This window comes from Crotalus tigris, unplaced genomic scaffold (genome assembly GCF_016545835.1).
Source record: "Crotalus tigris isolate CLP2741 ecotype Arizona unplaced genomic scaffold, ASM1654583v1 scf7180000017567.3851432, whole genome shotgun sequence".
Taxonomy (NCBI): Eukaryota; Metazoa; Chordata; class Lepidosauria; order Squamata; family Viperidae; genus Crotalus; species Crotalus tigris.
Genome location: NW_024096477.1, coordinates 2540517 through 2684695, shown reverse-complemented (window position 1 = coordinate 2684695; position 144179 = coordinate 2540517). Strand labels below are relative to the sequence as shown.

Genomic DNA, 144179 nt, shown 5'->3' with positions numbered 1-144179 from the left:
TGAAAACATCTGCAAATTCTTTGCAGACTTCCTGTAGGTCGAGTGTTTGTAGGCTGTTGAGCCCTGTGACGTGTATTCCCAAGGCCTCAAACCAATCGAGTCCTATGAGACTCGTTCGTTCACCCCCTACTACCAATAGGTCTAATGGACCCTCAAAATCCTTATACTGTACGCTAAGGGTGGCCTCCCCCTTAACACACACTCTGGAATTTCGAAAGTCCCTTAGCACAATGTCAGAAGGCCTCAACTTGGCCTGGGTTCCGCTGCCGGAACAAATCTTCCTAAATGTATGCATAGAAATGATTGAAAGCGCAGACCCCGTGTCCAGTTCCATAGTTAATGGAACCCCTTGTAGCTTCACCTTAAGTGACAGCTTTTTCTTAATGGGCTTGTGTGTGCCTGTCCTATAGATGCTTCTTCGCGAAGCGCAAAACCCCACCCTATTGTGGCTGGGGACCCTGGTACCTTTCAGGCACAATTCTTCCTGAGGTTGTACCTTCTGACGGCCCAGGCACACAGCTGCAATGTGTCCTTGTTTTCTGCACGCCCGGCAGATAGCGGAGCGGAACTTGCAGTCGGTTCTCTTGTGGCGACCTCCACAGCCGATGCACTTGGGGAGAGCTGAAGAGCTTACTTTCTGTTTCCCTTCCTTTGTGGGGTGGAGACGGTCGTCCGGATCCTCCTCGGAGTTCCCTGAAGAATAAAGGTTTCCTGAGAACTACAACTGCTTCTTGTGTCTTGCCATTTCGCGATGGACGCAACACTTCCAATCTTTGCCATTTTTGTATCAGGAAGGGTCTATCAGCCAGCTTACCCCCGAATGCACGCTGGATTGGCGGGTAGCTGCCGAGTCAACGCCGTTCCTGCCGCTCCGGACTCACTCGGGTAAGCTTACACCTTTCTTGTTGATGTAAGGTATCCCATCCTCGTCGCCAGTGTTGCGTCCATCGCGAAATGGCAAGACACGAGAAGCAGTTGTAGTTCTCAGGAAACCTTTATTCTTCCGTTCAGCTTACAGTAGAATATGGCGGCAACGCCCAAAACTCTCGGCCTCCTTTTATAGGCCTTTCCCGGGTCAATCTGCAACTTTTGGCGCACCAGCACCCGCGCATGCGCGCAAGTACTGGCGACAGCCTGTCTGGTCCCGGGCAGCTTGCACCTGCCTGGGACCATTTGCAATGCCCTGAGCCTGCTTGCACAGGCCCAGGACATAACAGTACGAGAACCTGAATGCTGAACAGCACATCTCTAAATTGTTCCATCTAGCTTTCGCCTGCAAAAATCCAAAACCATTAAATGGTGAACACAGAGGTACTGGAAATTTTGCTATCATCAAGTTCAGTGATTTTTAAACTGGGAATAATTTGGGCCTTTCCTGGAGGTAATGATATAATCTGTAATAATGCTTGTTTCTGATTTAAGGATCTAGTTGGAGTGCTGCTGCTAAGTAATTTGTGTAAAATAATGGAGTCTGTGATGTTTTGTATGTGTATGTGTGGGAGAGTAATAACGTTATTTGGGATTGGGGAAAGGGGGTCATTGGTTCAAACAGTTTAAGAATCATTGATTTAGTGTTTTCTATTCTTACTGTCATCTAATATCATCCAGATTTTTGTAGTCCAGGTCTGATAGAACTTGCAAAAGTTTGAGCTGAGAACAGCAAATAATGAGAAATAGAAATAATTAAGAACAAAATATTCACTGGTGGATTAAACTAATGAAATGTTAACAACTTTTAGAAATGACATATTTATGAGGTAACTTTTCTCGAGCAGAAACACATCTGGAATCCCTAGTACCTTTTTTTGATATTCCTTCAAATAATCTGCAGACTAATGTTGCACAAGTAAATCTAATATTCTTGGATTATTTGGAGTTGATGACTATTCTTTTGCCTTCCTGTCAACTAGATAGAGATTATGCCTACCAAACAGGAAAAGGGAAAACAACATTGCTCTTTAGGAACAGGATTAAAGTGATTTGTCCACCTTCAGCAGGCTGGAGTTGGTCAATCCAGCCAGTTGTAATGTAGTAGTAGTAGTAGTAGTAGTAGTAGTAGTGGTAGTAGTAATAATAATAATAATAATAATAATAATAATAATAATAATGTTGAAAGGGATCTTGGAGGTCATCAGGTTCAACCCCCTGCTCAGGCAGGAAACCCTATACCATTTCAGACAAATGGCTGTCCAGTTTCTTCTTAAAAACTTCTAGTGTTGGAGCATTCACCGCTTTTGGAGGCAGGTTGTTCCACTGGCTAATTGTTCTAACTGTCAGGAAGTTTCTCCTTAGTTCTAGGTTGATTCTCTCTTTGGTTAGTTTGGTTAGTCAATTAAACCATAGTTATTCATAATCTATTTGGCATGTTTCCATGGCTTAATATTTTATTTGTCTTATAACTATGGGTTAAGATTATTGTGTTGAGTGAAACCAATCAATTGTGTCTTTTATTCGATTAAGCAACTAAGACTAAACTTGGCTGGTGACATCCATTGCTTCTTGGGCTTCCAGGCAGCATGAAAGATACTTCTAGACCCCACCTACTTATCAGTGGCACAGTTGCCCCACCCAGAGCCACTGCCCGGGAGTAGCTGTGTTCCAGGCTCCTGTTGTGAGCAGATAAGAGAAGGAGGCTTTCCCCAGCTTTTTGGCAATGGCATCACTGGGGCACCTCTACCATGAAGCAGAACTGCTAATAAGCCGCCACTTGTACTTTGAGAGGGCCTCAGAATGAGATTCAAAATTATTAAGGCTTAGGCTTCGTGTTCAGTCTAGATACAACCCCAGCTCTTGGAGAAGGAGGGCAGATCCCATCCTGAAGCAGAAAATAGAACATATTCTAAGTTTTTTCATTTTAAAATTAAGCATTTAAAATTAAGCATAGAATATAACTATTTCTCTGATCAGGACACTTTGCCCTCCAAAAGAAACAATAATGAAAGAAAACAAAAATGAGTTTTCTCTACAGGAAAATCTCATTTCAGTTAATCCGTAGATCAATTAACCTTTATTACCCAAGGTATTTGCTTTGCACTACTTACTTCACGGCCACCCCAAATCATATACACACAAGCTCCACAGAGTCTCCTGAATGTGTCTGAGCTGCACCTCAGCATAAATTATACTCCTGACATACTACATAATGGAACACTTAGTTAATTTTGCTCAAAAGGCATTGAAATAAGTACAAAAGCTTTCTGGCCAAACAATATTTTTGAGTACCCAAATCATCTGCTCATATTTATTTATTTCATTTATATATTTATATTCTGTATTATTTATGCAAATAACTGAAAGCGGTGAACATAACCAACACACCTTTCTCGTCCTATTTTCCCCACAACAACAACACTGTGAGGTGAGTTGGGCTGAGAGAAAGTGACTGGCCCAAAGTCACCCAGCTGGCTATCCAGCTCAGGGCTTTTCAACCAGTGGTACGGGTACCACCTGTGGTACATTGGCACCTGGCAGGTGGTACGCAACCATCCTAGAAAAGCAGGGGAGGGGAATGAGCTGAACCAGTGGCAGACCGCACAAGCCTGAGCAAGAGATGCCTGGAGCTGCAGGGCTGTCAGGGCTGTCAGCTAGAGCTCGGCGGTGATCCTGGTGCTTCTGCTGAACCCTGAAGACGCACCAATCAGCTGGAAAGCAGCACTGATCCTGGCACTTTTGCTTGAACCCAGAAGAAGCACCGATCAGCTGGAATGTTGCAGCATCTCCAGGGTCTTGTGATTTACATTCAGATGCTTGGCAACTGATTCATATTTATGATGGTCACAGTGTCCCAGGGTCATGTGAAGTGACCAAAACCTGTTGCAACCACCCAGCAGATGGGGGAAATAAAAACCAAACACCCCCCACCCCACCCCTGCTGCCAATCCTCAACAGAAATGCTCACAACAATGAAAACCTTGGACAGGAGGAAGAGCGCCGCCAGGTGCTGTCTTGCTTAGCTGTGGCCTGAGGGGCGCTTATTTCAGTGCTATTGTAACTTCGAATAGTCACTAAGCAAACTGTTATAAGTCGAGGACTACCTGTACTTTATCACTTTTTTCCTTTTTTTTTTTTTTTGGTCATCAAGTTTTTGACACCTTGCTAGGCGACTGGTGGTACTCGGATATTGCCATATCCTAAAAGTGGTACAATGGGTGAAAAGGTTGAAAAGCCCTGATCCAGCTGACCATCCTGAGTGTATCCTGTCTTTCATCCAGGCCAAATTTTTGCAAACTACTGTGATGTTACTTGGCTTTTTTAACCTCCATATAAATAAAGAAACACTAAGGATTCCTTCCAGTTAAATCTGGTCCCTTATGACTTTAAAGACATTGAACCCTTGTAATGTTTCTGGCAGAAATATTTCCTATTACTGCTTCTAGGGTTTTTTTTTCTGATTTCCCACTCTTGGTCTTCTATTCATAAAACCCTGAAGTCTGACTTTGTTGAGCTTTTCAAAATCAGCCAAGGTCAGGCTTGGTGTAATCAAGAAATGGGCTACTAGACCTTAAAGATCTTTATAGTGCAGCTTGGATTATGTAAACATTTCAATGATATTTCTTTATTGACCAAATTAACTCTGAAATTTTTTTGTGACTAAAGGGGCTGAGAGCCTTGGCTGAAGCAATGGCTGCATGGAAGTTATAAAATTTGTAAGAACAGATGATAAGCAATGCTGGAGAGGTGCCTATCTAGTCCAGAGGGCTGTCTCACAGAAGCCAACCAACTGCAAATGGAAGCCTACTACTCTTCCAGCAGATGGCCTTCAGAGGGAGTTACACTACCTCTATGAATTGGTCCAAGTCCAACCTCGATGCCAGCCAAAGTGATAGCTAGCACTACATTTCATGGTAGCAAATAGTGAACTGTTTATTCATTTTTAAAGTGCTTTTATAAGGCTATCAAAATTGAACCACCCCTAGATGAAAGCTTAGAGGCTTCAGTATTCTCTATCATTTTTTCTGCCAACTAATATTTTGAATTTCTGCAGCCCAGAATTGCTTATGTTTAGGCCACAGCTGTGAATTTTTTCCCTTAACCTTTATATTTATACTGTCTCAGTAAAGGAACTTCTCTGGAATCAAAATGGGGAAAATAATTGTCAAAAAAGCCAGCCTTAAAGAAGTAGCATTTCGTAGCTGGATGGTCACAATCCTTCATATCTACCCATATTCACCACCCCAGTTTAGCCTCCTTACTAGGTAGCAGACACAGGTTTTTAAAACTTTTTTAAAAAAATGAGTTTTGATGCTTGGCAATTTTCCATACTGTTGCGTCCCTCGCGAAATGGCAAGACACGAGAAGCAGTTGTAGTTCTCAGATTTGCTTTATTCTTCATTCAGCTTACAGATCGAATACTCCGGCAACGCCCAAAACTCTCGGCCTCTTATATAGGCCTTTCCCGGGTCAATGTGTTACTTTTCGCGCGCTAGCACCCACGCATGCGCACAAGCGCTGGCGACAGCCTGTCTGGTCCCGGGCAGCTTGCACCTGCCCGGGACCGCCTGCAAACGCCCTGAGCCTGCTTGCAAGGCTCAGGACATAACACCCCTTTCCCCCAGGCCAAAACTACCACCAATGCCATAATAATAAACAACCCATTTTCTTAATGTAGTGCTCTACTCCCCCAGTGTTCCTCCCCTTCTACTGACTCTGTTTAGCCAGTAGTGTTATGTAATCCTCTAAGTACTTAGGAGATTTCCTTGCTCTCTGTAACCTCCTAAGCTCTGGGTGTCTGGCAGGTGCCCCCTGACTGAGGGGTGACGTGTGCCTGTTCCCCTTATCATGCCTTGGTGCCTCCCAAGGACTGTGCCCCAATGCCTGGCATGCTTGCTTGCCCACCGGGCTCGTCAGGCCAGGACTTCTTTCACTTTGTGACCTGGTTGACCCGCCTAACTGTAGGCTCTCTGGCCCTTCTAAGTGACGGTCACTGTTGAGCGTCTCTATAGAACCTCCTAGGTCCGTCCAAGACCTGTCAGGAGGCTGTCCATTCCCCGAATCCCGTTCTGTGTCCGGGCTTGTTTGGGTTTCTGTACTTTCCCAAAACTCAGTTACTCCCTGATTTGGGCCAGAGATGTTGTAGTCGGGATTTGGTTCCTCGACCACCTCCCTGTATGTTTGCCCCCTTGTAGGACTAGGGGTAAGGTCAGGCTTACTCTGGGAATTATGTGCCAGCTCTCTTGCGGGGTATGGTTTATTGGGATGCTCCCGGGTATCCTCCCTGACTGGAGTACTGAGTGGTGCGGGTGAATAGTGATTGTGCCCCCAGGCTGACTCCCTGGCTGGAGTAGGCGTGAATGCCTGATGACTGGATGAGCTGCTAGAATTCCTGTTTGGAGCACTCGCGGAATCTTGGAATGGGCCGTTTGAGGCTCCTTCATTGTTGATGGGCAGCAGCCCTTGCCCTTCCCTTTGCCCAAAGGGATCCCCCTCCCCCCCTGGAAAAGACCCAGGAGTCTCAGCGGGAAGGTCCCGCCTAGGGCGGAGTTGGTCAATGTGTCGACGCAGGACACGACCGTTGTCAGGGAGACCTCGTAAGACAGAGGACCTGTGACCCTGGATATAGAAGCGGGGACCCATGTATGACCAGGTCCGTAATTACGAGTCCAAACCGGGGCACCCACAAGTAGGTGTCTAGGTGCCCTGGGGTGTGAGGTAGATGAAGGCAGTTTGTCCGGATGCAACCGGTCAAGCTTGGTGGTCAGTTTGCGTCCCCAGCGATGTTCAGCTGGGCTTCTTCCTGTAGAAGTGGATGGTGTGGTGCGATAAGAAAGGAGGAAGTCAGCCAACCTGTGATGCCAGTCCCCGTAGGTGAGTTTCTTTAAGGCGTCCTTGGTGATGCGCACCATGCGTTCAGCCATACCATTGGTGGATGGGTGGAAGGGTGCAGAGGTGGCATGACGAATCATGTTAGCCTGCAAGAAAGCTTGGAATTCGGAGGAAGTAAATTGAGGGCCGTTGTCAGACACAATGACGTCAGGGAGCCCGTGTGCAGCAAAAATCCCCCTCAGTACCTGAATAGTCTTTGCAGTGGTGGTGGATGAGACAGGCACAACCTCAAGCCATTTTGAATGGCTGTCAACAAGGACCAAGAAGAACTGGCCCTGAAAGGGCCCAGCGTAGTCAATGTGCACCCTAAACCATGGGGACTGTGTTTCCTCCCATCTATGCACAGGAGCTTGGGGCATTTCTGGGCGAGAGCGTTGGCAAAGGTGGCATGCATGCACCTTAGCCTCAATGTCCTTGTCCAGGCCAGGCCACCACAAGTGGCTGCGCGCAAGGGCCTTCATTCGAACAATGCCAGGATGACCCTCGTGGAGGGACCCTAAGATCCTAGTCCTCATTGAGGTGGGAATGACAACTCTGCTTCCCCAAAGCAGACAACCCTGAGAGGTGGACAACTCGTTCCTTTTAGACCAGAAACTCTGAAACTCAGGACTAGGGCAGTGCTCGGGCCATCCAGACAAAACCCAAGAAAGGACACGTGAAAGTGTGTGATCTGTGCCCGATTCAGCGGCTACATCCCTGGCGTTCAGAGGGGACTCTGGCAAGGCTTGGATGGATAGAATGTTGATAGCTGGCGCAGGGTCAGCTTCTATTACCGGCAGGGGCAATCTACTGAGGCCATTAGCATGGCCCATTTCCTTCCCAGGCTTGTGAAGCAGGGAGAAATCATATGCAGACAAAAAAATAGACCACCTGAGCATTCTGGGGGAGATGATTTGGGGGGGTTGCTTACGTGTGGTAAACAGTCCCAGCAGAGGCTTATGGTCAGTGAAGACCGTGAAATGCCTTCCATATAAAAAATCATGGAATTTTTTAATTCCAGCAACAACAGCTAAGGCCTCCCTGTCTATCTGAGCGTAGTTACGCTCAGCAGAAGACAATGTTCTGGAGTAATATGCAACAGGAACCTGAGTTCCATCAGACCTGAGGTGGCTCAGGACAGCTCCTACCCCGTAAGGGGAAGCATCACAAGTGATGCACACAGGAAGGGACTCATTGAAGTGTGCAAGTACACTGTTAGAAGTGAGCAAGACCTTGACCTCATTGAAACTAGCCTCATGAGTTTGTGACCACTGCCACACTGCTTGTTTATCCAATAGCCTGTGAAGAGGCTCAGCTACACTAGCTTTATGTGGAAGAAAAGAATTATAAAAGTTCAGGAGGCCCAGAAAGGCCTGAAGTTCGGCCTTAGACTTTGGCCTAGGTGCTTCTAAAATGGCTTTTAGTTTAGATTCAGCAGGGTGAATCCCAGCAGCATCAATTTTGAACCCCAAAAATTCAGTAGAAGGCACCCCAATTTTGCATTTGTCCTTCTTAAGCTTGAGGCCTGTTTTCCTGAACCTTAACAGAACAGCCCTTAGCCTTTCAGCCAAAATGTGTGTAGAGTCTTCTGCAATTAAGACATCATCAAAGTAGGGGCACACCCCTGGTATACCCTGTAGTTTGTTTTCCATAACGCTTTGGAAAATCCCAGGAGCGACATTTACTCCAAATTGTAGCCTTTTTACCTTAAAGGCCCCTCTGTGGGTCACAATAGTCTGAGCTATAGCAGCATCATCATCAACAGGCAGCTGTTGATACGCTTGAGCTAGGTCAAGCTTCGCAAAAACACGCCCCCCCTTGAGGGAGGCCAGGATATGACTGACCACAGGAACAGGATAGGCATGTTGCTGCAATGCCTTATTCAGAGTGCACTTGTAATCAGCACAAATGCGAATGTCCCCATTTGCCTTTAGAGGCGTGACAATGGGGGTCTCCCAGGGACTGGAATCAACAGGTTCTAGAATTCCCTGTTGGATCAGCTTGTCCAACTCAGTGTCAATTTTACTCTTTAAAGCAAAAGGGACCCTTCTTGCTTTAATTCTAATGGGAGTGACAGTGGGGTCTAGTTTTAAGGACACGGGGGGGGGTCCTTTGAATGTGCCCAGCTGGGGGCTGAAAACATCTGCAAATTCTTTGCAGACTTCCTGTAGGTCGAGTGTTTGTAGGCTGTTGAGCCCCGTGACGTGTATCCCCAAGGCCTCAAACCAATCGAGTCCTATGAGACTCGTTCGTTCATCCCCTACTACTAATAGGTCTAGTGGACCTTCAAAATTCTTATACTGTACGTTAAGGGTGGCCTCCCCCTTAACACACACTCTCGAATTTTGAAAGTCTGTTAGCACAATGTCAGAAGGCCTTAACTTGGCCTGAGTTCCACTGCCGGAACAAATCTTCCTAAATGTATGTAAAGAGATGATTGAAAGTGCAGACCCCGTGTCCAGTTCCATAGTTAATGGAACCCCTTGTAGCTTCACCTTAAGTGACAGCTTTTTCTTAATGGGCTTGTGTGTGCCTGTCCTAAAGATGCTTCTTCGCGAAGCGCAAAACCCCACCCTATTCTGGCTGGGAACCCTGGTACCTTTCAGGCGCAATTCTTCCTGAGGTTGTATCTTTTGTCGGCCCAGGCACACAGCTGCAATGTGTCCTTGTTTTCCGCACGCCCTGCAGATAGCGGAGCGGAACTTGCAGTCGGTTCTTCTGTGGCGACCTCCACAGCCAATGCACTTGGGGGGAGCTGAAGAGCTTCCTTTCTGTTTCCCTTCCTTTGTGGGGTGGAGACGGTCGACTTCCTCGTCCGGATCCTCCTCGGAGTTCCCTTGAACTTCTTCCTGGTGCACGGATGCAGTATCTGGACTGTTCCTGATCGGCCGCATGTTCTTGATGGCGCCGCCCGCTGCTTCTTCTGCGGTGACCTCTCTCAAGGCATCTTGGAAAGACAAGTCCTCTTTGGCGAAAAGCCTCTGTTGTAGCTCTCGATGCCTTAGCCCGCACACAAATCGGTCCCTCAGTCGTTCTTCGAGGTCCTTGAATTCGCAGTGCTTGGCGGCCTTCCTCAATGCGGCGATGTACTCTTTGGCTGATTCTCCGGGTCGTTGATCCCTCTGCTCGAAGGTGTGGCGCCATGCGATGATGGACATCTTAGGCTGGAAGTGCTCCTTCAGTAGCTTCTTTAGATCTGCGTAGCTGACAGACTCTAATGGAACAGGTGCTGCAAGGTTCTCCGCGATTTCGAAGGTGTCTTGACCGCAAACACACAGCAGGGTGGCAGCCTTCAAGCTATCTTCCCTCACTTGGTTCACCTTGAGGTAGTTCTCCACCCTGGCTACATAAGACTCCCACCTCTCTGGATGTGAGACGTCGAACTCCGAAAGCCTTCTAATTTTTGCCATTTTTAGGAGACGGGTCTATCAGCCAGCCTACCCCCGAATGCGCACTGGATTGGCGGGTAGCTGCCGAGTCAACGCCGTTCCGCCGCTCAGGACTCACTTGGGTAAGCTTACACCTCTTCCTTTTCTGTCGATGTAAGGCATCCCACCTTCGTCGCCAGTGTTGCGTCCCTCGCGAAATGGCAAGACACGAGAAGCAGTTGTAGTTCTCAGATTTGCTTTATACTTCATTCAGCTTACAGATCGAATACTCCGGCAACGCCCAAAACTCTCGGCCTCTTATATAGGCCTTTCCCGGGTCAATGTGTTACTTTTCACGCGCCAGCACCCGCGCATGCGCACAAGCGCTGGCGACAGCCTGTCTGGTCCCGGGCAGCTTGCACCTGCCCGGGACCGCCTGCAAACGCCCCGAGCCTGCTTGCAAGGCTCAGGACATAACACCCCTTTCCCCCGGGCCAAAACTACCACCAATGCCATAATAATAAACAACCCATTTTCTTAATGTAGTGCTCTACTCCCCCAGTGTTCCTACCCTTCTACTGACTCTGTTTAGCCAGTAGTGTTATGTAATCCTCTAAGTACTGAGGAGATTTCCTTGCTCTCTGTGACCTCCTAAGCTCTGGGTGTCTGGCAGGTGCCCCCTGACTGAGGGGTGATGTGTGCCTGTTCCCCTTATCATGCCTTGGTGCCTTCCAAGGACTGTGCCCCAATGCCTGGCCTGCTTGCTTGCCCACCGGGCTCGTCAGGCCAGGGCTTCTGCCACTTTGTGACCTGGTTGACCCACCTAGCTGTAGGCTCTCTGGCCCTTCTAAATGATAGCCACTGTTGGGCATCTCTGTAGAACCTCCTAGGTCCGTCCAAGACCTGTCAGGAGGCTGTCCATCCCCTGAACCCCGTTCTGTGTCCGGGCTTGTGTGGGTTTCTGTGCCTTCCCCAAACTCAGTTACTCCCTGATTTGGGCTGGAGGTGTTGTAGTCGGGACTTGGTTCCTCGACCACCTCCCTGTATGTTTGCCCCCTTGTAGGACTAGGGGTAAGGTCAGGCCAACTCTGGGAATTATGTGCCAGCTCTCTTGCGGGGTATGGTTTATTGGGATGCTCCCGGGTATCTTCCCTGACTGGAGTACTGAGTGGTGCGGGTGAATAGTGATTGTGCCCCCGGGGTGACTCCCTGGCTGGAGTAGGCGTGAATGCCTGATGACTGGATGAGCTCCTAGAATTCCTGTTTGGAGCACTCGCGGAATCTTGGAATGGGCCCTTTGAGGCTCCTTCATTGTTGATGGACAGCAGCCCGTGCCCTTCCCTTTGCCCAAAGGGATCCCCCTCCCCCTTGGAAAAGACCCAGGAGTCTCAGCGGGAAGGTCCTGCCTAGGGCGGAGTTGGTCAATGTGTCGATGCAGGACACGACCGTTGTCCAGGGAGACCTCGTAAGACAGAGGACCTGTGACCCTGGATATAGAAGTGGGGACCCATGTATGACCAGGCCCGTAATTACGAGTCCAAACTGGGGCACCCACAAGTAGGTGTCTAGGTGCCCTGGGGTGTGAGGTAGATGAAGGCAATCTGTCCGGATGCAACCGGTCAAGCTTGGTGGTCAGTTTGCGCCCCCAGCGAAGTTCAGCTGGGCTTCTTCCTGTAGAAGTGGATGGTGTGGTGCGATAAGAAAGGAGGAAGTCAGCCAACCTGTGATGCCAGTCCCCGTAGGTGAGTTTCTTTAAGGCGTCCTTGGTGATGCGGACCATGTGTTCAGCCATACCGTTGATGGACGGGTGGAAGGGTGCAGAGGTGGCATGACGAATCATGTTAGCCTGCAAGAAAGCTTGGAATTCAGAGGAAGTAAATTGAGGGCCGTTGTCAGACACAATGTCGTCAGGGAGCCCGTGTGCAGCAAAAATCCCCCTCAGTACCTGAATAGTCTTTGCAGTGGTGGTGGATGAGACAGGTACAACCTCAAGCCATTTTGAATGGCTATCAACAAGGACCAAGAAGAATTGACCCTGAAAGGGCCCAGAGTAGTCAATGTGCACCCTAGACCATGGGGACTGTGTTTCCTCCCATCTATGCACAGGAGCTTGGGGCATTTCTGGGCGAGAGCGTTGGCAAAGGTGGCATGCATGCACCTTAGCCTCAATGTCCTTGTCCAGGCCAGGCCACCACAAGTGGCTGCGCGCAAGGGCCTTCATTCGAACAATGCCAGGATGACCCTCGTGGAGGGACCCTAAGATCCTAGTCCTCATTGAGGTGGGAATGACAACTCTGCTTCCCCAAAGCAGACAACCCTGAGAGGTGGACAACTCGTTCCTTTTAGACCAGAAACTCTGAAACTCAGGACTAGGGCAGTGCTCGGGCCATCCAGACAAAACCCAAGAAAGGACACGTGAAAGTGTGTGATCTGTGCCCGATTCAGCGGCTACATCCCTGGCGTTCAGAGGGGACTCTGGCAAGGCTTGGATGGATAGAATGTTGATAGCTGGCGCAGGGTCAGCTTCTATTACCGGCAGGGGCAATCTACTGAGGCCATTAGCATGGCCCATTTCCTTCCCAGGCTTGTGAAGCAGGGAGAAATCATATGCAGACAAAAAAATAGACCACCTGAGCATTCTGGGGGAGATGATTTGGGGGGGTTGCTTACGTGTGGTAAACAGTCCCAGCAGAGGCTTATGGTCAGTGAAGACCGTGAAATGCCTTCCATATAAAAAATCATGGAATTTTTTAATTCCAGCAACAACAGCTAAGGCCTCCCTGTCTATCTGAGCGTAGTTACGCTCAGCAGAAGACAATGTTCTGGAGTAATATGCAACAGGAACCTGAGTTCCATCAGACCTGAGGTGGCTCAGGACAGCTCCTACCCCGTAGGGGAAGCATCACAAGTGATGCACACAGGAAGGGACTCATTGAAGTGTGCAAGTACACTGTTAGAAGTGAGCAAGGCCTTGACTTCATTGAAACTAGCCTCATGAGTTTGTGACCACTGCCACACTGCTTGTTTATCCAATAGCCTGTGAAGAGGCTCAGCTACACTAGCTTTATGTGGAAGAAAAGAATTATAAAAGTTCAGGAGGCCCAGAAAGGCCTGAGGTTCGGCCTTAGATTTTGGCCTAGGTGCTTCTAAAATGGCTTTTAGTTTAGATTCAGCAGGGTGAATCCCAGCAGCATCAATTTTGAACCCCAAAAATTCAGTTGAAGGCACCCCAATTTTGCATTTGTCCTTCATAAGCTTGAGGCCTGTTTTCCTGAACCTTAACAGAACAGCCCTTAGCCTTTCAGCCAAAATGTGTGTAGAGTCTCCTGCAATTAAGACATCATCAAAGTAGGGGCACACCCCTGGTATACCCTGTAGTTTGTTTTCCATAACGCTTTGGAAAATCCCAGGAGCGACATTTACTCCAAATTGTAGCCTTTTTACCTTAAAGGCCCCTCTGTGGGTCACAATAGTCTGAGCTATAGCAGCATCATCATCAACAGGCAGCTGTTGATACGCTTGAGCTAGGTCAAGCTTCGCAAAAACACGCCCCCCCTTGAGGGAGGCCAGGATATGACTGACCACAGGAACAGGATAGGCATGTTGCTGCAATGCCTTATTAAGAGTGCATTTGTAATCAGCACAAATGCGAATGTCCCCATTTGCCTTTAGAGGCGTGACAATGGGGGTCTCCCAAGGACTGGAATCAACAGATTCTAGAATTCCCTGTTGGATCAGTTTGTCTAACTCAGTGTCAATTTTACTCTTTAAAGCAAAAGGGACCCTTCTTGCTTTAATTCTAATGGGAGTGACAGTGGGGTCTAGTTTTAAGGACACAGGGGGTCCCTTGAATGTTCCCAGCTGGGGGCTGAAGACATCTGCAAATTCTTTGCAGACTTCCTGTAGGTCGAGTGTTTGTAAGCTGTTGAGCCCCGTGACGTGTATCCCCAAGGCTTCAAAACAATCGAGTCCTATGAGACTCGTTCGTTCACCCCCTACTACTAATAGGTCTAGTGGACCTTCAAAATTCTTATACTGTACGTTAAGGGTGGCCTCCCCCTTAACACACACTCTCGAATTCTGAAAGTCTGTTAGCACAATGTCAGAAGGCCTTAACTTGGCCTGAGTTCCACTGCCGGAACAAATCTTCCTAAATGTATGTAAGGAGATGATTGAAAGTGCAGACCCCGTGTCTAGTTCCATAGTTACTGGAACCCCTTGTAGCTTCACCTTAAGTGACAGCTTTTTCTTAATGGGCTTGTGTGTGCCTGTCCTAAAGATGCTTCTTTGCGAAGCGCAAAACCCCATCCTATTCTGGCTGGGAACCCTGGTACCTTTCAGGCGCAATTCTTCCTGAGGTTGTACCTTTTGTCGGCCCAAGCACACAGCTGCAATGTGTCCTTGTTTTCCGCACGCCCTGCAGATAGCGGAGCGGAACTTGCAGTCGGTTCTTCTGTGGCGACCTCCACAGCCGATGCACTTGGGGAGAGCTGAAGAGCTTCCTTTCTGTTTCCCTTCCTTTGTGGGGTGGAGACGGTCGACTTCCTCGTCCGGATCCTCCTCGGAGTTCCCTTGGACTTCTTCTTGGTGCACGGATGCAACATCTGGACTGGTCCTGATCGGCCGCATGTTCTTGATGGCGCCGCCTGCTGCTTCTTCTGCGGTGACCTCTCTCAAGGCATCTTGGAAGGACAAGTCCTCTTTGGCGAAAAGCCTCTGTTGTAGCTCTCGATGCCTTAGCCCGCACACGAATCGGTCCCTCAGTCGTTCTTCGAGGTCCTTGAACTCGCAGTGCTTGGCGGCCTTTCTTAATGCGGCGATGTATTCTTTGGCCGATTCTCCGGATCGTTGATCCCTCTGCTCGAAGGTGTGGCGCCATGCGATGAAGGACATCTTAGGCTGGAAGTGCTCCTTCAGTAGCTTCTTTAGATCTGCGTAGCTGACAGACTCTAATGGAACAGGTGCTGCAAGGTTCTCCGCGATTTCAAAGGTGTCTTGACCGCAAACACACAGCAGGGTGGCAGCCTTCAAGCTATCTTCCCTCACTTGGTTCACCTTGAGGTAGTTCTCCACCCTGGCTACATAAGACTCCCACCTCTCTGGATGTGAGACGTCGAACTCCGAAAGCCTTCCAATTTTTGCCATTTTAGGAGACGGGTCTATCAGACAGCCTACCCCCAAATGCGCACTGGATTGGCAGGTAGCTGCCGAGTCAACGCCGTTCCGCCGCTCAGGACTCACTTGGGTAAGCTTACACCTCTTCCTTTTCTGTCGATGTAAGGCATCCCACCTTCGTCGCCAGTGTTGCGTCCCTCGCGAAATGGCAAGACACGAGAAGCAGTTGTAGTTCTCAGATTTGCTTTATTCTTCATTCAGCTTACAGATCGAATACTCCGGCAACGCCCAAAACTCTCGGCCTCTTATATAGGCCTTTCCCGGGTCAATGTGTTACTTTTCGCGCGCCAGCACCCGCGCATGCGCACAAGCGCTGGCGACAGCCTGTCTGGTCCCGGGCAGCTTGCACCTGCCCGGGACCGCCTGCAAACGCCCCGAGCCTGCTTGCAAGGCTCAGGACATAACACATACTATACAATGCTATATAGTCAGCTCTACTGGGGCTCCCAAATAATTTGGAGGGGGGGGAGAAATGAAGGTTTTCTAGAAGGAGGGATGCTTGGAATTCTTAAAATATATTGAGAAAACTTTCCAAATTGTAAATTCTCAGAGACATCTGCAGTTGTTTTTCCAAGAGTGAGTCTGGCCAATTATTTGGCTAAGCAACAGTTGACGGCTCCCTTGCCTAAAACAGAAATGTCAAAATGTGTTCAGCTTTGGCTCCCTGAACTACAATACAGCCAAGTGCATGTTTGTCTTGTGAATCTAGTCCATCATTGTTGTCAATTATGATTCAGGGTGTTGTGCAAACCCTCAAATAGGGTTGAGTAAATTGTGGCTCAGTTCAACATCAGTAACGATGCTAACGTCGCAGATGACATTTGCCATGACAGCCAATCTGTTGTCAACAAGAAAAAAGAAAGCAAGGAAAGGTGTGGTGGAATAGTTTTTGTGAAATAAATATATTTAATTATCATCACACTGTATATTATATTGTGTACTGTATCCACACTATATTTTCTAGTGTATAGTTACTATATTACACTATACTATACTGATATATTTATATATATATATTTATATATTTTATCACACATATATTTATTTCAAACTGCACATACCCAAAGCAATGTAATTCTATGTCTACTTCAACGTACGTTCCGTTTGAGTATACAAAAATAAAAATAAAGCACTCGAAGTTTCATTAAAATAGTTTTCCGTTTTTTTATTTTATTGAAGTGTCACTATAATAATAATTTACCACTCACACTGTTGATCTGAATTACGTCGAACTGCAAAGCCCCAGATGACCACGAGATGGGAAGAAATAACTCTTTAGTTTAGTCCATTTTGCGCTCCTTCGGGTATTTGCAGTCCAAATCCGGGGGGAAGCTCCCGAGTTTTAAGCATTCAGAAAGAAGCGTCTTTCCAAGCTTTCGCCCAAAACAGTGAATTTGTCACCCGCAAATTCAACGAAAGCATCGGGTATGTCCCAACAAGGGATTCGGGAAACGCGTTCTCAAACGACCGCGCATGAGCCTCTGGAGGAGCCGTAGTTCGCAGCTTGTGACGCTTCGAGCCCCAAAGGCGTCTGGGTTCCGACCTCGTGGGTCGGAATGTCTCCTGGCTAGCCGGTCCAGAGACTGGTGAGTAAAATGCGCTTTAGTGCCTGGATAAAAATGTTTGGCAAGTTGCCGCCTTGCCTCCAGTGTGAGAAGCGCAGAAAGTCCAGCAGCGAGTCTGCTTTCAGAGTAAGGCTGCACTGCCTTTGGCACTTTGTAAATTATTTAAAATATTTTGAGTCTCTGTTAGGGTTTTCCATTAATTCGAAATGAATGCTACTCTGTAGCTGAATTTCTTATTTGAACTTCCTTGGAAAGCTGTTCCCCCCGCCCCCCGTCTTGAAAAGAGGAATACACATAATACTGTGTTGATCAAACTTGTCTCTTGGTGACAGTCTTATTGGCGGAAGTGATCTTCCAGAATGTTTTTTTTTTCTGCTTCCCAATTTAGCCTCAGCCCTGAGATTCCTTGATAGGTTTCCTTCCAAGCACGATAGATGCTGAAGCTATCCACACCAGTGAGAGATAGGACCGTCCAGTCTTTGTTACGATGCTAAGAAGTCTGGCTAAATTGTATGTCATAGCAGCAATGGCCCGTAAACCACTAGTGCAGATAACCTCAATCACCAAACATTGTATGTGGGTTAACACTGTTCCACACATATGCTGTGAACTGCATTTTATTGGAATTTAGGTACAAACAACAGTATGAATGGCATATAGATTTTATGATACAAGTCTCCATTGTATACTGCTGGGAAATATTAAGCATTGGCTTGAATTAGGAATGACAAGGAATGACAAGAGTGCCTTTGGGACATAATGCCAGTTCTCTGAAGACCCACGCTGAGTATTGGGAGCAGAGGCAGAAACTGGACTTCGTTGAAATCAGTGCAAGCTGATCAGCTTGAACTAGGAATGAAGTATGAATAGATTTGGAAAGGAAATAGAATATATGTAGGCCAAAGAAAAAGAAAATGTTTTTTTGAAAAGGTAGTTTTTGTGCTTTTCCTTCTAGTTTACTTAAAAATAGTATGATTTCAGTATATTCCAGCATTGAGACTGAAACACTTATTCTTCCTGAAAAAAAGATCATAATAATAAATATTTCCAATGCTAGAATAAGGTTGGTGAAATGTAAAGGGGAAAAATAGATCATCTTTATGCCTCTTGCTTGACAGCAGATTATTATTACTACTATTATCTCATCCAAATACAATGGACATCGAAAAACTGGAAGTCTTGAGATCCTTAATTGTCATATCCTGCCCACCAATCTCTGCTGTGCTTTCTTTGGGAGTGGCTTCCAGAATCAGAGGTTCCTGACCAAAAAAGTTAGCAGCAAGAGAGAAGGGAATTTCATGTTGGGATTTTTTTCCCTTGAAAAGTGAAACTATATCAGACAAAGTTTAAACGCAGCCACGGTAAATGATTTTATGAGCCTGCAAAAATGCCTGGATTTTGCTTATATATTATCCTCTTTAGTACAAATTAAAATGCATACATATCAATCTTCGTGCATAACAGAGAGCTTATATAGCGAGTTACATTCTACAGGTTATCCATGGATAGTGTGTTATAGTTACACATAACTCAGAACATGCAGAATTAGGGTGTGCTATGTAAGGCATCACTTGAAGTGCCTATGTAATGAAGTATACCATATACCCATTATAATGTACAATATGCTGTCTCTTTATAGCATCTATACATAAAAACATTTTATAGAAGACTGGGAGTACAGCACAGGAAGGCGTCCGAGATCCTGTAACAACAGCAATGAATTACAGAGAAGAAATTATGAGTTTGATAGTCCCAGGACAATTTGATGATGCTGATACTTCAGACAGGTATTAATAATAATAATGATAATGATAATAATAGAGTTGGAAGGGTAATGCAGAAATGAGCAGTTTAAATGCTTTTCAGGTTATACAAGGCAATTGAGCTTTGCGCTCATTTTCTATTCATTATTCTGGTCCTTTATTATCAGAGACTGGTCCCAGTTGTTTTGTGCACATCTAAGAAAATAATTACTTGATTTGCCATATTTGCAAAGCATTATTACAGTGGTTTTAGATAAAAAATACTATGATTGAAACATTAAAGATTTAATAATAAAAAATGTTTGCACTTGTCATCTTGGTGTTCATGCTGTTTGCCTCTTTCGTCCTTTATGTGAGGAGATTAATTATTACTCTGCTCTTTATTAAATGAATGTTCTGTAACTAGAGACAATGCGTATACAAATAAAACCCCCTAAATCAGTGTTTCGCAAACTTAGTCCCTGTAAGATAAGTGGACATCAAGTCCTAGATTCCCAACCTGCAGGTTTCAGGAGTTGAAATCCACACCTCTTATACATCCAATCAGATTTGATCTATGCATGGAATGAACTATATAAATGGAATGCTATAAAGCTATACATCGAATGGAAGATATAAATGAAATGAACTTGAAAACAAAGAATAAAAAACTCCCTTTCCATTAGAACAACCCAGAAACCTACATGAAGAGGATATGTTAAATGGTTAACTGAACTGAATTTTAATGTCTGATACACCACCAAAGCTAAGGAATTATGTAAAGAGGATGTCATTAGATCTTGGAGTATCAATCAACAGTGCCTCCATCTTGTCAGAATTCAATCTTAGGTTATTGACTATCATCCAAATGCTAGTCCACTCCATGTACACACCTGATTCAGGTGGAATGAAAAAAAAAGAAAGAAAGGGATGGATATTATAACATACAAATGATCTCTTGTTCCAAATCTTGAAATGAGTACCTGCAGCAGTTTCTTATAGATCAACAGTGCACAACTTGATCTCTAGTTCCTGAAAATCTTGGATATATCTACTAGCATTTATAAAAGTTGCCACTAAAATATGGGTGGCTATATTAAATTAAATGAAAAAATGCTATTTGTATTATTATGTACCTTAGAATTTGTCAGATCCCAACTCCCATCAGCCCTAGCCAACACAGTTAAAAGTTGGGGAATGGGAGCTAGTGTCTAGCTAATCTGGAGAATTCTGTTATACTGTTGGCCTGCTGATATATCATCGCACCTTCAGACCCATCCCTTGGTATCCTCTAGGCAGCACGAGTTATCTGCCCTTTTAAATATGTTTTTAGTTAAAACAAAGTAAAAAAATAGAGTAGTATACTGCAAATACAAATATCACTCTATGTATTTGCATCAGTATTTATGAGTTTAATAAAGTTCCTCTTGGGATTGTAAAAAGTATCCCAGGAGAGTTAGCGTCTTCTGGTAAATGGGTATTTTGTGATTAGTTATGCTTACCATAACAGTGTGTCCATTGTATGCCGTCTCCACTGTTTTGAAACCACTAAGAGTTTATTAAATATTCTTCTTTTAAAAAATAGTGAACCCCCACAGGTTGTTCAAGCATCTCAGGAGGAGAAGATAGTTGTTAAAATGCAACAGTCCCATCTGAATGAGGAAGCAGATGTGGATGAATCCGATGAGTGCTCTGAGGATGAGGAAGATGGATGGGATTGGGATGATGATATGGGAAAGCTGACAAAAGGGAATCCAATGGCTGGAGGAAGAAACCTACAGGTATGTAATAAGTGGATTTTTTAAAATCTGTTATCTTTCAATGATTTTGCCCTGATTCATATAGACCAGGGGTAGTCAACCTTGGCTCTTTTATGACTCGTGGACTTCAACTCCCAGAATTCCTGAGCCAGCTATGCCGGCTCAGGAATTCTGGGAATTGAAGTCTACCAGTCATAAAAGAGCCAAGGCTGACTACCCCTGATATAGACGATTGAATTATATGTCTGTGGATATTGCTTGTTTTGGCCTAGTAATAAATTGTAGCATAACATGGCTATAAATCCTGGGTTGTCGCAATTTGTGGATTTAGTCTTTTTGTGATAATGTGTTCGGTTGTAAGCTACACTTGTGGGCATTTTAATCTGAACCTTTAAAATTATTTTATAGGAAAGTAGTCACAATGCATTGGACAAATCAATAGTCTGAATGCTTAAGTATTCCATTTTGTCTTGAATAACAAAAAATGTCCTAGCATCTTATAGAGACTAGCTGATAGTTTCAGGAGTTTTTGTAACTAATAATATGAAAGGCTAATTATTGTCTTAATGTGTTTTAATGTGTGATGGTGAGCCACAGCTTAGTGCTATTTGTATAAATAGCAGGCATGTAAAATATTGTTATGTCCCAGCCTACGTGAGTTCTTGTTATGCTCACAAGGAGAAATCCCTCTTCCAATAAACAGGCAGGAACCGCAAGAAAAAACCAATCCCTTTTATTCTCACAGACCTGAGTCAATGTCCAAGGCAAACAAACACAGTCCACAGAAACTCGATCCTCAACACGAACGGTTGCCTTTGGCAACCAGCACCTCCCACACCTTCCTTTTTATAATTCAGCCAAGGCGTGGCTTCCTAATGCCTTCTCCTTTGCCTTTGGAGCTGCCCCATTGCATTCCTCTGTCCTACTCGCTTCTCTTCCCTGCGCATTCATGTATCTGTGATTTGTCCCAACTGTTCTTCATCACTGTCCAACTCAGGCTCCCAGCACAGCTGTGTCTCAGCCTGAGTGCGAGTAGAGGGGCCAGGCTCCTCGTCCGACTGTAAGTCTTGGACTCCTCAGAGCCTTCTTCTGACTCTAATGTCACTCCAGGCCCCTCCTCCTCATCTGATTCCTCAGACTCAGCTGCCGGATCCACTGGCTGGCGAGGAATCACAACAAATATGAGGCTTGAGCACTTCCTTTTCTTTCCCATTCACACAGCCCAGAGGAAGAGTAAACCAGAATTCGGTGTCATTTTAGCTATTTCAGCTTGTTATGCACAAATCAAGTTGTATTTTAAAATAAACTCTAGCCAGCTAAACAGTCTAGGAATTTTGGTGGTTTAGTGTTATGTGCCTATATTTTATTTTAAACCCCAGTTCTTTGAGGTGCATGCGTTGCTAAGCTACCAATTAATTAAAATGGAATTCTGATCTATTTTTTCTGGCCACTAAAAAGGGGAAAGGAGATGCATCTGTCAAAATCTTTGGGTACCTTTTCATTGGGTACATTCTGTTATGCTGTGGCTGAGCACTAAGTTCAGTGCAAAACTCCCATGTTCTTTAGCCTTCTAAAAGTCAAGTTACATGTCTTAACTATACTTCCTGTATTTGATAAAATGTGTTTCTTAAGCTAGCTGGTATATATGCTTTTGCTCCTGTGGCCTTAATCGTGACTGATGCATTTGGAATGGGCTACAGGATTCTGCAATTCCCTCCTGGTCTAGTGAGATTTCACCCCCCCCCCCAACTTATACATGGATAAAGTTATAACAGCATTTGACTATACATGCTAGCTCGGATTTGCAGGCCTGGGGAATTTGCACATAATAGTGATAGTGCTGGGGATATAATCATGCAATTGCCTTTTTTTTATCGTTTCTCAAACTAAAAGTCTGTGAATGTGATCTGTGTCTTTAGAATGATTTTTAAATGGAGTTTTAGCTACGTATCTTTTTCTTTTTAGGCAAATAAACAGATTCCCAGCAGCAATGCAGCCAAAATGTCTACACCTACAAATAAAGCATTAAGAAAGTTTGAGAATAAAATCAATCTAGGTAAGTGGACCATTTAGGATTCCAGAGGGCTGAATCAGGTGATAATTTTTAAAAGATGAAATTCAATGGATTAATGTGTTAATCTGTCCTAGAAATCTATTAAAATGCTTCAGGAAGATGTACAAAAAGTCTGGGTTTTTTGTTTGTTTCTTTGATGGAATAAAAATAGACTTATAGTCTCCTGTTTCACATTTCAAATCATATTTTTACTAACAACTATAGCAGGATTATAAGATTATGAAATAGTGATGGTCATCCTGCATAAGTGCCTTTCAGGGCAGGCCAATCTACATTTTTGTCAGCTTCTCTTTTTTCTGTTAGCCATATCTTTCCCTAAAGAGGAAGAAGGGATAGGAAAACACCATGGTTTGCAAGTTGTAGGTGAAAAACAAACCATACCTGGATTTCCTGGATTTCACCACCATTACCAAGGTGTCCTCACTGTCATCTAGATCTGTTCTCAAAAAATATTCCACTGCCAATTCACTAAGCAGATCCCTCTTTCAGATCCTGCCTGCTCTTGATGGCAGATTTCTCCTCCTTGATAGACCTAGTATCACCACCCAATACAAAAACAATTCCAGAATACACAACAAACCTAGTCCTCCATTACATAATGCTTCTTTTATAGGTTTACAGCTAGAAAACAGATGATTTATTAAGCAATCAAGGTTCTTGATGTCTGTATGACATTAATTTTGATTTGGGCCCACAAAAAAACCTATTACCACTGCATAATCCCAAGTTCACTGGGACAATTCAACCTTCCACAATTCCCCCCCAGATTTCAAGCAGCCTCAACTCTCTGTTAAATACGTCTTGAAGAACTGACTTTCCCTTAACTTTGGGTCAAGGTAGGATCTGTTTCATCAGGATGACTTCTGTCTGTCTGTCTATCTGTCTGTCTCTCTCCTATGTTCTTTTATATTTTATGGTTTTTAATAGTGCACATTTCCTAGAAACGTTGAGAAGTTGGGTGGCTTCCGAAATGTAAGGAAAAAAAACAGTTGACAGACATATATATGAATTGAAAACAGTGCTTACTTTAAGCATTGTAAATGTATTGTTTGTTTTCTAGAGGTATGTTCGCAATGAAATTATGCACATTATTTTTTGACAGGGGTGTTGAAACTGTTTTTAAAGAGTGGGATGTGTGTATGTGTGTTTTCCAGACAAGCTGCATTTTGCTGATTCTGTTATAAATAAAGTTACAGAGAAGTCTAGGCAAAGAGAAGCAGATATGTAAGTAATATGGATGTGCAGAAATAAATGTTGTAGAGAATATAGCTGTTACTTGATGGGCATGGGTTTGTAGTACAATTAATATATTATATTTTGAGATATAATATTATATTCTAAGAGGTCTGCAAAATTAACATCGCAGTCCTGCAGATGCCTACTTAGAATCTTTTGCCTGATCATTTAGAACTAGGCATGCATTCCTAAAAAAATGAGGTTAAGATTGGTTTGGTAAATTAAGTTATTTCCAACTTTGTTTTGGCATGTTCTTATCTAATGGTGATACTATTTTATGTTCCTGAAAACCACCCTAATATTGTTTGACTGAAGCCTGTGTGAGTTGCATTATGAAAACTCTGGTCTTAATTGATGGAGAATGTTTCGTTTTTCTGCCCTGTTTTTTTGTCTGGAATATTTTCATATTGCTGACATATTGCTTAAGTGTTGAGATAATTATATTTTGTTCTGGTACAACGGATCATACGATGTTTTGTTTCTGCTAGGTACCGGGTAAAAGATAAATCAGACAGGGCAACAGTAGAACAAGTAAGTGATATGAATTATCAGTTGTAAAAAAATGTATTGTCAGAATTCAAAGTATTTATCCTTTAAAAGGAAACTATTCAGCCAGCTATGTTCTTTATTAGCAGTGAATAATATTGCAATATCAGTGTGAAATCCCCCTTTTACATTATATAGTTATGCTTTATCTAGATGTTTCTCCATTTTATCAGGTGATTCCAAAATCCTATCTAAGAATGGTTAGAAAATTTTACTGCACTACTGGTTTGATGTTGGGAGGGCAAAATATAGGTGGAGAGGTGTTTGCTTCCAGTTCACATTGATCATTGCTTTTGGACTATATTCTGTCCAAATTATTATTATTTGAGTAGAATAATAATAATAACAATAACAACAACAACAACAATAATAGAAGCTTTCTCAGAAAGAATGTTTTATTTTCCAGTTTCATGATTTATCTCTACCTTCAGAGAAAAAAATTCAGTAAGACTTCAAATGCTCTATTAAAGGTCAGAGATTTGTAGACTTCCAGTAATATAAACCATGATTAATTGGCTTCTTTAAAGAATTGCTTCAGTTGAAATAATGTAGTCCTTAAGGCCAACACATTTATATGTGTATTTGTACAAGTGGCCTTCATTCACTTGGGATTGGAATTATAGTCACTAAGCGATGTGATCTTAAAGCACAATATCATATGACTGTGTTGCTTCATGATGGCAGTTATGGCACTTCCTATTGTCATATGATAGGCAAATCACCATAGGTTGTTAAGCAAAGACATGATGTGGTTGCCATTATTAGCTTCCTGCCAGCTTCCCCATTGATTTCACTTGTTGTGAAGGTTGCAGATTGTGATCATGTTACTGCAAGATCACTGCAGTAACCACAACTAGTTCATAAGTACTACCCTTTCAGTGTCGTTGTAAGCTTGAATGGTCGCTGAATGAGTGGTCATTGAGGACCACCTGAATTTATCTATAATCTCTTAATCAAACAATAATGGATAGAAACACATATTCATTCATAAAGTTGATATTTCTCAGCATGCTTCATGAATCCAGCAGTGTTTGCCCCATTCTATAAAGGCTCACGATGTGGTCATAGTGTATAAGGTTTCACTCATACATTTTAGTGGATTGTTATTTAAACTTTAAAGCATTTCCAGACTAAAAATTTGCAAAAGAAAACAAGTTGGAAAAAGAATTGGTATAAACTTTGTAGGGGAAAAAAAATCCTGGCTATAAACAAATAGGACTTTCTTAGACTTCTAAACTTGAAAATTATTTATCTACATCTTTGTGAGTAATGGATTTGATGGGTGTTTTGTCTTTCTAAGGTCCTGGACCCGAGAACACGAATGATTCTATTCAAGATGCTTAGTAGAGGTGTGATATCAGAGATCAATGGTTGTGTCAGCACTGGAAAAGAGGTTTGGCTGAACCTATAACTTGCTAAAAGTAATCTTACAATGCATTTTAAAAAGTCTGTGATTTGTATTATAAACTTTCTATAATTCCTCTGAAAAGTCATTTCGGAACAAAGAGGCTCCGTTCTTCTGCATCGGGACTGGCAAGGATTTGTAGATACCTAAGGTTTAGCTTTGAAAAGCTAAGATGCAGTAAGGCTTGGACTTGAATGCACTGAGTTTTAGTTTCAGTTGTCAGGTGTAATGGCACGTAGGAATGTCCTTGGGTGATAGGGCAAAGAGACACAGCCAAGGGAACAGTCAGGTAAAAGGCAACTTATCCTAGAGCAGAACTGTGGTTGAGTCAAAAGGCTCAGAAGAGATCTTCCCTAGTTTCTTAGGGTGTAAAGGGGATGGGGCGGGGCGGGGGGAGTTATAATATTATGTTAATATTATAATGTACAATGTTATAATAAAGAAATATAATAAAGTAGTATAATAAAGTATAATTAGCTCATCTGACCATGTTTCCTGTCTGCTTTACTTTACAAGGCTGACATGTAGAGCAAAGTTTCCACCTCCATACTTTTCTTGTGATTAATTCTGAACTTCTTCTAAACTTCTGTTACCGGTAGTAGTGACTGTAGAGGAGCAGGCAGCAAGCACGTTTCGCTATAATTCTTTTTCTTAACACTTAATTATAGTTTCACGAGCTGAGTCCTGGTTTGAGTCCTCATAACTCAGAACTTAATGTAATCGGATTGTGCATTCTAGGCCTTTTAAAATCAAAAATACTGCTTTTGATGTCAGATTAGACTTGAGGGCAATCTAGGCAGGCTATCCCTTTCAAAAATAGGTATTGAAATAATGCTTTAGAACACAGGTGTCAAACTCGCCATGTCATGTGATGTGTCGCAATGTATCGCAACTCTTTGTGCATTGCCGGCAATGAGGTGGGCACGGCTTCGGTATGATGAAACCAGTCTGCAATTTGATACCCCTGCTTTAGAAGACTGATGTGGAATGCAATGACGTAATTTGCAGAATTACAATTTGCAGCTGTCATTAAGTACTCTTTTCATTCAAGCTGTTCTGCACCAAATCGAGGATACAATCCAAACAACTTTTTGTACATGTGGAAATAGGCTTACAAATACAGAGAGCCATTGTTCCCTCCACATATAGACCATGCGTGATAAAGAAGTATATATGTAGGTCTTTGGTTATTCGGGTTTTCTCCCGCGTAAAATTGGAAGTGTCTTGCCGACATTTCGACGAAGTCCCATTCGTCATCTTCAGGCTGGTGTTTTCAGCTTCGTGCTTCGAGGAGCGTGCTTCGACATTGCTCCTCGAAGCACGAAGCTGAAAACACCAGCCTGAAGATGACAAATGGGACTTCATTGAAACGTCGCCAAGACACTTCTAATTTTACGCGGGAGAAAACCCGAATAACCAAAGACCTACATACAAACACCCGCGAAAACCTCAGAAAACAAATATATACATATACATATACATATATATGCAAAATGATGCAAGTGTGGTCAACTTCTTTTCATTTCGTTAGTGGTTCAACTGTTTGTAAAGGAGTTTAGGAATTTAAAATATTAGCAGAGTGTGCTTTGTACCTCTGTGATCTATAGATTTAGCCTGGATAATTATTGATTGATGGGTCATGTATTTGGCCTTTGACAGTCCTGCTGTTTTTGCACCAGAGTACCTTTGACTTGAACTCTTTATGATACACAGTAGATCTCAAAATTAATACCAAACCTAATAATAATTCATGTTTAATAAACTATAGTGGCTAGGTTCATTAAACTCAGATCTACCACACTATGAACACAGCCACTGATCCAAAATAACTCTGTATTATATTAATCTCTGTGCCATGTAGTAATTAATTAAAACAAAATAATTTTAAAGCTGTTGTTTGACTTCTCAAATAATATATATTAATCTATGTATTGATACATTTTTGTTGTATTTCTTTGCATTTTTCCAGGCTAATGTGTATCACGCCAGTACCGCCAAAGGTGAAAATAGAGCAATAAAGATTTACAAAACTTCCATTTTGATGTTTAAAGATCGGGATAAATATGTGAGTGGAGAATTCAGGTGAGTTTGTATTGCGTACTTGCTTCCGGATTTCACTTTTCTTTTTCTTTTATTTTTTTACAAAAAGAAATACCATACTTTCCGGCATTAAGATGACTTTCGCAAACGTTAAAATCAGTGCCGAAGTTGGGGGTTGTCTTGTATGCTGAGTTGTCTTATACGCCGGAAATAACGGTAGTTTCCAGTGTATAAGACGAGTTTCTAGGCATGTGACTCGTCGCCGAAGTTGGGGGTCGTCTTATACGCCGGGTCGCCTTATACGCCGGAATATATGGTATTCAATTTCCCTCTTGCCATTCCAAGGTTTCGTCACGGATACTGTAAAGGAAACCCAAGAAAGATGGTCAGGACATGGGCGGAAAAAGAAATGAGAAATTTAAGCAGGTGAGAATTAACATTCTTCCATTTTCATCTTTAATTTCATTTTCGTACAGGATTAGGAAATGATTTTAATACTCTGGAAGTTAAAAGAATAGCATTGCAAGTTTTTAAGAAGCGAAATGTTCAGGAGAGACAATTCTTACAACCACTCATTCTTGGCCAACATTGTTCGAGGATTCCTGCTTAACTCCAGAACAGATTTGTTGTTTGAAAAGCAAAAAGAATTTAAATGTTTGCGTTCCCATGTTTAGAACATTTTTAACAAAGAAAACCATGAATTTTGGTTTTCTTTCCTAGCATGGAGAAATGATCCACATTCAGAAATCAGAAGTATAGCAATGAAAACAAGAAAATATGCATACCGAGTGTGATCACTCAATACCATGTTTCTCCCAAAATAAGACCCAACTGGAAAATAAGCCCTAGCGTGATTATTTCAGGACGCTCATAATATAAGCCTCACCCCAAAAATAAGCAGTTAAGATCATCAGCCAGACCAGGGGTAGGCAACTTTGGCTCTTTTATGACTTGTGGACGTCAATTCCCAGAATTCCTGAGCCAGCATAGCTGGCTCAGGAATTCTGGGAGTTGATGTCCACGAGTCATAAAAGAGCCAAAGTTGCCTATCCCTGAGCCAGACGAACATGTTTAGTGTCGTATTTCCCCCAAAATAAGACCTTACTGGAAAATAAGCCCTAATGCGTCTTTTGGAGCAAAAATTAATATAAGACCCAGTCTTATTTTAGGTATTGAGTGATCAAGAACTGCTATCTGACTCCAGGCAAATGAATTTTTCAGTCATCTCCCTCTTTCCCAGAGTAAGGAAAGCTTTTGATCTTTATCAGTCTCAAAGAGTAGAGGAAAGGAAGAAGAATATTCCCTCCTTTTTTAAAATCTAAGCTAAAAGGGGCATACAGTTGACAAACAAAACATGAGCAATATATTCACTGGCTGGGGAACCACACAGATGTGTTTTCTCACGATATGGCAAATGATGGATATTTGGCCGTGGAATCCAAAAACTCAAATCTAGCTCTACAATAGGCCCTTCTTAGGAATTGAGTAAAACTTAGTGATGGGCATTTTTTGCTTTAGTTCTTAGCCAGTCAGTTTAAAGATCTTTTTTTTTTTTGCCAATAACTCTGAAGGGCACTGACATTTAGGATCCTATGTTTAAAATTTTCCTTTTGCCTGAGAGGCAGTTGAGAATAAATATTGAACGGAAAGCCCATGCTGTAAAATAACTAGGTAAGTTGGTTTGCCCAGGAAGTAGACTGAGCCATATGTATTTGTTCAGTTAAACGTAGCCTATCAGACTATTTATTGAATGGATCCTCTGCCATTAGATCAAAATTTTGTTCATTGGCTTTATATGGAGTGGATACTTTTCTGTTCTGACAGTGGAGGTTGACACATTCTTATCCATTCCCTTATATGTTTCTTAAAAAATAGGTGTGAACAAGTGAAGTAGCTTTTGTAGGGCCCCAGAGTTCTCTGCCATAAGTCATCATTGGGACTATTTTTGCTCTAAATACTTTCAATATGGGGCGGGGAATCAAGGCACCTGTTAATTATAATTAAACAATTTACACAATTTTTTGATACTTGCCTCAACCCTTACCTCAGCTTCTTTTAAAATAATTTTACCCACGATCATGTGTTGGTAAAGGCCATTCCTGAATAGATGAAATAATTTATTTATTCAATAGATTCTTCATCCAACTGCCAGTTATATGCCACACTTTTTTTTTTTTGCTAAATACCACTTCAGATTTGGTTTTATTGATATTTAGAGAATTGACAATGCAGAGAATGTTGTGTATTCTTCTTTCACAACAGTCTTCTCAGACCTATTTGGGAATGTACTATTATAACCGTATTGTTAATGTCTAAAAGAATGTCAATAAATATATCGTAGATCTTTGTATAGGAATGTCTGAAGCATACAGGAATCCTGGAATTTCATTGACATAGAGGTTAGAAAGCATTGGGGCTAGAATACAACCATGTCTAACACCTTTATGTGTTGGTGCCCTTGAAACAAAAGGATTGTTTCTGATTTTTTTAAATTGAAGCACATATCCCCATCTGAGATTTTAAAAATAGTTTACACTGAAAGGGAAAATGGCACTTCTGTCAAAGATTTTGGGGAGAAAATAATTGTTAACAGTTTACATACAATACTTAATATTGGGCCTCAAGACATGAGTATGAAAACGAAAGGTGTCAGCAAGATTGGGAGCGCTTGTGAGGCTTTCTTTATATATTTGCTTGCTTTATGTACAGCTTTATGTACAGTTTTCAGCTGTACATAAAGCTGCCTGAAGATGACAAATGGGACTTCGTCGAAACGTCGCCAAGACACTTCCAATTTTATGCAGGAGAAAACCCAAATAACCAAAGACCTACATACAAACACCCACGAAAACCTCAGAAAACACACACGCACGCACGCACACACACACATATATATTTGTTTTCATAGATTTTCACGGGTATAGGTATGCAGGTCTTAGTGTATTCGGGTCTTTTCCTGTGTAAGATTGAGAGTATCTTGGCGATGTTTCGACGAGGTCCCACTCGTCATCTTCAGGCTGGGGTCTTCAGCTTCATGCTTGTGCGAGCAAAGTGTGATCGGAGCTGCCGTCTCTCTATATATATTGGTGGGGGTGTTGGAGTGCTGGCTTAGTTGCTGTAGGTGGACTGGTTGGCTGTGTTGGAGTTATTGTTTGTGGATTGTTTGGTTGTTTCGTAACATCCTGAGTAGTTGAGGTGGTGGCTTACGAAACAGCCAAACAATGACAGAGGGAGAGAGAGAGAGGGAGGGAGGGGGGGGGGAGAGAGAGAGAGAGAGAGATAACAGCAGTTTTGTCTTTTTGGTTTCACGATAGGTTATATACCGCACAAATACCATGTCCAGAACCCATTATGCTAAGAAGCCATGTTCTTGTGATGGGCTTTATTGGCAAAAATGATATGTAAGTATATTCAAGTGCTGTGTGGTTGGGTTTAAATTTTGTGTTAAGCCAGGATTTATTTCAATTAGGATTTACTATGCAAACCATAGTGGCCAGAGTCACACAGAATAGTAAGCTAAACATTCATGATTTACAGATTCACACACTTGGTAAACACATTCTTGCAAAGTTCTATAGGAGTTATTTAAGAAGTATAGCATGGGAAAGGGCTAAGCAGGAATTCAAGTACTAATTTATTAGAGTCTTCCATTGCATTGGTCAACGTTTTTCAATCTCAACAGCTTTAAAATTTGTGGATTTCAACTCCCAACATGCTGAATAGAGAAATTTGAAGAGCTGAAGTCCACACATTTTAAAATTACTGCAGTTCAGAAACACTGGCACAGATTTGTAGAATCAAAGCTTCAGAAAAATTGTTCCTCTAGTACAGCGGCTCCCAACCTTTTCTATACCCCGCACCCCTAGAACACTTCTGATATATTCTCGCACCCCTTACAAAAGTTTGAAATAAAGGCAACAAATTATGTACATACATTATAATTTTGAAATCCCAAGTTTTTGCACTCCCTGGAATATCATCTCGTACCTCCATGGGATGTGAGTTCCCCCGGTTGGGAACTCTGCAAAACTAGTTAGATGGCTAATCAATACGGTACAGTCTGTGCAGTTAATTGGTAGACAGTGCAGAACCTTCCATAGCGTGTGTAATAAATTGTGTGGAATCAGACTGAAATGTCTCCAAACTGCTCTGAAATCGGGGGAGGGGATCCAATTAGAGTATATTAAAGTAATTCCATTTTGAAAGTATCACTGTGAAAGCAGTAGCAGTGTGCAAAATGTTTTGACTCTGAATTGTCTCCAATTGAAAACATCCTACTTCAGATTTAAGAGTGTTATTTTCAAAAGCGGAATAGACTGATTCAGTCAGCCTGAAGCACTTCTGAAATTATTAAATTTCTAATGGGAAAGAGCTGTTTTTTACCTGAAATAATTTTTTCAAACTTGAAACCGGATGCTTTGAGTTTGAAACATTTTGCACTTAACTGGAGGATTATTGTAATGCTATCCATGTCATGGAAAGCTTGAAGCTGATTATTGTTATCTGGGCAACAGAATATACTTGAGTCTCCAGTGACGAAGCTGTATTTAATTTGAGAACCCCAAATTAAGCATTGTTCTCTGCAGGAAGATCACAACCCTTTCCACAACAGGTTAATTATTCCATTCCTGAAGCCTAAGAAAACAAATCAAGGATACTCAGTTGCTGAAGTGCATTTGTGTCCTAGAAACTTGATTGACCTCAATAGCTGAGCATCTTTAATTTGTCTTTTAGGCTACCTAACACTCAATTAAATAGTGCTGATGCTTACTTTTGAATTAAAATACTAGTTGAAATATCAGTTTAACAGGTCCTTTGGAGGAGGGGGGAAAATTCATCCTTGATGTTCATTTAATAAATTGCTTTCTTCATTTTGTTGTACTTTGTGTAATATCTTCACACACATGAAATAAATTGTGGCATACAAGCAGGTTTTTTAAGTGCATGTCTGGATTACTTTGATCTAAGATAATTGACTGGGTGTCCATGTTATCTGTTGCCTCTGAAGTCCACTAAAAGTATAACTGTTAAATTGAGACTTCACTGTGCATAAGGTCACTAAGGTATTGTAAGGCTCTGATTGTGATATTTGTGAAGTTTGATCAGAAGGCAGATACCTTGTACAATTTGCAAAGCAAGTAAACTGATGCACCAAGCTTAGATGTAAGGATATAAAAATTGGGAAAAATAAGCGAGTTTTTCACTTTTCCTCCTAAATGTTTCATTTTTTCCCTTGAGATTCATATTTCTGCTTATGTGGGAGTTTGTTTCGGCCTTATACAGTTCTCCCAACTGAAAGACAGTGATTGCAATATTTAAAGAGAGGGACTGCTGGAAAGATATATAAACATTGTATTTTTTGTTTCTTTTCTTCTTTTGCTCCAAGGCCTGCTCCTTTGTTGAAAAATGCCCAATTATCAGAGTCAAAAGCCCGAGAATTATACCTGCAAGTCATACAGTTTATGAGAAGAATGTACCAGGATGCCAAGCTTGTTCATGCAGATCTCAGTGAATTTAATATGCTGTATGTTTTATTTTTGTTTTTCAACTTTAACATTGAGACTTGGGACTTACTTGCATAATGACTGTGTTGGGGTTACAATCCTCTCCTCAAGCTAAGGTAGGTCTTGTTTAGCAGAAAGTATAATCTCCAGTGGGTATCTCTCTGGGAGCCAGTTATGGCTACTCTCTAGGACCCTTGCTGGATTCCCAATGTAATTTAAGCCATCTGCTGCTGTGTTGTGGATTCCCTGGATGCATTCTGACTGAGATGGCATATTTTCTTCTGCCCAGACAGGACTACACAAAATTAGTTCTTGCATTGCACAGGTGAAGAAGAGTTGATAACTGAACTGTTGCATGAATGAAGAAGCTTTTGTTAATTATCCAGCCTAAGCCTACAATCAAGTTAGCCAGAATTGCACACCATCTCACTTTATAAAGATTTCAATTTAAAGAGTTTGACTTTCAGGAAATTTTGGAAGTCATTCCATATCTAGCTAGCCTTAGGTTTCAAAAATCATACACCGGATATTATTCTTTCATGATCTATCTTCTAGCATTTCTTTTACATACAGAGTGCAGTGGCAGAACAGAGTGATAGGGAAATAAGAGTTAAAACTATGCAAGTTGGTCAGACATATTTGCCTCCTGTCTGTCCATCTCTGCTTTTGAGCTGACTTGCCAGTTTGGCATTATTTGATTAGAATGACAATTTTATTACTTCATTAGAGCAATTAAAATTCTATGGCATTTATTCTTCCAGATGCCCTCCAAATATTCTGATGCTTTTTGGAAATGCCTTAATAGATACCAGGTATTTGAAAATAAATGTATTGCTGTTCTGATGTTTTCCCTTTTTCCAGGTATCACAGTGGTCAGGTATATATTATAGATGTGTCCCAGTCTGTGGAGCACGATCATCCTCATGCTTTAGAATTCTTGAGGAAAGACTGTGCCAATATCAATGGTGAGGAGATAATATTCTTCATGTGATTTAGCTATTAAATGAACTTTTAAACCTTGTGGGACAAAGTTTGGAAGCTGAATTGGAGCCATCAAAGTTTTTGTAAGTAATAGTAACTTTAACATCATCTTTGTCCTTTCTGGCAGATTTCTTTCATAAGTACAATGTTGCGGTGATGACAGTGAGAGAGCTCTTTGAGTTTGTCACAGATCCATCTATTACGAATGAGAATATGGATGCCTATCTTGAAAAGGTAGTGGTTGAAGATTTATCTTCTATGAAAATATTCATATTGAAGGTTCATACAGATAGTCCTCATATAGCGCCCCTAGTTGGGACCAAAAACTTAGTCATTAAGTGAAGGGTCACTAAGTGAAACTGCTTATGATCTTACCTCAGTGTTCCTTTGCTTTACAGGCCTGCAAGTCGTAATTACAAGGATTGGATATAAAGTTACTTTTTCATCACTGTCATAACTGAATGATTACCAAATACAGTTACTAAACAAGGACTATATGTTCCCTTGAGTTATTTGTAAAAATAATAAAGGCAGGATGCAAATAAATAAAACTTATCTGTATTGATGTTGCCCCTAAAACAGTATTTGTGAGAGAAAAGTATTTGTTTATTGCAGATAAGAGGAGCTGGCTCCTTTGAGACTTTCTATAGCATACTATAAAAACCTAGCTTGTTTTTCCATCTTCTTTGTGAGATCTGAAGGAAGTGGATCTTTTAAAAATGTCCTTTTTCACTTGCGAGCAAAGCTGTTATGTGCAGAACAGTCGTGAAACATGACTGTAGCTGTTATTACTACTTGTAGCTGTTATTACTACTACAGTCATGTCAGGAGCAATGAAGCGCTTTGGAGCTCAAAGGTTTGAATGGTGACCCTACCATTGCTTGGGGGATGCCCAGATGGGGACTCCTTTTATGTCCCACCAAAGTCATACCAACCTATCTACTCTATCTATAGCTGCTGACTTTTTCAAAAGCTTGTGGTGCTACCTGGAATCCAGGGACATTCTTGGAGATAAAGATGATTTTGGAGGCTGATGATCTACAGCAGCGGTTCTCAACCTATGGGTCGCGACCCCATTTGGGGTCGATTGACCATTTTGCGGGGGTCGCCAAAGAAGGCGATCTGCCATTTTCCCCCCTCAGGGGGGAAGTTTAAGTAGCTCAGATAAGTAGAAATAGTTTTATTGTATATAATATTGATGTTTTAATTTGGAGAGAGGAATTGCTCGAGCATTTCCCCTGGACCACATCCGGAGTGAGAAGATAAGAGGAAGGGGAGAAGTAAGTAGGAAGGTTGAGGAGAAGGAGGAGAGGGGGAGAGTGAGGAAGAAGAGGGAAAGAGGGAAGTGAGAGAAGAGGTTAGAGGGTGGATGCGGTTTGGGGGGAAGTGGGCGAGCAATACCGAAAGTTGTGTGTATAAATTTATTTTACTTTTTATCTGAAGTTTTTTTTTTGAATGTAATGTAATGTAAAATTGAAAATAAAAAAATTTTCACAAAAAAGAAAAGAAAAGAAAAGAAAAGACACAGTTGGCAGGTCAGCTCAAATTAATACAATACAGTCCCAGTCATGTAAGAAATACTAGACTCTCCAGTAATTGCAAGCCAGCTCCTCCCCCAATCTGTCCTTTCTGCAAACATAAGATCCATGTACCTTTGCTTCAGACTGAGCAATTGATTTCCATTTGCCAGTTTTGGCTTTTGTATCCTGAGCATTCTGATATAGCACAATCCCACAAATGAAGCAGCAAATTCCTTCAAATATCCTTCAAAGGTCCTGTTTCTCCAGGTCAGTTATGGAGCCAATGATGATCTAGCAGCAGTGAGCTATACAACATCAGAGCTTTATTAAAAGAGGCATTAACACTTGGATGGAAGAATACATATCATTCTGTAAGAATTGGTTCCCAGACCAGTTGCAAATTTCATTATCATTGAAAAAAAAAATGGTTTCCTTGCAGAAGGCAGTTAGAGAAGCAGAGTATCTCCATTCCAGTGTGCATGGAGACATATTGCTTCCAAATTAAACACAATTAGTTGCCAGGGATTCTTCTAATCCATCGTCTCAATAAATCTTCCTAAAAAGAATTTGGTAAAAATTGTGCTTAGAAAAGAATTGCTTTGGTAAAGAAAACTGTCAAATAACCTAACTAGCTCTTTTGAATGAGTTTTCTGATGCTAGAAATTTATTTCTTAATATTTTATAGGTAATGGAAATTGCATGTGAGAGAACAGCAGAAGAAAGATCCAATCAGAATAATGTAGATGAAGAGGTAAGCCAGTGGAGTAAATAAATATATCATGTCTCTTCTGAAAGAACCTAAACCAGGCATGTCAAACTTGCGACATCACGTGGCGTCGCGCAACGTATCGGGCTGGTTTTGCCATTGCCAGCAATGGGGTGGGCTTTCACGTGACACGTCCGGCCCGTGGGCCAGCAGTTTGACACCCCTGACCTAAACTATGCCTCAGTATTTTGATAATACTCAGGAATATGTTTATTTTCAAATAATTCATCAAATGTTTTAGCAGAGTCTGTATTTTTATAGTCTTCAAATAATTGCAAATAATTATTCCACCATTATTTATTTATTTAATTTATTTATATGCCGCCCAATCCCGAAGGACTCAGGATTGGGCGGCATATAAGGACAATTAATAAAGTGCAATAAAGACTCCATCATGGAAGTTTATTTTACTTAAGTCTCTTCCTGAATGCCTTAATTTTTGTGCTCTTTTTTTAGCTCTGAGAAACTGTCTTTAATTTGTAGTAGAGTTAACATGCTTAAATGAAAGAGTATAATACAATTTATACAGAATGTATATCAGAATGGTTCCAACTACACTTACAAAATGATTTCAGAAAAATGCTTTTTCACAAATGAATCTGATTTACACTTTAGTCCATCCTGACAAGCATATAAGTGAAAGACCTATGATCACCTCTTCTCTTAGCTGATCAGTAATAACTAGAGACAATATAACAAGTGATTTATAGTTTATCAGATTATGCTTAATTCGCCTTGCTAGGTATTCAGGAAAGCCTATATCCCTAGGACTCTGACAGACGTTAAGAACTATGAGAGAGATGTGGACATAATGATGAAGCTGAAGGAAGAAGATTCAGCCCTCAGTGTGCAGCAAGATAATGTAAGCCATACTGGATTGACCGGACATCTAAAGAAATATGCTTATTCATATATGTGGAATTGATTAGTGTATCATATTGCATTTTGGGTTGGATTCCGACTGGCCTGAACATAAGGCCTATGTCCAAAGTTGTTGGGAATCAAGCAGCATATAAATTATTATGTTATTATGATTGGCCATAAAGTCAGCCAGATGTTTAGACTGGATTTGGCAGAATATAAGTGTATATCCCCTTTCTCCCAGTTTTCTCTCTATTTGTTTTTCTTGCTGCCCCAAAGAGTCCCAGTGTTGTAGAGATTTTCAGATTTTAATGAGGCATACAAAGCTGTGGGATGAGGAGGAGTGTTGTAACAATTATCTTCTTCCACCAACATGGGTAAAGATCCTCTGAAGACCCCACTGGAGTCACTTTAATACTGACAATGAAAACAGCAAACTTGAGAGGAAGAGTTTTAAATTAATCTCTTCTCATTTCTCATTTTTAAGGGATCGTTTGCTCTGTAAAAATATTAGAGTAATAATTTGAGGTTGTTTTTGGACAGAAGCTCAGATTGCAATGCCTGTAACCCCAGAAGCACATTGAATGGTAATAGCAACAAATAATTTTTTGGTGAAGTAATTGGTGCTTTCTGTCTCACTAGAATGTTACATAGTATAATGCTGTATATAAGTCAGATCTTTATTACGGTCATAGACCAGCATAGGTTTTGTATAAAGATTTGAGAAATCCACATTCAGATTGTTTTGCTGCTGTTCTGTGTTTTGCACAGATTCTCTACCAGACCGTGACAGGATTAAAGAAGGATTTATCCGGTGTTCAAAAGGTAAGATGGTGACATTTCAGAACCGTGTTCTTCAGTGATACAGGTAGTCCTCGGCTTACGATCACAATGGAGCCCAAAATTTCTGTTGCAAATTGAAACATTTGTTAAGTAGGTTTTGACCCGTTTTACAACCTTTCTTGCCACAGTTGTTAAATGAATCACTGCAGTGGTTAAGTTAGTAACAGGATTATTACGTGAATCTGGCTTCCCTATTGACTTTGTCAGAAGGTCGCAGAAGGAGATCACATGATCCCAGGGCGTGCAACCATCATAAATATGAGTCAGTTGCCAAGAACCTGAATGTTGATCACATGGCCACGGGAATGCTGCTTCAGTTGTAAGTGTGAAAAATGGTCATAAGTCATTTGTTTCAATGCCATTGTAATGAATTAAACAAACTGTTATAAATCAAGGACTACCTGTAATCAGATTACAATTAAATCTCTCCTGACTAGAGTTTAGATTCAGGATCATGCTAATCCCAATCTTAGTGTGACTTAAAATGATGTGCAAATGTAATCAGCGTTTGTAAATCTAGACCAGTGTTTCTCAACCTCGACAATTTTAAGGCATGTGGACTTCAACTCCCAGAATTCCACAGCCAGCATTGCTGGCTGTGGAATTCTGGGAGTTAAAGTCCACATGCCTTAAAATTGTCAAGGTTGAGAAACACTGATCTAGACATATGCCTAGCTATTTTTAATTCTTTAACTATGATTTTCAGAGCTGGAATAAGCTTGCTGGTCACCTGCCTACAGATGTAACAAAAACTTTAATTGACAGCTGGATCTTCTTCCTGGTTTCCTACTTTCTTGATTATTGCTCCATGTTTCTACAGTTAGAAATTGTTCAAGAACTTAAAGCTGTTTTGCTGCCAAAATATCTCTAGTCTTTATATCAATAATATTGATAAAATATTGGGCAATTTGAGTTTATAAAAGAATTTTGTTAGATATGTTGATGGTTCAAACATAAATATATATTCTCCTTAGATAGTCCTTGCATTCTTAAAATCCAACTTAGAGCAATCTTCTGGAATTCTTTGTATATCTTGGGCATCAACTTCCGGTAATATTCAGCTATCAGAGAACATCGTGAAGACTGAACTGCACATATCCAAAGAACCTTCAGGAATCCAAAGATTCTTTGGATATGTGAAGTTCAACCTTCACAACATTCTTCGATAGCTGAATATTGCTGGAAGCTGATGGTGGGCAAGACTGAAGAAAAAAAATGAATCTTTCGGTTTGTTGTTAGGTGCCTGCTCTCCTTGAAAATAATAATGATGAGGCAAATTCTAACAGCGAGGATGAGGATGATAGCTCTGACAATTCAGACTCATGTTGTAAGGAACAGGAAGACTCGGGGCATTTTAAAGACCAATCTGCTGAAACAGGTGCTGATAAAAAGGTGAGTGGGACAGCTTTCTTCACTTGGAGATAAATAATTTTGCATGAAGGGGAGGCTGCTCTAAGTGCCATGTTCATCACTATCTAAATGTCCTTGCTGTTCTTTTGTTCTTTAAAAGCAAAAAAAGTTGGGTCAATTTAGTTTCTTACTTGGGTCTACTTTTCCAGGAAAGGAAGAAAATAGTTAAAGAGGCTCAAAGGGAGAAGAGAAAACACAAGATTCCGAAGCATGTCAAGAAGCGAAAAGAGAAGATAGCAAAAATGAAAAAGGGCAAATAAATTCTGGTGGTCGTTTTTCAAGTTTTTCTTGTTTTAGTGAGTCATATTTTGGAGCTGAGCCCATTTTGATGCATATCAACAGAACACCGCGACAGGCTAAATTGTTACCTGATTGACTTGCTCTTGTGGGCTCCTGCAGAGTCAGAAGCTCCCACTAAGAACATATTCCTGTGGAGAAATGAAAACGATTTCACAAATGTGTTTTTTTAAAGAAATCCAGAGAAATTGATGCAACATACAATTGTATATTTTGTACTTGTGTAATGACACCAACATGTAAACTAATTCCTTTCTTCTGTCATCAATTATTTGGGTAGATACGTAGGCAAATAATGTGGGAGGAGCAGACATAGTCTCATTTATTTCAGCCAGGGATGTGGCAATGGATGGCCCTGTGGACATTGGACCGCACCTCTTAACATTTCTCTTTCCGTGCTGATGAAGGCAGATGGGAATTGGAGTTCAGCAACATTTAGAAGGCCAAACAGTAGCCTGTTTGTGATGAAAACTGTTCATTCAGTTTCAGTGAGTTGTCTGCACGAAAGATCAGCTTGTACAAAGAGGAAGAGTTAATGAGGTGCTTGCTAGCAAATATATTCCTTTTTATCCTGTCCATCTGCAGCATTGACTCTATATTTGGGAAGGGGAGGGTCAGAGGAAAACCACACTTATAAATAACATGTTTTTTATCACTCTCATCTCTGTCTGGATTTGTGACACAATTCTCCACATGTTACCTCTTGGATTCTGTTTGGCTGCATGGTAGGGAAACTCAGTAGAGTCCTGTTGCCTAGGTAGCAGACTAACAGATTTCTCCTCTAATCAGGAAATGTGGTTCTCCCTCTCCCTCTCTCCCTCTCTCTCTCTGGCAAGTTTATGAATAGAATGACCTTTCTGTGATCAAGAGAATATTTCTGTAACAGTTCCTAATTTGAGTTCAAATTGCTTCCCTATGGATGAAGCACTGTAAGGATACTTACAAACTGAGTTGACACAAGAGACCAACAATTCACATTCATTACTCAATTGTTTTTAAAAGTTGAAATCAAGTTCAGTGACTGGCCGCCACCATCATCTTTAAAACATTAGTAATTAATGTTCTGAACTATTAATGGAATCACTGAACTTTATCAAATTGGTTTTACTCTGATTAAAAACTGTAAACTGCCATTCTTGGCTCAGATGTTTAAGGAGCAGCAATATTTTAGCAGCTGTCAGTGATATAAATCCATTGCCACTGGTGTCATTTTCGTTGAAAATAAAACTCAATCTGCATTGTTTATGTGTTGATTTTTTTTTAAAAAAAAATCTATCACTCTCTGCCCAGTTTTATAGGAATAATAACAAAGAAGTTTCACAAAACAACATTCGACAGCGTTGTTTTCATTTTTAAAAAAGTTTGAATCCCCTGGTTTGAGAATAAATATGGGGGACAGTGGCATTTTGGATGTTGAACAAATACCAGAAACCCAGCAGCCAGCATAGCCAATTAAGTGGAATGCTGAAAATTAGTTCACTACTATCAGGTTTCCCACTCATTTTTTAAAACTAGCATAATATAATTGTAATGCCAAACAAATACCAATAGTGACAAAGAAGAATATTACTTTAAAACATTGAATTATGGTGCCTTTTATAGATTATTGTTAAACCTATTAAACATAGTTTGAAACTATTGCAGCATATTTTATGTGATTGTTCTTAGCTTAATGCTACACCCATTCTTTTATTTCAAGGGTACCTGGTGTAGCTTTTGAATAAGTATCTAATTTGCACAACAGTAGTAGGAATAATTTATCCAGGCTGCAAATTTCCAGAGAACCAATAGGTGGCAGCAGAGACAGAGATATCTTAAGCTTCCTACCGTCTAGTGATGCTCTGGATTTTTGCAGCCCAGTTATTGTGTGCATATAATAAAAGATGTCCAGTAGAACCATCTTTCCAATTTAGTGTTTTAACCAAATTTCATATTCAGTTTATTTTACTGGCCATGTGACAGAGCCAAAACTGAGAATGGTGTGCTATTTTTCTTCCAGACTGAGTTCTTTATTTTTTCACACCTTAGACAAAGTCTTCCCAGGCCGAGGATTTTACTAATTGCATCTACAAAATATTCTGTGAACTATTAGGGAGAGGCTGTCTTCACCCTTGTTCTCTCACACAAAAATATCTGGGCTAGATTGCCTCTTACTGCTGGAATGCGCCCCCTCCCTCCTGGGGAGTCACCTCGCTACATTCTATTATACCATGTTCTCCACAAAGTAGAGCATATGCTTTTACGATGATCAACAATCACGTATAATTCACATGTGTATTAATGCCATTGAATGCCAAATAGAGTATCTCCCCTTAACAAATTCAAACCTTTTGCTTCTCAGCCTCTGCTGGCAGTAATTCTGCTAAATCTCTCAATGGAATGCGATTGGATCATACAGCAGGGTCATCATCATTCCTCCTTGTCAGAAGATTGCTTGTCACCTCTGTTAATTGTTCTGCTTTCTTTCTTTCACTTTAAAAGACAAGCTGAGAATAGTTATTCTGAGCCTGGCTTCAGATAGTGTGTTATATACCATGGGGGAGGGAAGGTTAAACATGTTTTGCCAAAATGAAACGACTGATTCATATAGAACACTAAACTGATGTTATAGGTCTTAATTGTAGGGCTATCAATGAAACAAAACATTTTGTTCTGTATTTAGAATATTACTGCTGCACTCAGACTGTTCAGTCTGGTATGCTTTGTGCACCCCTGCACAATTCCACTTATACCAGGGGTCCCCAACACACGGGCCACAGCCCATTCAGAACTGGCTGGACAAGGGGGAGGCAAACGTGCACATGCAGCCCCACTTGTGTGAGTGGCAGACACAGGTTCTTGTGCATGAAGCTCCATTTGTGTGGCAGGTGCGTGCGCTCACCGCTTGCGCAAATGGAGCTGCACACGCTCATGCGCGCTTGCCACTCACACAAAACCATCCCCTCTCCTCCCCCCCGCCAGACCACCAAGTTGGAAAGGTTGGTGATTATTTTTTCCATGAATCCATACATCTATGATGGACGTCTCCTTTTTTTCCATGTCTACTCTCCTGTTTCATTTATGAAAAGGACTGGAATAAGACAAAGTGAACTTTGCAGTATAGAGCAGGGGTCCCCAACCTCTGGTCCGTGGACTGGTACCGGGCCCCGGCATACCAGCAACCAGTCCACACAGACCCATCCGTGGGATGCAGGCAGCATACAGAATCACACACCCTCTGATCTGCGGAAAAATCTCTCTCCGTGGAACCGGTCCCTGGTGCCCAAAAGGTTGGGGACCTCTGGTATACAGAACATTAATTAATTAACTAACCCAACAACGATTTTTATCCTTCCTGAGGTGCAGGTAATCCCTCTGTTTCAAGGCTACCTGAATGAATGTGCTTGTATTATTTACTAGCCAGACACACACATACATTTTTTTAAACCTGATCTAATACTCTTATTAGTAAGCTGGTGATCTTCAGAAACACAGCAGGTGGAGCCTTTGTCATGTTTTTATTAGGCTGCTACTTGATTGAACTCTCAAAGAGTTGAGACTGGACTAACAGTGTCTGATGTCTACTTTAACTGGAGAACATTTTCTTAGGCTATTAGTGGTTCTGCAATCTGCCTTCCTTTTCCCATCCACAGCCAACATGCCAAGGACAGGATTAGTGGAGGCAATGAACAAGGAACCTTATGGGCACTTAACTGGAGGTAACGCAATGAAACATGCCTTTTGGAAGCTATGTACAAGGTTGGGCTGATGATATATTTTGACAAGCAATCAAATATTTTCTCGTATTACTTTCCAGAAAACGCCCTGGAAAAATCTGTGAATGATTTTTTTTTCCATGTCAGAAACTGAAGGATCATCATATTCTTTATGTGTTAGGGTGAGAAAGGAAATTGGAGCAGAATCAGAAAATTTAGAATCAAGAGATTGAGATTGCTTCACAATCTTGTCTGAACTAGCAAAATTACCTTCGGAGATAGTTAGCTTATTTATTATCCCTTTATTTGTTTTACATGGAGCTAGCTCTGAAGAAAGGCAATCTCTAGCTGAGCGCAGGAAGAAAAAAAAAAGACTTGTGGAGAGAGATTGATTTTTTTATATATATTTTATTTATATCCGCCTTTTATTATTTTTACAAATAACTCAAGGCAGTGAAAACACATCCAACACACCTTCCTCCTCCTATTTTTCCTCACAACAACAACCCAATGAAGTGAGTTGGACTGAGAGAGAGAATGACTGGGCCAAAGTCCCTCAGTTGGCCTTCATGGGTAAGGCAGAACTTGAACTCACATCTCCCGCTTTCTAGCCTGATGCCTTAACCACCAGGCCAAACTGGCTCACAACAGATCAAATCTGTTATGCACCTTATAAACTTTTGTTCATACAAGGAATAATGTCTAGGCTTTCTCTTTGCTGGGTGCTCAGCTTCATTCTTCATTCTAAACTCCTGTTTAGAAAACGAGGTTACTGATTTGCTCTGTTTAATTAGCAAAGTGTATCCAGGCTGTTTAATTAGCAAAGTGTATCCAGTTACCTATAGTGTTCTGCTTACAAATTCCACATAAGGTATTACTTGCACTATTAATGGGTCCTACTGACATTTTCAATTGGGCATAATCCCTCAACACATCTAGAGCAATGGTGGGATTCAGCCAGCTCACACCAGTTCAGCAGAATCAGTAGCTAATTTTTTGTTGCCTAGACCCAGAATGGACTTACGGAAGCGGCATCCACAGACAACCGGTTGGTCACATATTTGAATCCCACCACTGATCCAGAGCCATTGGCTTAGATGGCACATTTATATGGCACAGACAGTTCTGACTTTGCTGTTTCTTCCTGCCAGTTCAAAATATCTGGAAGAATCGGATTGCTTATTTAATTAAAACATAGAAAGTATAACATTAATTTAGTTAAAGCACAATTAATCGGACCTGGTTATAGTAATCCTTCCTAAGTAAGTATTTTTCTCATAGCCCATAAACATATTTGCATCTAAAAAGAGCCATACTTCACCATTGGAATTGGCATATGGTCTTTGCTATAGTTTAAGGATTCTCGATTAGATCCAGGGCCTTGCAAATTCAGCAGCTGGGTAGGCCTATAGTGATGTGTCATGGTTAGCTGAGCCAGTCAGAGATGCTGGTTCATATGTAGTGAAAAGCCATGGTTTACAGATCAATATGGCCAGATCTGCACTTTCTTCTATGCCAGGACCAAACAAATCACTTTAAGTCCAATCTGCAAAACAAATAACTGGTTTCCAGACAGTCAAAATTTCAGCAAGTTGAAGGTGTCTTTGTACAGGGGCTGATGAGGGAGGAAAAAAGGTATATTAATATACAGAACTGAACTTATTTAGAACACATACTGTAAATGATATGACAGAAATAAAGTAGGATTGGAGGAAGCATTTTAGGGGTGAGAGAGGGTGGCAGAGAGCAGACTTCTAGTAACTGATTCTTTGTAACCGATAACATCCAATTTGGCAACCATTTTGTGAACAGAGCAGACATTATAAATACAGATACCAGTATTTAGATATTTTATGACAGTGCCCATAATTTACTCTCAAAATGCAAATGTTTCTGTCAACAATCCAAAGGATTGTTTACACATACTTTGAGTATGTATTTGGTTCTTGATAACATGCATTGTTTGTCGTTCTTCATCTGCCACTGTGCTTAAGTTAGGTATTTTCTGGATTAGGCTAGAATGTTTTACACAATGGACAGCGTGGGGATTGCATACTGGCCATTTTGCAATGAGTTGTGGCTTTCAGGAGATATAACAGTATGGTTGCATTTTAGGGTTGCTGATGTAGAGAAAAAAGGAGAGAGTGAGCTTTGGAAACATCCAGATACACACCAGGAATGGGATACTGAAGGTGACTCATGGGGCAGGGAAGAGAAACATCCTGCAGCAGCACAAATCTCTGCACTTGTTGCTAATACATCTCTCCAACCCACAAAGAGTCATTAAAAAAAAAAACCAAACAAACCCTCCCAACAACAGCCTAGTTCTTTACAGTGGGCAGGTTCCCTATGATGAGAAAGAGAAAACTGTCTGAATTCTTGCCAGCTCCTGTCATATGGATTACTGTGGGCGCAGGCATAACTGCAGGCACTTGCTACCAAACAGCTCAGATCCACTGTAACTGCATTGCAAAGTAGAATCAACAACATGCTGATTATCTGCACAACAGTTTAAGCCACTTCCCCCCTGTAAAAACCTGTGGACCTAAGAAGCGAAGCAAGAAGTAAGAGATCACCCCAATAGGAAAACAGAACTTCACAAGCTCTGCAGAACTTCATTAACTGCAAATGGCAAGGTAGTTTTCTTGCAGCTTGGGATAGATTACAGCCGAGAGATTAAATCAGTGGTTCTCAACCTTTCTAATGTCGCGGCCCCATAATACAGTTCCCCATGTTGTGGTGACCCCCAACCACTTATACATCAGCGGGTGCCAGGGGCCTGGCCAAAGAAAAGGGGGAAAAAATGGCGGACAGCCTTGTTTGGTGACCCCCGTGAAATGGTCGTTCAACCCCAAATGGGGTCCCGACCCACAGGTTGAGAACCACTGGATTAAATCAAGGTGGCTGCTGAATACAGAGGACTCGAAAACCTAGAGGCCTGGAGGTGATTCTGCAGTGGTGTAGACAGAGTCAGAGAACCCTTCTATAGTCCCACTGCTCATTTTCTTTTAATCTTCTTGCTTGCACAAGCAGCTATGCTGAGGACTGCATGCAATTCTTTTACTAATAGGTTTTCCCATCTGCAATGTTTCACTTACAGTTTCATCAGAACACCAGGTGTAGGTGTGCCCCAGGCTATGTTAATTGGTTGAATTAAAATTGCTGCCTAAGTAGTTTTGGGCAACACCAGATGAGCTGGTACAGCAGCTCTGGACAAGGTGTGCCCTGTGTCATGCTTATCCTATGGCCTGTGAAGATTCTGATTCATGAAAAGCATTCTACTGCATCAGGGCTGGCCGGGAATAATTCAGATAATACTGTAATGGAAATTTCTTGGAAACAAAACAGTTAAGGGTTCACTTTTCCTAAGTGGGACATGCACATACTTGGCAATTAATATTATTATTATTATTTTTGCTATATCCTCATCTCATCCCCAGTAGTGAGGCAGCTTAAAAATGACATTAGAAATTGCAGTGCCCTTTTCTCCCCACACAATATTTACTATGGATAACAATCCGGTATACTGATAGAGATTAGGATCTGCTAAGATCCTGTGGCTGCTATTCACGCAACTGTCCCTACTGAGAAGGAGTGGGGGAGAAGTGGCCACTGCCTTCCATGCCCATTTTAGCATGGACTGCAGGAGGAATTGGACCTTTGGCGTCCACAGGGCCATCTGTCTGCAGGATACCTGACTGGCACTTTCCAAAGCATTTGCTAGGTCTGCCCAAGCTTCTTATAAATACAGATTAGCATTCTTTGGAAAAAGCACTAGATCTGTTTTTTTAAGCACAGTTTTAGCACTCTTCTGGAAGAGCACTAGACATTTCTTTAAAAATCAGGAAAGTGTGCTAATCCTAGGCTGCATAGAAGATAGTTCTCACCAGGAAAGACGAGTGGATTGTGCCAGCTGCATGTTGAGATTCTGTCGCCACTGGTTACATTACAATTTTCCATACTTTCTGCTGACAAGGAGTTTTATGCAGATTTTTTTTAAGAGACTTTTTTCATTATTTTTATTACCTCTGAAGACTCACCCATGAGCGCTACAACTGCTACCCTGACTGATTAACAAACCCATCAACCATGAATCATAGTTACTTATTTAGGTATGTTGCCTCTGGTAAGAGGGAATCATACCATTTGGCCGAATCTGTTCCAGATTTAATCATGTAGCAGGGTCATGATTTGGTTTTATTTCTCTACTGCAATAAATAAACAAATGTGCCCAATGATCAAATATGCTTGTGGTCACATAACAGATAAAGAAGAAAACTTTGAAAATTAGGCTTTCTCCAGACATCTTTCATTCATTCTCCACCATTTAGTCTTGTCCGACTCTTGGTGACTTTATAGGCTTGCTACCCTGTCAACCACAGCTTCTTTCAGTTGTTGGATGTTCATATTTGTATCGGCTTTGATGTTATCAAGCCAACATGTTCTTTGCTTGCCCCTTCTTCTTGACCCACTTACCATTCCTGGCATCACTGATTTCTCCAGTGAATTTGCATGCCTGATATGGCCAAAGAAATCAGAAGTAGTCTTGTGATTTTGACTTCTAGTGATGTTTCTGGTTTTATACAGAAACCTCTCTGTTGGTTGTTCTGTCTGTCCATGGTATATGCAATAATGTACGCCATCACCACCTCCCACCCACAACGTTTGCTAAAATGGGTCCAAATTTTTCTTCCACATGTTGGAAATGTAAATTGGCAAAAGGGACCTATTACCATATGTGGTGGGAGTGCTCAAAAGCCCTTGATTTCTGGAAGAAATATTAATGATAGAGATAGAGTTAAAACCAGAACTTTTCTTATTAGGCATAACCACACAGAAATACGATAAAGGGATATTTTATTTGATGCTACATATCTTCACGGCTATTAGACTGGCATATGCACAAAACTGGAGGAATAAAGAAATTCCAACAGAAGAAGAGATTCTATGCAAAATTCTATCGTGTGCGGATATGGATAGGCTCACAATGGAAATGAAGGACAAGACAGAGTCAGATTATTTTGAAATCTGGGACAAATTTTATTACTGGTGTAAATCAAGGAGGACTGTTCGGGTTATAAGCTAGTGTTAAGATAGAAACATATATAATTGTATGTTAGTATATAGAGACACAAATTAGATATTGTATTGATAGAAAAATATATATTTGTTGTGATCAAGAATTATATGCATGAAGAGGAACAAATTGTTAGAAATATTTATACTGGAATGTTGCGTTATGTCCATCTTTGTTTTAACTGTATTATAAATAAAAAACTTTAATAATAATAATAATAATTTTCGCCATCACCACAGTTCAAAGGCATCAATTCTTCTTCAATCAGACGTTCTTATTGTCCATTCTCACACCTCTATAGCGAAGATTGTTGTTTACTAAATAGCCTGCTTTTTGTATTTATATTAATATCTTTGATTTTCCAGATCTTATTCATATTAACCATAGCAGTGTGGCCTAAGGTTATCCTGCCTTTGATTTCTGGAGTAGAGCTACCATCATGAACAATTTTGGATCCAAGGAAGATAAATTCAATTTCCTCCCTGTTGATTTTTAACATCTTGTGTTCCATCTGCAGTTGTCATCATCTTTGCTTTTCTTTCAAGCCTACTTTTTCACTTTCATCACTGATTTTCCAGATCACTTTTTCCAGGTCTTCCTTATTTTCAGCCAATAGTGTTTTGTCATCTGCACACCTCAAATTATTTATGGTTCTTCGTCTAATCTTCATTCCCAACTCAGGCAGTTCCAGGTCTAATTTCCACATATAGATTGAACAAAAATGATGATAAAATACATCTCTGCCTAGGTCTCTTATTGATTCTGAACCAATCTGTGTCTCCATGAAGTGTTCTCACTATTCCTCCTGATCAGTGTACAATGACCTGATAAGTCTGATCATGTGGATTGAGATCACGCAAAGCCACCCATAGCTTATTGAGTTCTACACAGTCAAAAAAACCTGTAGTCAATAAAACACATATATAGACATTTTAATATTCACGTGCCTTTTCCATAATCCATCTAATATTGGCAATGTGATCTTGAGTGCCACGCCCCTTTCTAAAGTCAGCTTATACATCAGATAACTCTTGATTGATGAGTTCTGTAGTCTCTGTTGAGTGATCTTTAACAGAATTTTGCTTGCATGAGAAATCAATGCAATCCTGCAGTAGTTGAAGCAGTCTCTGGCATCGCCTTTCTTTACTAATGGGATAAAAACTGATATTTTCCAGTCCTGAGGCCATTGACAAGTAGACCATATCCCTTGACACAGGGCAGTGATGATGTTAACTGACACTAGTCTTAGTAATTTTGCAGGTATTCCGTCAATACCTGGGGCTTTCCATTTTGGCAATTTCTCCATGGCCCATTCTACTTCTTCTTTCAAAATGTTTGGTTCTTTATTACTTGGGCTGTCATCTTTGTCATCTTGAAGGTAAATCAAACTGTTATAGAGTCCTTCTGTATATTATTTCCACCTGTTCTTGATCTGCTGGTCACTTAGTACTTTCCCGTGGCAGTCTTTAACAGTTCCTTGCCATGCTGAACAGCTGGATTGCATCATTTTCACTACAGCAAACATGACCTTAGTATGTCCTTTCCTGTTAGCTTCTTCCAGATGTCGACATTGCTTCTGATTATTTTCATTTTTCCTGGCTTCACGTCTGAAAACTGCGTTCAGCCTTTTAACTTCATCCTAATTACCTTTGGCTTTGGCCACCCTATGCTGATCGGCTATGCTGATGGTGTCATCAATTAGCCAATTGTTTCTTCTCTTTGGTTTTTGGCATAACACATACTTTCCAGCAATTTCCATGATACTACATTGGATCTCCCGCCACTGTTCATTTGGATGTTTCCCTCCTAGATTCAGTGGTTCAAACCTACCGTATTCTTTGTGGCATACATAGATGAGATGTTGTTCACATTGAATTTTGGGAGGAATATTACTTTTTCACTTTGGATAGTGTGACCTTCAGTTTAGCGCTAATAGCTAAAATTCAATTTCATCATCAACTGAGTCAGCTGAGTGTAGATTTGTAGTTTGGTGATGTTGAGTGGCTTGCCTTGAATTTGGATAGATATTATGCAATCACTGTTATGTGATTCTCAACACATTTAGCTACTTGTCTGTTTACACAGAATGCAACTCCTTTTCATCGGATATAATTTCCAGAAAAATAAATCATAAACTCATCTGATTTGAATTGACCACTGCCTGTCCAGTGTAACTCAGAGATGCAAGGATGTCTATGTTCACTCTAATAATTTCTCTTTTTACAATTTCTAGTTTCCCAAGGGATATGCCTCTAACATTTCATGTTCCAATTTGATATAACTTTGTACAACGTAGGCAATCTCTTTCATTATGGGCACCCTCAATTGTTGAGACTTCCTGAAGGCTTTCCTCCAAGAACGTCATAAAAACCTTGACTACTAAAAGCTAGCCCTTGCTCTTCTCCAGTAGGGGTCTACTGTTGGTATTTATATCTGAGTCATGTTGAGTTATTGCCATAAAGTGTTCTGGTAAGACATCTTTAGCTCTTCCCTATTATTACCTGACTGCTTTGTTTAAAAAGGAAGCTTATAATTCACTGAGACAAGGCTGGCCCAAGGCATTTTGCTGCTTGGAGGGAAGAAGCAAAATTCAGAAACTCCAAAAGTAGATTAATACTTACGACTCATCAAAGTGTTTGGGGACCTAAAGCAGGAAACTCTCATAGGCAATCTTTTTCTTCTTAGTATTAAAAACAGAATAATAATATTGACTCTTGATTCATAAGATGGAAAATCAGTAGTTAAGAGCCTCAATTTGCCTTCTGACTCCTCCAAAAGAAACAATAATCTATTACGTTATGGTTTAATGTAAATTTTATCTGAAATATTTGTGGTTAATAGGAGGCTGCCGTGTCACCTAATGATACACCATTGTTTCTTGAGACTGCAGCCTTGGCTACTGTAGATTTTGTACTTTGTTTGTATAGGGCCTGAGGCTGACACAATAAGGCCTTAATTTGTATTGAGAAAACATTGTTATCATGGTAAATATTGACAGGTGGATGCTACACCCCATCAACACCAATAAGTCCAGCAAATTATTTTCAAATCTAGACACACCAAGCTCTTTTTCAGAGCGAACTGGTGCAATAAGAACGTGTACTGAAAAGAAAATATTATTTTTAGAACTATTTCTGGGATCAGTTTAAAGTAATGGTTCAAAGTCCTAACTAGCTTGGGACCAGATTCCCTCACAACATACCTTATTCCATATATATGTATCCATCAGATACAAGTTATTTTGCAAAGAGTGAGGAAAAACAAACATTAAAAAAGCTTAGCCAATAGGTAAGCAGGAACTCAAAACTGTGACAAACCTTTAAGAAGAAACAAAAGGAATTTAAAAGAAAATAATGTTTTTATTTAATTTGAAATAAAATTTAAAAAAACGGTATCTGTAGAAAAAAAATGCATTTAGTATGTTAAAGGTTAACGGATTTATGCCATAGATTCTATCGAAAGAACTCAAATCCAGACAAGCTTCTGCTGTGACAATTTTGTTCATCACAAAGGTATCAGATAACAACTGTTTTTATCAGAAATATTTGGCTATGTTCACACTGTGGGAAGAATCCAGAGAAAGTAATATTTTGGGAAATATTAAAAAGGCAGAATATATTCATCCAAAGGAATAATGAAGAAGATGTTTTTTTTTTTTTTTATTGAAAATTTTTACATTTTACAAAAACAAATCCCCTTCCCATACCCCCCCCTACCTCACCCCCCCCCCTTCCCAACCTCCCAAACCCTCCCCTGGACTTCCCAGAGCTGAGTACAGGCTTAATTAAAAAAAAAAAAAAACTTAAGACACTTTTAAAACCTAAACAAATTTAAATACAATCATCATTCTATATAAGCTCCCTCCAAAAACACAAATTTAAACATTACTTTCTTTGAATATCTATTTCTATAGTATAAAATCTAATTTCTCCCTCTTTCTTTATCCTAAAACGAAAAAATAAACATACAAATCTTTGTTATACCATTAAAGCTAAATACTCTTAAAGAACTTAAAGTAAGTACATATTTCCTTCAATCTTCATAATCTTCTCTCCTATCCAAAAAGAAAAGAAAAAAAAAAAAAAAACAAAAACTTAAAAAACCTATAAGTCCTAAACAAATCTAAGCACATTTAATTAAACAAATTATTTTGTCTTAAAAATAAAAGTCCTTCAAAAAAGGGTCATTACAATAAAAAAAAAAAGGGAGTTCAAAGGAAAAAAAAAAGGGAGAAGAAAAAAAATAATAATAATTAAATAGAAAAAGTCCGTTCCAAAAAAAATACTTAAGAGATACCAAAAACAACCATTCCAATCATAAGGAAATAAAAAGAGAAAGGGAAAGGAAAGAAAGAAAAACACCAAAAAGCCTGCCGGTCAGCATTCTAACTTCCAGAAAAAAAACAAATAAGTCAAAGAAAGCAAAAACTAAATCCTCTACTCAGCTCTGTCCATTTAAAAAAAAAACTCACCAGTTCTCTTTAAGCACGGAGGTGTTTGCGGCGGCTCGTTTTGTCCCTGAGGACAAAAACAGCTGGGAAGCGGAGACAAGTCTGAACTCCGTGGGAGCACTCCTTTCACCCCCCCAAAAAAAAAACTTGGGGGGTGAGAAAGAGGCTCTACCACTATTCAGACACTCTCTACCCCCCCCTTTGCCCGGGAGGGGGATTTTGAACCGCTGAACAGCTGATATCTGCTGTTCATAGCGGTTCTTACACTTACCCAGGAGGACGGCTACAAAGTAGCCGCCATCACGCACGCAAAATCCACCGGAAGTCCAATGAAGAAGATCTTAAAGGTAGAAAAGCAAGTCCAGTTTTCCTAATAGCCCCAAGCTGAAACTAGGCAGAAGCCAGCTTTTAGAAATGCAAATTCAATAATCCATTTAGGAAGGTTGGAGCCAGGAAGCTAGAAGCTATGAGATTAGGAAGACAAATCTGCATACCCCACCCAAACTCTAAAACAGTGGTTCTCAACCTTTTTAATGCCGCGACCCCCAACCGATTGTAAGTCGAGGACTACCCAACCTGTTGTAAGTCGAGGACTTTCCCTGCCCGGGAGCGCCATGCATGCGTGGTGCCGCCCCCTGTGCCAGCCGAGGCGTAGCTGGCAAGCAGCAGAGACGGCGCAGGCCAACCACCGGCTGGGCCCCAGCTGGTCCAACCCAAGGGAGATAAGGCACCCGCCGGGCTCCACGCGCGCCAGCAACCCTCCCTGCGCCCATCGGCCTCCCACTTCCCACCCCTGGCCCTCTTTTACTTACATTTTTAGTAGTTGCTCAGCAGGGAGGAGTGGAAACTTCCAGATAGCTCGCCTTCGCTGCAGACAACTTGCAACACCGTTTGCAGAATGGGACTTTTGGTAGGCTCAGCAGGGCAGAGACAGCCTGGACAATTCCTATTGGCTTTTGAAAGCCAATAGAATTAGACTCTATTCAAGAGAGTCTATTCTATTGGCTTTCAAAAGCCAATAGACTAAAAGGGAGTAGCACAGCTAAGGAAAAGGGGAAAAAAATGGCGGACTGCATTGTTTGGCGACCCCCGTGAAATGGTCGTTCGACCCCAAATGGGGTCCCGACCCACAGGTTGAGAACCACTGCTCTAAAAGATATGACCTTTGGGGACATAATAGGATTAACCCACCAATACCAAAAGGGCACACTCAGACTCAGATCAAAGTACGTAACACAGGAAATACAAAGCCTCAAATAGGAACAGGAAACAACCTAAAGAGCCCCAGAAGGTATAAAAACTCACCATTCCCAGCAACATGTGATCAGCTTTCCCAGAGCCATCTTTCTGTCTGGCTCTGCTCTTTAATAAACCACAACCTTCTTTCTAGAGCAGTCTCCATTTTGTTTATTCCCAGCTTGGACTGGAACCTGATGAAGATTCTTCTTTCAACAACACGTTGTACCTAAACCATAACTTACATAACCATAATTTCTTAAAGAGTTTTGATTCACTCAATGCACTGATGTAAACAATTGTTTACAATATACAACAGCTAGATTCATACAAACCGAATTATGGCCTAACATTTGAAACAAATCATTTGAATTATTTTTTTTCAAAGCAAGGCAAATCATTTCCTTTCAAATAACAGTAAACTATTTTTTAAAAATATATTAAGGTCACTAGATGGCACAGGATAAAATTGTAAGTGACAACAATAAGAATTTTCCTGTTGGCATTTTCTCTTGTATGTCTTGCTGGTAACCTGTGATCAAAATTAACATTTTGACATATTTAATTAGAACTAGAAATAATTTTAAACTAAAGCTCAGAAGCTCAGGCATATATTTTGAATGGGCCACTTAGGTTACAATGTGCAGTGTCTGCTCTTCTTTGTTTATGTAGTAAAGGGCTAAAGAGATAAAGCAAGCTGATTTATGAGTGAATCTCAGGATACTCCTACACACTTTTTTTTTCAATTTGACAGATTACTCATCTGTGCTAAAAACTTCTTGTTTCTTTGACAATGCAGCTGTACTGCCCTTCAGTTAAAAAAAACCACAGGCTGGCTCATCCAAGGCAACATAATTAAGTACGCTACTGACTCTAGCATTTAACTTTTAGAAGTCAACATTGCATAGTCAAGAAATAAAAAAATCAGCATATTCATTCTCTAAAAATAGCTTGTGTAACTTATTGGTAAGAGGTCCATGGAGATAGTCAGTCATCAATGTCATGGTTGTCCCAAAGATGCTTTTCCCAAAAGGCAACTGGACTTTTTTTTTTCTTTTGAAAATGTTTCACTTCTCATCACGGAAGAAGCTTCTTGGATGAAAAGCGAAATGTTTTTTCCAAGGAAAACAAGGAAGTCCAGTTGCCTTTTGGAAAACGCACCTTTGGAACATATTGGTAAGATGGTATGCCTGGCATTGAAAAGAGAAGAGATTCCACATGTGGGATCAGTAATAAAGAAAGGCTTGTTTTTGTTCCCATTCGCTTCATTTCAGGGAATGTAAAGACTCTGAAGTGCAACTTCAGCATATGCCAGCATAGACAACTCAAGGGAGAGAAAGCAAATATGGGGGACCAGACAGACTGGATGGCTGTTGAAGGCATGTATAAATGGGCAAGGCCACCTGATTTTCTCATCAGTACAGTCTTCCAGTGAGGACACTCATCCGCCCTCAGCCTCTGTTCAGATGAAAGCATTTAAGAGAACTCTCTATAGTTTGTGGCTCAGTCCATGCATTATGCTAAGCCCTGCTTGGTTTTCATAATGACTTGAACAAGCCACCATGTCTAGATTTACACATTGCATTAAACAAACAAGCCAACCAATCAACCAGGCAAATGTGATAAAGTATGATGATAAGGTGCAATGAGATCATTTAAATCAAATCTAGCAAAAAAAAAAAAAACCTCAACTGATGTGAAGAAATGTGAATTTTTGTTACGGCAATGAGTTAGATAGCCAAGTGCAGGCTGAACTGCGTTTGTGCTCTGTTTCAGTAATTATCACTAGCTGCCTTAAAACAGCTAGTGGAACTTGAGAAAAGGCAGACCTCAACAAGAAGCAAATTGCAACTGGGGGGGAAAAATGTCCACATTTTGTGTTGCTGCTGGAAGAAAGAGCCCAGAAGTTGTCTGTGTTCTCTTTATGTCTGTAGTAGCTCGGCTGTGGGAATGGCAGAGATAAGAAGTTGCTGAAAGCCATGCAGCAAAGAGAAGGGCTGGGAGCTGCTTTTTCATTGGAATGAGGGTGTGGTCCTGGAAGGAGTCCAGTGCCAGGGGCAGGGATTGCAAGATACTGAGATCACCAGCCCAGGAAGACGTCTACCTGTGCTTTTCCTGGCTCTTATTATGAATGATCCTGACCATTTGCTCCACACCAAGTATGAAATGAACTGGTTATCAGATTTCCTGTTCCCTCTTGGTATGGGACTGGAAGACCTCCAAGGTCCCTTCCAATTCTGTTAGCCATGGTGATGCAGTGGTTAGAATGCAGTGTTGCAAGCTAAGTCTGCTGACTGCCAGGAGTTCGATCTTCACTGGCTCAAGGTTGATTCTGCCTTCCATCCTTCTGAGGTTGGTAAAATGAGGACCCAGATTGTTGGGGGCAATATATGCCGATTCTGTAAATCGCTTAGAAAGGGCTGTAAAGCACTATTCTATTATTCTCTCTCTCTGATGATCCTTCCAAGCCTATGGAATGAATCAAGTGCACTGAAGCAGTTCAGTTTGGAAGCTGATACCTTCTTCTTCAGTTGGGGCTTCCAGACATATTGGATGGAATGACTATAAGACAGGGGTCCCCAACCCCTGGTCCGTGGACCAGTACCGGGCTGCGGCATGCCAGCAACCGGTCTGCACAAACAAGCAAAGCCCCATCACCGGGATGCAGGCAGAACTCAAAACCATGCCTCCTCCGGTCCATGGAAAAACCTCTCTCCACGCAACCGGTCCCCGGTGCCCAAAAGATTGGGGATCTCTGCTATAAGACACCACTGACTGGGAACTATTAGAGCTACAATCCTAATTATCTGGAGGGTGCTGCATTGAGTTAATACCCATAGCAAAACACTGAAAATTCCTGATGCTGTCTTTATACATGATGAATTCACACGTCATAGTAAAGTATTATTTGTTTAGGTTTGGTCTATTGTAATGTGGCAATGCATATATTTAAATTATGACTTCGTTTTGTTTATTTAATAAACCATAGTAGAAGTAGTGTATACCTTTTTTTAATGAAAATTATCAGCACTTTTGATCAGTGACGTCATCAAAGTAAACAAGCCCACGTGCTGATTACGTCAACAGGGCACAGCCCTAAAAGGAAGTGACGTGCTCAGCCCCCACCCTCCGGATGTGACGTTTTGGCCTAATCCCATCAAGATTGGCAGTCAATCCTCTGGGTACATGATTAGGTTAACCCTAGACTAATTCTATGGACATTCAAAACCAAAAAGAGCTAAGTAAAGTGAATAATTAGCAGAGGCCTGTGTTTTTGGGGAACAAGCCCTACTTTGGGGAGCTGTTAACCCTAGACTATTTCTATGGACATTCAAAACCCAAAAGAGCTAAGTGAATAATTAGCAGAGGCCAGTGTTTTGGGGAAACAAGCCCTACTTTGGGGAGCTGTGAAATAAAAAATAAAAAAGGCTTTTTATTTCTAATCATTCTAGCCTAACGATGCTTTTAATTTTTGTGGAGTTTTAAAAATCAGTGCCTCAAAAGCTGGGGAAAAAGAAGCCCCTGAAAGGCAGCCAGAGCCTGCATTTAACCCCTTTTTTCTAAAAGATATTTTTTTCTAAAAGGTATTTATGTCTAGGTGGTTTTAAAAGCATTTCCTCGAATGCAGGGGGAAAAACAAACAAACACAGCCCCTTTTAAAACCCACAGCTGGTTTTTACCTTTGTAAAAAATCTAAACACACATATTTTGCCATTTGTACCCCGAATAAAATTTATTCTGCCCGCCTTCCCACTATAGCAAAAGACAAGGAATATTAACAGGAATTAAAATGCTCACAAGAGGCAAGCAGCCAACCAGGCTCACAAGAGGCAAGCAGCAAGCAGCCATGCCTGTCTGTCTGCTAGTAAAAAAAAAGAAGGGGTAGGCCTTGTTTGGGATGTGCCCGGGCATGTCATGCTCCCCGTGATCTGGGCATGCGCTATGCTCAAGGGCGTGTCATTGCAAGGGGCAGGGGAGTTTGCTCCCCCTGATCTGGGCATGCGCAATGCTCAAGGGCGTGTCATTGCAAGGGGCAGGGGAGTTTGTGCGGGCAGGGACATGCCCGGGCATGTCATGCTCCCCGTGATCCGGGCATGCGCAATGCTCAAGGGCGTGTCATTGCAAGGGGCAGGTGGGTTTGTGTGGGCAGGCCTGAACAGCTAGCGATTTAGTCCCAGCAGTCTTTTGAAGATGGCAGCCTCTGATGGAGATTTGTTTGATGTAAATTTGACCCCCAAACCACCCAAGCGTGGGCGAAGAATAAGAAAAGGACCTGCGTTATACAGTTTCATTGAAGAGAACAAACCTATAAAACCTTGTTATTGCAGATTCTGCAAAACATCAAATGGTAAGTAAATATATATATATAAAAATTAAGAAAACAGTATTTTGATTGGTTGAAACAGCAAGCCTAAATCTACCTTATTTCCTGCTTTAGAAACGGCGGAGTCTCAAAATGCCAGCATGCCTCAGATTCTGAAAGCGTGTATTATTAAAATATTACACCACTGCTTAATGGGTTGTCTACAATCAGATGAAGACCACGTGGATGGTACCAGTGAAACAGAACATATTAAAAGCTTATGCTTTAGACTTTCTATGCCTCATGTTCTCTGGATCATCATCAGTATTTCTGACAAAATGAATAACTTATATTTCACCCAGGGTTCCCTTGATGAGGTCAAGACATTCATACAGCGTATCGAAAAGAGCCGTAAACCACTGTCATTAATGTCAAAGATTGAATCTGAATTGCCATTGTCTCTGAAGAGGCTCATATGCCAAAATGTAACAGAAATTAATTACAAGAATCTCTTAATGCTATGAAATTGATAATAAAATGGGCTTTACAAATCACATGAAATATGTATTATGTTTTTCTTTTGCTGACCCCTGTTTAACTTTGGCAGATGTTAAACACAATTTAATCAAAACTCAAGGGGTATTATTCAATTCGGTTTCCCTGATGAGGCGGGGCTGGTCAGATTTGCAAAAGTTGTGAAAAACACACCTCCTCTGATGTGATTAAGTTGTGACATCACCAGCGTATACAAAAGCAGGGTCCATACTGGTCTAGTCACATTTGCTGGTTTCTGGCATATCTGTACCTCTGGAGCCATTTGATCTGCTAAGAAGACCCTTTTCAGAATGGAAGCCACTATTGTAAGTAGTTTTATGGCTAATTTTTGAAACACTTAGATGCAAAATGGAGTTTTAGAATATTCTTGTCTGCTTGCTTGTTTGACTGATTGATTGTTTTATTTCACTAGAATGAATTGACAGACTCAGAATGCTTGAGGGCTTATGAAGGTATTTGTCTTTCATACTTTCACACATTTAGATTCTGGTAAACATTTCTGCAACAAATCTGACCATAGGATTTCTCTTTTCCTTCAGAATGGGAGGATGACCAGTTATTCACTGATGTTGCTATTACTGTAGAGAACCAATTGACAGACTCAGAATGTTTGAGGGCGTATGAAGGTATTTGTCTTTCATATTTTCATAACATTTTAGATTCTGGTAAACATTTCTGCAACAATTCTGAACATTGGGGGCTTTTTTTTCCTTCAGAATGGGTGGATGACCAGCCATATGTAGACCTTACATTACCCCAGGAGCCCCAAGAGGCCCAGCCATGCACAAGCTACACAACACGAATGCTGTTAGGAGGTATAATATCTAGCATTTTATCCAACTACAAAATCATTAGTATTATTTTTTTAGAAACTAAAGGGAGGGGAGCGTTATTACATTATTAGGAATGTTGGTGATAGCCTTTTGTTTGTTTGTTTAACCAGAGCCGGCCTGCAAAAAAGCAAAAATGCATGGAGGTGGACTTCCCGCATCCCCAGCAGACAGTCATAAATGTGATTCCATGCCAGCATCTCAACCAGAAGGGGAGATATGTCATTCTACACCACAGCCACAAGCCCCTAACTCTGCAAACTCTCAGAATATGAACAATGTTTATTTGGATATGGTACAGGAATGGGAGAAGCCTATCAGGAATTTCAGGGCTGTGGAATATTATCAACGCTATAGATTTATTAATCTTGACCAAATCCGGTCTTTTGTAGATGCTATAGAGGCTGTTCATAATGTGATACAGCCTCTTTTGAATAATGTTGCTAGGGACATAGGTCCAAATGATTTTGTTCAACTCCGGCTGGATGCAGAGGGGTTAAATCATCCTCTCTTTTCTCTCAGGAGGAATATCAATGATTTAAATGCTGAGGATTTTCTGACCGGTATTGAAAATCTGCTGCAAAGTAAGGCCGAGATACTGTGGGGGGGTAATTTGCAATTAGTGGTTACTGTCGTGAAGAACAAGGAGGGGGGAGGTCTTAGGAAGTTAAGCACTGTGCTGCTCACCAGAGTGCTGGAGAAAAAAAGACAGCACCTAGTAGATTTCAATGTGGGAGGTGAATTTCTATGTTTTGCTAGCTGTTTGCTCTGGCTGATTGGCGGAGATGTTAGAAATCAAGAAATTATTACCAGGGCCAGGGAACTTCACAATAGACTGGGTGTTTCCACAGAAAACAGAATTGACTTTTCTCAGATACACCTCTTTGAAGAAGCTTTAAGGGTCACTATAAAGATCTTGTTTTATATGCAGGACGGTTGGCGGTTTTTTGTCACAGGTAGCCCCCAGCAAGAAAAAATAGTGTTTATATTGTTACACGACAAGCATTATTATGGCATCAAAAATATCAAGGGCTTCCTGGGTGAACGCTATTTCTGTAAATTCTGCCACACACCCTACCACCACAAATTTAGTCATGGCTGTCAATATATCTGCAGAGCCTGTCTCAACCAAGAATGCCAGCAGGTGGTGGAGGAGAAGGTGCGCTGCTGTAGGTGCAAAGAGCTTTGCCGGTCTAAGGTGTGTCTTGAAAGACACACACAGCTTGCTATGGAAGGAAAAGTTGACTGTAAGAATAAAGAATATTGTGAAACGTGTGGGGTTTACGTCTTTAGCCCCCACAAAAAGTGCAAGGAAACCAAGTGTGGACAGTGCTCTGAGAAGGTTGAAAGCTTGGAAGGGCATTTATGCTTTCTAAATTCGTTGGACCGGCCGCAAATTGGCAAAAGATACATCATTTATGATTTTGAATGCTGTCAAGAGACAGGCATCCATATACCTAATTATGCCTGCGCCAGGGATATGTTGAATGATGAGGATGATAAAGATGTTGTGAGGTGGGATTGTTATGGTGTTAGATGCCTGGAGCAGTTTGTAAAGAATTTTATAAATCATAAGTTTAAAGGATGTACTTTTATCGCTCACAACTCCAAAGGTTATGACGGGTACCTAGTACTGAAGCAGTTGATCCGTGAAAAGGTTAAGGTTCGGCTTATAAGTCAGGGGGGGAAACTGTTGTGTATCACCCTGCCAGATTATAAGATCCGGTTTATTGATAGCCTCTCATTTTTGCCCCTTAAATTAAGCAAATTACCCAAAGCTATGGGGTTTCAAGGCAGCAAAGGATATTTTCCCCACTTGTTCAATACAATGGCCAATCAAGACTACGTGGGGCCACTCCCTGAAATCAAGTATTACAGCCCTGAAACCATGATGCCCGGGGAGAGAGAAGAATTCATGAAATGGCACTCTGCTAATACAGGTACCGTGTTTAAACTAAAGAAGGCTCTGGCTTACTATTGCAGACAAGATGTAGATATATTAAGAGAGGCCTGTATTCGATTTAGGGAACAGGTGATGGAAATGACTGAGCGAGAGTGTTTCAGGGGGATCGGGGGGGATATTGTTGAGGAGATAGCAATTCGAGGCATTGACCCCTTCCAGCATATCACACTGGCATCTGTCTGTATGGCCCAGTACCGGTTCATGTATTTGAAGAGCTATACCATTGCATTAGCTCCTTTGGACAATTATCACAAGACACAGAAAAGGTATTCAGCTCCAGCGATTCAATGGTTGTTGCATATAGAGCACACTGAGAATCTCAATATCCAGCATGCTCTGAAGGGGGGTGAAAAGCAAGTAGGCAAATATTTTTTGGATGGTTTTGCTGTCATAAATGGAACTCCCACAGCTTTTGAATTTCACGGGTGTTTTTTTCATGGGTGCCCTGTCTGCTACTCGGAAAAAGACTTCAACAAATTACTTGATTCAACATATGGAGGCCTGCACAACCGTACTAAGATTAAAGAAGAGTACCTCAGGGGCCAGGGGTATGCTGTGCGCTGCATCTGGGAACATGAATGGAGGGCCATGGTGGAGGATGACACCTCTTTGAAGCAGTTTCTAGTTGAGAATAAGCTCCCAACTCCTTTGAATCCTCGAGATGCTTTTTTTGGTGGTAGAACAAATGCTACATGCCTGTACTACAAACCAAAACCCGGTGAACAAATCTTATACTATGATTTCACCAGTTTGTACCCGTTTGTGAATAAGACCAAGGAGTACCCAATTGGCCATCCGCAAATCATCTACCAAAACTTTGGGGACATAAAGCAATATTTTGGGTTGGCCAAAGTCAAAGTGTACCCACCAAGGAATCTCTATTTCCCAATCCTACCCCACAAATCAGGGGGCAAATTAATGTTTAGTTTGTGCGCAACCTGCACAGAAAAACTGCAAACCACCCCCTGTAAACACAGTGATGAGGAAAGAGCTCTGACTGGGACATGGTGTACCATTGAATTGAATGTAGCTTTAGAAAAAGGTTACAGAATTGTTGAAATCTATGAGATCTGGCATTTTGAAAGAACATCAAATGAGCTATTTTCAGGTTATATGAACACGCATCTCAGACAGAAACAGGAGGCCAGTGGTTACCCTGACTGGTGCAAAACAGAACAGGATGAAGAGCAATATATTCAGGATTATGAAAAGATGGAAGGTGTCCGCTTACGACGTGACCACATTGAAGTAAATCCTGCTAAAAGACAGATTGCCAAGCTGTTTTTAAATTCGCTGTGGGGCAAGTTTGGTCAGAGCACCAATCACCTGACCACATCCGTGGTGACAAACCCTGAGGATTTATTCAAATACCTTTTTGTGCCCTATTATGATGTTTCCTCATGTGAGTTTGTGGATACAGAGACAGCCGTTGTGACATGGAAAACAGCCAAGAACCACCCCACCAAATCGACATGCACTAATGTATTTATCGCCAGCTTTACTACTGCTTATGCCCGGCTGGAATTATACAGACTACTGGATGGGCTGGGCGATAGGTGCCTGTACCATGACACCGATTCAGTCATTTTTGTAAGTAGAGAGGGGGCGTGGACACCTCCTTTGGGTGATTATTTAGGACAGCTGACAAGTGAGATTCCACCAAACACTACGATAACAGAGTTTGTTGCGGCTGGTCCCAAAACGTATGCTTATGCTTTGTCCAACGGGGAAACGGTGCTAAAAGTGAAGGGGATCACGCTAAACTGTGGTAATAGCAACAAGGTTAATTTTGACAGCTTGAAAGATTTGGTAGATGATTATTGTGTGTCTGGTGCAGAGAGAAAAAAGGAGATTGGGGTAGAGCAGTTGGGGATTGTTAGGGTTAAGAAAAATTGGACCCTAGAAACGCGGGTCCTCCGAAAAACTCTAAAAGTAGTGTATAATAAAAGGTTATTAAAGAGTGAGGATTACTGTACGCTGCCTTACGGTTATTAAGGATGGCGGAAAACATTGCACAATTTGTACACCCTTTCTCCTGTATTATAAGCGGCCCGTCCAATTCTGGCAAATCTTTTTTTATCAAACAAATGTTAGAACATGGTGATGTTGTGTTGTCTCAAATGCCTCAAAATATTGTATGGTTTTATAGTTGTTGGCAACCTCTGTACAAAGAACTGCTTAATAAAATTCCTTATATTAAGTTTATGGAGGGGCTTCCGTCTTCTTTTGAAGATGATGATTTGTTTCCGCCAAAACAAATCACTCTAGCTGTGATAGATGATCTCATGGCATCGGCCGGTGACAGCGATCAAATAGAGAAGGCTTTTACACAGTACGTCCATCACAGAAACCTTAGCATTATTCTCATACTACAAAACCTGTTCTTTCAAGGTAAGAAAATGAGAACAATAGCTCTGAATTCCAAATATTTGGTTTTGTTCAGCAGCCCCCGTGATCAGATGCAAATTGTCACACTGGCCAGACAAATGTATCCCACTAACACAAAGTATTTTTTAGAAGTATTCCAAGATGCCACTCGCAAACCACATGGGTACCTTTTGGTAGATTTGGCAGCCACCACTCCAGAATCCTACAGGTTGAGAACAGGCCTCTTCCCGCCTGATTGGCCTACTGTTTACACAATGAAAAAGAAGTGTAAAAAGCAGTAGCTCAGTTACCCTAGCGCTAGTTCATTTAAGATGTCAGAGAGGGTATGTAGAAATTGGGAGCTTTTAAAAATCTTAGTAAAGGCTGGACCAAGACAGAGAAAAGCCATCTTATGCAATGCTAACAATGACCTGGTGGGGGCAATAGCAGAAATAGCTCTGAACACCCTAAAAGGAAACCTTCCTCTGAAACCTTCACAATTCCGGTCTCTAAAGAGAAAGAAAGGGGTCATTAAAAAGTTGAGTGATAGAAAGGTCTCACTCAAAAAGAAGAAGAAGATCATACTTCAGTCGGGCGGTTTTATCGGGCCCTTACTAGGGATAGCTATTCCGCTATTGACTAGCCTGTTAGCTGGATAAACCATGGATCATGCCGAAAAAATGTACCTGGTGTCGCGTCATCAGATGGAGCAACTACAGGGTAGGCCCCCTACTATGGGGGCTATAGCCACTAACCGGTTGGATGATGAGATGCGTACCATTCTTCAGAGAGCTGATTTGTCTGAGGATGACAAGATTAAGCTCTACAATTCTACACTGCAGAGGTATCTAAGACTGACCAGGCAAAATGAATCTGAAAAGGACAGACTGAATCTCATTTATCCACCGGAAGAGCCTCGACCACTTCCAACTTTACCAGAACAGTCGCCACAGCCATCTCCGCAGGACACAGCGATGGATGAGATCCTAAGGGGTGTGAGCACCCGTTACAGGAAAAATGCAGAACTTTTACTGAACAAAATGAAGCAGCATCAGGACGTCTCAACCTGGGATGATCGTGGTACCTTTTTATACAAAGGGGTCCCTATTCCTGGTACTAATATTTTAGACTTGGTAAAAGGAGCCTCACAACACCGAGCTCCTACTGAGAAGCGGAAACCTAAAGGCTGGGATGACTTTATGAATGCTATGGCTGAGGTGAATGTTCCAACCTCTGTGTTGGGGTCTACAACTGTTAAAGAGCAAATAGAAAAGTTGAAAGATTCTCTGGTTGTTAAGGATGAAGCTGCTACTAACCCCGTCTCTGTTATGACACCCCCTTTTGAAACTCAGAAGCCTCTGATTACCGGTACCCCCTCTAGCCCTTGGACATTAAATCCTAGAAGTAGGTTCAAGTTTGGTGACTGGCTCAATTTGTAAAATGAATAAAAACACAGTGAAACAAGTAAAAACGTTTAAGTCTTTTTCTTTATTTTACAATAAGGCATGCAAGTCTGCATGCATTGGTGACGGTTACAGGTTCCAAGCCCCCTCCCCACCTTTATAGTTTTTACAAACAGCTTTACCATTTGATCATTTTTAATATCTGCATTGGAGTACATCTTTAAAATATTTTCATAGTCCACTCCTTTAGTCCGGTTCAGTAGAAAAAACGCACAGTGTTGCCCGCAGGTCACAGCGCTGGGGTGTTGCAGTTGACGTTGGTGAAATGTGTATTTCTCAGCTTGCTGCTCTAGAAACATCACTATAGAGCCAGGAAAGTCAGGGCTATCCGGCGGTCTTCCATAAGAATCAAAAAATTCACCATATCCAGGAGATGGGAAGTAGAGGGCCAGCCAGTGTTCACCAGGCAGAGTGTGAGGGTGAGTATTTACAATTAATCCAAAAGGTCTTTTGGAGATATGTCTCTGGGGTAGCAGATCACAAGGGTAGACCCCTAGAAAGGCAGTATTTCCAGAGAACAATTGGAGGAGCTGCAGTGTGTCCATACTCACATATAATCAAAAAGCACATTCCTTGTGTGACTTATTTCAATAAGGTTTTCAAAAATTGCATAGAGAATCATGTTGACGGTGTTGGGGAGGGGTTGTGCAAATCTAATTTCGGCTCTGAGGTTACCATTCTTGATCAAAGAATAGTGCTCAGAGCATCCCTGATCAGGACTCAAGTCAAAACAATACAAGGTATACCCTCGGTTAAACTCTTCCCGGCTGATTATCAGTGGCCTGTCTTTCATGCCTTTGCCTGTGGCTTGCACCATCTGCATGTACTCTCTCACAAAAAGACCGTGTTCATAATCAGGCTGAAGAGGCTTTGCGGGGATCTGCTCGCCATCACAATACAGGGCGCAAAAATTGACATTGCAGTGTTGAAAATTGAATGGGTTTCTTTCATAATCCCCACTAAAAGATGCATTGTCCACAAACCCAATAACTAATTGTTTAGGTAGCTGCCCCAGAAATAGATTTTCCTGATTACACACAAGGCTCCCTGCAGGAATGCTGTAAACCTTCATCCCCACTCGATCAATGGGGTATTTGGCATTGGAGGTGAGCAAAGCTTCTGCATGGCCAAGGCGCACTCCCGGGGCTATTTTTACACGTTTTACAAAGAGAGAAGCTGCCAGGAGTTGCACTTTATAATTCTCATTGCCATCCTTCATCACACAAAATTCATTTCTGCTTCTTGTGAGTTTGACTTTCACATCAACGCCATTAATCAGCAGTCTATCTTGAAAAAACAGATCGCTATGCAGTGGTCCTAGCAAATCCCATTTACGACTACCGGCCGTGTGTCTTGCTCTCGCTTTGAAACCGGAGTTCCCAGCAGCTGTCAGTAGAGTACTCTCCATGAGTTCTGAGTCATCTTTGTAAAAACCCTCAGCTGTAAATTGGGAACCCAGTGCATCACTACCAAAGTTCAGAATCAGTTCAATCATGGCCCGATAAGAATAGCAATGATGGCTCTGTGTAATGAGCCGATCTCCCAAAGTAACATCCAGCTGGTTAAATAGTGATGCTATAGGGTAGTTGGTCAGGCCCACCCTTGCCCCATCATCAATATCCGTCCCATCCGCCTTTACAATCTTGCAACTCACATACAGCAGAGTGTTGTTTAAATCCGTGTAATGCTCACCATGCCCCGTGATAAAAAATTCCAGGGGTGCGTTGGGTGTTAGCGCTGATAAAGGAGGGATCTCGACATAGGTACTGTTTTCAATACTGGTCTGTGTAGGCGCCAGTTGAAAAAGATCCAGTTCTGATTTAACACATTCCTCTGAAGCAGAATGAATAAATGACATATTGTATTAGAATATGTCTTCCTTGTCACAGAGCTTCCTCTTCTGCGCACGTCTCCTCTTGGTATGACGGGCCTTTTTCACAAGTCTTTTCTTTTTAAGCGGAATAGGCGGGCCCGATGCATAATTCTTCCTGGCTATGAACAACCCTGATCCAGCCTGCCCCCTATCAACAACTTGGGATACAAGATTCCCCGCAACATCTCTGACAATGTTTTTGGCAGCAGATTTCACATGCGGCTTAATGATTTCTAATCCACGCCTCAAAAAAGGCATTGCTTTTCGAAAAAGCCCACGGAACAGACCCCCTAACCCTGTCCCGTACATAATGGGGGCTCCTCGGAAGCCTGGAAGGCCTCCACCGGCTTGTGCCCTGTAGTAAGCCACATAGTCTTGAGGGTTTCCGTGCTCCTTGATTACAACCATCCTTCACTTTTCCGAGGCCTAAAATGAAGCTTGACAATCACCTTCCCGTTATAAAAACGCACGTTTTTGTCCTGGTCGGTTTTGATTTCTATAGTAACGGTATCGATGTGATGTTTGCTGACCGGTACATAATGTGGACGGTCATAGGTTATTGTGATGAAATCGTTGTCTTGCCCTTGCACAGGCACACAGCGCAGTAATGGCACATAGTAGTCACCCACTATCTGGAGCTCTACAATGTCTGTGTAAACATATAAGGTGTTGAATCCAGGGAACGTACTTAACAGATGTCCAAGTTCTCCGCTAACTAGAATGGTATGCGGTTCATCACCTTTAAGGTTAATTTTTCGACCCACTGCATCATACTGTAGGGTTGTCTTAGGGCCGTCCTTGGCACTTGATATAAGCTTGTTCATATTTTCTAACAGTTGTCGGATGCTAGTATAGTATCCGCTTCTCAAAGAAAAATGCCATCTCTTTCTCTCATTAGCAATTTCAAAATATCCAGGAGAAGTTAATGTGTGCCAACTATGCGGATACTGTATCTCTGCTAGCCCTACTTCCCATGACCCTGGAAGATCCAATGATCTTGCTAATTGTATAGTGAAATTAGAATTTCTGTTTTGGGGGAAAATTGCTGCTGACGCATTGCTGGGAAGGGTGATGTAAAACTCTGCCATATCAAAGATGTTGTACTTCAGTCTCCTTAACCCAACTGTTGAACTTCTCTGGCCATCCAGTCCATTTGACTAGAAATTCTCTGTGTCTCCCCTGCCCTCTTTTTTGGATAATTTTCTCTATTCTGTATATGCGCTGTTGGTCAGCAGGAACCTTTTGGAGCTCCTCAAAGTAAAAAGCCCCCTTTACAGGGTCACCAGTATAATCATTTAATCTATACACCGCTCTTTCCCCCCTTGTCTGCAGTTCTTTGACGATGAATATCTCATCCGTATAGGTTTGCTGATAGCCCTTTTCAAACTTACCCTTCAGTCTGGATACCCTGACATGATCCCCCATCTTAAGACATTTTTCCTTTCTTTTTCTTTTTAAAGTTGCCCCATAAAGCCTCATCCACACACCCCTTTCGTTAGACAAATTTACGGTGCTAGGAGCAGTACCGATGCTACGATGGTAAGAGCTATTGTACCCCTGAATAGTATCTGCTAAAATGTCCACATACCGGTGGGTATTTCTAGCTGTGAAATATCTCCAGAGTTTGTTTTTTAGGGTTCTATTAAACCTCTCTATAACGGCTGCTTTAGTTTCGCTATGAGTGACAAAATGATGAATGCCGTAACGTGCTAAAAGTTTCTTCAGTGGAATATTCACTGAAGAATATTACCTGCATCTGTCTGTAATTTTCGGGGTGCACGTCCTGTTTGAAAGATATTCTGGAAAGCGGATGTAACTTCCCTCCCTGTTTTATCAGATAAAGGGGAGGCCCAGGCATATTTAGATAACACATCGATAACTGCTAAGATGTACTTTTTTCCATGATTCTCTTTAGAAAATTTGGAGACATCTATGAGGTCAGCCTGCCATTGATGATCTAAGCCAGACACTACTGTTTTATTTCTAGGAAAATTAATTCTTGCAGGCTTATGAAGCGTATAAGCGTCTTCCCCTGACAGCCACGTCTTGACTTGCTTCATGGTCAGGTTTTTATCATGTTTTCTAGCTTCCTGAAAAAGGGCATTCACACCTCCATAACTCCCTACACACCCCGGAGTATAATAAATACGACTTAAAAGCTTTTCATGCATCGTTATACTGAAAGACCACTGACAAATGTTCAAGTGTTGACATTAACGCAGTCTTTTATTGGTTATACAGAATTCAGAGGGCGCACAGCACCGCCATCAGAAAAATATCCCTCATCACCACTATCAGAATCAGAAGATAAAGGCCTATAACACGCTATTTTATAATACTCTGGCCCGCCTGTGCCCCATAAATCACGTCCGTAGTCACAAGCAAACCAGTCTTTACACAAATTGCAGCTCTTTAACTCACAAGGTAGATAGTGTGGTTTCTGGGATAACTCATAATCCCTGTTACAGTCTAGATCAGAAAAATCTGCAGAAGCTTTCTGACCACGGCGATTATCACAGGAATCTAAAAGCGGGGTGTCTTGAAGTGTTTGCTGTCTAGGTATTACTAATTCAGAGTCTGCAAAATATAAAGCACATTCTGTTAGCAGTGTATCCGCTCCAGCATCATTTACATTATCATAAATAAAAACATATTTACTTACCATTGCTGGGAGATAATGTAGTATCATTCACCATTTCACAGGCTGTCCGGTAAGTACTCTGCATCTCATCGTTAAAGTTACAACACACCATGCTACAGCCATGTAACACAGGTCTGAATAAAAAATTTTCTTTATCATAACCCCTGCAACAGATTTTGTTGCATTCTGTTGGCTGGGGCCTTGTATCAGAGTGTCCGAAGCTATCTTTTGCTGTTGGTGTAAAAACACCTTTGGAATCAGAGGCTGCCATCTTCAAAAGACTGCTGGGGGTTAAATCGCTAGCTGTTCAGGCCTGCCCACACAAACTCCCCTGCCCCTTGCAATGACACGCCCTTGAGCATTGCGCATGCCCGGATCACGGGGAGCATGACATGCCCGGGCATGTCCCTGCCCGCACAAACTCCCCTGCCCCTTGCAATGACACGCCCTTGAGCATTGCGCATGCCCAGATCAGGGGGAGCAAACTCCCCTGCCCCTTGCAATGACACGCCCTTGAGCATAGCGCATGCCCAGATCACGGGGAGCATGACATGCCCGGGCACATCCCAAACAAGGCCTACCCCTTCTTTTTTTTTACTAGCAGACAGACAGGCATGGCTGCTTGCTGCTTGCCTCTTGTGAGCCTGGTTGGCTGCTTGCCTCTTGTGAGCATTTTAATTCCTGTTAATATTCCTTGTCTTTTGCTATAGTGGGAAGGCGGGCAGAATAAATTTTATTCAGGGTACAAATGGCAAAATATGTGTGTTTAGATTTTTTACAAAGGTAAAAACCAGCTGTGGGTTTTAAAAGGGGCTGTGTTTGTTTGTTTTTCCCCCTGCATTCGAGGAAATGCTTTTAAAACCACCTAGACATAAATACCTTTTAGAAAAAAATATCTTTTAGAAAAAAGGGGTTAAATGCAGGCTCTGGCTGCCTTTCAGGGGCTTCTTTTTCCCCAGCTTTTGAGGCACTGATTTTTAAAACTCCACAAAAATTAAAAGCATCGTTAGGCTAGAATGATTAGAAATAAAAAGCCTTTTTTATTTTTTATTTCACAGCTCCCCAAAGTAGGGCTTGTTTCCCAAAAACACTGGCCTCTGCTAATTATTCACTTAGCTCTTTTGGGTTTTGAATGTCCATAGAAATAGTCTAGGGTTAACAGCTCCCCAAAGTAGGGCTTGTTCCCCAAAAACACAGGCCTCTGCTAATTATTCACTTTACTTAGCTCTTTTTGGTTTTGAATGTCCATAGAATTAGTCTAGGGTTAACCTAATCATGTACCCAGATTGACTGCCAATCTTGATGGGATTAGGCCAAAACGTCACATCCGGAGGGTGGGGGCTGAGCACGTCACTTCCTTTTAGGGCTGTGCCCTGTTGACGTAATCAGCACGTGGGCTTGTTTACTTTGATGACGTCACTGATCAAAAGTGCTGATAATTTTCATTAAAAAAAGGTATACACTACTTCTACTAACCATGGTTAAACAACTGGCACCATATGGATTGTTGTAGTCTGGATCAGGTAACCCTAGCTGAGCCATTGCTTAATGGTTTACTGAATCAACAGAATAAAGCCATAATCTCTCATTTATAAATACATGGATTAGCATAATATATAACCTGTTTCACAATGCCATAGAGATAAGCAATGCCACAAAATAGTCTGCATTATTTGCAATAATTTTCAACTGCCCTACAGGTAGTCCTTGACTTACCACTGTAATGAGGCCAGAATTTCCATTGCTAAACAAGACAGTAGTTAAGTGAGTCACATCCAATTTTATGATCTCTTTTTGGCCATGGTTAAGTGAATCCCTGCAGGTAAGTGAATTATATAGTTGTGAAGTGAATTTGACTTTCCCCCATTGATTTGCCTTGTGAGAATCCAGCTGGGAAGGTTGCAAACAGCAATCAAATGATTCTGGAAAGCTGAAGCCTTTGTAAAATACATACCAGTTTTGAAATGCCTGAATTTGGATCACGTGACCGTGGAGATGCTGCAACAATTGTTAAGGGCAAGTTGTGAGTTGTAAGTCCTTTTTTTCCAATGGAGTTGTAACACTGAGCGTTATTTTTGCTCAGGCATTATTTTTGCACAGTGAAAGGTGATGTGGCAGCTGCTAACATTTCTTCCTGAAACTATTAAAATATGTGGTAGATACACTCTGTGATCAGAAAGTTGGCCAATTGCATACTCCATCTGGTGTAATATCAGTTGGCATGACCTGTAGATAAATCATTAACATATATTTTAAAATTGTGCAATAAAATACACCCAGGTTGCAGCTACAGTCTTGATTTTTTTTTTACCACAACCTGTAGACATCCATGAAGTGACATATTTTAATGTGCCAAGTTTGAATTTAGAACATTATTCAAAGGTACAGTAGTTCTAACCCTCTTGTCCACAAAGTTAATATGATTATTCAGAAACCCTTTAGTAATAGGAAGAAGACAACAGGTGCTGCTTTTAGAACTGATAAATATATACTATTTAATTCTGCATTTACCCCCTTCATCTTTTACTGAGGGATTCCCTTCACTCCAAATTACAGGGCAGAATGAAGACAAAAGGGAGGTCATCTCAGTTAGGTTCTTTAATAAATGCTTCATTTCACATCCTGTTTTGCAAGTATCCTTCCAGAATGCATGGACTGAAGCCAGCTTAACGCCATTGACTTGAATACATGGCCTGGCATACATTCATTTCTAGCAGAGCACTCGATGGTGCTTTCAGTTCAGGTGTGATGCTCCATGTTTCAGCAAAAACACGTTCATGTGTTTCCATGAACATGTTTTTCATGTTCCTTGGTTTTTCATTGATTTAATCTTGGTTCATTTTAATATTTAATGTTTTAATGTTGTAAAGCTATCTAGAGTCACTTGACAGAGGAGGGTGGCATAGAAATTTAATAAATAGAAAAAGGTAAGGGATATCTGTGGATTTTACTCTGCTAGTGGTTGCCGACAGTAAAGGGTGGTGCTCTTCTCTGTTTCAAGGCATTGAGCAGTGCTGTCCGAAGACATTTCTGCAATCATGTGGACAGTATAATATCACGGAGTGCAGTTACCTTCCCACCAAAGTGGTACTTATTTATCTACTTGTATTTGCATGCTTTTGAGTGGCTAAGTTGGCAGGAGCTGGTGTGAGGACGGGAGCTCACCCCCGTCACCTGGATGTCGGGTCTCAAACCTGGGCTGCTGGCTTTCCAGCCAACAAGCCTGGCATCTTAACCACTGGGATACCCTTCCAGCCAAATTTAATAAATAAGCAATAACAATAAATGAATTTTTGTCATTTCATGGCTAAAAGGGTATTGTTAAGTCCTGGGAGTGATAGCGAATGAAGAATACACATGTAAGCTCTTTATTGTGCTTATTTCAAACTCCAACAACAATGAGCAAGGCACGCAGGCCTCCTTTTATACATCCCAATTCCCCGGACAAGATGGCACTTTTTGCACCTTGAGCATGCACTCTCGGTCGGCGCCACTCAGTCTGGTCCCGGGCAGTTTTTGCAATTCCCGGGAACCTTGCAATGTCGGGACACAACAGGTATGATTTAAAAAAAGTCAAGATGGTGTCTACGATAGTGTGATTGAAGCTTCTCCTGTTTTTATATGCATGTGCAGAGTTTTATTCAGAGTTTTATGGCTGCCATCTTAATTTTTTTTTACCATGTCCTGCAGGCATCCCTGAACGGACATCCTTTACTATAGCAGACTTGGATTTAGATCATTGTTCAAAGATGCAGTAGTTCTTGCAGAGGGACTAGGAATAAGATAGGAAGCTGATGCTCTTCCTTTTCCCTTGACAAGTAGAATAAATTAAGCAATAATGTGCCACTTGCTGTAGTTCATACTCTTTGCTAGAAAGAAGCAGAGGTGTTTCATGTTATGAAGCATCTTTATTATGACATACATACATACATACATACATACATACATATAATGTGAAATAAATAAAGGTGATCACCAGGATGAAATAATAAACAAGAATGTTTAATCTACAAAACCAAGCTTTCGTCGGTCACACTATCGACATCGTCAGGGTATAAAATGCTGGATCCGGGAGTCCGTTTTTATGTGGCTGGCTGCCTCTGCGCTCTGACCCTAGATCAGGTCATTGGTCTGCTCATTAGCGTCGGCTGTGTAGTTCTTAAAGGGGCCGTTTCTAAAGTTGTCCTCCCCTCTCCAATTGCTGTTGTTTTCTTTGTGTGTGTGCGCAGGTGCCTGGAGATCCGCTGTTCATCTGCTCCCAGTCGTCTGTCCCCACCCCCTCATTTGTCTTCGCTTGCCTCTGTATTGCTGCGCTGTCTTGTGTGCGTGCTTCAAGCTCCGTTCTTCTATTTGCCAGCCCCGCCGCTTTCCTTGCCTGTGTGTAAACTCCTGGAGGTTGGTCATCTTGTTGTTCCTATTTCTTACGACCAACCCCCAGGAGTTTACACACAGGCAAGAAAAGTCTTATATATATATAAGACTTTTGTGTGATATATGTCTCTAATATAATAGACCACAAATGAAAATGCATGGTCTGTTACTTTGCTTGTTTTTGTTTGTTTAATTTACATGGCTGCCCAAGTTACAAATAGAGACTTTGGGCAGCTGACCTTGGATTTAAAAGACAAAACAAAGAGGACAATAAACATAAAAAAACATAATGTAAACCATTCAAGGCCAATCATATAAATATGTCTATAACAATTTCAAGAGAGGCTTATCCAAGAATTTGAGGGAAACCAGGTTTTCAATGGCTAGGGTCATCTGAATCTTGGCTCTCTACTTATTAATAATAATGTGCTGAACATGTAAACAAAATGTATAAAAAGGATTGATGTAGAAATCAGATTATGAAAAGACTTCATGTCACGTACTGTTTATTAAAATATTGCTTTGGAAAGACCTTTGTTGTCTTTAACACCTCTCTGGTATGATTACATTATGTAAGGGGTTTATGGTGGTGTGTCCATAACCACCCAGGCAAATGCATTCTTGATCAATTGTAGCTTCTAGGTGTCTTCAAGAGCAGTTCTTCGTAGAGTGTATTGCGATAATTCAAGCAAGAAAATGAGCGAGTATGAAGGGATTCCTGAGTTAGTAATAGGGATTTGTACAATTTGTTCAAAGGCTACCCATAGTCACTTTAATGTATGATTGGCTGCCATTCAAATATGATAAATAAATAAAAGGCACTCTTGGCCAAGGCTGCCAACTACTCTTCAAATAGGAACCAATGAGTCCAATAGGACCCCTAAGGTGCACATCAATCCTATCTGATGAAGTAAATTCCCATCCAGGACTAAACATGGAAAGTCCCCAGATTTGTGTGTTTGTGTGTGGAGGAGAGGTCAAAATTCACAATCGTGCCACCTGTTTTTCCCCATCCAGATAAAGATTTCAGATAATTCGTTTCCTCCAGGGTCTTCTGCAACTATAAAGCAGTTTCTAAACAGCTTCCTTAGAAAAAAAAGGTTGGAGACTGGAGGAAAATTGTCCAATATCCAGATAAGGTTTCTTCAGGAGGAGCTAGACAATCTCCTGTTTAAAGCCAACATAACCACTCTGTTCCCTCACAGATGCAGTCACCATTTTAAGCTGGAGGGCATGGAAAAAATAATTGCAGGACTCAATTGCAATTGCCAACCTTCACATGATATGGGAAAATCACAATTCACGCTTGAATTTTGCTACTGCTGTTACTATAAAGCAACTGTAACAGGATTCAGCAATGGTCTTCAGAGAACATGTGTTTAAACCTATTTCTTCAGGTTGTGTTCCTGATTTTTGACCTCCCAAAATTGTGTTGGGCTGAGAAGCAGAAGCCAACACAAAATTAATATAGGCAGGTATTTTATTATGCCCATAATATATTAACAGCTTTTGATGAGAAGTTTGGTGTGGAATATATCACAGGAAGGGGAAAATAAATGCTCCCTTCTCCAGCTGTTCTGGGCAAGACCTCCCACAGCTACTGTAAACCTTAAAAAAAAATCTTAACAGTTTTTTTCTTAAAGCCACAGAAGAGGCTAGAGGGCAGTGGACACAATTTTTATCAGTAGCAGCTGCAATGTAGCACCAGCCAAGTGGGAAAGGTTCCTTCTTTTTTTCCAAAATGAAAGGCGCAGGCATAATTGTGTGGGCTTTCTTTCTAGAACCAATGTCCTTCCTTGCGGTAGCTATTTACATCCATATAAACAGGTGTTTGTTGCACTGGATGGAGCAGGATGAGGAAGCAGGCTGCATTTGCTCAAAAATATTGAACATCTGAAATTATTACAGGGATATTTCAGAGCTTTGCTCAGTCATTCAAAATAGGTCTGGGAAACATCAGAGAAGCTCCATTCAAGGGATAAAACCAAATGGTTTTAACTCTGATCTTTCCCCTCACATGCTTTCTGATCTAAGAGAGGAAGATTTTTATCAGAGAACAAAATAACTGATTTATCTCAGATACAACACCAAAATAGGGACTTTCACCCAGGAAGCAGCCAGGGCTAACATAATCTTGGCTTCAATCCAGCATGAGATAGGCTTCCTTCCTCCATTGGCTGTTGCCTGCCTCAAGAAGAAAACCTGCTCATGACCCTGTTTTTTGTTTGGTTTACTGGAGAGTAATAACAGACTCAGAAACTTTGAGAAAGTCTAATTAAACAAATACCTTCGTCAGCGTATTTAATTTTCTCTGCGCTGGCATTAGAGAGCAAATATTTGTCCTTGAGTTGGATAAGCTACTCACTCTATGGACATCAAAGAACCAGTGCAAATATAGGTGTTTTTGTTTTACATTTGGGGGTAAAACCTTTGTATCAACTGAGCCAGCACTTTGAATGCAAAGTCTCAACAATTTGCTTCTTATGTGAATGTGGCTGAATAAAAAACAAACAAACAGCAATGGTGGGGCTTTTGTACCTTTAAAATTATGTGGAATACTTTTTAGCCAACTAGTAAAACTGCAAGAGCCCTTTCCACTTCTACATTTGCAGGAGTGAATGCAAAGAGGTGGTTAAAAAAAAGAAGAAGACGGAGGCCAGGATTGCCTTGTTAATGTGCATTGCATAGTTGTGGTTGCTATCTTGATTTTTTTCCTACCTCCTATTCAGCGACATGTCAAAGGTGACATGCCAAACATTTTGGATGACACTCCAAATGTTAACCAGTTCCTGATAACTTTTCTCCCTGTCTGAGTTACCAAAGAAACTGAACGAACAAAAATACAAGATATGTGTGATCCTGCACTATCCAAAGCTTAAAATGGATTCTTGCCATCTGTATCAGCATATGATTTTGTCATCTTCAGAATTGTGATTTGTGGGGACATGAAAGAGAGCAACTTGCAAAATGTGCTAGGATTGTGGCAGCCGCACCATGCAATTGTCTTCCAACCACTGCATTGAGTGGTTTTTCAGCATCAAACCTCATTTTCAAGGTGCACAACATACCCGTGATCGCATTCGCCAAAATGAGTGTATTGTCAGTGATTGTGTGAAAGCAGCTTTTGCATTTGTATGAACAAGAAGTGCACTGAACTACAAAGGAATATGTACAGCATTGTTTCTGTTTTGTTCATGGAGGAGAGGGTGGTGAGACACCAGCAGAATTAAATTAGGTATTTTCCAAATTTTTTGACTTGCCAAGCTCAAAATGTTTGCTATCACTGCCCTACTTGCAGTCTTCCCTTTACACCTTGCTGCTTATTGAATTTCCAGGCCTTAATTCACATTGTGGATTAGGTAATCCCTACATTGTTCAAGTGGGGAAAAAATGAATTCATTTTGTAGTGCAACTTTCGTATCACTCATTTATTCAGATGTACTTCATTACATTTAATAGGAACTGTAAATGCATGCAGCAGCTAGGTGTCCTTTAAATGTTTAAATTTAGACATTGATCAGCTCCAGCCAGAGTGATCCAATGGGAAAGGAATGAGGAGTTATTACTAAAATGTCTGGAGGGGACAAGGTTATTTTTCTTCCTCAGAGACAAGATCGCATCTCCAGCCCACAGTGTGGACTAGTGTTACTTTGTTCTTTGCAATCCTCTGACAGGATTGCTTTTAATATTCAGAGACATATAAAACAGCTGAAAATGACCAAATTATACCTTTAAGGTCAACAGTTTACAGCATAAGCAACTATTGTGTGTCTTCATACATTAAACTATAAAATTATTTGAAACCACACTGACTGGGCTTACATTAAATTCACACATATTTCTTTTATTAGATTTCCATTCTACCTTTATTTTGTGCAACTAAAGGTTGTATATATATAATTGTCCCTCCTTCTATTTTCCCAACAGAGGGGCAGGTTGAGAGAGAGTACGTGGCCCAGCTGGTTTTCATGTCATGAGGAAAAGCAAAACTTACAGTTTTCTGTGATACAAAGCACCTTTGGGACAACTGATCTGGATGACTGGGACTCTCCACAGACATTTACAGTCTTCAACTTTTCCCCCAGTATGTACTACTAAAGAGGCTGGTTAATACACTAAGCCACAAATGGATAAAGCATGTTTTGGCATAGTATAATAATGTATGAATCTAGCATATAGTACCTTAAATGGGTGAAACAGTACTCTAGTTATAAACCTGGTTTACATGTGTTACACTACAAGTTATTTAACCATGGCTAAACCCAATTAGGTAAGCTCAATGGCTGGGTTCATACATCACAGTTGGCCAAATTAAAGAAATCCCCTTATGGAGTGTGCTATTTCTGAATGCAGCCACAGAGTCCCCCATGGGTTTTTTTGTTTGTTTGTTTTTACCTTCCCTACTTGTTTAAAATTAGCCTGGAGCTTGGTCCCATATAGATCACTTTACAGAAGAGGTGGCATATTTTCATACTATTTTTATACGCAATTTTATAAGAAAGACAAATGTAGTAACAATTACTTCAGAAGACTACAGGTGACCAGTGAGCTGGTGGTGCCTGCTACCCAGATATTGCTAATTACTGATTGAGTAATTAGGCCAAGGCCCCAATTTTCTAACACTCTTTCAAAAACTTGGGATACATAAACCTTCGAATAGCAGGCACTTTTATACAGAGGACCCATAGTCCACTTGACCCATCATGCCAAATTCAAACCAGACGAAGAGCAGATATTGGATGAAAAGATCAGTGCAGGAAGGTTTTAAAATCTCCCACGATCTTGTTCCCATTTTAATTCCTGGTATCTGTAGCTTGTTAACTTCAGAATTAATGTGGATCCAGTCCAAAGAGGAGACTTACAATGGGGTTTGTTTTTTGGGGGAAAATACTTTTGTATGTATGTTATATATGTATGTATGTATGCATGCATACATGTATGTATGTATGTATGAGAATTGAATGGTGAATTGATTATCTTTTTTCCACTCTACATTTTCAAATACTATAGACTGAAATGTTTGTTTTTAGGTCATCCCTCCACTCAATTAATGTTAGTCAGAGGCAAAAACCTTGATGGCCTCCAGATGTTTTCTGGCTATTAGCAAGTCGAGTGGAGTAATTGGATAAACTTTTGGACATCTGGCATTCTTCAAAATGCCTACTCTTGACTTAAAGTGCTGGTCAAATAAAAACAAAAGGAATGTGCTTGCTGGTTTATTATTTTTTTTAAAAAAATGCCTTGCTCTTTTATCTAATTTAATGTACATAATGCAAGGAAGAAGGCAAATCACCCACCCATTTTTTAAAAAAGAAATTTAAAAAACTGCTCCTGGGACATTCCATTAGATATGGAACTGTTTTTTTTTCATGCTCAAAGTTTGGTGAAAGATTTCATTCCTAGGTACACTATGCAGTAACTATGTACCGGTAGATATTTTTTTATGGTACAGTCATGCAGCCGTTCCTTCCTAAAAATATTTATGCAGGTTTCTTGGTTTCTATTTTGACAACTTTCTGTCTTAGAATTCTCCTATTTTTAAATCTCTGCGATTTCCTCCAAATTTATCTCACTCTTCCAATTGCCTCCATGTTTTGTCCTAAAATGGGCGCCACTCAGCTTAAAACTCTGTTGTTCTGGAAGACTGATATTTTTCTTTAAACTGCAGAAGGTTAACCTCAAGGGTTCTGTGGTGTCCATGCCTTTGATGTTGCTCCACCCTGCTTAATTTCTTGACGTTCCTCACTTGCTTCTCATTCCTTTGCCTTTCCCAAGATTGGTGTTCAGAGGAGGGAGGAGGCATATCCTACAGGGAGGACAGATTAGTCTTGTAAAATTAAAGTTTCAGTTTTATACCTTTTCAAACTTGTGGCTTTTATTTTCACCCCAATTATCTGCTGTTTCTTCACATGGCTCTGCAGGTCATTCATAATTTTTTCAGTTTAAAATATTTCAACAACAGCCTATGCAAAGTATTAAGGTGTTTTGTTGCTGTCTCTTATCAATTGCTTGAACCTGTGGAGGTCTGTGTGGCTTATATCACATTTTCCATCTGCCTTTTCCAGATTCTTTCTTTGTTCACATTCTTTCGTGCCTTCATAAAAACTTCACTGCAGACAACATCGTATTTAGCTGCAACTTCTTTGGGGTGGAAGAAAACTTTGGCTCTGAATTTGCAGATTGGAGGCATACAAAAATTCAATTTCTAAGTTAGCTGCTTCCAACTTTGAATTCCATGCTGTTTATCAATTTAAAAAGACATACCTGACATCTAATTAAAACTGGGAAGTTGCCCAGAATCCACTGGAAAGCTGATATTACTCAAGACTGGGAGTTATCTACACCATGTTACAAATGAGTTCAAAGCACAGCTTTGATCTTAAATCTTTGTGCCACAGCAACAATATTGACAAAATATGAATGCATTATAACAAGCTGCTGGGACACTTTGATTAGGATGTTTAAGTGGTAAAGTTATGGATGAAACTGTTTTAGCAAAAAAAAAAAAAAAGAGAGTAATTAAGACTTATATGCAGTGAGGAGGAGAAAAACAAAACAAAACAAAACAGAAGCACTGGCACTCCTTAGGGCAGGACCCATAGCTTAACTATCCAAGTACTGTAGGTGTGACTCATTAATACTTGTTTTTAAAAAAGCCACACCTCTTGGAAACAAGCTCTGAATGCCAAATAGAAAATTGCTTGTGTGAAGAAATGTAATTCATGTTACAACTAGCAGCTCTGTGAATTCCTGACAGTAAAGCATATACACCATTTACAGAATGATTACCATGAATGCGTTTCACACTGTTTTGTTCTGAGAAAGACACCTGATAAGGAAGCAGAATCTTGGATCGAATAGCTTTTTCATGCACGGCTCTTTCCTGAATGGGCTATTCACCTACATGGGAGGAGCAAACTTTCCTGAATGGGCAGTTTCCCTACAGAAGTGGAATAGTGGAGGAGGTGTATTGTTGGAACAAACCAGTTTTTGCATTGAGAATGAGAAAGTACAGAAGGGACCAGAACTGGGAGTTGGCTGAAGAAAGAGCCCTTGGGCTACAATATCTAATGCCTCCCTACTACATACCTCCTGATTCCAGCAGTATCATTTGAGTAGAATTCTACTGATGCCCATCTCAGCAAGATAAGCAGAGTACTGCAGGTGTACTCAGTACAAATACAAGAACTGTAGCAGGTATGGCTTGGTCACATTTTGTCAAGTTGACTACAACTTGAACCTCTAAGTCAAGGGTGTCAAATTCGTTGTGTCAAGTGACTTGTCATGACGTATCACAACTTTTCCCCCTTTGCCGGAGCTGGGGTGGGTGCGGCTTCCGTGTGACGCATCCGGCCTGTAGGCCAGCAGTTTGACACCCCTAATCCTTGGCTCCTCCATTTATTAAGAAAGGTATAGTTTTATTACAGATCAAATGTATTGTAGCATTGTATAGCCAGAACTGAGAATTGTGCGTCAAAATCTCTAAGTTCTACTCCCCCCCTTAACTGTCTCTCATTACTCACCCCAATGTAACCAATCAAGTCCATGCAAGATATTTTCAAACCGGTTAGTCCAAGCCCAGTTTGGTATACAGCTCCCTCTTTCTTCCAGCTGGGTGATCTTGAGGCAGTGACTGGATGAGATACAACTACTTTCGATTTCCCAAGCATTCTCCCCCTTCATTGCCCCTCCCCACAGTTCATGGTAGTCTCTCACCACCTAGCAGCCCAACACAGCAAGTGGCAGCTGACACATTTAAGCAAGTGAACAAAATACTCATTGCCCACTACAGGACTCCTATCCATATAAGAACTAACATTTATTTTACTAAAATAATTTTACCAAATTATCTTGGTAAATAAAATATTGTCAATATGCCAAAAGTCTTCCAAATATTCTCTGGACTTCCTAGGCCATACAGTAAGTAACTGCAAATGAAGGAGAGTTGAAACTGGAAAGGAATACAAATAACACTGAAAGATTAATGTAATTACATTGTCACAGATTGCTCAGATATAGGCCACAACTTTTATAGAATTAAACTTTCTTCTTCTTCTATATGTCACTATATTGGAAATATTTGCCTAGCCTGTGTTGTATGCAGTAGGATTTTACTGATCCTTACTTCAATATATTAGGCCCTTTTCTGTTTTTAAAAAAATTCTTTTTTTTTAATGTAGTTCTTATAATGTTAGGGTACTTTAACACCGTATTGTCAGATTTAACATAAAGAGTTGTTGGATAAGTTCTAGCAGAATCAGTCATTTCTGGGAGAGGATTTCTTAATGGTGAATGTACAAACAGAAAAAGGAAATATCTATGCACAAATAATTCTGCACCTACAGGGAGTTATTTTTCTAACATTCTTGTGAACCAATTTGTCAGTGAATGTGCCAATGTTTAAAAGGCAGATGATCTACAAACCTGTCCTTGATTTTTATGACTGCCAGTGTATGATCCTAAACACATGCTGCTTTAATTAAGACAGTGCAAGGAAAATAATATAGAAACATATCTTTGCTCTTTTTTAAATTGAGATTATATGCCTGGCAATCTTTTTTTTTTCCCCCATAAACACTTACAGGGGTACCAAATTACTCTTTCAGCTCAGACTCTATTATTGAAGGAGTGTTTTTTCCCCCACAATTCATCCAGGTACGGTATATTCTTTGAAACTACCCTCTTGAAGCTTTTTTGTTGATCAAGAACGTCTGATACCTCCTCTCAGCTCCTGCCAACAATGTTAATGTCATAAGCTTATGGGAGAGATTGTTCAAAATTGTTTTGCTACCTTGACTTTTTTAAACCTTTTTTTTACCTTTCCCCTATTTTTTTTACATATTTTATAATTTCTAACTAAGCCATGAAGCGTTCCCTCTAAGCAACATCTCTAGTTTATATCATTCTTTTCTAAACATCAATTCTCATTCACTTTGCTCTTTGCTCCTCACTTTATAGCATTATAAACTCTGCAATCTTTGCTTTCTTGCTAATCCTCTAGTCATGGGAAATAATTAACTCTTCAGACAGAAAAGTCTTTGGGTCCAAATAATTGTCTAATAATTTATAGTTTTTTTCCAAGCTGCCCTAGAATTTATTTTCTCACCTTCAGTAAGAAAGAGCACATGGGTAATACGGTTAAATGGATCTAAAAGCCAAACTATATTCTCCCTCTCAAAACAGCAACATCTGGCTTACTTGCACACAATTTCCAATGTATTCTTTTAATGCTGGTTTGGAGGCTGCTTTCTTCCACTTCTTGACAACTTTTTATTAATGTTAATTGTAATTTCTATGCATTAATCAATTAATTAAAGTAGTCAGGAAAGGGGAAAAGAGGAAAGGAGGCCTACCCACCAATCTGACCGCACCACCAATGGAATGGTCACTGAATCACATGAAACACCTTGAAAATGCCATGAACTGCTATTGGCGGAAAAGGGAAAACAATGCTGATACATATAAAAATAATTTAAGGTTGGGGAGTAAATGAAGGTAATGTCATGAAAACAGAAAAACAAAAAGGATTGACAGGACAAAAAGGATTGCTTTTGGGGGGTTTAATACATTGCTTGCATGTAGGAATTGTTCCTAAATCTATCGTCAATAACAGAGAAGAGTTCAAGAAAACACCAAGAAAAGCAAGGAATTCAGCTGCAAATAATTATGTTTCCTGTCTCACTGCTGAAAGGCCCTGTTGTGAGGTAAGTAACGTTCAACTTTGAGAAAAAGTGCCTGCTGCATTGCTGTACTCCACCTGAAGCAAAATTGCTAAGCGTTTCAAGTTTTTCAGCCGAGCTGTCAATCAGGTCTGGCAGGTTTTAAGCATGATTTGCCACACCCTCTGTGAGAAACAATTTGGGATGTTTCATTGAAGCATGTTGAAACTTAATCCCTACAAGATGGAGTTGTTGTTGGTGGGAAACTGACAACGCTGGATGATTTGTGGCCGATCTTAGATAGGATTGTATGGTTCCTGAGGAACCAACATCCAACATACATTAAAAGTGCAGTGGACATAAGACACCCAATTTGTTTGGGATATCCGTGGCTTAGTAATAAAGCTTATGTTTCTGAGAAAAATGCCTCAGGTACAGAGATCTGGAGAACCTCTATTTAAATCTCGTGCTGCTGTAAGCCAGTGTGTAGTATATGGGCTAGTTCAATATCATGGGTTACTTATGTTGTCTCAGCTGAGCCTACCTCACAGGACTGTTGTGAAGAAAAGTGGGAAGGGAGACTATGTGCACCACCCTGATCTCCTGAAGCAGAATATAACTCTAAGAAACAAACCAAAAATGTAGTTATATTACTGTTAGAATTATACAGTGGCTTGACTATAAATAGCTTCGATTGTTTGGTGCCCAATTCAAACTTTAAAACCCTGGTTAGTTTTGGATCCTTATGGGACTTTTTTTCAGATCAACTGGTTTGCCCATGCTTTGAGATAAGCCCTGGGGGGTTTAAGGCACAGTAATACAGCTTTCTCTATACACCTCTGAGTTCCATGATGCCTCATAACTGAAACCACTCATGTCACTTCTAAATGTATAGTTGCATAATTGTTTAGAGGTTTTTGTGAACAGCTATGAATATCACAAGACTATAATTTATAATTTTATCATTTGAGTTTATAGCTTGTAATGAACTATGAATTGTAAAAAGTGCTTTGTACTATTATTTTTAAATATAATTGCAGTTTCAAGATTCATCATGCTAAAAATGGGCTTCTTTTATATTGTGAACTTTTATGGATGAAATAGATTTAAACCCTCTTTTTCATCTTTTAATAAATAATAAAATAATCGTATCAATTTAAATCCTGTTTTCTGCAAAAAGGAGAGCTAAAATACATTCTTCCCTCTGAAGAATTTTAGAATAGCAATAGCACTTAGACTTATATACTGCTCCATAGTGCTTTATAGTCCTCTCTAAGCGGTTTACAAGTTAGCATATTGCCTCCAACAATCAGGGTCCGCATTTTACTGACCTCAGAAGAATGGAAGGCTGAGTCAACCTTGATCTCGTCAGGATCGAACTCCTGATAGTGAGCAGTGAGTTAGCCTGCAATACTGCATTCTAACCACTGCACCACCACAGCTTTTAGTCCTTATTTACTCACCACTCATTGAGCAACTGTTCAAAGTTATGATAACACTGGAAAAAGAGCAGCTGTGATCCCTGAAGTTGAGGCCATTACAGCATCCCTGTGCAGTCATGATTGTGAATGAGGTGCTTGGCATTCAGTGTGTATCTATGATAGTCACAGTTTCCTACATTCTGTAACTTCCATGCAAATGTATTCAAATGTTTGTGTAGAAGCTTTATTTGTGCACCCCCTTTTCATTTTTAAGAGGAAAATATCCAAGTTATCCTGTACTCTTTCAATTATCCCTCTCCAGGTGAACATAGGAGCTAATGTGATGAGTCTCAAAATTGTGTATGGAGGCACTCAGATATTAGTGCAAAAGTCAGTCACAAAGAATTGTTAACTCCAAAATACTGCAAGTTTCTACTACAGTGTTTTAAAAAACTGTGGGTTAATAGATCACATTAATATAGCTCATAATGTCAACATTTGCATTACATCACTAGCATTCCTTATATTTGTGTCAGCTAACTTGTTTCAGTTAGATTCCCCCCCCTTGTTTGTTCTGCATGGAAAAGCCTGTCAAGAAATAATGTAATTAGACAATTGCAAGTAAGACTACATGTTGTTCATAGTGGGCAATTGGTGATCTAATTAAAAGATTTACCTTTTTATTTATATATCAAATTAGTTTATAAACATTTGGTATTTAGAGAAGCAAAAATGGGTTTTAGAATTTTTCTAAGTTGCTTGGAGTAGAGTGGCATAAAAATAACAGTAATAAATACATTCAATTTACAAAGTAAGATTTGTTCTGAACTACTTTGAAATATAATCATATGGAATGCACCTTGTATAAAATTTTAACATTGCAAAATTTTAATATATTGAGATCTGCCTCTAATTAGACAATTATTAAGACCTCTTATTGATCTAAGCCCATATTTTCTTCCCATCCTTTAATGTTATGTGCAGATTTCAAGGGAGAACAATTAGGTTATGGAAAAAGCACTGAGAAGTCACTCTTCCAATAGAACGTTTTCCTGATCTTTAAAGCACTTCAGGAGGACTAGTGCAATAGCTGTAATTCTTATATGGAAAAATAATTAGCTAATTTAAAATTTTAAAAATCCCAACTAGTTTTATAATTTCACATGGCAATGTTTTACTGTTTAGTGTGAACTGACACACTTCAACAAACAAAAGTTTATAGTTCTGCAAATTGTTTATAATAGTAGAATGAGAACTGGGCAACCAAAAAGGCTTCAGATCTGGAAGTGTCTTTGTTTAGTTAAGCTTTGTTATAAATTGCAAGCAAATGACCCTGAGGCTGTTTTGTTTTTATTGTGAAGCACAGATTCTTGTTTTATTTCTTTATCTCACTTGCCCATCCAGTGTATTCCAAGGAAATAGGAAGGTATTGTCTATTAAAAATAAAAGCCTAAAAGTTACTCAAGAAAATATTGGTAGCAGCTACTTCCTGAATAGGGAATTCACATTCCTGTGTCTCAAATGGATCTTTGTCATTGAGGCATGGCTGGAGAGCATGTAGCAACATAAGATTTCCCCCATTCTCTTTCAGTTAAGGTGGAAAAGCTTTTGCTCCTTTGGAGAGGGGAAAAACAAAAGAGAAACTAGAAGTTGACATAATGCATTGGAGCTGGGGAATTTCTCATTACTAGCAACCCTCTGTTGCTCCTAGAAGTCAGTGTGCCTTTATCCTGATGATGTGCTTTCTCTTTGGCCCGTGGACTATCAGTTTGAAATCCACCACCTCTAGAGCAGGGCTTTTCAACCAGTGGTACGGGTACCACCTGTGGTACATTGGCATCTGGCAGGTGATACGCGACCATCCTAGAAAAGGATGGGGGAGGGGAATGAGCTGAACTGGTGGCAGCACGGCACTCTGAGCGAGAGATGGCTGGAGCTGCAGGGCTGTCAGGGCTGAGTGGAAGCGCCAGGATCAGTGCCACTTTCCAGCTGATCGGCGCTTCTTCGGGGCTGTCAGGGCTCAGTGGAAGCGCCAGGATCAGCGCCAGGCTCCAGCTGGAGCTCGGTGCTATCCTGATGCTTCTGCTGAGCCCTGAAGAAGCACCAATCAACTGGAAAGCAGCACTGATCCTGGCACTTCCACTGAGCCCAGAAGAAGCGTCGATCAGCTGGAATGTTACAGCCTCTCCAGGGTCTTGTGATTTACATTCAGATACTTGGCAACTGATTCATATTTATAACAGTCACAGTGTCCCAGGGTCATGTGAAGTGACCAAAACCTGCTGCAACCATCCAGCGGATGGGGGAATAAAAACCAAACACCCCTCCAGCCCACCCCCTCTGCCAATCCTCAACAGAAATGCTCACAACAATGGAAACCTCAGACAGGAAGTTTTTGACACCTTGCTAGGCGACTGATGGTACTCGGATATTGCCATATCCTAAAAGTGGTACAATGGGTGAAAAGGTTGAAAAGCCCTGCTCTAGAGCAGCGGTTCTCAACCTGTGGGTCGCGACCCCATTTGGGGTTGAACGACCATTTTATGGGGGTCGCCAAACACGATCTGCCATTTTTTTCCCTCAGCTGGCGGCGCCACAGCGCATGCACATGGGGGTGCCGCCGCACAGGCGCGGCGCGCACGGGGTGCTGCCACGCATGCGCGCTGTGCATGGGGGTGCAGCCGCACAGGCGCGCCGCGCATGGGGGTGCCGCCGCGCATGCACACCGCGCATGGGGGCGCATCCTTATGACCGGGGTCGCCGGTATAAAAAGGTTAAGAACCACTGCTCTAGAGGAAGTTGCTAGATAGGTGCAATCACTGCCATGTGGAAACAGCCCCAGTTCCTGACTATGGTTTTCTGAGAGGGTGAAATTGAACAGACCTCTCACACATTGCTCAGGAAAGGACATTTGGGCGAAGGAAAGGAGCCCTGCATCACCAACTCCCTTCCAAGTGAACTGGCCATAATGGTAATGGGTCTCCTGACCTCCTTTTGGTTCCATTGCTTAATCAGCCAATGGAATCTGAGAAAACCAAATTTCACCGTGATTCCCAATGCAGAACCCCCCATTGGGTGATGGTGGGGAGGTCCAGGACCACAGCATCAGCACAAGAGCCACGAGATTACTGACATACACAAGAGAGTCGCTTCCATGCGCCCCACCTTATAGTTGCAGAGTGACTCAAGCCACGGTAAGACAAAAATACCATTTGAGTGCAGGTAGTCCTCAATTTACAACCACAATTGAGCCTAGTATTTATGTTGCTAAGTGAGAAATTTGTTAAGTGAGTTTTGTCCCATTTTATGACTTTTCCTACAATATTTGTTAAATGAATCACTGCAGTTATTAAATTAGTAACACGGTTGCTAAGTGATTTTGGTTTTCCCATTGCCTTTGCTTGTCAGAATGCCACAAAAGGTCACATGATCCTGGGGCACTGCAACCGTCATAAATACGAACCAGTTGTCAAGCATCCAAATGTAAATCGCACGACCATGGGGATGCTGCAATGGTCATAAGTGTGAAAAATGGATATAAGTTTCTTTTTTCAGTGCTGTTCTAACTTCGAACTAAACAAACCGTTGTAAGTCGAGAACTACCTGCATTACAGCCTCTATTTATTTAGCATATGGCAACCACAACCTCTAAATTCGTCTCTCTGCGGCTTCGGCCTTTTGTTGACCTCGGGAGGCGGGCGGGAGCACGCGGACACGTCCTCGCGCCTGGGTAAAGAGGCTGTGTGGACGCTCTGTCTCCCCCCCCCCCGTTTCCAAATCACATCAATAGGGTCGTTACACCGTGGGGGAAGCTGGCTAGTCAGGTTCATAATCCTCCTCCCTCTTTGTGAAGCATAAGGGAACTTTTTTCACCGTCCCCTCCCCCCCATTCAATTCCCAGCTTTTGGTGAAACTCTGGCCTCGGGAGAAGAGCGCGCGCCACAGGGCGATGCCCCCGCCCGGAAGTCAAAGTTATATTGCGAGGTGGCAGAGCCGATTATCCTCACCGGCGACTCCAACCCTTCGCCGCCACACCGGGAAGAGTCCCACCTTCAGTAGGTTTTTCCCGTGGGAGCCCAGCGCTCCTCACTTGGCCCTCCCAGCTAGACTCCTTGTTGTCGTCAAGGGCGACAGGGCCACCAAGGGAGACTCTTGCAAATGAAAGCGAGGACGTAACTGTGCGCGGGGCGTTGGCTTCCACCTAGCCTTTGGGTTGGGCCCAGGTAAAGGCGCAGAGGCGGCGGCCCAGGAGTCTCTCCGGTAGGATCTACTTTTATGTCTCTGGCTCGGCGGGAGGAGGAGGAGGGACGACGGGGGGGGGGGGAGGCGAGGACCGGAATGAACTGGAGGGCGGTGGTTCCACGCCCAGACTTGTTAGTTCAAAAAGATTCCCAAAAGTTGCGGCTTCGTCCTTCCTGTGTCTCTAGGGAGGAGACTAGCTGATCTCCTCCTCCTCCTCCGCCACCACCAGTAACGCCGCCGCTTGGTTTTCTTCTCACCTGGACGCTGCCGCTGAACGCCACTGGGACCGGCCTCTCTTTCTTTCTCTCCCAAACAGCTAGTCTTCATCTTACTTCTCCTTTGTCTTTAGCCCCTCTCCTCCCACTTTTTTGTGTACCTGTCCCGGCTTCCTCTCTCCTATCCTGACCGCCCCCCCCCTCCTCCAGACTAGCCGCCTCGCTTTCTGTATTGCGTAAGGGAACTAACTGGGGGCTTCGCGCTGCTCGCTCGTTTGCTTCTGCCAGAAGTGGGGAGAAAGAAAGAAAGAAAAAAACAACAACTAGAATACAGCCTTTCTCCAGGACACACCTCTCTTCAGTTCCGTCGGTGCAAGTTGATGCTTTTCTGGTGATCTGGCTCTTCCTTATCCGAGGCAGCACGCTTGAGTTAATACAGCTTTCAAGATGAGCATGAATGGATCCCATCCCAGGCTCAACACCTTGGGCAGGATGGTCCGAGCGGAGTCCGGCCCGGATATGCGCTACGACATGAACTCCCATATGATGATGGGAGGCGGCGGCGGCGGCGGCGGCGGCGCCGGCAGCAGCAGCCATACTCATAAAATGTATTATGTCCAGAAAAGCTATGTCGGGGACATCAACTCGGAAGGTTATACGTAAGTGCAAAACAATATCTCACGTATCTACCTCTCCTGGGTGTATGCGTATGTCTAGGGTTTTCTCTTTCTCTTTGCAAATAAATCAGAGTTGCCCTGTTAAGGAGGAACGGACGCATCCCATCATGGGCAGCTCTAGTTGATTGCTGAAACCTGTCGTTGCTTCCCGGAATATAAATACCATGCTGATTAAGTTGTGCATCTGTGTGAAGAAAGAAGATCTAGTTGCAACTCATTTTATCCTCAGTTTACTCACTCCTCCTTTTATGGAGAAGTTGCTCTGTACAATATGGGAAAGATTATTTCCTATGATATCTTAGAAAAAGCCCAGGAAGAGTTCATACAGTAGGTTCTAGTTGCAACTTTTGATGATATAATGGCTTTTGGCAGGCTGTAGTTTTGGGTTATGGCTATTGAATTGTAGGATAAAGGGGAGATCAGATGGATGATTCACCCATCAGTACAGTATTTTGTGGGATTAAAGCTAATAGTTTTAACTTTGTGAGAGCATAAAGTTTTCTGATGACTAATGTCCTTTTTGCTTTCATGGTTCCTTTTGATAATGGAATTGCTGTAGTCTTTATAACACCCAATTCCTTTTAGAGTTTATCAACTTTAAGGCTGGAAAGTTGTTTTGTGCTTTCACGAGAGAGTCCTAACAAAAAAATAGTTTGGCTTTTGTTGATCCACTAAGGATTTTTAAAAATTATTAGTATTTTTGAGAAACACTGCTTCAAATGCCTTATTTTTCCTGTTGTGGAGACAGCATGCTGGTTAGGAAGCTGCATGCAGTTATGAACCATTTTTACATGTATAATTGAAAAGCACAGTACGGATAATGTTGCAAACACTACTCAGCAGGAGCAGTTATTGACTTTGGCTCTTCCCTTGACTGTACGCTTTGTACACATTACATTCTCTAGATACTGTATGATCACAAGGAGCATTCACATGCATATGAGAGAGGGCAGGCACTCATGGCTTGCCTGTGCATGTATAAACAAGAGGGAGTATCATATATGACAAGTATATGAGATTTTGTCTAAGTTCTGACATCAAACTGTTTCTGCAGAAAGGGTATTGTGAATACTAGCCCATTTAACTGGTTTATGTCCTGTTTATTTTACTTGGTTAGTTGGGCTGGTTTTCACTGATGTGACTCCTTGGCAGAATTACCAAATAATACTTAACATTAAAAATTGACAGACTTTATAGAGGTGTGAATCTTGGCTTCTCCCTTCCCATATTAGTAGTTGATTTTGTCATCAAAGTTTCTTTTCAGAACCACCATCTTTTTTGTTTAATGAGGCTCAGTAGAATTCTTTTTTCTTTCTTTGAATAACAAAATTGGAAAGTTTCTTTTAGCTAGTTCCATTTTATATCCTATCTTATAGCATTGCTGTGGCTCATTATGTGATGTAGTGCTCTAGCAGTGCTGATAAACTATTAAAGGAAGCTAAAAATGTTGATTCTTAATTCCAGCTGTGTGAACCACTAAAACACAAATTTAGAATGTCCACTTTAAAGAGACCTGTTTATATTTGAAAATTAAATCTCTTTGCGGATGGCATACATTCAAACATAACTGATAAAAACATGCTTGTTTTTAATTTCTTACTATGTTTAATGTTTGGGAAGTAATTCTTTTCTCAGCCCTCCCTCCCTTTCTTTGCAAAATTTATTTCTGGGACTCACATTGTTTTTTCCTCCATGTGGACAGTTTACTAACTATAGAGATTCTAGATTTATGTTTAACTTACCATATATTGACTTTCATTGAATGCTTACTTCGATATGCATTTATAGTATGGTTATTGAGATATTCTCTTCTGATGTTTGAGCATACTGAGACTTTGAATAAACCTTAGAGCTAGTTTGGTGTAGTGGTTAAGGTATCAGACTAGAAAATGGGAGGTGGGGGAGGAGAATTGTGATTTCTCTTCCCATTTTAGGCAAAAAGCCAGCTGAGTGACCTTGGGTTAGTCACTCTCTTTCAGCTTTATGAAGGAGTTAATGGCAACTTTTGAAAAACTGCAGGAACTAGTCCCGGCAGTTGTTTGGAGTCAGAACTGACCAGAAGACACACACAAACACATATAATTAACTCTAGTTAATAACTGATAATAGCCCTATCACCGGTACAATGATATTTGTGTCTGTGCTCTATATTTAATACTCTCTTCAGAGTATTAACCCAGCCTAGTTTGGAAACTATTATGCAGAAACGTTCAGCGAAATCAGTACATTTTATGAACATTTATCTCCATGGATTCAGAATAAGTAGAAATTCAGATGCAGGGGGGAAAAGTTTTCTTTGCTGAATTTCTCTCATTTAATTGTTAAAAACCAAAAGAGCTCTGCAGAAACTGTGTGAATTAAATTAAGATCAGATGCGAGAAATAGAGAATGGAGGACATCTGAAAAGAAAAATTGGTTTTTTTAAAAGGCAATTTGAGTAACTACTTTTCATGCAAAAATGAATGGAGTTGCTTAGTTTATGCAGCATATAGCATTCTTTCAGCCATTAATAGTTACATATTTTTTTTCTTTTCTTTCTGGCTATTTTCTGAATTTTCCTGTCTTTTTTGCCTGCAGCATCAACATGTAGCTTTTGTTACTTCTTGTCATCTTTTCTGGCTACCACACTTAGTATTTGTTTAATTCTTAAGAATATTTCACTCTTCAACTTTAGGCGTTTAGAAATAGCTGTAACATTTGAGAAAATTTGCATACTGAAATATAGAAGTATTGGCATATATATTTCTGGATGCAAACTAATTTGTTCATCAGAGTTTCAGCAGACTTGCCTGTGAGGTTAGGGTCTGGCTTTCTTAATTTTTTGTTTATTTTTGGTTGTTCATCTACCAGCTTGGAGTTTACTGAAATGACAGTGCCAGCCTCTCCCTCCCCCAAGGGTTGAGTAAGCTGTCTGTTCTCAGCTTCTCAGTTGTGGGAATCTAGGAACAAGTTGGTTTCTGTAGCATTTCATTGATAAGGAATGGAGATTGCAAATGCAATGGCTAGTGATTAACTCCACCCTTTGCAAAAGGGCTCTCACCAGTCAAAGCTCCTTTATCACTCTTTTTCTTTTTCCACTCATTGTAAAGCATTTTATCTCAGAGAAGCCCCTATCTTGCTTGCTTTCATCAGTATCAGACATGAGGGATGGGTGGTGTTTTCCCTTCCTCTCGCTTCTCCTGTGCTTGTGTTTTTACTTTTCCTTGTGCAGAGCAGGAAGTACATGATTCCTTCCAGGCAACATTGCCAATCTCTCCTTACCTACATCAGCTTTCAGAAATCCAGTAGAATTTGCCAATGGAAATAATTTCCGTTACTGTTTTTTGTGTTTGCCTACACCAGTGTTTCTCAACCTTGACAATTTTAAGGCATGTGGACTTCAACTCCCAGAATTCCACAGCCAGCATTGCTGGCTGTGGAATTCTGGGAGTTGAAGTCCACATGCCTTAAAATTGTCAAGGTTGAGAAACACTGGCCTACACAAATCTCATATAGTTTATCAACCCCCCCCCCAACAGATGTTGAGAGCTTTCAAAGGAGAGGGGCAGGGGAAATGTAGTATCACATAAGTAAAATTTGTTCAAACAATATTGGATGTTGCTTTTAGAAATTCTTACACCTGTATGCAAAGTCAATATTTTCTTATTGCTTATTATGTGTGGAGAAGTGATCAAATTTAATTTGTGATTAAATTTGGGTGGCATTTGCTTCAAAAACATAATTTCTAATTCCTTGATTTATCAATGTTTAAAATAGGGTAAGAATTATTACAAGGCAAGGCTGTCTTTTAAATGCCTTTTATATACGTATTGCATTTAAATCTATGTAGCGAACTTACTTGCAGAGACAAGTAGAATACAAGTAGCAATCTGTACAGTCATGCAAAGACTAGAATTACAACTTCGTTTTTTTTTTTTTTAAAAAAAAATCTGGTTATTTTTTCCTCCTTATTTCCAAACACATCTTCTTGGGGCAGGGCAGGGCAGGGCATGGCGCTACAGACTATGTGAACAAATACAGCCACTATGTTTGTTAATGAAAATGACTGCTACACCATCACAATTGCAAGATGAGAATAAGGAGTGTCCCATAATACCCATGACTAATGAAAAGATTACTTGATAAAAAACAGAGCATACAACCTGATTGCCAAGTATAATCAGATATAAAGAGCTAACAATTGTAGGTGGGTTTGTGCAGGTAGGGGAGACTAAAAGCAATTAAAAAGTAAATAAAGAACTAGGATATTTCAGCTTTTCATTAAAAAGGGGCAAAACTATACTGCTCACAAAAATAAAGGGAACACAAACGTATAGGATCCTATACGTTTGTGTTCCCTTTATTTTTTTGAGCAGTATACTTTACCCCTCTTTGAGAAAGTTAGGAGATAAGTGAGATTTTGTAGAGTTTGGTATGCAGAATTGGCACATCTGAGCAAGTACAGATGTCATACCCCAGTAGCTGTGCTGATCTTTCATAAATTGAATTGTGCACATTACAAAACATCCTACGCAAATGTGCTATAGCTAATAAATTACTATGCAAAGAAGCCCTTTTTTATCCCTACTGAGTGCTTCAGCTAGCAATTGCTGTTGGTATATTATCTGAATGTAGAATGTACATTACTTCCAGTTTCTGCTAATTAGAAAATTAACCTGTATGTCTTTAGAAAAATAATTATGTCTTAACATAATTATATATACCATCAGTTTCATGAGCGTACTATTATTAATCTTTTGTTTTTTTCTTCAGAAAAGCTAACAGTTGCTTCTGTGAATATTACTTGTAAGTTCCTTAACATGTAACATTGACCGGGAATGGTGCTATTAGACTCTGTTTTGGCAATCTCAGGTATCTGGATAATTCCATCTTGCATTTTTAAAAGAAAGCAAGGTTCTAGTCCCCATTGTTGCAATTACAGAATTCTATTTGTGATAATGGAATGGATGGCAATGTAGGAAACTTTATAAGAAATAGGGAATGATCATTGGGTAAGATATTGTTTTTGTATTGTTAAAAACATAGTTGGGAGAATAAGCGTGCAGCCATTGTTTAAGTGAAATAAAAGATGCTGTAGACCAGACATGTCAAACACAAGGCCCGAGGCCCGGATGCGGCCCACGAAGTGGTTTCATGTGGCCCGTGAAGCCATCCTGGAAACAGTGAGGGAATGGCCCCTGCTGCCTTGGCCCTGGCCCAGGCCGGCCAGGAGCCAATGTACAATTTTGTGGTGGCCATCTATGCTGAAACGCATTCAGTCTTAGCTCCACAAGGTCGTCTGGAAACAGCAAGGAACCAGCTCTTGCCGCGTCGCCCCCTCCCCCCTGGGTGCATGCTGGGGAAGTGTCACCCTTTGTGAGCAATGAAGAAATGAACCATGCCTGGCACTTGCCCCGGTCCCACCCTCTTCTGCCAGAGACCCTCAGATCTGTCCCACTCCTGCCCAGGCCCCTGCAGGCACCCTTGATGCAAACGATGTAGAGCTGGCCATGCCCACCCAGTAGGCCACACCCACTCCATCCACGCCCACTCAGTAGGCCATCCCCCTGGCCACCCACCCCCGTCCCCCCAAGGGCAACCGCAATGCTGATGTGGCCCTCAGTGAAATTGAGTTTGATACCCCTGCTGTAGACTCTTGCATTTGTAAGTTTATATTCTAGAGCATTTTGTCCCAGTTCTTCCTCAATTAGCTTACATTTATTCCAGACAGTAATGTAAGGTAGTAATAAACATGATTGATGTAGAGAAATCATAATTCTATGCAGTCTATCCTTTTATATGTCTTTCCCTTCATGTTGGCTGCATATTTATGTAATAATTGCAGTAAATATTTTGTTTTTTCTATTCCAACAGAAGAAGTTAGTATTGTTTCAGTAATAGTACAGAAATATTTATTCAGTATTTAAAGTATTTAACTCATGGCAAGTATTGTTTTCCCTTCTCTTTTAAGTACTTACATTCTGTATTCCTTTAATGGTATCTATATCTTGTTCAGAGATGTTTCTTGCAGCTGAAAATAAGAAAGAGGTTTTTTGTTTCCCACATTAAAAAGTGGTTAAAATTGTTTAGGGTTGCAATTACTTGCACCTCCCATCAATTTGTTTTCAATGTCTTTTATTCTTTTTTTCAAAACACTTCCAGTGAGGGCACAGTAGTAGAATTATTTATGCAAAATTAATGTGAAATAAATTATATATTGAGATAAATATATATATAAACTGTGAGAATAAATACAGTATTGAATGACACCAAATTTGAGGCTGATTTTATTTCACATTTGCATATACATGGTAACAAATCCTGAAATACATTTAAAAAAACAAACAAACCAAGAAGAAGCATAAGAAAACAACTTATAAGCTATGATAAGATGTTAAAGTCTTGCAGGAAATGGGGTGAAAAGGGTTTTTGCCAGGTACTTAAATGACAGTCATTAGAGAATATGCTTTTAGACCAGGAGTCTTCAACCTGGGGGGCCGCGGCCCAGTAGTGGGTCATGGCCTGCCACCGGGCTGCGGAACAGGCTGGCCAGTGTGCGTGTGCATGCACACTCTCTTACTTGTGTTAGCACTGTGGCCGCGGGGCGCAAAAACAGGCCGCTGCGCCATGGGGCACAAAAACGGGCTGCCGCTACGCCTCGGGGCATGAAAATGGGCCACTGCTGTGCCTCGGGGCGCAAAAATAGGGACGATGATGACACACCTCGGGGTGCAAAAATGGGCCACTGCTGCCCCACAGGGCACAAAACAGGCCACCACACTGCGGGGTGCAAAAACAGACATAGGTATAGTCTTGATTTGAATGAGGTGGTCTTGATTTGAATAGCATAGTCTTGATTTGAATCCCCTCTAAAACTACTGGTGAGAGTTCATTGAACATGCCAATGTTAAAGCTCACCTTAGCCCATTTAGATATCTAGCAGGTGTGAAAACTATAGAAATATGTTCTTAGGGAGGAGCACCAGGTCTAAGTGGATATCAAGTGACCTTGAGGCATTGCCTTGTTGTCTCTACTGTATTAAAGAAGAGTAGCAAGTTTTAATTTATTTCCTTGACTCAAAGGAAGCAAAAGGAATTAGGCCTGCCAGGGAGAAGAAAAGCTTAATTCAATTCAATGAATCAATCAATCAATCAGAATAGAGCTGGACGGGACCTTGGAGGTCTTCTAGTCCAACCCCTGCTCAAGCAGGAGATGCTATATCATTTCAGACAAGTGACTGTCCAGTCTCTTCTTAAAAACCTCCAGTGATGAAGCACCCATAACTTCTGGAGGCAAGCTGTTCCACTGGTTAATTGTCCTCACTGTTAGGAAGTTCCTCCTTAATTCCAGGTTGCTTCTCTCTTTGATCAGTTTCCATCTGTTGTTTCTTGACCTGCCTTCTGGTGCTTTGGAAAATAAGTTGACCCCTTCCTCTTTGTGGCACCCCCTCAAATACTGGAATACTGCTATCATGTCCCCCTAGTCCTTATTTTCTCTAGACTAGCCAAACTCAAATCCTGCAACTGTTCTTCATATGTTTTAGTCTCCAGGCCTTTAATTATCTTAGTTGCTCTTTTTTGCACTTTCTTTCTTAGTCTTGGTCTGAGTGTTTTTGAGTGAAGTGGGAACATACAGTGTTCCCTTGTAAAAGAAAGTTTTGGGGTTATAGCAGATCTTTGGGCTTTTTGCATTATATAATCCATATACATCCTATATGCGGTAAGTGTCTTCTCAGTTGGATAATTGTTTACTTCAGAGGTGACCAACCATTGTCTGTTGGCCGACTAGAAGAAAAGGGAGGGGGAAGCATTTTACATGTGTGCATGTGTGCATGTGCTGCATACGGGGCAGGGCTAGTGCTCGCATGACACTAGCTCTGCCCCGTTCTTGCGTGGAACAGCGCTTTGTTTCTGTGCCCTGCAGTGCGGCAGCGGCCGTTTTTGCACCTTGCAGGGTGGCGGTGGCCCGTTTTTGTGCCCTAAGGCATGGCGGCGCCCATTTTTGCGCCCTACGGTGCAGTGGTAGCCCATTTCCGCACTCCACAGAGCGTTGTCCATTTTTGTGGCCCACAGTGTGGCGGCGGCCCATTTTCACATCCTGAGGCGCAGCGGCAACCTATTTTTCCTAGTTTTGTACCCCATGGCCACGGTGCACGCGCACTGGGCAGCCTGCCCCGCAGCCCAGTGGCCAGTAGGCCACAGCCCATTACCAGGCCACAGGCCACAGATTGGGGACCCCTGGTTTATTTTCCAAACCTATGTGGGTCGCAACCCTTTTGGGTGTCGAACAACGCTTTCACAGGGGGCCCCAAGACCATCGGAAAACACATATTTCCGATGGTCTTAGGAACTGAGACACCGGTCCTCTATCTGGCTACCGCCATCACCCTCCTCCGCCGGCTCAGCTGCGTGGGCAGCTGGGCCGATCCAAACAGCCAAGATTTAGGATTTGTCCTTTCTCTAATTCTGGCTTTCCAAGAGACAGTAAAAAGTATTCTCTGGCCCTCTCAGATGTGAACAGAGCCTCTTTTACACACTATAAATCAATGCTTGGCTGCCCTGTTAAGCCATCCAAGCAGAAAACTGTCTTCAGCCGGACAAACAATGGCTTATTTAGAGGAAATTTACTGAAGGCTGCCACTGGGCTGCTCTGCTGCTGCCGCCACTGCTGGCTGAGCTGCGGCGCTGAGCCGGTCCTCACGCCTCCTGGTTGCCTGGCCGCGCTCCGCCCCCGGCCGCCCTCTGTGCCACGCCGGAGTCTCCCTGCGCCGCCCGGCCTGCCTCCCTTGCTGTCGGAGGCTGCCTTGGCCCTCTGGCGCCCGGCGCGGCCCTGGGGCTGGCGGGCAGGAGCGGCTCCTTCCTGGCTCACCAGGCTCCAGGCCTCGGAAGCGGCCAGCCGGCGGCGATGCCCGCATGTGCATCGGAGGCCAGCTGGCCGGGCCGGGAGGGGAGAAGAGGCGCCTTCCGAGCGGGAGCTGGTGCTCTGGCCGCACCCCTCTCGCGTGCGATGAGTTGGGGAAGGGTTGTGACGGGGAAAGGCTGCGCGGCGTGGAAAGGGGCTCCCGCAACCCTGCTGCTGTGATGGCGCTGAAGGAGGTTGGAGGGGAGGGCAGGTCCCGGTGGGCAGCTGGGAGAGGGAAAGAGGTGCCAGGATGAGGATGGGGGGCTCCAGGTTGGCGGGCGCGAGAGGGCGGCTGGTGGCTATGAGACGTGTGGATCCTCTGCGCCGCTTCTGAGGCCCCGGAGGTGCCGTGGCTTGGCTCTCTGCCAGGCTGTGGAAGAGTGGGAAATGCTGGGAGTTGCAGTTCATCACCATCTGGAAAAACATGACTCTCCAAAGATCCATCCTTCCTTCCTTCCTTCCTTCCTTCCTTCCTTCCTTCCTTCCTTCCTTCCTTCCTTCCTTCCTTCTTTCCTTCCTTCCCCCTTCAATCTCCTTCCTTCTCCATCTCCTTCCTTTCCCCTTCAATCTTCCTTCCTTCCTTCCTTCCTTCCTTCCTTCCTTCCTTCCTTTCCATCTCCTTCCCTTCCAATCTCTCCTTCCTTCCTTCCATCTCCATCTCCATCCCTTCCACTTCAATCTCTTTTCTCCTTCCTTCCTTCCTTTCCCCTTCAATCTTCCTTCCTTCCTTCCCCTTCCCTCCCTCCCAACATTTTTGAGCAAGGAAGAGTAAGCTTCTCCAGCAAGCATTGCTATATTGTTTTTGTGATTAATCACTATGCTTTAATTATGTTCAATTTGTAACAATGAAAATACACCCTGCGTATCAGATATTTACATTACGATTCATAACAGTAGCAAAATTACAGTTATGAAGTAGCAATGAAAATAATTTTATAGTTGGGGGTCACCACAACATGAGGAACTGTATTAAAGGGTCGCGGCATTAGGAAGGTTGAGAACCATTGTTTTAGGGTGTTTAGCACACATCAGCATCTTGGTTTATTATAGTGAATTTCTAGGGTTTCTAGTGGCAGTATTCAGCCAGGACCTGCAGTGTTCTTTTTAGGCTATCATAAGTTTGGGCGAACAGAACTACATCATCTGTATCTAAGGGAATTGCTATATATTTTTCTGCCAGTTATAGGGCACTTTTCTGTATGAAATATTTTAATACATTCTTCCATTTGGGAGATGCCTGAGCCTGTTGGAGAACTCTGATCTTACCAGGGAGGTACCCTGTGGTTCCTCATTTGGAGCACCTTGCCTATGTTCAGCTAGTGCTGACTTGCAACTCAGGATGACTGTATTGTGGAAAAGCAGCCCAAGCAAGTATTCTTTGTTCTTTGAGCACAATGAAATATATATGTTAAATAAAAGAGCTACTGCTTGTACCACTGTTATTGTACTAACTAGACAGTGTTCTGCTTTATTTAGCTTTTCTAAATAAAAATGTAGAATGGCATCCAAAATATATATTTTAAGCTTCATAGCTGGGAATAATATTCTAGTGGATCATTCCAAAGGATGGCACTCTTGTAAATATGCTGTTCTACTTTATCTCCTTTGCTTCGTTAAGCCTAAGAAAAAGATTAATATTACTACAGCATTTGTATTTATAACAATTGTACAATATGGTAAAACGAATCTGAAGGTAGGATCCACAGATGGGTGAATTTCAGACACAGGACTACAACTACAACTCTGTTTGCAAATTTGACTATGTCACTTTGCAGTCAAAGTCAGTTTACCTGAGGAATGGGGCACAGTAAAACCCTTTCCATGCTATTTTAATTTGTATGAATGTGAACATTCCTCTCAAAAACATTTTAAACTATGTTGTGCCCTTCAGAGACTCCGTCATATCACAACTTTCTGGATGGTGCTTTGGTCTCCTAATATAGCTTTTCTTAATTGGAGTCCCTTGAGCTCTCTCGATTTTAATTCTCAGAATTCCCTAGCTAGCATGGCTGGTGGCAAGGGATTCTGGGAAGAGAAACTGCTGGCTTATGGATTACATTTTTATTTGCTGAATAGACAAGTTTTCATTTTCAGAAAAGAATGAATGAAAGAAAAGTTCCTCATGAAAGGATTTCTACCACATGACTGTTTCAGTAACAAATGAAATTCAAAGCAATCTATATAGTTTAAAGTTCCACCATCAGCTTATTTTGGGAGCTTGCATGGCTGTGTTCAGTGTTGGCAATTTTCTGATGGCTGTTTCTTTATAACCAAACATTATTATAGAGCCTCACTTTGTTATACATAATGCCCTCACCAAAAGGTCAATTATGAGAGTCTGGAAGGCAGTCTGATTTTGGAGATTGCTTAAGATAAATTTCCAGATAAGATTTATAATATTTTTAAAAAGTTGAGGAGATTTCAGAGATTTGGCTCCAGCCAAAAAGTTCACAAAAATGCGACTTTTGAGATAGTATTGACTGCTGGAAATATTCTGGGAGAGATTTCCAAAATGAAGAAAAGGGGCAAAAAACCCCTGTATTTTATACTAGTGCTTTAGCTGTGCTATCACACCGTATATGTCCCGCCCACCCCCAGCTAATACTTAAAATAGTTTTCTTCAATCCAGCCTCCTCTAGTCTCTAATTCCTTGCAATTCTCTCGCTATATTGACTGGCCAAGAGGGAGTTAGAGTTCAATGCATCGTAAAGGTGCCAATTCAATAGTGAATGCTGTTTTAAGAACTTTCTCCTAAATTTTCTCATTTGTATGGATTTGATCTAGTGAAAAAAAAATCCAGTTCACAGCAGGTTAGCTGCTGCTGCATGTTCCCACAGTAGTTTCACAGAGTGCAGACTCAGCATTGTAATACCACAAAAAGGAGTGACCCAAGTATCATCAGGATCTTTCTGAAGTCGAGCAGGTTACAACACTTTAATTTAAATAAGGTGTGTTATGTTCTTTTGGAAAACACATTTATAATTAATGGTTGATTTCAACAGTGTAATTGGTATTCTCTTTCTCACTCTTGCTCTTTCAGTCAAAATGGAACTGCCACAGTGTCCCGGCGTCAGAACACCATTCAGGACCTTCTGCAAGTTTGCTCGGATTGCCTCATGCGCGCTGAGCTCATAGTGCAACCTGTAAGTTGGGAGACGGTGTTGCTTCACTATTTTCAATAAAGTGAACAATGGCAGATATTGGAGAAAAGAAATCAACATGTTAATAAGAATGCATAAAATGATAGAACAACATTTGCTTTATATTGAAAAAGCGTAGGGTTCATTTGCACAACAGAGGGGGAGAGAGAGAGAGAGAGAGAGAGAGAGAGAGAGAGAGAGAGAGAGAGAGAGAGAGAGAGAGAGAGAGAGAGAGATGTCAACCTGGTGATTGCATCCATGTTGTTTCTTTGGGAACATGGAACTGGCGTCTTCCATCTGCCTTCTGCCCCATCCAGTCAGTAGCCAAATTGCCCTGCTCATTTCAGTTTTTAAAAAGATCAGGGAGATGCCTTGGAGTGTTACTTCCAGTCAAACAGGCCACAAATAGAAAAATAGGCCGGGTTCATATATTGGTTATGTATCGTGCTTCTGCTCAATTATCAAGCAAACAATGCTAGTGTAACGATGTTTGGGAAACCAGTCACAAATTGTTTTGCTATCACACTGTTTCCTACATTAAACATTAATTTTGTCTACATTCCTACATTAATTAACATTAAACATCCTAATTTGTCATGCCATATACATATATTCATCTTTTGGTAGCTGCTTGTAAGAAACAAATGTTATTCAATACCTGTTCATTCCCAAAGAGAATCATCATCAATATAAATTTTAGGTGTGGTTTCTTTTTGATATCTGCTTCATTATATCCATGGTGTCCCATTTTTTTTCTTTTTGTCCCCTGAATTCATTGTTCTGCCAATTAGCATCTCCAAGAGAAAAGCTGAGAGTGAGAAATAATCAATAAAAAATCTGTAGAAAAGCTAAATATGACCCAGTTGTCTTCACAGTGACAAAAGCAATCTTATATAAAGACATTATTTCCAGTCTCCTACTGTATTTTGCTAATGATTCACAGCACAGCAGTTTTCATACGATATTAGCTACATATTGCTTTGATTGTTTCATTTTCTCCACACAAATCCAAGATCACTTTCCTAATTTGTCCCTGCTAGTTTTGAGCCTCTCTGTGTATTTATGAAATTAAGATTGGAGCAAAGTCTGTGTCTGGCTCGGGCATTCTAGGAGTTGAGGTCGACAGGTTGTTAAGTTGTCATAGTTGCCCACCCTTGTTTTACATTGCTCTACTTTTAATTGATCTTAATATCTTCAAATAACAAGTGTAGCATTAAGGAATTGCAGAAACAAATATTGAGAAGCTTGATCCAATTTATTACACAAAATACTGATCATTTGCTAGGCATGATTTATAAATTATTAATAAAGTATTGCTCAAAATCTGAACAAGTTTATGATTGTATAATTAAATGGATATAGAACATGAATATAGTTACAGACATACAATGGTGAGAATTTTAATGGAAAAAGGATGTTAAATTTACTTCAAACGCTATACTTGGAGTTGGTTTTTCGTTGGCAAGTTTTACCATTGGCAAATCACTCTAGCCTTGATTGCTGAAATGGATAATTATTTTTCTTAAAAAATGTTGCAAATGTATCCATCTTTCAGATATGGTGGCAATGCTGCAAAGAGTGACATTATTGGAAACTGATTTACTCTGGAACAGAATGAATTTTGAAAATTGCAACCCATTTCCTAGCATAGATATTTTTATTAAATTTTACCAAACCAGTATACTATATACCGAAACATAGTAGAAGTAGTATTATATATGTTAATAGCTGCAAAGATTTTATATAACTTTTGTTAGAAATGTCAGTTAATTTCTTCTTTGGAAGAATGGGAAATGAATCTGTGGAAGTATGCTTCATTATCTAAAATAACTTTGTTTTTTAAAAAAATGTAAACCTGATGCGGAATTCAGTTTGGAACTGAAAACTGTTTTCATTATAATCTCATACATGGAATTGCATTGCACTCAAAATGTTGATTCTTTTAAAATATATGATAAAGAATTGAAAAGAAAAAAACTAAAAAAAGAGCAGGCAAACATGTATGTAGCCTTACCCTTGCTTGCACTGAACTGCATTTGCCATTTTGGATCCCCCATCCCCACTCCACCCACCCTTTTCTATCTCCTAGCTCCGTGGTGGCGAACCTATGGCACGGGTGCCAGAGGCGGCACTCAGAGCCCTCTCTGTGGGCATGCGCGCCGTTGCCCCAGTCCTAGGCCTTCAGCTGGGTTTTATAAAACCTTTTCGCTTTAGGCCTCTGCCGCCGTGTGCAAAAAAAAAAAAAAAAGGTTCAATCAGTCAATTTCAACTTCTCGCGGGAAAAAAAAAGATCTTACAAAGTTGGAATTGATTGAACTTTTTAGTCCCACCCAGTCTGCCGTTACCACTGCAGCCACGTTCACCCAATGGGCCACACCCACCCGGCACCCAACGATGCAAAGGTGGGTTTTGGGTTGCAGTTTGGGCACTCGGTCTCTAAAAGGTTCGCCATCATTGTCCTAGTTTATAATATTACGTGTATAATTTGGAAAGCAGTCTATTTAGTGCATTTTGCAATAGCTGTAGTTGTCCAAATTCTGTACGAAGACTGAAACTTGTAAAGGATGTCATAGTAGTCTTACATTTTTCAGTAGTATTAATAAATTGATCTCTTTCTCTCTCTCTCTGTTAATATAATGATTTATGCTTTATTTTAATTGTTTTAGGAACTAAAGTATGGAGATGGTATCCAAATTAGCAGGAACCGAGAGCTGGAGGAATGCTTTGCTCAGGCAAATGAACACATGGACATCCTTGAGGGGTTGATCAGAGAAATGAGACAAATGGGTCAACCATGTGAGCTCTACCAGAAAAGGTATTGAAATTGTATTTGTAACTAAGTAGTATGTCTAGGGTACTGAAATAGTAAATTCTGGCACATTGAATAAATAAGTAGATACATGTGGATGATGGCAGTTATTCTAGGTGATGTAAATCTAGAGTCATGTGATGCAACCTTTATTTTGCCAGATGAACAGTAAATAATTTAGTTGTCATTTAATGTCAGCCTTCCTGAATAAGCCACATAGGAAACACAGCTAGATAAACTAAATCTGCTTTATTGTAAGGCTACATTAATAGAATCTTGCAAGTCTGAAGGTACAGACTTCCCACCACTACTTTCCCTCCACTATTGTTAACTGTTTGATCAATTAGGGCAGGTCTTTCCTAAGTTACTTTGTCTGACCATTAAGTGACTACGGGCTCCTCCCTCTCTTGTCTGGTCATTCTCCAGGCAGGATCTCTTTCCCTCATCCTCCAAGGTCATCCAGACAGTCTATTACAGGGGTGTCAAACTCAATTTCATTGAGGGCCGCATCAGCATTGCGGTTGCCCTCGGGGGGGGGTGGCCAGGATGGATGTGGCCTCCTGGGTGGGTGTGGATGGAGTAGGTGTGGCCTATTGGGTGGGCATGGCCACCTCTACATCGTTTGCATCAAGGGGGCCTGTGGGGGCCTGGGTAGAAGTGGGACAAATCTGAGGGTCTCTGGCAGAAGGGGGTGGGACCGGGGTAAGTGCCAAGGCATGGTCCACTGGAGGAGCCTCACTGCCTGCTGAAACCCCTCCGCCAAAGTAGGCGAGGGCCATTTGCTGGCCACTTCCAGCCAATGGTGCATTTCTTCATTCCGCACAAATGGTGACACCTCCCCAGCATGCACCCAGGGGGAGGGGCCGACACGGTTCCTTGCTGTTTCCAGATGGCCTTGTGGAGCTAAGACTGAATGTGTTTCAGCATAGATGGCCACAAAATTGTACATTGGCTCCTGGCCGGCCTGGGCCAGGGTCAAGGCAGTGGGGGCCGTTCCCTCACTGTTTCCAGGATGGCTTCGCGGGCCACATGAAACCCCTTTCTGGGCCACATCCGGCCCCCCGACCTTGTGTTTGACATGTCTAGTCTATTACATTTGTGCGAACATCAACACTTGAGTAAGACATGATGCAATATCTTTCATAAATGTTATAAATTTATGAAGCTGTGTCTCAAATTCACTTCTAAGATTGTATCTGTTTATTTTCACTTTGATAAAAACTATCACAGGTGGGTTACCCTAATGTAAAACCACTAGAAATACCAATAAAATAAAAAAGGTGGAAACTAATCATCAGCAGAGACAAACTGTATTTATTACAACAGACTTTAAGCATTCATAAATGATATTAGTACAGTTAAATTTTATCTGGGAATCAACATGTTAATGAAGTTGGTAATTAGTGTATTTTTTTTCAGTAGGCACCATGGAGAAGGCTCTGTCCCACCCAATATACTTCATGAATTCTTCAATAATGAATTATTATTCTCTAATTATTTGAAGCTTCTTGCTAAGATAGCTCAGAACCTGAAAGTTCACCTTCCAACCAGTCTGGCGGCTTGGCCTTTGATATTCTTCTTCCTCACTGTAATATTTTTCCTTTAGACTGCTTCAACTTCAAGAGCAGATGCGTGCCCTCTACAAGGCCATCAGTGTACCTCGTGTCCGAAGGGCTAGTTCCAAAGGTGGTGGCTACAGCTCTCAGAGTGCTTCAGGTTGGGATGAATATACTAGGCGTGTCACCAGTGAATGTCTGAACTGGATGAGACAGCAGAAGGTAAGCTTGAATGAATATAGAAGAACGACTGGCAGAACCAGGGGAAGGAGTTAAAAGAAACTTTTAAAAAATGCAGTATCCCAAAGAAAAGGAGACTTAGATATCAATTCATAGTGAATATCTTTTAAAAAATCACTTTGAATTGATATCTAAGTCTCCTTTTGGTAGGCTCAGCAGGGCAGAGACAGCCTGGACAATTCCTATTGGCTTTTGAAAGCCAATAGAATTAAACTCTATTCAAGAGAGTCTATTCTATTGGCTTTCAAAAGCCAATAGAATAAAAGGGAGTAGCACAGCTAAGGAAAAGGGGAAAAAAATGGCAGACTGCGTTGTTTGGCGACCCCGTGAAATAGAGATCTGCTAAATTAAAATGTCAGATTGAAGTAAATGTGATTTTTTGATAATCTGAATAGTCTTTACAGGACAGGTAGTAGTAAAACATTGACAACAATTTTTGATTTTCTTGTTGCTGCTTTGTTAAGATATAGTTTCTGCCAAAGCCCAGGGTTCTGATCTAATTATATTTTTCTTGAACTTGGGGTCATCTACGGTAATATAATGGCTGGAGATAGGGAAATAAGTATTCCCACACTAATCTGAAGTCTCTTTATAATTAAAGGATGCTTGCATTAATTCATCTTTATAAAACTCTTCTTATATTCTTGTAAAGATACCCTTGATGAAGGAAAAACAGTTTCAACTTTGTGTGTGAGGATTTTCATCTGGAAATTAATGTGGGAACAAAACACTAAGTTGATACATAAGAAAAATCTTCCTCCTCCCTTAAAAATTTTGAGAGGAAAAATGCAGAAATATTTTAATTGTAGCATTTCAAATTTTGAAGCAAAAGGAGACTTTCCTCTTCCTAGTGTTTGGAAGTCTGTTATACTGTAAATAGGCATTTTGAGCTAGTTGCTTGCAGCTTCCTTATCTTATTTGTATTGGCTTAATATTCTGTCTGCAAAGCTCAGCTCCAGTGGGCCAAAGCAATACTTTCTCTTGTAAAGCAATACATGGGAAATTCTTCCCAGTAGCCCCAGCAGGCTGGTTAGTGTTTAGTTTTATTTTCCAGCTGGTTTGCAAATTGGAGACCTTTGAGCACCTGGATCAGATTTCCCTGGGAGGAATGGAAGATGGAACGGAGCCACCCTTTTGTTCTTCTGCACTGATGCTTGTCTTAACTTGCTCCTACTTTGACTAAAACAAAGCTGAAAAGATGAAGGCGAAAATCCTGTGTAACTTTCAGGAGGCTAATAACCTAAATTGGCATTGCTTGTTGGAATTGTTCCAGCATGAGTTAAGCACAGATGTGGCTCAAAAGGATGAATATTGTAGCATTACTCTACTGGCATGATATCTTATAAAGACTTTTTTTTTAAAAAAAATAAAAGTTATTGTATCACTCTAGAACAGCATCTCCTAGATCAGTGGTTCTCAACCTGTGGGTCGGGACCCCATTTGGGGTCGAACGACCATTTCACGGGGGTCGCCAAACAATGCAGTCTGCCATTTTTTTCCCCTTTTCCTTAGCTGTGCTACTCCCTTTTATTTTATTGGCTTTTGAAAGCGAATAGAATAGACTCTCTTGAATAGAGTCTAATTCTATTGGCTTTCAAAAGCCAATAGGAATTGTCCAGGCTGTCTCTGCCCTGCTGAGCCTACCAAAAGTCCCATTCTGCAAACGGTGTTGCACCAGTTGAGTAGTCCTCGACTTACGACTGGTTGAGTAGTCCTTGACTTACGACCGGTTGGGGGTCGTGGCATTAAAAAGGTTGAGAACCACTGTCCTAGATGTCCTCAGAATATAATTTATAGAAAAAGACTATACATCTGCTTTTGGCTTTCTTTAAATATTTGCATATCTTTGATAGTGAATGTTATCAAAACTTCCTGTGGTCATAGCAATATATATACATACACGAATCTGACAGGACCATTTTGTGTTTTGTTTCATTTGTATAATAAATAAAATGACCTAATAAGTGATATATGCCAATAAAAGAAAGTTACCATCCCCTATTTCTGTGATTTAAAGTAAGAGATTATTAAGGTTCATGAAGTTCTCTAGTCTTTCATTGAACAATCAATCAAAATATATGAGATATTTTTTAGGGCAGGACTGACCCAAATTGATTACAGGACTACCTGTAATTAATGCCCATCAGCCTAGGAAAACTGACAAAATGATTCCTAAAACTTTGGAACAACATAGATTGTTTCAAGACATAGTCTTGAAATGGAGAAAAATTTGGCAGTGGCAAATCTTTTCAAGGTTGACTAAGATTTGCCGCTGCCCATTTTTTCTCTGTTTCAAGACTATGTCCCTTACTATAGATCTGTATTGTTCAAAAATTTTAGAAATCATTTTGTCAGTTTTCCTAGACTGATGGGCATCAATTACAGGTAGTAATCGGGTCTTCAAACCAAGTGCATAAAATCACTCAGGAAGTCACAAAAAGAATGTCCAGTGTTTGCAAACCTCTCTTACTCTTGCTAAAACCAACGTTAATGAGTCTACAATCAAAAGGTTCTCGATAAAATAATAATTATGGTAGCAAGGTAGATGCCATTGCTCATTAAGAACATGGGTATTCATCTCAATGAAGTTGCTCCTCATGAGGTTTTGATAATATTCAGCAGCAAAGTTATGCAAAAATTCATAAAATCTAAAAGGGTATTTGTTTTCTCAGAACTGTATTTCTTGTTCTCAGGAACAAGGTCACAATAATTGAGGACTGGGAATTATTGGAATAATTGTTCTCAGACTAGTTCGGATCCGTGATTTGTTGGCTGGCATTGGAAATGGAAGCATCTGTTCAGTTCCTATGGCATGGTGTTTCTCAGCTTCAGTAACGTTATGATGTGTGGACTTCAACACTCAGAATTCTCCCAGTCCATACATCTTAAAGTAGCTGAAGTTGAGAAAAGCTGTTGTAGCAGATTGACTGAACTTGAAGGGTGGAAGGTCAGAGGTCTCAAATTATTTTTCCCAGAAGTCCTCTGACTTCTCATACCCTGTTTATCCTGATTAGGAGTAGTAACAAGGTAGTTCCTGCTGCCACTTCTTGTTATCTGGCATTACCCAGGTGAATGAAAGTGATAAGGCTCTTGCAATGTAAACAAAGAAATAGTTCCTGTAATGTAACTTCCTGGCTATGTAATTTAGAGACATATGGCTAGAGGGTTTGATCCTATTTTCTTGCCTGCAAGAGGAAAATTTTATTATAAAACAGGACAAATAAAATGTAACTTTTAAAACTATAAATATCCAAAATGAAAGACAGCAGTTACAGAGCTACTTTAGGTCAGAGAAATCCTATCTGTGGCAGACCAGCAGCATATTGCAGTCTGCTGGAAGTATACAAAACATTTTCTTTCATAATCTTTCTTTTGTTTAATCAATCTGCCTCCTAGCAAGAAAACTATAATTATTTTTTTTTTAAAATGCTATGTGTAAGAGTTGGCATAAAAAGGAATGAGACTGTAATATACTTACACATTACCAGCAGTGAAGTATTGGCTGAGCTACTTAATATAATGTGCAGTGCATACATCATGATGTAGCAAGGAAACAAGATATGATCTAGGTTTGTTTTCGGTGTTGAAGCAAAAGCAATAGAAACTTCACACCTTGAAGTCCTGTGGTTTTCCACCGCTTTACTTTAAAGAACAAATTGCAACTAACAACTCTGTTAGCATAAGCACTGTCAGGAGGAAGTTAAGTAATCAAATTCAATTTGGAAGGTAATTATGGAATTTGTATAATTTTTGGTTGTGCATTTATGAATAAACTTCCAATTAGTACACTTTTTTCAGACTGAAATGGAGTTAATAAAATGGGGATTTGATGCTGCAGCCATTGAACAACAAATCGCTGAGCATAGACGATTCCATAATTCTATTGGAGACTATCGTTGGCACTTGGATAAAGTGAAAACTGATCTGGTAGGTGACTATATATACTTCTTTTTTTAGATGGTTGACTGTCTATTATTAAGTACCTATTGATATTATTGCTAACCTGTTTAACAATAAATATTGCTAAAATCTAAGTCTTCACCTTTGAGAAAAATTGTAGCTTCTTTACCATCACCACATTTTTCCTCACATACAAATAATGATGCATACTTTTTCTGCCTATTGCTTTTTTATTTTAAACAGTGAGTTTGAAATTAATGGAAAAGGGGTGCAGAAACAACATTAGACATTCTGGTATCCTACCAAATAATATCCCCCATTCTCTGCTCTATTCTTCCCAGTTCCATTATCTCCTGGATTGTCATTGGCTTGCTGGATAAATTGAATGACCACTTCAATGGTGCTCTAACAAAGATTTTTGTTGGATTCAGTATGGCCATTGGATAGTCCAGTGTTGGTTGGATTAAAAAAAAGTGCTATAATAAAATCTGGATAACCACAGTTTTCCAATCCTCTTAATTGCCAGCACTCATCTGTATTTCCTTGCAGAGTTATATTCCCTCTTTTCTATTATGGTAAAAATAATGCCCCAAATACTACTGCCCTGAGTTCTCCTGTCTTTAATGGAAATCCCCTCTTTGCTAGACATGTTTTCTTTATTCTTTACTTAACAGCGTGAGAAGGCTGCTGTACATCAGCTGGAAGAAGAATATGAATATCTCTTGGTAAGCCATTTTTTATTTTATTCTTAAAAGTCTTACAATACGTGTTTTTCCTAGTTATTAAGGTAAACTTCAGCATCAGGTTTGCATTTAAATTTAAGTAGGAAGGAAAATTCATAATTTTTCTTACATGATGTGTGATTCCAAATTCATGGCATAATTTGACTTCCATAGAAATATTGGAGTTGAATAGGAATACAATGTTAGATATGTTTTTCCTCCTCTGCAGTCCAGCAATGGGAGCAACTATATCCTCTTTTGGAAAAGAAGAGCCATGTACAAACGAAAACAATAATTGTTCTTTTCTATCAACAATGTAAAATGCTTTTAGAGATATACTCTGGTTCATTATTTGCTATCTTTTATCCTTATAAGCAGGGGTCTTCAAACTTGGCCCTTTTATGACTTATGGACTTCAACTCCCAGAATTCCTCAGCCAGCATGCCTGGCTGAGGAATTTTGGGAGTTGAAGTCCACAAGTCATAAAAGGGCCAAGTTTGAAGACCCTTGCTTATAAGTAAACGTTTAACAAACATAATGCTCGAGTAAGATGTATTCCAGTGTCCATAATTTATATTTCTTACCAGAGCTAATCTTCCAGAGTTATTATGAGGTAAAATGGAGGAGGAGGACACCATCCAAATGTCCCTATGCTTCTTAGAGAAAGACATAAAGCTAATGCAATGAGTAAATTAATTTCATGGTAGACTGTAACCTTTTCAAACAGAAAACTGCATTTTGTTGTTTCCAACCAAAAAAGTTTGTTAATTTTTTTTTCTTTAAAAAAAAAAACTTCAAAAATGATACACTGTAACAAGTCTAGTTAGTCATTTTATTTCAGTCAATGACTAGCAAAACAAATATATATATTTTTGAGGGGGGGAGGAGGAGAATCACATTTAATTCACTTACTATTGATACAGTAACTCTGTGTCTAAAGTCTGGTAGAAATACTTGTTGAAATTTCTGCCTGGCAACTTGTCCTATGTTAAAGAGACGAGCAGAATTTTGATTTTTCTTGTAAAATATTAAGAATCCACAGTCTGGACATGACCAGGGTGTATTAAGCACCTTGGCCATTCGTTTTTCAGTGTGTGATACTTTTATTGCTCCCCCCACCCCCCCACCCCCACATTTTCTGTACTACGGCTTGTACTTTTATGCTTTGATCATTCAGTGAAAAGACTTCTTGTTTCCTTGATGCTGTTTTATAGAGGTTCTCCTTTGAAAGAATGGATCAGCTGCGCCAGCTGCAGAACATCATCCAAGCCACCTGCAGGGAAATCATGTGGATCAACGACTGTGAGGAGGAAGAACTTCTCTATGATTGGAGTGACAGGAACACTGACATTGCAAGGAAGCAAGAAGCTTTCTCTGTGAGTTAATGATACTAACAAATACATCTCATTCAATAACTCATGGTTCGGTCTTTTTTTTTTTAAAGACTGCAAATAATTTTGAATTTTAAAATGCAGAATATAAAAGCTGGTATTAATAGAAGTTTTTAATTCTTCAATACTTAGAAAAGTTTCACTGGTTTCAAGATGGAGACCTGCTTCAGCCATTCTGAGAGTTTATAAGAAAAGGAATGTGATGATTGATACTTCTTCTTTACACACTTCTCTCAAATAATGCGTTTTTTGCAGCATTGGGGAATGTCAAGGCTTACCTTGGGAGATATGCTTCTCTTTCTTTTAGGGAAGATGAAAAGGTTTAGGACAGTGTTTCTCAACCTTGACAATTTTAAGGCATGTGGACTTCAACTCCCAGAAGCATTGCTGGCTGTGGAATTCTGGGAGTTGAAATCCACATGCCTTAAAATTGTCAAGGTTGAGAAACACTGGTTTAGGAGAAGTTATTGCCAATCTGGGAATCAGTGTAAAGCCATTCAACTTTATTGTCCATGTTGGTGTGGTAGTCTTATTGAGGTTTTAAAGTAGATTTTAATTAAAAAAATAGATTTAAAAAAAAATTCATTGGGAATTTCCCCTCTAAGGTGAGGAGAAATTAAGCACAGGCATTCAGTCTCAAAATGGAAGGGATATCACAGGGAAATAAAAGAAAGCAAAGTAAAGAAAATGAGAGGAGAGAGGAATGAGTATTAAACATAGGTTTGTAGACAGATAGGATGCAGCATACAGTTGAACATGAATGATCGATATGGTTGATATTTTGAGTGCTTATTTCAACAAAATTGTTCCTATGGTCGTAACGAACAAATTATGTCTGCTGGGTTTTGCAAATAGACAAATCTTATAATACAATTATATAAAGCAATAAGTACTAAATATACTGATCCTCTTTTCCTGTTGAAACTGAGTTTATATCCATGCCCTTGCCTATTTGCAGAAACGCATGAGCCAGCTTGAGGTTAAGGAAAAGGAACTCAACAAACTTAAGCAAGAATGTGATCAGCTGGTGCTCAGCCAGCACCCTGCTTCTGACAAAATTGAGGTATGTTTTCAACTTCCGACATTTTTATCCTGACGTTATTTTAGGAACAATATGACATCTCATTGAAGTGAAAGCTGGTAATGAAATCCTGTACCCAGAACTGTACTATCAGACAGTCTCTTCTGATCAACAAGTAATCTTGAAAATATGCAAAGCTATATGCAAATACAAGGGGCCCAGTGCTAATTTTCAAAAGCACACTTTAGAATTAGCTACTGTAACAGAAATGTTAACCTATTAAATCATAATCAACAGGCATCCTTAATACTGGGCCATTTTGGATTTGTAGAGGAGGCTTACGTTCTCCATATAGTGGCCAACTAGAAAGCATAAGACCAACAATAGGATAAGAATGCTAAGAAGAGGAAGATATTTTCCTTTCCTTGTGCGTCCTGGTTTTCATTGCCTTTCCTCAACGGGTCTTCTATAAGCAAACTCGGAGAGAGGGACAAGTCAGACATTATTAGTAGGCAAAGCAGAAATTTGGTCATTGATGTAGACTTGATTGTTGACTCTTGGATCCTCCAAACTAGGGTAGATAGTTTTAAAGAAGTGGTTCTCAACCTTTCTAATGCCGTGACCCCATAATACAGTTCCCCATGTTGTGGTGACCCCCAAGTGGGTGTGGCCACCAATAAGAGGGAGTAGGACAGCTAGGGAAAAGGGAAAAAAATGGCGGACAGCGTGGTTTGGCGACCCCCGTGAAATGGTCATTCGACCCCAAATGGGGTCCCGACCCACAGGTTGAGAACCACTGTTTTAAAGATTAAAAAATGAGTTGGTAGTTGAAAAACAGATCAAATTATCAGAATTCAGAACGAATGGCATTTTTTTTAAAAATGTGCAGGCCTATATGGATACATTACAAACTCAGTGGAGTTGGATTCTTCAGATCACAAAGTGCATTGATGTTCACCTTAAGGAAAATGCAGCTTACTTTCAGGTATGTATTGGTATACAGAAGCAATAAATAATACATAATTTATCATTTAACCCTGTATTTACTCTGTAGTTGGAATAATGCAGATAAATTAGATTCCAATTAATAAGTGTACATGCTTGCTGTTTTAAAATAAGCTTTCTTAATTTTGCTTGTAGTAATGATGATTTGTGAAGTAAAGCATCTACAGGTAGATTCAATTCTTAAAGATTACACAGTGGTACTTTGGTACTCAACTGCTTTGAAAATCATTGAATTTGGTACTCAACACATTTTGACGTGAAAATTTTATCCCGGTACTCATTGTTTGTTTGGTACTAAATGTACAAGCTAAAACTTGTCATAGTTGACTGTCTTGTGACCCAATACATTATTCCTTATGGGAAAATTTTGTTTACTATTCACCATTTTTGGTAATCATCGTGCATCCTGGAACCAATTAACAATGAGTACCTAGGTACACTGTACTGTATATAGATTGTCTTCAGTAATCTTTATTTGTTCTTATAAATCTATATTCTTGAAAGGGCAGTCATTGACATTCTTAACTGTTGCATTTTATATAAGGCATCCCAAAAGTCTTAGTGCAGTTTTCATCTTTTAAAGCTTAAAACTGCACTAAGACTTTGGGGACATCCTGTATATCCTATGAAAATCCAATATATTAAATGTGCTTGCTTGTTCTATGTGTAGTTTTTTGAGGAAGCCCAATCTACCGAGAACTACTTGAAGAACTTACAGGATGTCATCAGGAAAAGGTTCATCTGTGATAAAAATATGTCTTTGCAAGTTCTGCTGGAGCAGATTAAAGAATTAGAGGTATGGATGCAGCTGTCTGTTATTGTACCACAAACTCTCCGAGGCGCAGCGCACTATAAAGGTAGTCCTCAACTTATGATGGCAATTGGATCCAGAATTTCTGTCGCTAAGTGATGCAATCAACGTGCAACTGCACCATTTAGCGATAGCAATCATGGTTGCCATCACTAACTGGATCCCATATCGTTTGGCAAGGCAACTCCCTGCTGGTTTCCAACAACCACATCAGTAGGGACACTGGCAGGAAGTTGCAAGTCCCAGGCTGGCAGGCAGCTTAGTGGCCGCTGCCAGGTGGAGAAGGGAGCAAGAGGGTGCATGGGGTTTCAGGGGAGGGTTGGTGAGGATGTGAAGAGGTATGTGAGAAATGCAGGTTAGGGAGAGGCTGCTAGGGTATGAGAAAAGCGTGGGTAGGCTTGGAGAGGCAGTGCAGAGATAGTTGAGTGTGGCCAACGTAGTAATCACCTGATTGTTAGTCACTGCATCCTGTCATAAATGTGAAACAGTTGTCAAGCACCTAGATTATGATAGTGTGGCCATGGAGGGTGCTTGGATGGCCAGAACTCTTGAGAATCAGTTATAATCACCATTTGTTCAATGCCATCACTGTTTAGCAAATACCTTGTGCAGCGACTATTTGCTCTTACAGTGGTGATGAAAAAATAACTTCACTGGTCTGTAAAGCAAAGGAAAGCTGAAGTAAGATCACAAGCTTATTTGCAGTTTCATTTAGTGACCACTTCAGTTAGCAACTGAGTTGCCAGTCCTAGCTGTCACTAACTGAGGACTACCTGTGGTGTTCTATATTTCATCACTCAGTGTCCTCGTATGAAAAGTTCTGTGTTTGAAAGGAAATCAGAGTAGTGCTGCTTTAGTTATACATTGGTAACACACTCATGGAACAATAAATAAAAATAATATGGTTTAGTGACAGCTTGTTCTGTCAGAATTTTCAATGAAATACTCATATTCATTAAGGTATCTGCCTATAACAGTGGTGGTGAACCTATGGCATGGGTGCCAGAGGTGGCATTCGGAGTCCTCTCTGTGGGCACATGTGCCGTTGCCCCAGCCTTGTCTCCCCCCTTGTAGCCCTCCTGGAGAAGGGTTGCCCCTGAGCATGGCCCACGCGGAGCAGTGCAGTCAAGGACATGGCAGCCAGGCAGCGTAGACAAGACTCTGCCCTCACGCCCCATCGCGCACAGTTGATGCTGCGGGGCATGGGCAGAAGGCGTGGCTGCCATGGTGCTGCTGGGCAATCTGCAGTGGGCCCTGGAGGCGATGAGTGGCCCTGCGGGCAGGTGGGGTGGGGGTGGGGCCGGGGGTGGAGTGGGTGCGGGACCAGTTTTTGGGCACTCGGTCTCTAAAAGGTTTGTCATCACTGACCTATACTTTCAGTTAAAATCCAATTTGACACAATAACAATGATATTTTGGTGTTTAAATATAGTTGTTAATCACAACTTTTTTTCCTTCCAGACTGAGCGAGAGAAAATCCTGGAATATAAGAGGCAAGTGCAAAATTTGGTGAATAAGTCAAAGAAGATAGTACAGTTGAAACCCCGTAACCCTGATTATAAGACCAGTAAGCCCATCATACTCAGGGCTCTGTGTGACTACAAACAAGATCTGGTAAGAATCCCATTATTATGGCTCCTTGTGTTAATGCCACATAGAACATTCTGTAGCATAAATGCATTTTTTGTGGCAGAAGTTTCCCTGTGCATAGACAATGAAACCCACACCATCCACATATTTGCTAATTTATTTTAGGCATTTCAGTTTTCAAGTCTTAGGACGAAATAACTTGTGCTGAAGATTCTTATATAGGTTCAACTAAAGCCTACTTTAAAGTAAACATGTAGGATGCTAACATAACTATTTATCATTGATTTAAATGCAACTGCTGTCCTTATAAACATCAGGCTGAATATTTAAAAAATGGTAAAAATCGATCTTTGTTCAGAAATATAACTTCGTAGACTCCTCTTAGCAAATTCTGGAGTTTGGTGGAGAGTCATTGGTATGAATGAATTAATTGTTCTAGAGTAAGCAAGGATGCATTGAGTAGTAGATTATTTTGTTCTGCATTAACTATGATTCTGGAAAATGACTAAGGATGTAGATTGTATTCTAGTAATGTAGCTTTATCAGATCTATATCAGAATGAAAACATTTTTGGAAGTCCTATATAATTCAAAGCCAGGAGCAAACATTCAAGCCTTAATTCCAGACCTGAAAAAAAACTGTGATCTTTGAGTTGTTTCAGAGCTACTGGCGTGTTCATTATTGCACATACTGTTGGGATTTGGAGGGACTGAAGGTCACTCCATTTCAATCTGTTTTTCTTTTTATGAAATGATGGAAGTTGGAAAAAAAATAGGGAGTTGTAACTTGTTTGCAGCTGCAATCATTTTTCTTTCTTTTCCACAGAAAACAATGCGGAAAGGAGATGAGTGCATTTTAAAAGACAACAGTGAACGTAGCAAATGGCATGTGACTGGACCAGGAGGGCTAGATATGCTAGTGCCATCTGTCAGTCTTATTATTCCACCTCCAAACCCATTAGCTGTGGATTTGGCAACCAAGTAAGTTTCCAATTATTGCTTGAACTATTAGGCAAGACCTTCCTCATGAAAACGCCACCCTTTCCTCATCAAAAGCCAATCAAAATTAGCGTTTTTTTTATCTTGGGTGGGAAAACTTGCTTTGGACACACGGTGCACATATTCTTTGAAAATTTATTTTTCCTATGCAGTCATAAGAACCTGTTATTTTTATAAATAAAAGATGCTTTTCAGATTTTTTTTGTGGGTGTTTCAGTTAGAATGGGAAAATAAATATGTATATTATACATTTTAAATTACTAAGAAATAAGCATTAGTATTTTCATCTGTATCTCAGACTGGGGAGATCTGGAGTACAGTACTGTTTCTTGATTCAGACGTATTTTATAAAAGGATGTGTATATAACCCATATTCATTCATCTTTGTAGTTCTTGAATTATGAGCAAGTGCTTTCACAATAGTTACAAGAATTAATACAAGGGCTGTGCAAGTTTGTGCCATATTGCCTTGATACTTCTCCTTGTCCCACTTTTACTTAGCAAAATCAGGAGAGATGCTCAAGTCCTTCGCCTGAGCAGAAGCCTTTTTTGACAGTAAGGGGCATGTTCATATGGCATTGCTTTCCAGAGTTGGGTTTATGCTGTTGGAGAAGCTGATCCAGATGATATGCCACATATCTAGCATGAACAGTATGGTTGCTTTCCTCATGGAAATGAGGGTGCCATGATGCTTCTGCTTGAAACGAGTGCTTTGCTCAAACCTTCATCAAAGCAAAGCTCCCCTTGAAGATGTTGCAAAATATCATCTTGGCATTCTAGGTAACAGAGATTGAGGTTGGGTTAGCTAGGGAGCAGTGAGATTCTGGGATTCTTATGCATCCCTAAATCTGCCTTCAGTCTCTGTGTAGGTATGGTAGATATGGTGCACATATAAAATATAATTTTGGTTCACTGACAAATCAGTACAAATCCAGGTTTTTCAAACCCCAAGAGGTTTGTGTTTTGAGCGAATCCAACGTAGATGTTTCTTTTTTCAGACATATTCTCACCTTTCCCAAAGTCAGAAATTGTTATAGTTGGAGCAGAGAATAATTTTATCTACAAACCATCCCTGCATATCTAGCCAGCTAGCCATCTATCCATCCATTTAAAAACCCACCCTCCCAAATAATATAAATATATAATATAAATATGAGAAACATTTGGGTTTTTGAATGGAAAAATATTCAATGTTGGAAATATTACAGCTTTTATGTGTGAGGGTCCCCAAGATTCTCAATTATTAGGAGATATGTTGCTTTCCGAATGTAAATAACCCTTTCATTTACTCTTTAGAATCGAACAATACTATGATGCTATTATGGCTCTCTGGAATCAACTTTACATCAACATGAAGAGCTTGGTGTCTTGGCATTATTGTATGATTGACATTGAGAAAATCAAGGTTATGACTATTGCCAAGGTGAGCATCATATGTTATGGAATTGCTGTTATGGTATACATATAGTTAGCAATTTTCTTTCTGGGCAGAGGATCCATACATATGTATCTACAGTAGTTTTGAAAAACTGATGGTTAAAGTTTCAGTTGTGCCACTGCTGAATATATACAGGTGTGTGTGTGTGTTAACAGTTTGACAAACAATATGTTCAGTGTGATAGGCTAAGAAAAAATAATTAGTGCTTGATATTCAGGTTGCCATCTGGCATAGAAGGTTTGGGGCTATTGTATTGAAGAATCTGCTTCAATGCTTTGCAAAACCATTTTTTGATACCTTGGAACCTTCTTAATATGTCACAAGACAAGCATTCCAGATATTTGAAAGATGGTCTGCCTTTTTTCAGCCCTTGTCTATACTGATAACGTGGCAAGCAGTCTTGTATCTACTGACACAAACTTTATGTGTTCTCCTATCTGCACATTCTATGGTCTCTAGTTTAGACACTTCATACTAACATAAACCTATATGTTTAAGCCATTTGTCATTTTTAGTCAAACCCCCCCCCCCCACCAGTCTTCAACCCCCTGCTCTCCTGAATCATTTGCTGTCATCTACAAGGTTCAGTTATAGCAAGGCAGTAAGTAGAGATAAATTTGCCATCAACCTCTTTGAGTTGCTTTTTCTGAAATCGTTTGTATTCATTTTTTGCAGTTGAAGACAATGCGCAGAGAAGATTATCAAAGAATAATTTCTGACTTAGAGATCCATTACCAAGAATTTATCAGGAACAGCCAAGGCTCAGAGATGTTTGGCGACGATGATAAGAGGACGATGCAGACTCAGATCACGGATGCTCAGAAGCATTACCAGACATTGGTCATCCAACTTCCGGGTTCACAACCACCACCTACTATACAACGTCCCATAGGTTAGTGACATAGTAAATACTTGTAACTGTTATAATATTTCACATCTGCTGGTGATTCACTAAGCCAGCCATAGACCATCTGCTAGAGATGCCCAGAGTCATCTGAGGTTGAGTGACCTCTTTATTGTACTAAATAATATTAAGTAAGATTGCCAAAAATTTGTTAGGCCATAGAGTATGATTGGAGAGCTAAATTCAACTTGCAATATCATAGCTTACGCAGGTATGGGCTTCACAAATAGGCCCCATGCGAAAAGCAAGACTTGTCAATAAAAGCATTTGCAATAATGGGATGCTAAGAGCTATAGGAAAAATATGTTTTAATTATATGTGGTGACATATAATTAAAAAAAATCCTAATACTTTTTATTGTATTTTTTAAAATGTAGAGACAAGGGTATTTGGCATACTGTTCAAATTATATCTGATTCAAAGCCATACTGCTGTTGAAAATGTAATACTCAAATGTGTTTCAAAACACTTTTTTTTTCAGTTTAAAACTTGTTTTTTCCAGTTTTCGTTTTTCCCAGTTTTCTTTTTTCCATTTCCCTCCCAAATTTCCAGTAACTGAAGTTATAAATATAGAAAAGCAGGAGGCGTGGCTACTCATGGAATTGCAGAAACTTCGTCGTCAGATTGAAAACTGTGAGCTCAGGATGATGCAGCGAACTCCCTTCCAGTTGGATCAAGGGGCCACTCATAATTTGTGTGTCCGAATCAGTGAATTAGAGGTACACAGGATTTGCTATGAATACGTTTTTCCATATCCTCCTTCCCTATACCTCACATTTTTTTTTTTACACTTGACAATACAGGTAGTCCTTGAGTTACGGCCACAAGTGAGACCAAAATTTGTGTTGTTAAGTGAGACATTTGTTAAGTGAGTTTTGTCTCATTTAATGACCTTTCTTCCCACAGTTGTTAAGTGAATCATTGCAGTTGTTAAATTAGTCACACAGTTGTTAAATGAATCTGGATTCCCCATTGACCTTGCTTGTCAGAAGGTCGCAAAAGACGATTACATGACCCCGGGACATTGCAACCGTCATAAATATGAACCAGTTGCCAAACTTCTGAATTTTGATCATGTGACTGTTGGATGCTGCCACGGTCTTAACCGTGAAAAAAGAACATAACTCACTTACTTCAGTGCCATTGTAACTTTGAACATACACTAAATGAACTGTTGTAAGTCAAGGACTACCTGTATTTTTAGGGGCCCACATTTACAATCTGATATTATAGAGGTTAGTGGCGTGGGACTGAGGGTAGTGCTCAAGTTATGGCCATAATGGAGCCTGCCCATTACAGTCGTGCGTTGTGATGGTTCTTAAGTGAGGTGACCACGTCGGCCCTCCACGATGTCCCCCAATGTAGTTGTTAAGCAGAGCACTGGGTGCCTTTGGAGGCCTAGTGCCTTCCCAGGCCTCTCCCATTCCTGCCCCTTGGAATTCCTGCAGGCATTGGGTCTATTTTCCTGCCCTCCCTCCCCCTCTGCGCTGAGGTCCCTGCAGGCATTGGGCCTGCTTTCCATCCCACTGGGTCCCACACCATACTGATTGCGCACTTACCTTTGGAAGATCCCTAGAGCTCATGATGGGAAGGGAGAGCATCTGGCCTCTCTGCATCTTGGCATCCCTAGGCTGTACTCTATCCTGGAAGTGGGCACCATTCTTGGTGTAATTGTGACACAATTTTATATACATCAGTTACAGTATTGTACAGGGAGAAGCAGTGCTAGATGTTTTGTTTTGCACTCTGTGTGTGTGTTCACAAGTTAGCACTGATTCCTGGCAGCTGCCTGGAGAAATCCCTGAAGTTTTCTTAGAGGTGTCTTGCATTTCCAGTTAGAATCAAAGAGCAAGTTTCAGACTGTTTTCTTTGAGCATAAGAAATGTGCAAATGATATTTACTTACTTACTTGTTTGTTTGTTTTCAGAGTATACAAAATGAATCCCAGTCAATGGCAGAAATTCTCAACAGGCAAAATGATTACCTTCCAAATTTTAGAGGCTCGGAAAAGTATCATTATTTGCAGTCTGAAATCAGTGCTTTGTTTCAGAAGTTGGAAAATATTAATGGGATTTCTGCCTGTTATCTGGACAGGTAATAACAATGTTAGTTTTCAGCTGCTGGCATTCCTATCTAACCAAGCGTATATTTTAAGAGGGTTGAATATCTTCATATTCTAGATTGATAATATTCTTTAGAAAAAGAGAAAGAATAAAGTATGAGGGCAATTTGGAAATAAACCTCAATTTGCTTATCAATGACAGACACTCGCAAACCACACCGAAGTCAGCCTATCCTGACCCTTGTTATGGATGGCTTGTCTGAGTTTTCGTAACATTTCCCAGTAGACTTCTGAATTGATGGTCAAACCACACTCCATGAATTTCACTAGCAGTACTCCTTTGGCATCTTGACATTTGGCGGGATTTTCTATGGCACCACTTCCGGTGTGGTGTTGGTTCACGATAATGCTTGCCCGCACACTGCTAGATGCACCCAAAAACTTTTGAAGCAGTTCTGTTTGGATGTTTTTGGTCACCTCCCCCCCTAAAGCCCAGATTTGGCACCGAGCGACTACTACTAAGGAATTTCTAACCTTCTAAGACAGTGGTTCTCAACCTGTGAGTTGGGACCCCATTTGGGGTCAAACGACCATTTCACGGGGGTCGCCAAACAACGCAGTCCACCATTTTTTCCCCTTTTCCTTAGCTGTGCTACTCCCTTTTATTCTATTGGCTTTTGAAAGCCAATAGAATAGACTCTCTTGAATAGAGTCTAATTCTATTGGCTTTCAAAAGCCAATAGGAATTGTCAAGGCTGTCTCTGCCCTGCTGAGCCCGCCAAAAGTCCCATTCTGCAAACGGTGCTGCACCAGTTGAGTAGTCCTTGACTTACGACCGGTTGAGTAGTCCTTGACTTACGACCGGTTGGGGGTTGCGGCATTAAAAAGGTTGAGAACCACTGTTCTAAGACGTTATGATAAGTGCCTCAATTTGAATGGTGATTATGTCGAAAAGTAAGGTAATGTTGAAGTTTTCTAATGTATATAATAAAAAGTTCTGTATCTGCGAGTGTCTGTCATTGATAACCAAACGGACTTGTTTTATCCCTGCCTATGCCACAGGCTACAGTGTGGTTAAAACAGGGAAGTGGAAAACCATGTAATGGCCTTATTAGTAAATAAGTTGTGTTTTGCAGTGCGATGACCCATGTTTTTCCAAAAATATGTATGTGCATCAAATAGTTTTACATGTGGAATAAAGGACTAACTTTTCCTTATCCTGCCTTAGTTCAGGATGCTTGTTCCCTCTTCCTTATCCCTTCCATGTTTATCAGAAGCTGAAGGTACACTATTTATTAAAATAGAGCAACACAACAAAGCATACATCTTTCCGGTCAAGAGAGCAAGCAGTACAATTATCCTGCAACACTTAGACACCAAGCATTTGTGTGAATAGGAATGCCCACAAGCAAAAGAACATATAGCAATTCAAGAATACTTGAATTGGGGGCAGATGGAAAAAGGGAATTGGTGAACGCAAATAACCTTTTTTAGTGGGGTCTTGTAGATGTTTCATTACCAGATTAGGTAACATCATTAATGCTAGTGAAAGTGGAGTTTGGTCCCTGTTTATATACAGTAACTTGCCCTACTAATGTTGGTGGGGGTGGGGTTTTTTTTCTTTGATAGCGCCTTGCTTTTTAATAAACCTAAAAAACTGCTAAGATGATAACTAAATCTAGTAATGCTAAATATTAGTAATGCAAAATACTAAATAATAGTAATACTAAACCTTTTTTTAAGTATTTGATTTCTTTATGGCACTTTCTTACAGCTTAAATGCCCTGCGATCGCTGCTTCAGGCAATTCTCCAGACAGATGACATGATACGAGTATTTGAAATTAGGCTTACAGAAGAGGACACTCTGTCTTTGGACCCAGATAAAGTGGAAGCCTATCGAGCTTGCCTAAAGGTGAGAAAGTAAAAGATGAAGTTTGTCTTGGTTTTTTTTTCTTTTCTTTTTTTAAAATGTGGGATTGGATTACAAATGAGTTACATGGAGCTATGAATTGAACTTGTTTATTTGTTTGTTTTTATCCCAGCCTTCAAAAGCTGTGGGGATTGATGACATAAATAATAATAAATAAATGTCCAGAAATCAATATTCAGTAATAAAACAAAACAGAATAATAAAAACAAAACAATAAAAAACCCACAGAAGGGAAATGGGGTGGGGAAGACCATAAAAAGCAATATTAATACTAGCAAGGATCCCAGTTCATTAATATTTTATTTTCTTTCACATATTTACCACATCATCATGCATGCAAGTTCCTTGATATCAGTGAGTATAGCCAAAATAATGATTAACTTGCCAATGGGAGAAAACTATTGCTGCCACTTATATAACTTTATAGTATTATACTAAGTATACTTAGCGAAATATAAGAAAGCTTATATTAAAAGAAAAAAATAGCAAAAGTTGGGAAAACTAGTGTCCAATTTCAGACTTGCTTGTGAAATGAAGAATTAATAGCATAATACTAATTCTTTGTTTCACAAGTAAGTCTAAAATTGGACATTGGTTTTTCCAACTTTTGCTAAAAGAAATTTCTTTGCATCGTTATCTGACTACTATAGCCATTTTCCTTGAGAAATTGAGCACAATTCATTCTGCTTATGGCCATAAATTGGGATTCTCTGGAAGTCTGGCTTATCATTGATGTGAGCACAGCTAATTATGACTTAACTGTTCAAGTTGCCTTAGCACAGGGGTATCAAACTCAATTTCATTGAGGGCCGCATCAGCATTGCGGTTGCCCTCGGGGGGGGGGGCGGGTGGGTGTGGCCAGGGTGGGTGTGGCCTATTGGGTGGCCATGGCCAGCTCTACATTGTTCGTGTCAAGGGTGCCTATGGGGGCCTGGGCAGGAGTGAGACAGATCTGGGGGTCTCTGGCAGAAGGGGATGGGACCGGGGCAAGTGCCAAGGCATGGTCCACTGGAGGAGCCTCACTACCTGCTGAAACCCCTCCGCCGGAGCCCATCAAGCCGGATGTGTGAAGTAGGCAAGGGCCATTTGCTGTCCACTTCCAGGCGATGGTGCATTTCTTCATTCCTCACAAAGGGTGACACCTCCCCAGCATGCACCCAGGGGGTGGGGCCAACACAACAGGGGCTGGTTCCTTGCTGTTTCCAGACGACCTTGTAGAGCTAAGACTGAATGCATTTCAGCATAGGTGGCCACCACAAAATTGTACATTGGCTCCCGGCTGGCTTGGGCCATTCCCTCACTGTTTCCAGGATGGCTTCGCGGGCCACATGAAACCACTTTGCGGGCTGTATCCGGCCCCCGGGTCTTGTGTTTGACATGTCTGCCTTAGCATAATGAATGGCCCCAATTAATTATGGTTTGTTTAGTACATCATAGGCAAACAAACTATAGCTTTATGTGATATGTTGACCTCAAAGAAAAGTCAAATGTTATTATCTATATCATAATTAGACCATATAATAAAAATACTGTCCATTTTCCATGGATAAGATCGAGTCTATATCTGTATAATACCTCCTCCAAATTATCAAATGCAAAAGCTTAATCAAATGCAATATATGCTGCCAGTTTTTAAGTTAGTCAGGATTTTTTTAAAAAATATTTGTTGATATTCAGAGTGGAGACGCTTAAATAATTAATTTTTTCTTCCTTTTTTTGCCTGTATTTTTGCAGAAAATGAAAGCAGACCTTAGTATGAAGAAGTCGCTGCTTGGTACTTTGGAAGCAGAGCTTCAGAAAGCTCTCCAGGTCCACTCCCAGTCTTCTCAAACATACCCTCACTATGAGTTAGATCTTGGAAAATTTGCCGATCGAGTCAGCCAACTAACAGACCGTTGGCAAAGGCTGGAAAAACAGCTGGATGACAGGTGTGTTTTTTGAAGCAGTGTGTTTGGTTTTCTCATAATGGCATCATTGCTTTACGGTGAATTTTACATTCACTATACAGATAACATTGCAAGTTCTAGTAAAAAAAAACCTTTCTTTTTAATTAGATTGTGCTATTTCTTGGAAATGGGGTTTCTGGAAAATTGATTTTTAGGCTTCTTTAGATATAAACCTCTAGCTTAAATATGATCCTGTGGTATTTGAACATAATCCTTTCTGACTGATAGAAGTAGAAATAAAGATTGTCATCGTGCTAGCTGAATATGCACTTCCATGTCAACTAGTCATGTTTTATAAAAGATAGTTGCATTTATGGAGATATATTAAACTTAAAAATAGTGTTGCATATATTTCTGCAGGCTTTAATACATGCTTTTTTTGTAACTATGTCACAATAATTAGAATAAATTACAAGCTATGTAATTGCATTTTTTGCAACTGTGACTTAACTGAGATTAACTGGCATTAGAAGATAAGCAAAAACTGAATTTAGAGTGTCACAAAGAGTAAATTGGATATTCTAATTCTGAGAGAAGGGACTACTGGTACGGTTCAATGGTAGGAAAAGTTTTGTTTTTATTACGTTTTATGTATAGAGATAATCACTGGCATCATCAATGCAAATGTGGTTCTTGGGTAGCAGAACTGTTAGAAACTATTAGAAAGGACCTTTACCTCATTACTTGGGTTGATACAGTCATAGAAATCAGCATCAATCAGGTCCAATGGATCAATCTACATTTGTTGCTTTTTTTCAGATCTTGGGATTTAGAAAAACAAGTGAAGCAGCTGAGAATCTATCGGGATCTTTACCAGGCTTTGAATAAATGGATTTGTGATGCCAGGCACCGACAGGATACCATTGAAGCCATAAAATTGGGAGATGTTAGCACTGTCATGAGATACCTGCAGGAGCAAAAGGTATTGTTTTGCCATAAATACACCAAACCCATCTTCAGAACTATTGTGGAATGAGGTTGTAATTCATCCTAATGTGTATTGGTATGATAGTAAGAGGTCATCATAATATCTTAAAATCAGTCTTCCATCCAGTTAAATTTATGCTAATTTTTTTTCTTAACCTTCTTTTGTCGCTGGACTTCTGGGTGCAACCAGTTACAATAAGCTATTCTAAACATTTTCACTATCACTGTATATTTGAGGATCCAGTTATATAAATGGGTATTTATACTCTTTGAGTTCTAAGAATCCGATTACAATTCATTCATTTCTCTTCTTGCCAGAACTTACACAGTGAAATTACGAGCAAGCGCGACAGAGTAGAAGAAGTGATCAAGAATGCAGAAGCGTGCTCACTTGCAATCAAGGTAAAGATAGTCAAGCTGTTCTTCTCAGAATGTTTTCATAACAATGGTTGAAGTGCCCTTAGTACACATTGTGGAATGGATAAATCTCTAAGAAATAAACAGAGCAACAGCTAAGACTTCTCTTTGCTCTCTACCCCCTCCTATCCTTGATTATGCTCCAAATCTGCTTCAGCGTTAGTAGAATGGCTTTCTCCTCCCATTTCTATTACTATCAGATCTTATTTCATCAGCAGACACCATTATCTCCACCTTTGATCTGATAATTACTTACTAGAAATAAATACTAAGTTGCATTGCTATTTCAATGGTCCATTTAAGTAAATGGTTGAGCCTACATGTCATGTTGTGCTATTGGATGATTCAATTTTGGCTTGTTTGTGTTTAAAGATGATAAAGTAATATCTGACTTTGGCTGTAGCATAACATGATTCATGAATGGTCATGCATGATTTGTTTGTGATTTCTTCATTTGTCTGCATTTTGCTTTTGTCTTTTGTCTAAGCCTCTAATCAACGAATGTAGGATCAGTGCAAGAGCAGTAAAACAAAAACCCCATGAAAACAAAAGAAAAAATAGGAAGAAAACACGGTTACTTTGCTTGCCAGCAAGACTGAGTCTAGCTGTGTTGACTTGTTTAAAAATAATGGTTGAAACAAAACATGGCTTAGCACAATAGGATTGACTTGGCTACATCGAGGCTTAAGTAATCAGTCAAATCAGTCAGCCCTGTCTACTTCATGAATATTTTAGAACAGACAAATGGGTGACTGAAAACTTGCTTTTTAATTTATTTTGACATGATTGTAAGATCAAACAGTTTCAGAAACATTTTCATAGTAGAAATAGTTGAATAGATACAGGTCATTCATCTATACTTTATATGTGTGTTTAAACAATTTGATTGTTTAAACACATATATAAAGTGTAGATGAATGTCCTGTATCTATCCAACTATTTCTACTTTGGTATCGCCATATATTGTTGATCTAAAGAATAATCATTATTTTGGTTAGTTTCTTCCAACTTTACCCCTTCCACCGCTGTATTCTTTTGTCTCTAGGCTCTGAAATATATTGCTTTTCTGTAAAGCTGAAATTCAGAGTAGAAAATATTGTGCACCAATATTGTTTACAAATGCTTTGTGCTTACAGGATTATGAACTCCAGGCTGCAGCTTACAGTTCAGGACTAGAAACTTTATTGAACATACCTGTCAAGCGGAGCATGGTCCAGTCTCCTTCAGGTCTTATTCTGCAAGAGGTAGATATCCCTCATTTCATGTTATTTGTAATTTCAGCAATGGCCATTGCTTTCCCATAATAATTGTCCCTAATTTAGGATAATTATTATGCAAGTTTAATATTAGGCTGTTTTGTTTTATGAGAATCAAAAATCTGTTCAAATAAGTTGAAATAATATTTGGGATATTTTGTCAATATTCTTTTCTCTCTTCTTCCATTCTTATTTAGGCTGGAGAGATTCAATCCCGATACATTGAGCTTCTTACAAGATCAGGAGATTACTACAGGTTCTTGAGTGAAATGTTAAAAAGTTTGGAAGATATAAAGGTAATTTCTCCTTCTTCATAGACCTTTTGTGAATTGTACAATATCTCAAAATATTAAAGTGTTTCAAAATAAATTTTAGGTTAGAAATAATGCCTTGTTGTAATGATAAAAACTTCCTAGCACACTTAGAATGTTACTTTGTTGATTTAAAATACTTTTTGTTGCTATTATAGTTAATATTGCATATTCAGATTTGGGATTTAACTTAGATGAATGATAGAACCATGTGAAAATATTTTTAAATGGAAGACCTGCTTTCCATGATCTGGTGGTGAATACATGTAACCACAATCCTGAAATGTGAATTGTATCCCATTGTATCTATAAGATACCAGTTTGAGGAAAAATAGAACTAGTTCACCTATAGTCTTTTTGTGTATAAATGCAGCTTTCATAAAGCAATACTCACCTTGGGCACAATAAAAGGCTAGCATGTTAACAAAAGAATATAGAGGAATTTCCCTTAAATAATTTTATATTACCTATATTAACAATAATATTATATGTTCAATTTTTTATGCTAAATAATGTTTGAGTGATTCTCTCATATAAAATTTGAAATTCAGCAATTCAGGAAAAGCTGTACCACAGTTTATATGTGCATGTGTGGAAGGTTTCCAGGTATTCCAATTAATTAAAGATGGAATATTTGCTAAAATTGTAACCTTCATTCCAGGGTATATTTTCTGACAGTCACTTCTGCAGGTAGAGGGCTGCATCATCTAAATCTAAACTAGTGTTTACATAGGAGATACTGTACTTTCTGGCGTATAAGACGACTTTTGCAAGTTAAAATCGGCGCCAAAGTTGGGGGTCGTCTTATACACCAAGTCGTCTTATATGCCGGAAATAACAGTAGTTTCCAGCGTATAAGATGACTTTCTAGGCATGTGACTCGGCGCCGAAGTCGGGGGTCGTCTTATACACCGGGTCGCCTTATACGCGTGAATATACGGTAATATGTACTTGAGTTCAGCTCAGAGATCTGCTTGAATCTCAAGTAGAGAAGATGTGAAACAGTAATACCAAAAAGCTGAGCATATTCAGAGTACATTTTACTCACGCTGAGGAACCATCTTTCCTCACATACTTGATCTGGCTACATATATTTTCCTGGGCAGGTATAATTTGTAATAGCTTTGTATTATGTAAAAATTAAGCTATTTCATAGAAACAGTATTTTTGTGCTTTTTGTTGCTATTTTTTAATGTGGCATATTATGTCACATAATTATATTTTTATTTAGAAAAGCTTTTTTGTCTGTCTTTTTTATTTGCTAAAAGGCTACCCCAAAGACCTGAATTTCAAAACCATTCTCAACATCACTGCTATCCCAATAATTAGGATTTAATTCATTCCAATGAAATGGAATGGCTTCAGAGTAAGGGACTAACTCCTTATATACATGGAACTGTACATTTCCTCCATGTATGATCACTCTGAGGTGGATAGAATTATGCTTTATTAAATATCTTCCCTGAAAATGTTCCTCAAGAATCTACTGCCCTCCTATTGTAATATCTATTCAGCTTTAGATCAAGTCCTTTTAAAATTCTTTCAGACTCTTTATTTTTGTAGATTTTTTTTTAAAAATCTGTCTTTAAACTGATGTTTTAATTTATTATTTAATTATGGTTTGTTATTTATAGTTTTGTGTAAAGATGCCAAGTAAGTTTTGAAATAAACGAAGGAAGCATGTAAAGGAATGCTCTTAATTTAACTGGTTTGTTTTGTTTCCGCTTTTCCAACATTGTTCATTGTTTTTCATGAAGTTGATCAAATTGTCTGTCTCTTGATTCTGCAGATGAAAAGCACCAGAATAGAACTACTAGAAGAAGAACTGAGATTGGCCAAAGATGCCAATTCTGATAGCAACAATAAGCACAAGTTCCTGGAGCAAAACCTGCAGAAGTATCAGGTGGAATGTTCCCAGCTGAAAGCTAAATTCATAAGTTTGGAAGAAATGAAGAGGCAAGTTGAGATGGACAGCAGCACCTCCAAGCAAAACCTAGACAAATGCTACGCGCAAATAAAAGACCTGAACGATAGGATCACGAGGCTGACTTACGAGATTGAAGATGAGAAGAGGAAAAGGAAGCTGTTGGAAGACAGATATGACCAGCAGAAGGCAGATTTTGATCAGTTGCAGAAGACCAGGCAGAATGAAAAAGAAACTCTTGGTTGGCAAAAGATAGAATCAGAGAAAATCATCAAAGAGAAGGAGTATGAGCTAGAAAGGTTAAGGGTTCTTCTCCAGGACGAGGGGACACGGAAGAGGGAATGTGAGAATGAGCTGGCTAAGGTAAGAAACCAGTTTAATGAGGAGATGAGTAATATAAAGAACAAGTATGAAACAGAGATTAATATTAAGAAGACCACCATTCATCAGATAGCTGCACAAAAAGAAGATGACGCCAAGAACCTCCGGACTCAGATCGATCGATTACAGAGAGAGAATCGAGACTTGAAGGATGAGATCGTCAGGCTCAATGAAGCCATACTGGACACAACAGAGCAGCGAAGAAGGGCAGAAGAGAATATCCTTCAGCAGAAGGCTTGTGGCTCGGAGGTGATGCAGCAGAAACAGCAGATAGAGTTGGAACTGAAACAGATCATCCAGCTGCGTAATGACGACAACTCAAGATACACGCAAGCCCTGGAAGATGCAACCTCGACCATCCATGAGAAAGTCAAAGAGATTGAAAGGTTAAAGATTCAACTGAAAGAAGAGGCTAAAAGCCAATGGGAACTTGAAAATGAGTTGGCTAAGGTAAGGAACAGTTACGATGAGGAAATTATTAGTTTAAAGAACAAGTATGAAACCGAGATTAATATCACAAAGACCACGATAAATCAGGTGACTGTGAAAAAAGAAGAGGAAGCCAGTAATTACAGAGCCCAGCTGGACAATGCTGTAAGAGAAAATAGGAGCTTGTGTGAGGAACTTAGGAGACTGAAGAACACACTAAGTCAGACAACAGAAAACCTTAGAAAAGTAGAAGAAAGCGCTCACCAGCAGAAATCAATTGGCTCAGAGATCTCACAAAAGAAACAACAGCTCGAAAAAGAGTTAAAACAGACTGTTCAGAAATTCACCGAGGAGATTGCACACTACAAACAGTCCCTTGATGAAGCAGGAAGAACAATTAAGGAGAAAAATAAAGAGATTGAAAAAAACAGAAAATTGTTAGATGCAGAAATAAGCCAAAGGAAATCGATGGAGGAAGAGAATATTCGCTTGCAAAGGATCCAATATGACCTGGAGAAAGCTAATATCAATGCAACTGAAACCATTAGCAGATTAAAAGTTCAAGAGCAGGAACTGGGACGCCTAAAAAGTGAATATGAAAGGCTTGCACAAGACAAGAAAGGGAAAGATCAAGAGAGCACAAGGCTCCAGAGCACAGTAAAAGAACTGCAACATCAAAAACACATACTGGAAGAGGAACTTAATAGGCAGTCTAGAATTGTAGCTGATGAAACTTCCAAAAGGAAAAATGCAGAAGAAGAATTAGAAGCTATGAGGAGAACTTTGAGAGATCAAGCTATTAAAATCACTAATCTCACTCAGCAAATAGAGGAGATCTCTATTGTAAAGAAACGGAGTGAAGATGACTTGAGGCACCAGAGGGAGGTGCTAGATAACCACATGAGAGATAAACAGCGCTACATGGAGGAGATAAGAAAATACACTTCTGAAGTGGAAAGCTTGCGTCGCCAGATGGTTCAAGAGCAGGAGAATTTAAAACAGGCCCATATTCGCAATGAGCACTTGCAGAAGGCTATTGAAGATAAGAGCAAAAGCCTCAATGAGTGCAAGATAGAAATTGAAAGACTTCAGTGTCTTACTGAGAATCTGACAAAAGAACACTTGATGCTAGAGGAAGAGTTGCGAAATTTAAGGTTGGAGTATGATGATCTAAGAAGGGGCAGAAGTGAAGTTGATGAAGAAAAAAATGCCACAATTGTTGACCTAAAGAATCAACTACAAACAAGCAACAAGCATGCCCTGGAACTTCAGGGTGTGATAAATGGTTTACAGAAAGAAAGGGAAAATTTGAGACAGGAAATTGAAAAATTCCAAAAGCAGTCTCTGGAGGTATTCACAAATATTTGATCACACCTTTATTCACCTTCAGATTCTATAATTTAACACCCAACACCTTTTCAATCAGCGAACACTAAATGTGTGCGCATCTTAATTTTGATCAGTCTCTCCTTCCCCTGCTCTTTTAATTTGGTTTAGGATCAGATTAAGGTCCTTTCTGGGAATAAGTTCAAATGAGATATAAAACATAATTAGTTAGATGGCAGTGAATTCCTCAATTTAAAGGAAATCTTTCCTTTCCCTATTTTGATATTCTGAAGGAAAGATGGAGCATCTGCCATACTTCAGTTAATCCACTTGGTCCTATTTCCCCGTCTACTGACTTTGTAGACTATGTCCACATTTATACTGATTTTTTTGTAGTTCTGTTTTTTAAAAAAATAAACAAACAAAGTTGGACTTTGATATAAAATATCCTAAAGGTTCCTCTGTTGAACATACTATACATTTAAAGTTGTTGCAACAGAGTGTATCCATACAGTAGTTCATTTGCTTTGCCATTTCATCCCCCTAATGCAAATTTTATCTCCATAGATTCTTCACTCTTACTTTCTCTTAACTGCTTGGCATGATGAAATACACAATATATAACTCATGCAGTTACATATTGAAGTGTGATCTGAATTGCTTTGCTTTCCTGTTCTTTACAAGAGCAAATGTATGTGTATGCTCATGTAATCATACATAAAATATATGCATATGCATGTGCTCATTTTAATAAGCTAACATTGCTTATTATTTGTCGTTATGTTGTCCTGCTAATGTATATAAGCCTGTGTTTAAAAACATGTATACATGTTTATGAACATGAATGTATATTAATATTATGTATAGCTTACTATACGTATCGTCTATTTTAAATAGGTAGGATAGAATCCAGTATAGACATATACATATCTAAATATGCCTCATGTTGCATTGCGGTCTATAGCTTTTTCCAATTAGGTCTTAATTTTTAAATCAGATCACACACCCCAATTACTTTTTTCTACTATCTTTCTTTGGTTTCTGAAACATTGCTGCAACACTATAATTTATGCCCATACACCGATTATCAGGAGCAATCCTCCATGTATTGCCAACGTGCAAGTTTCATTTGTTTGAAGAAATTTTGAAAAGGATGGAAAAAGCTCATAAATAATATTTGAACTAACAAAGCAATGGAGGAAATCCACATTTACAAAGTTTATCCATTATATACATTCTTGAATCATTCGTTTATATTAATGTAAGTAAATGATGAAGATTTCACTAAATATATTTTATGAATAAACTTATTAGAATAAGTAAACTTGCTAAATAGACCTGAGTCATATTCATAAAATGACCTTTGTCTGAAATTGATAGGAATGTTCTTGTATTAACAGTTCTGCATTAAGAAAATTCAGTTGACTATTTATTCTCTTGAAATATTTTATTAAAATGCATCCAAGAATGTTCTTATCTCTTTCAGTGAATCCAATTTTATCAAAGAAAAAAAAGTAAGCCAGTCACTGCCAAACCACTAAATCACGACATTGCAATTTATATTTTACATTGTAAGAGGTTAAAAAGGAAGCACTAAATGCCAAGAGAATTGTCTGTATTCCAAATTAAGACTTTTAATTCCTACTAATTTTAAAAAGCCATTGACAATTCTCTCCTAAAGATGTTTATTCAGAACAATACTACTGATTGCACTAAGGCTTTTTCTTAAAAGAATAGTAGGAAAGTTCAGCTGCAAACGTAAGTGCTGTTACTTGTTCGTAAGTCTCATTAACTTAAGGATACAAACTTCTGCACAAGTTTGTACAGAAATGAGATTTAATAAGCTTATTTATAACAAGACTGTATCCAGTCCCTTTTATGTGAAAAATATGAAACATTTCTATCAATAAGTCAATCCATAGTAAAACAGACCTAAAATTGTGTAAAATACAGTGTTACATTACACAGGACTGCACTAATCCACTACTCTTAAGTTAGTGGTTGAACTATAGAGAATAAATAATAAATACTGGATGTTAGCACAGTCATTAATTTTGTTCCTATTTCTTTTTTCTTTTTAAAGACATCCCACAGGATTCAAGAATCCAAAAACCAGTGTAATCATATCATGCAAGAACGAGAAACCCTGCTAATAAAAGTAAAAACCCTGGAACAAGACAAGGCAAGATTGCTCAGATTAGAAGAAGATCTGAACCGTACCAAAGGCATGTTGGAATCCGAGTCTCGCTTGAAAGTACGGCTGGAAAATGAGAAGCAGCAGATACTGAATGACTTAAACCAGTGGAAAAGCCAATATTCCCGGAAGGAAGAGACAATCAGGAAAATTGAATCTGAACGAGACAAGAGTGAGAGGGAGAAAAGTGCCTTGTTGATAGAAACTGAAAGGCTGCAGGCAGAAATCAAAAGGGTTGAAGAAAGGTATCGGTGCCGTTTAGAAGAGACAAGCAGGAAGAGCCAGGCAGAGATGGAGACAGAGCGGTTGAGATCGCAGAGGGAAATCGAGAAATTAAAGCAGCGACCAAAAGGGGCGCCCAAGGGCACCCAGACAGAAGAAGACTTGATGATTGATCCTTCTAAATTGCTTTTCAATGGTTTGCGGAAAAAAATCACAGCAGTACAGCTGTACGAGTGTCAGCTGATAGACAAATGCACCCTGGATAAGCTGTTGAGAGGACAGAAGTCGGTGGAGGAAGTTGCTGCTGAACTTGAACCTTACCTTAAAGGAGCTGGGGCTATAGCAGGTGCTTCTCTTAACACCAAAGCGAAGTTTTCTCTGGTGGAGGCCAAACGCAAACAACTTCTTACTCCAGAGAATACAGTCCTGCTTTTGGAAGCTCAGGCAGCCACTGGAGGGGTAATTGATCCCCATCGGAATGAATTATTGAGTGTGGACAGTGCTGTTGCTAGAGACCTGATTGAGTTTGATGACAGAGAACAAATCTACATGGCTGAGAAGGCTATCACTGGGTTTAAAGATCCCTTCTCGGGAAAAATTATGCCTGTTGCAGAAGCCATGAAGAAAAATTTAGTTGACAGAGAGATTGGGTTGCGTCTACTTGAAGCCCAGCTAGCTTCAGGAGGAATTGTTGACCCTATCAATAGTATCTTCTTGCCAAAGGACATTGCTTTATCCCGTGGGCTAATTGACCGAGATTTGTATAGAGCTTTGAATAATCCATCAAAGCCCTTAATTGATCCTCTTAGTAAGACAGCCATAAGTTACATGAAGCTCCGAGAAAAATGTAGAATTGAACCACACACAGGTTTACTTCTCCTTCCTGTGCAGAAGAGAAGTACATCTTTCCAAGGAATCAGGAAGCTGATCAGTGTTTCTGAATTGGTTGACTCTGGCATAATTCGGGAGTCAACAGCAAACGAACTGGAAACTGGAGCAATCACTGTTGAAGAAGTCACTGATCGAATCAAAGATTTCCTGCAGGGTTCCAGTTGCATAGCTGGTATTTATAATGAGGCTACTGGAGAAAAGCTTGGTGTTTATCAGGCCATGAAAATAGGCTTGGTGAGACCAGGGACAGCTCTTGAGCTTTTGGAAGCTCAAGCAGCTACTGGATTCATTGTGGACCCCGTAAATAATTTAAGGCTTCCTGTGGAAGAAGGTTACAAGAGAGGCCTTGTTGGAATAGAATTTAAGGAGAAACTTCTGTCTGCCGAAAGAGCAGTCACTGGGTACAGAGATCCAGAAACAGGAAATATCATTTCCTTGTTCCAAGCAATGAACAAGGAACTCATTGAGAAAGGCCATGGTATTCGTTTGCTGGAGGCCCAGATTGCCACCGGTGGAATCATTGATCCTAAAGAAAGCCATCGTTTGCCAGTGCACACAGCATATCAACGGGGCTACTTCAATGAAGAGCTGAATGATATTCTGTCTGATCCTAATGATGATACCAAGGGATTTTTTGATCCCAATACAGAAGAAAATCTGACCTACCTGCAGTTGAAGGGAAGATGTAAAATAGATGAATTAACCGGGCTCTGTCTATTACCACTGAGAGAGAAGAAGAAGGTGGTGCAGACTTCACAGAAAAATACACTTCGGAAACGCAGGGTTGTCATTGTAGATCCTGACACAAACAAAGAAATGTCAGTCCAGGAGGCCTATAATAAAGGCCTCATAGATTATAGCACTTACATGGAGCTGTCAGATCAGGAATGCGAATGGGAAGAAATAACTACTACCGGATCAGATGGGAGCACAAGAGTTGTGCTTGTAGATAGGAAAACAGGCCACCAATATGACATCGAAGATGCCCTTGATAAAGGTCTTGTTGATAGAAAATTTTTTGATCAGTATCGTTCTGGATCTTTAAGCCTCACACAATTTGCAGACATGATTGCTAGTAGAAATGGAGGTGATGAAGTGTTCAGACATGAATCCGTTATTCGGTCTCCTACTGTAGTGAGTGTCAAGAGTTCTTCCATCTTGCTAAAAAGCAGTTCTGGCTCCTTTTCTGATTCTCCAGAAGAAACCACTCCCATTGCAGCCATATTTGACACGGAAAATTTGGAAAAGATCTCAATCTCAGAAGCTGTACAACGGGGGATTGTTGATACCATCACTGCCCAACGTTTGCTTGAAGCCCAGACTTGTACGGGAGGTATCATATGCCCTACCACAGGCCAGCGTCTTTCCCTCCAGGATGCAGTTGCCCAGGGCATCATAGACCATGAGATGGCTACGCGGCTGAAGCCAGCTCAGAAAGCCTTCCTTGGCTTTGAAGGTATCAAGGGGCGAAAGAGAATGTCAGCAGCAGAGGCAGTGAAGGAGAAGTGGTTGCCTTATGAGGCTGGTCAACGCTTCCTTGAATTCCAGTTTATCACAGGAGGCCTCATTGACCCTGAAGTACATGGGAGAATAAGTACAGAAGAAGCTATTAGGAAAGGATTGATTGATGGGCGGACTTCCCAAAGGTTGCAAGACATAAGCAACTATGCAAAGATTTTGACCTGCCCCAAAACAAAGCTGAAGATCTCCTACAGAGAGGCAATGAATCGCTCGATGGTAGAAGACCAAACTGGACTCAGATTACTTGAAGCATCTTCTGTTTCATCCAAAGGCATATCCAGCCCATATAATGTGTCTTCAGCACCAGGGTCGCGTTCAGGGTCACGCTCAGGATCACGCTCAGGATCACGCAGCGGATCAAGGAGAGGAAGTTTTGATGCTGGCACAACTTCTTCATATTCTTATTCCTACACAGCTGTCAGCAGCAACAGCAGTCTTGGGCGCTAGACATTAATCAGTGCATCTAACTTTTGTTCTATATGTCTGCTTGTTTAAGCAAAAGAAAACAAACAAAAAGATGAAACATACATACACACATGGGCTGGCGGTAATCCTAGTACAGTAGTTGCTTGGGTGAAATAGCTAAGCTACAGCATAGAAATGTAAAACCAAATACAAGCTGCAAAAATGCTTTCTGGGAGGGAGGGAACTCTACATTTTTCCTTTTTTAAAAAAAATGTCTAATTTGGCTCATCAGTGTGGTTTATAAACTGTAAGAAAGCAGTACCTGCCTCTGAAAACAGATGTTGCCTTTGTCTTTTTATTGTTTATTCTATTACTCATGCACCTCTGCCGAATATTAGGCTAGCATTCATGTTTTTGTATCATTTGTCAGGTTTTTTTAAAGCCACTTTTCCTTTCTTGCAGTAAATGTTTCAGCCTCCAACTGATGTTATACACTATTAGATTGAGCTACTTATTCTGTCATTTCAGGTTTATTTGGAGTTGACGGTGCTTCTCTGTTTCTGTGGCTTGTTTTCCATGTAACACCGTAGAGGCCTGACTACATGAACTTACTTATTCTTGCAATAAAAGTGTAACCATTTTTAACTCATTTGTATGGACATGTTTACTTCTGGTATGGGTCATTTGGTATTTGGCTGTGCTGCACAGTAAATATTTTGTATTGGAGGTTTCTTTGGTCCTGGACTGGAAACGTGTAATTAAGGTTAATAGAGACTTAAATACATTTGTTTCGGGGAAGAATTATACATCTTCTGTTCCACTGAGCACAGAAATCTGTCAGCCTTGGGAACTACCCCTGATGTCCTATGTGCAGTTCACCATTAGTGAGCCAGCAGACAGATATGCAAGTTTCCCTGATAGCTGAGTCTTATGGAAAAGTACTCTCCTTATAGTTGTAATGAAGAACAACTTAAAGAAAGTGACCCAAGGCTTTCCTTGGCTTGATTTCTCTTCCCTCCAAGTGTGATGGCATTTGCTATTAACACATGAGACAAAGTCCTTTGAAGTGGCTGGGTAGGTGGAATAGCTATCTGTCAAATTCCCCAACAGCTCACAAAGTAACCTGGCTGGTAGGTCACAGATGCAGAGGGTCAAAGCAAGAATGAGCAACTGATTATTTATTTAGTTTGGAAAATTTATTTAGCACATAATCTACAAGGAAATGTCAGTGCTATCAGCAAACATTTGTGACTAACAGGACCTGGTAGTAACCCATTCCAGATAGTGCATAGCTGGTAGAAATGTGCTACTTGCTCACCTCTACCAAAATAATAACTCTGAGAAATCCCTTGCCAGCAGAATAATGACCAGCTTGGCAACATCAACTTGCCAGAATCTGGCTGACTTCCTTGGCTTAAACTGACCTGTATACCATCCCTGTTTGTATAAGGAGCCCAGAAAACAAGAGTTTAGACCAGACATTATGTGGGCAGTCTTCTGCAAAAGCCAGGTTTCTGTTTTCTCCTACTGTCCAAGCAGCAATGGCCATGGATGAGGGGTGCTGAAGGACCAGAAGGCAGGGGGTGACCTGCAGCTATATAGCGGGCAAAAGGAATGTTGGCATCCCAGCAACATTATACTGTTGGTGAAATGTATACATCAACTAGGGGGAAAAGAGGAGGATGGGTTCCTATTTTCAACATTTTTTGAATGTGCAATAATAGCACTAGCAATTAGACTTATATACCGCTTCACAGTGCTTTACAGCCCTCTTTAAGTGGCTTACAGAGTCAGCCTATTGCCCCCAACAATCTGGGTCCCCATTTTACCAACCTCGGAAGAATGGAAGGCTGAGTCAGCCTTGAGCCGGTGAGAATCGAACTGCTGTATTCTAACCACTGCACCACCACGGTTCTTCATTATACATCTAGTGAAGATGTATAAAATACTAAAAAAACCATGCAGTATAATAAAGGTGAGGTAACTCTATAATGAGTTCTCTAAATCCCATTTTGATGTTTATACGCTCCTAAACGACATATAAATGGTGCCTGAGTACAAACCCAACTCAAACCATAAGAAAACACGATTACATCAATAGCCTCAAACATCTCTGAGCCCAATGTCTGAAGGAACATAGAGGTTTCAAATACTTTCAGTGTGGGGTGATGAGAATTATAAGGGTATAGTATTCCAGAGGATATATTTCATGTTAGACCAAAGATGTTTCTTAAGTTCTACCAAATGGTGCTCTTTAATAGCATGCACATCCTTATGGGAATGGGCAGAGAAAATTTGAGAGAAGCAATCTCACAAATAATAATTTGCCCTTGCCACGAAGTAGCATGGACTACTTCAGAGATAGTAGCTAGCACCTTGAAGTGCACCTGGAAGTCTTTTGGAAGACAGTACAGCTTATGAAGCAGTAGTATGACATGGGTGTATTGAAGTGCACACATAACTGCTTGTGTGCTGCCACATTCTGGATCAATTGCATCATTTGGATAATCTTCAAGGGCAGACTCCTGTAGAGTACATAGCATTAATCCACTGGGAGGGTGATCAAAGCATAAGTCAAGATGCCTGGTTCAGGAAAGAACAATTGGCATGCAAGATGGATTAGTGAAAGGCCATGGTCGTGGCTGTCACCTGTTCTTCAAAAGGAGATGAGAGTTCAGAAGATTCCTACATTGTGCACTGATTCTGTCTGGGACAATACTATCCAATTGAAAGCGAAAGAAAAATCATGATCTGCGAGCCCCTAAAACCCAAAGCCACTCAGTCTTGCTAAGGTTGGACTTCTCTAACCAGACCGCCATAGCCTTCAGGCTGTAGGAAAGAATCCCAACAGCATCATTTGGTCAGCCTGGGATAGAGAAGTATATGTTTACCATGCTTTAAGCATGGAGTGCATTTCTTTATTCATTTTGCAGTATAAATAAAGTGGTTGAGAGGAATTGATGGGAACTAATTTTGAAGAATGTACTAAACCACTTAGGAATATCTGAACATTTTAATTCTTAAGCACTTTTCAGAAACATTGATTCATACCTTAAAATGCCCAGGTTTTCTCAAATTGTTATGGATATTTATTTTAAATTCTCCCAATCTGAGCTTTATGAGTAACTGCATTTATATCAGCTGATAAAATTTTTTAGTTCTGTATTGTCTGCTCTGTTTGTCACTGAAGTTCAATACAACAGGCCATCCCTAAAAAAGAATTAACCTTTTATGAGTAGGCATCATAAAAACATTTTGGGGCTTGTGGTCAATAGCTTGTGGTCAGTAGCTGATCTTTGGTTATGCAAATCAGCCCTGTTTAGCACTTAGATGAGGAATAATTGAAGAATTTTCTGTTGGCTAGACTAGGAGGGGGAAAAAAAATCAATGACAAACTAATTCAACATGGAGGATAAGGAGGAATTAAGTTCAACTTGAGAGAACACTATATTGAAAGCAGAAACGAAAGTCTTGGCTTTTACTTTACCATCCTGAATATTTTAACCAGAGCAATCACCCTTTTTTCAGATGAATACCCATTTGGTTTATAAAAAAAAATGGTTGCATTAGAAACTCCTACAAAGCCAGCAGCTTCAGAGGCCAAAAGCCATGACCATCTGCTTTACATTGTCCAGGGACACTTGCAGGATATTATTGTATCATGAACATCTGATATATCTACAGGAACTAAGAGGGCGTGGTGATCATCTCTGAAATTATAGTTAGCTAGATCAATCTAAAGCAGGGGTGTCAAGCTGGCGGCCCATGGGCCGGACGCATCATCCAGAAGCCGTCCCCACCCCATTGCCGACAATAACAAAACCATCCCGATACGTTGCGTGATGTCATGTGACATTGCGAGTTTGACATGTCTGATCTAAAGGATAAGTCAGGATTTTTAGTAGACGTAATTTTTTCTAAGTTTGATCATTTGGAAAATTTAGAAAAAGAGGCCGGACAATTCAATTCTTATCTTTAGATTTGGAGGTTGAAATATTCCCACCTTGAAATGTCATCTTGACTTTATTGGAAGTGTCCCATCATCGGAATGGACCATTCCAACATTGACAGAAGTAACATGGCCTCAAAATAGAGTGTGGCTTATTTTATGTTCAGGCCACTTCTGGTAAAGTCGGGTTCTTGTTTTCAGTCACTTGTTTTAAGGTTGGGGCACTTTTGCACAAATGTTTTCCTTTTTCCAGTAAAATTTCTGGATCAACCAAATACAAATATGCAATTTAAAACATTGCCAGGTTTATGCATAGGAAAATGAAAACATCTAAAAACTCTGGTTCTTAGATTTGATATCACTAGATGAACTTAGGTGAGCCACTGCATAACAGGACTGTCAATTTGTCATATTTGTCTGTCTTAAAGTCTTGTAATAATAATAATAACAACAACAATAATAAAAAAAGTTGGAAGGAACCTTGGAGGTCATCTAGTCCAACCCCCTGCTCAGGCAGGAAACCCTATACCATTTCAGACAAATGGCTGTCATGAGAAAGAATGAACCATGGCACTCCTGCCCAAACAATCTATCGATGTATATTTGGTTTGCAATTCTTCAGAAATTCTTAGAAATTCCAAGTTTCAGGTAGCATTAATCTATTTCAGCTGTTTATTCAGCAATAACTTTGGTGCTTTAGAAATGAGGAAGATAAAAGATGGGACTCCATTTCTCTGAGATACTACAGTTC

At 40.5% G+C, this 144179-nt stretch overlaps 2 protein-coding genes and 1 long non-coding RNA gene across 9 annotated transcripts; 2 read left to right on the top strand and 1 right to left on the bottom strand.

Annotated features, from left to right (window-relative positions):
• The first annotated feature begins 16643 nt into the window (after window positions 1–16643).
• RIOK1 (RIO kinase 1) lies at window positions 16644–41139 on the top strand. Of its 4 annotated transcripts, none has more exons than XM_039350353.1 (18): window positions 16652–16930; window positions 18549–18696; window positions 20237–20432; window positions 22377–22467; window positions 23640–23709; window positions 24210–24252; window positions 25568–25660; window positions 27642–27754; window positions 28058–28138; window positions 31027–31113; window positions 33099–33236; window positions 34078–34181; window positions 34325–34431; window positions 36403–36468; window positions 37226–37345; window positions 38116–38169; window positions 39427–39579; window positions 39747–41137. In XM_039350353.1, the coding sequence occupies exons 2-18, from the start codon at window positions 18626–18628 to the stop codon at window positions 39855–39857; spliced, it is 1698 nt and encodes a 565-aa protein (XP_039206287.1). In that variant the 5' UTR covers window positions 16652–16930; window positions 18549–18625; the 3' UTR covers window positions 39858–41137. The 4 variants fall into 4 exon arrangements, with proteins under 4 accessions (XP_039206312.1, XP_039206287.1, XP_039206295.1 ...); XM_039350361.1 differs by lacking the exon at window positions 16652–16930 and adding an exon at window positions 17015–17035 and having other exon boundaries at window positions 39747–41139; XM_039350369.1 differs by lacking the exon at window positions 16652–16930 and having other exon boundaries at window positions 18560–18696; window positions 20250–20432; window positions 39747–41139.
• A 29084-nt stretch (window positions 41140–70223) lies between these two features.
• On the bottom strand, window positions 70224–90027 carry LOC120311157. Its single transcript, XR_005557540.1, has 3 exons — window positions 89806–90027; window positions 72302–72573; window positions 70224–70283 (listed from the first exon to the last, which is right to left on the bottom strand). It is a non-coding gene; the product is annotated as an uncharacterized LOC120311157 (long non-coding RNA).
• Window positions 90028–90039: 12 nt separating this feature from the next.
• On the top strand, window positions 90040–140128 carry LOC120311135 (desmoplakin). Of its 4 annotated transcripts, none has more exons than XM_039350320.1 (24): window positions 90040–90058; window positions 102853–102955; window positions 105619–105767; window positions 107368–107539; window positions 111356–111484; window positions 112132–112182; window positions 113394–113555; window positions 114529–114633; window positions 115481–115576; window positions 116267–116392; window positions 117868–118020; window positions 118822–118976; window positions 120291–120417; window positions 121108–121324; window positions 121889–122055; window positions 123264–123430; window positions 125173–125311; window positions 127064–127257; window positions 128035–128197; window positions 128521–128604; window positions 129756–129863; window positions 130073–130171; window positions 131976–134270; window positions 136330–140128. In XM_039350320.1, exons 2-24 carry the CDS (start codon window positions 102929–102931, stop codon window positions 139519–139521), a joined length of 8277 nt encoding a protein of 2758 aa, XP_039206254.1. In that variant the 5' UTR covers window positions 90040–90058; window positions 102853–102928; the 3' UTR covers window positions 139522–140128. The 4 variants fall into 4 exon arrangements, with proteins under 4 accessions (XP_039206254.1, XP_039206245.1, XP_039206261.1 ...); XM_039350311.1 differs by lacking the exon at window positions 90040–90058 and adding an exon at window positions 90151–90914; XM_039350327.1 differs by lacking the exon at window positions 90040–90058 and adding an exon at window positions 90152–90914 and having other exon boundaries at window positions 131976–132941.
• The last annotated feature ends 4051 nt before the right edge of the window (window positions 140129–144179 follow it).

Excerpts from the sequence above, each read along its gene's own strand:
- LOC120311135 (XM_039350311.1), top strand. The coding sequence starts at position 90,703 with ATGAGCATGAATGGATCCCATCCCAGGCTCAACACCTTGGGCAGGATG. Across the intron at positions 102,956-105,618 it reads CTGAGCTCATAGTGCAACCT|GAACTAAAGTATGGAGATGG; the intron begins GTAAGTTGGGAG and ends TAATTGTTTTAG. Across the intron at positions 122,056-123,263 it reads TCCGAATCAGTGAATTAGAG|AGTATACAAAATGAATCCCA; the intron begins GTACACAGGATT and ends GTTTGTTTTCAG.
- RIOK1 (XM_039350361.1), top strand. The coding sequence starts at position 18,626 with ATGAATTACAGAGAAGAAATTATGAGTTTGATAGTCCCAGGACAATTT. Across the intron at positions 28,139-31,026 it reads GAAATGAGAAATTTAAGCAG|GTTATATACCGCACAAATAC; the intron begins GTGAGAATTAAC and ends GTTTCACGATAG. Across the intron at positions 37,346-38,115 it reads TCAGTGTGCAGCAAGATAAT|ATTCTCTACCAGACCGTGAC; the intron begins GTAAGCCATACT and ends TGTTTTGCACAG.